Genomic DNA, 142,800 nt, shown 5'->3' on the forward strand with positions numbered 1-142,800 from the left:
AGATTTATGATAGTTAATAACTGAAACATTATTACTACTATTTAGCAAGTAAGGAGAAGCAGCTTTTACTGCTTACGGATTTAGAGTTGGGGGGTTACAAATCTGTCACAAATCTAAATTCAAATAATCATCTTTAACCTGTCATGTTTCTGTTGTACTTTTCAGAGAAAGGTTTCACGTATGTGATAAAAGATGCTGTTTTTCACTCCCAATCATGTTTTGCTCTCTTCTACCTTCCAGCCATTCACTTCCTGTTGCATTGGCTCAGCTGGCCACAGGACCACCACTCCTCCACCGTCCCAGATCCCAGACCCTCCCTTCTCCTCAGCTACCACACCTACCACTCGTTCCTCACTGGGTGGCATCCTGTCTCCACAGACTTGGGGGGGACTGTTGGGGGGAAAGCCTGAGTCTGTGACTAAGCTCATCTCAGCAGGAACACAGGACAGTGAGTGGGGAAGCCCCACCTCCCTGCAGGGGCAACTGGGAAGCGTCATGGTATTCTATGAACCTCTGCAGCCCAACCACTTGAAAGCCATCTGTGGTGCTGGTAAGCAGGATGAGATGATGTGAGAGGAGGAAGAAATAAAGGGAAGTTAGGAAAGGAGAGGTTTAGACAATTAGGACAAGTGTTGGGGATGAAGGACATAAGAAGGACACACAGTGTTTAATAGATAAAATGGAACATTTTGACCAATAAATAAAAACTAGCAATAAAGATGAAAAATTTGTAAAACTCACTAACAGTACTGAAACAAAATACAGATCATAGATCAAGCAAGACAAGCTTATAAATATAATTCTTTATATGACTGTCATAAATGCTGTCTTCTTTTTATCTGCAAAGGGCCAAATTGCATCTCACCATTCAAATCCCAGGAATCAGAACTTGGTGATCTTTCGACCAAATTGTTGCTGCACTACTCACCCAAGGTGACTGGACCACTGTTGTTTCAACCATCCCTTCTTTGAACTTTAAAATAAGCTACATACATTTTTCAGTTCAGTAAATTTGATTCAAGAGGTGCAATCAGGTCATTTGAAGGCAGTGATGCAGGTTTTCCTGGTTGTGGAGTTGGAGTGTGGAGAAGTTAAGATTAAGATAGAATGCCATATTAAGCACAGCTTTATTTATTTGAAATAAACCACACAAGAATCTTGTGTCATCAGGCATGTAGGAACCCCATCTGTCTAGATCTGTCTCCAAACATGCTGCATGGACGACTGACTGGCAACAAAGTTGTCAACTGGGATATCAAGGTAGGACAAGCATCGAATTATACTATAACATATTTGTCCTGTGCTCAATATTAATTTAACTTATGCTGCATAGATATGTTTTAATTATCTATTGGTATATTATCTGTGCCAGGATATGATAAACTGTGTGGGTGGTCTACCAGTGCTCTTCCCAATACTGGAGCAGTTGGCCCTGGTGACGCCTGATCAGCAAGCTAATGATCCTGCTGCTGGGTCAGATTTTATCACCCCGGATGTGACCACACCAGCTGATGGAGACTGGGTTATTCTCCCATCCAACAGGGCTTCAGGTTTGTCAACCTGGTTTCTCCTTATGCTCAGTTGCATTATGAAACTGGGGCCCATGTGGAAACAGATGTATTTGTAATTTCTATCTCAGAGGCTCGCTTGGAGAAGAACCTAGTGGCCACTTACCTCCTGGTGGTAAAGCATTTCCTGCAGAGACACCTGATCAACCAGGAGAATCTGCTCCACTCGCACTGTGTTGGTACACTGGGAGCCCTGCTGCAGAAGGTCTCTATTTAAACCTAATTTGGCACATGGCTTTTATTGCCAGGGAGTCTGGGTGGAACAGGAGTAGACTAAGTGGACCCTTTTAATTTATGTTTTTATGCTGTTTTACTGGGAGACAAATCCATTGCATTTGCTAAAACATGTGTCCTTAATTGTGGCATTACACAAAAAAGTTATAACTATACGTCCTCTATTTTCCTTTGTTAAATATGTCTGGTGATCTTTGTTGCATAATAGTTGTTAAAAATTGATGTAATGATTCAAGTGATTTCTTGACATATGTTCGAAACAAAAATAGGGATATTTACTATTTACACATGGAACACTGTAGTTTACAACAGAAACATAAATATCATACCTCTCTGCAAATTGTGACCTTAAAACAATACATCTTTTGTTGAGGGCAGGGTACCCAATAACACTTCTTATGTATGACTCACTTTAGTTTCAGTTTTTAGGGATGTGTTTTCACTTTTCTTTCTGTTATATGTAAAAATGGCCCAGCTGTTTAAAAAACCCTTTCTGACCGTTCTCTAGCAATAGAATGCACATCACTAATTGCAATTATTGCAAATGATGTTCATTTAGGTCTGTCTCTGTGTTTATCTTCTTCTTTGGTCTTTTCTGAGGCTCCCATTTGCTCCCATTTATTCTTTATTCCTTAGCCATCTTTCTTACCTTTTCTATCTTTTGTCTGATCCAATTGCCTCTGTATTTATTTGTTTACTGAGGTTTTGGAAATATACTTGATTCAGCATTTGAACCATGAGAAAGTAGGCCTCCAAAGGGGCCCAGGCAAAAGAAAATTAGATATGGTGATAGCAGCTGTAGGCATAGTAACCACACCCTATAACTGGTTTAGGAAAGCACTTCCTTATTCACGCATATTATTGTCTCTTTATGATGTTATTGGTGACAAATTGCTTTATATTTGTCTGCTAACCAGCCTCATAATTTTTTTGGAACCAGACATAATAAGTACTGTTTTACAGTAAATGTCCCTCACATCATTTTGCATGTATGCTAGTAAATGTGTGTATACTTGAACAAAAAGTAATATACAATCTATTTTTTGTTTGTTTGTGTGTGTTTAGCTCCCAGCAGGCCATGTGGATGTTAGCGTGCTGGTTGCGGTGCAGCTGCTGATAGAGCAGGTCACATATGAGAAGAACCAGCCACTGCTGCAGCACATTCTCACTCATCTGCTGTTCAATTTCAATATCTGGAACAAAGGAGACTTCCCTTTACGCATAGGTGAGATTGGTCTTTATGCTTTCACGGTGGAGAACATGTGTAATCATAAATTCATCATCAGAAATTTACAAGATCTATTAAGATTGAAGTGGGGGTTATAGCAGTGAACAACTAGAGGAGTACGTATAGGTGGAAGTAATGACTAAAGTTAGACTTCAGTTCGCATCAGGGTTTTGGGTCATAGATGTTATCATTTCTTTCAGATTCGGGGGGGCTTAAGAACTTTAAAAAAAAAAAACTTTTTCCCATCCCCATAAACCAATACAGCAGGGGTGACCTTGGTTATTATCCAGGATTTTTTTACACCACTAGCATTATACATCCTAACCTTTTATGTTTTCTGCAATTGTTCATTTTGTATTTTTACATCTCCTATGTTGTCTCCTATGCAGTATTTTATGAAACACAGTTCGTCTGTGTGATTTTGGTTGTCCAACGACTGTTACTAGTGCTGAAATGTGCCCTTTTTCCCATGAAGGTCATATCCAGTATATGTCCACAGTCATCAAAGACAACAGGAAGCACTTCAGGAAAAAATATGGAGTTCAATTCCTCCTAGACACCGTACGCCTCTATTATGGGTAAGACTCAATTTCCCAAAGTTCATTAAAATACATTGTATATACTGTGTTACACAAAACAACATGATCATCTGCTCTGTAGGAAGAACACTAATAAAGACAGTGAAGTGAGTGAAGATGACATCCGTACCATCCGAGCATCTCTCTTTGGCCTCATCAAGTACTACATCAGCAAGGGCATGTCACAGGAGGAGATGCACAGCATTCTGGGATTTATTGCTGCCATTGGAGATGAGGACCAAGTAAGGGATTGGATGGTTTTTATCAATGCATCGAAAAGTTAAATATTTTAGTAACATTTTGAAGGAATTTCTTAAGACTTAGCGAAAAATGTTTGCTAGGACTCATAGATAAACAGATTCAGACATTCGTATAAACTGCAACTTGTTCTGAAGGCTTACAACCAATGCTGTAATTCCAGTTTTAAGTCATGCAGTAGCGTTAGAATATTGTCCAAAATTTACCGCAAGCAAAATGTTGATTCATTTTCCACCATTCACGGAGTTACTCAGCAGCTTAAAATTAAGGTTGTGTGAAGTTTGTTCTAAATTTGGACTAGGTGAAGTTATTCTTAGTGTATACTTATGTTAAATGACCAATTTATTGTAAAACTCCTCAGTGCATGGTACTCTATCAAATTGAGGATTTTATTGTGAAATAATATGACCTTTCCCAGCAGGATTTTCTGTTTTCCTATGAGACTTACAGCAGTGATGCCTAATGTCTTACAGGAATCTGTCAGTTTTTTCCCTATCTGGCAGCTTTTTGACATCACTTTTTAAGCCCTTCCTCTCCATAAGCAATATTAATTACCTGTTGCCTGAAACAAACTGCTTTATTAGATTCAAGATTCAAACAACTTTATTGATCCCATGGGGAAGTTATGTTCCCTTGTTACAGCTGCTGTCCACAAGAAAAGTAGAAAAGAAAGGAAAAAAAAAACTTCCACCAAACCAAGACAATAAACAAGTACAAGTACAAACTACTGATTAATAAGTTAGAAAAACACCCAGCTAGAGGACTAAACATAAATGAAATAAAAACAATACTATTTGTCCATTTTGACCATTTAGTCCCCCTCTCTGGCTGAAAGTGTGGTTTATTGTCCAGGTGGTAGTTTCGGTATTTTTCTCCAAAACTACTTCCACCCCCTATCCGCGTATGGAGAGAGGTTTGATAAGAGTCCCGGACTACCTGAAGTCTACCATCAGTTCCTTTTGTTTTACTGATGCTGAGCTGCGGATGATTGTCCTCACATTAGTTAACAAAACTGTAAATTAGAGCATCCTCTACCCTCAGCTGAAGCTGATAAGCAAACTACAGGGGGTCCAGAGATGGTTTCAACAGAGGCCGGAAGAAGTCCAGGACCAGTCTCTCCAACACTTTTATGATGTGGGAGGTTAGAGCCTCAGGTCTATAGTGACTGGGCATGCTGGACCGGCACCCCCTTCAGCTGCAGGCTCAGGTTGGAGATGTGCTGAAGGATGTCACATAGCTGTGGGGCACAGCCTTTATAGGTGTTAAAATCATTAGCTCTATCCACAAACCCCTTTTTCGTCTGGCTGTTGGTCTTATATCTAGTGATGCTTTTCATGCCACTCCAGACTGCTCTGGTATCCTTCTGTTGGAGCCTCTGCTGGAGTTCAAACTTCCTTCTGTAAGCCTCCATCCACTCTTTGATCTTTACTGGCAGCTGTTTTTGGACCTCCCTCACTGCTTCCCTGTGACCTGAACACTGCCTTTTTCTCATTTATGATTATTTTATGTCTTTGGTGGTGCGCCGTCTGTGGAGGCGGAGGGAGGAATGTAGACAGCGATCAATATGGCATGTGAGAACTCTCTAGGTATATAGTATGGACTGAGGCCTACCGCCAAAAGTTCGATGTCTAGGCAACAGACTCTCTTTCACAGTAAAATGATCAGTATGACGCCACCTGTTGTTAATGTACACGACCAAGTCCCCTCCTCTTTTCTCCAATCCGCTGTACTAAAGCCGCCAATACTGATGCATGTGTCGGGCATACTGACCTGCAGCCATGTCTCTGTGAAACACATTAGACTACACTCTTGAAAGATTATTTCGTCCGGGATTTTTAAAGTCCAAACAAAATTTAAATTCACAGTGGCAGACTCCTGCAGCCCGATCAGCTGTTCCCAACTGTAGACAAATGAGCTGGCTCCAGATCTATACAGCTGTTGCAAGCTGGTCACAGCTTGAAGCAGAAAAACTTCAGCGATGATAAAAACAAAGATTAAAAACTCCCTCCAAACGTATGATCAATGAAAGCAAGCTTTACACAACAACCTGCATACTTTACTATACTAAAACACTACACTAAAAATATGAAAAGGTAAGAATAAATTAAAAGAAATGAGAGCAACTGCAACGATGCTGCGGCACGGCCTGCATTACTTTCCTGTTTTCCTCTAATAACACTAACTTCACATGACTTGTGAAATCCATTCTCTGCTTTTGTCACACTTCTTCTCCACCTGTTGTTGCTTTTTTTAGTCTCATCAGTCTGTTTTTCTCATCTTGTCTGTTGCTTTGCATATCCTCTTAAACTGCAGTACTGTATGTGGAGATTACAATACACCTTCTATGAATATACAGTCAATATAATGACATCTTTCACTTTCGCATTCTCTGATGACTATGACTATTTATCCCTCCATGTAGTCAGTGAGTTTTCAAATGGTACGCTTATGAATCAAGACTTAGAAATCAGTTATGAATCCTTTTATTCCATATTGGGAATAAATGGTAATAATGAACTCTATGCTTGTAAATTGCTATTACATAATACATGACATGAATGATAATTTAGGTGCTGTCTTCTCTGCATAATTTCCTTCTCAAACAATGTAAAAATCATTTAAAATAGGTACCTATATATATATTTAATTTTCCCTTTTGGTTATGTGTGTTGCAGCTGTGTGCATTGCTGGAGTTATTGCTCAGCCTTCTTCAGAGCAGTCCAGCCAGGGACCAGCTCTTCCTGCTCCTCTTTGAGCCAGGGGCGGCCGATTCCTGCTACGCTCTCCTCCTCAATAACAAACACTCTGACCGACTCCGAGAGCTTGTCTTCAAGGTGGGTTATAGATTTACGTGTATATCTATAAATTTTTTCGACTGTAACATAAGCATCGACTTTTGGGCATGGACATTACAGGGGTGGAAATAATGTATAGATATACATATACCAAGATATAAAAAATTTAATTTTGATAACCCCTGCTTTCAATTTATTTTCTTGTAAAAGTGACTTTTTGTCATAATGCTGCTTATTTCATATCCATCCACAGACACCTTTTAACATGTTTATTATATGAATTCTAGAATCCTGTGATCAATATGGTTCTCTTCACCTCTTTGCAGTTGTTTGAACGCATGTTGCGCTGTGACCGTGTTTATGAGAAGAATAAACAGCGGTTGCGGCTAAGGGAGGCAGGTTATGCTGGGCTATCACTGCTCTTTTCTGAACTTCATATCACTCCAACCTTGATCCGCTGTCTCCTCAACCAGGTTCTCCACACAGGTCAGTGTTTCCTTTTAAATTCCTACATTGTTCTGCTTACTGGGCGGGGAAAGTTGGAGTGGGGGAAAACAGCTGTATAATGGGGCTTTACAGATAAAGCTAAAGTATGCAGCTTAAGCTAGCGCTATCATGATGCTCAAAATCAATCCGGCCTGCTCCACCCAGCCCACCCTCTCCCTGCTATGTTATGCTCTTCAACTCTCTGCTATACTTTGGCACTCTCTGCACAGCCCTTAGATTATTAATCATTATTAAATTACATGAAATAGGAATGTTGCAAAACTTTTTGATAAAGCAGAAATTAGTAAAATTGTAAAAAGTGAAGGGACCACTGTCAATTGAGAATCCACAACATATTCTTCGAAAACAGAACATGTCATATGAAATACCACAATATAAACAGTTAGTTATAAGCCAGCCTTTACGTAGCATTGGTTTAAATGTACAATGTGCCCGACTTTAGTGACAATAACGCCACAGCTCCTAACCTGTATCCCTGCTGTTCCTTTGAATAATGTTCCTTTGATGCAGTAATATTATTATTATTATTATTATTATTATTATTATTATTATTTTTTTTTTTTTTTTTTTTAAGAATTTTAAAGCTATCTATATTTTTTTAAACAGTAAATAAACTCCTTAGTACTTTTACTTGTTTACTTACTTTTTATTTAGGCCAATAGTTAAACTTTTACTTGAACTTAGATTGTAAACTTGTGATACACTGCATGTACCACTACATGCAGTGTATCACATTTTTGTGTTTGGGGCTGTATAGTTACAGACTGCTCAGATTGGCCACGATGACCCATGTCCTCCTTAGCATTGTTAAGACCATCAATGTTAATTCTGTTTATGTGTTGTGCTTGTGTGTGTTTAAAATCAGCAGATCAAGTGGTAAACTACAAGGACTTAATGGCTCTGGTGCAGCTTACTCACCGGGCTGGGCCCAGTGTACGCCTCATTGTCTGCAAGAGGGTGAGGAAACACCTCCACTTAAATCTGCAGATGCTCACTATTAATTTTATATTCACCAATAGCCTACACAGGAAATAACTGTTCCAACAATCGATCAGTGTTGTCAAAGACTTTCTGCATTACTTTCTACATGTTACCTTCATTCAGTTATCTTTACATCTGTTATACTGAAATACGCGAAATTATTCCTGTTATTTGTTGCTACTTTCTACTCTTTACAGAGTAGATCCAACAGTACTTTCTGTTTGTAATTACCTTATAAGCACACGTTTCATATCTTAAATATTTCAACCAATACTAGGTTTTAGGGCTGGAGCAAATGATTATTTCCTTTGTCGATTAATAAATAATTTTACCATTTGGCTCTTTTATATTTTTCAACTAACATATAATATAATAATGTGTTCTGACTGAGCAAAGTTTCTGGAGCTACTTGTGTTACATGCATCGCACGATCCACATAGACCAAGATTTATTTGGGCAAGACACGAATAACGGAACAGGAACAGCAACTGGTGGCCATCAGCTGCAGCAGCACTCAGTCATGGAGTCAACATAAACTCCAACCACTGGCTAAACCCCAGCTACACAAAAGATGCAACATGCAACTGAAACACAACAGCTGTGTAATTCAACAGAATAACCCACAGAACTGAACTCCCACAATCCCTAGCGAGTCACGGTCTTGTCGACCACTCCCCTGCTGGGGTCACTACAATAATATAGTTTATCTTAGGAAGTAACTGCCTTTGAAGATGTGAATAAGATGTAGTCAATTTACATCAACAGAAAACCATTATCAGAAATTGTTTCGTCACTTTTATCAAATCAGTTTAACTTTGAAGATCTTTTTTTGTGAATCTGTTCATACTTTACTTTATAATACACATCTCAGTTCTTTTATAAACAACATTGAACTTCAGTCTTTTCCACTTCTGTCTTTAGGTCTACCAGCTCCTACAATCCCAGCAGGATGCTGCTGTCCAGATCTCAAAGCAGCAATGCTGGCAGGATACTCTCATGCGATTGTACCTGCGTGGTGACGGGTCCTTGCCAGTGCGTGGTGCAGACACGGCCAGCACCTGCAGCTTGGACCTGAACCGGCCCAGTGGCAGCAGCACTAACCGCCTGGAGCTGCCACTGGACAGAAGGGCACGGACAGGCAGTGCGGGTCGGCTGGATCGTTTAGAAGATGACCGGTTCAGCATAGGTGACACTCGTTCTGTGGACAGCCTGGAGAACGGGGATGTCATCTCACTGCTGGACACACCATCTTCCTCTGCTTCCACTGAGCCCCAACCCCACATCAAGCCCTGGGTGGTAGGAAAATCGGGGGGCTTGACACTGGATCTGTCCCACCTGCATGCATATGAGGGTGTGGAGAGTGGCAGCCAGACACCCGGTAGCATGCCCAGTACACCATCACCTCTGGAAACCTCAAAACCTTTCCCAGGAAACTCTGGGGATCGAGATGCATCTTCCTCTCTGGCTGAAGATAGCTTCCTCTTCAATGACAACATCTCACTGGGGGAGTCGTTCAATAATGCTGAGGTGAGATAGGGGATCACAAGGGTGTGGCAGACAGCCCTAGACACAAACTTAGATGTTTTTCCAATCTGTTCCATCTCACTTCCCTCATCTTCTCTCTCTCAAGAGGAATGACAAGTTAGGGAGAGACTTTGGTGTTGCATCAATGTTGCACATAGCTGTTACCTTGGTTTAATTGGCAATTTCCAAAGAGCAGAAATTCAGCTATCTCTAATTCCAGTGGCAGTCTGTATTCTGATGTTTCCGTAAGGCTACTACAGAGCGTCTGAGTCAGTATGTGAAGTACTGTCACATCAGTACTGTCACATCAGGAAGCCCAGCCTTGACTTCTATGTAGTGCTTTTTTTTATTCTAGTGCTTGCCTTAATAGTAGGAAGCTTTTAGTTACAGCATCTAATGTGTCGTTTTAAAAATGCAGTAGTTGAGCAATGTGTTTGATCTGCTTAGCAATGTAAAATTACCCAATATCTAAATGTGGAAGCTGACAGACTGACTGACTTTTAAATTATATTCATGTATACTGAAACTATTTAATTATAGAATGCATAAGTACTGAAAGACATTTTTCCACTAACAGTAGATTTTTCTAGTTGCGGGTGACAGTATATTGACCTCTGTCTTATGATTATTTTATAATTTTCTATTAACCTCTATAACCCACTGTTGCAAGTTTACTTTAATTGTAACCCTCTTTTTCGTTCTTTTTTGGTGTGGTGTGACCTTCCAGCGGGCAGAGGAGGAGCTGTGCAGCATGCTGCTGGAGATAGTGCTGTGTGTTACATGGCGAGGTGTAGAAGGTTCCGATGATTCTGCATGGCTGGAGCGTGGCCAGGTTTTCTCAGCTCTCACTAAACTGGGTACTGCTAACGAGCTGCTGCTTCCTGTTGACCAAATCAAACTCAGGTAAGCTCTGTTTGGAACCACATAAAGTGCTGGTTGTATTAGGATTTAGTGCTTCCAAAGACAGAATTGCTAACAGTATTTAACAGTCTCTGTGATCTTTTTATTTGTTCTCTAGTCTAATGGAGCGTATGTTAGAGTGGGCAGTTAGTGATAACCGTGAAGCATCAGCTGCCACATTGCCTCAACACACAGAGAACGCAGTGCGGTTGCTTCACATGGTACAAGATTTCCTCCAGGCAGAGGGTCTGGTTAATCCAGCACTGTGGACAGAGAAGGTCCTGGAAGAGACTGTGACGCTGATGGACAGTCTTATGGTGTGGTACTCTGCTGGCACCCAGTGGTTCCAGCTCTCTCAGGTTGGACTGCGACTGCTGCTGGGCTTCATGGCTCAGGAGGACCCTGAAGTAAGTTTTTTTTCTTTAATCACTTTTATCTTCACACTGCTGCTTGTGCAGTTTTTCATCTTACATGCAAAATAATATATGGCTTCTTACAAAGGTTTGTGCCATGGCCACTGCCAAGCTCAATGGCATCCTGCAAACCAAGGAGGTATCCAGCCAAGATGAGGCCTGTTACCTGCTAGGAAAGGTGGAGGGCATCCTGCAGCGCACCATTCAGGAGCAAAGAGAGGAAACCTACTCCTTTCTAGTTCCTCTGCTGCGAACACTGATCTCCAAAGTCCATCGACTCCTCTACATGGAGCTGCATCTCCCCCAGCTCCCTGACACCAATGGCAGCCCCTCCTTCTTTGAAGACTTCCAGCTGTACTGCAACACACCTGAGTGGCGTGTCTATCTTGACAAATATGTATGAAATAGACATTTACATTTACTGCTGTTGTTGTTGTTGTTGTTGTTGTTGTTGTTGTTTGAAATGCTAAATTTAGATAATTTTGCCATTAATGTAAAATGCTATCTGTCTCTAGATTATTCCATATATGAAGCAGTATGAAATTGAAACATTCAGCCAGGGCCATGAGACCATGGCTCTGTACTGGAAGGAGTGCTATGAGGTATTCATGGTCAGCCTGCATAAGAGAGAGCGGGAAAGGGGCGAGAGCAAGATTCGCTTCCAGGTTAGTTGGATCAGTATTAAACCAATAACAATAAAATGTCTAATTTGCTATAAAGGTTCTGTGTCATCAATTCTTCTCTTATTGTTTAGGAGCAATTTGTTGAGCCCTTTTCACGCCGATGCCGTCAGGAGAACCTACGCTACAACAGCATGTTGAAGCAGCAACACAGCCAGAACAACTCTATCCCCAGGCAATGGAAGGCAGCCCGACGGGGTCTGGTGTGTGAGAGAGGTCCCTGGTCTGATAGGTAGCTTGAAATCTTCTTGGTAGTCAAAGTGTATAAATATTCTAATTATAAATTTGGATATGACTGCTGGATTGTGTTCTTTGCTACCATTTTCAACAGGCAGCAGGATGATATGCACTGGAGACTGTCCAGTGCTGAGAACTTCTCCCGCATGAGGCTGAAATTGGTCCGTAATTACAACTTTGATCCTCACAAAGAGGCAAGCGCTCTGAGAGACAACCTAGGTAAGGTTTTTTTTTTTGTATTTTTTGAGCTAGAAATTATATCTAATGGGGGATGATTGTGTGTGTATAGCATGTCATGTGCAAACTCCTCCAATGAAAAACAGATTAAAGAGGACTTGAAGATCCTCTTTAAGCCATACAAGTCTTACTGATCCATGACTCAATAAGAAGGATGATCCACTGTGCTTGATATTTTTCCTTGCTAAGTTATTCTTAAAAATAAACATGTTGCATTTTCAGAACTTTCTGAGACTTCTATTTTTACCTTTATGGTAATACTACATAATATTGGCATTGAGTCATTCTTTAAACACTTTTAATATAACAGTGCTGAGATACTCTTTATCTCTTATTGTCAAAACAAATACAAACTAATATGTGATGATACCTTTCACCTTGATCCTACATTAGACTTAATGTGCAGTGATACTGCAGGGCTTCCTTGGCAAACTGCGACTACCTGAGCATAACTTAGACGAATGAGCAAGGGGATAAAATCACAGTATAGAATGTAGCCTCCCTAATTCAACACTTAAATATTTAGTAATGAATATGCCTACAGCAAAAGAAGATTTTAAGTCTTGTGCATGACTGGAAAATATCCTTTAGGATAGCACAGCATTTTAAGACTGTTCTCCAGGTTATAACCATGTACATGCTTACTTGTCATTGATTAATGATAAATGAAGACATCCTCATCATAACCTCGTAAAGGGTTTGCAACAAGGTGCAACTGTTTACAAAAACATAGGGAAACTTTTTAAATTGTCAATAAGAAAGTGCAATGATTTGTAAAAAGAATTGAAATTTACATTTGATTCTAAACAATATAAAGACAACATATAAGAGGTTGAAAATGGGTTGAAAAGCTGTTTGAATTTTTTTTAAATTTGATGCCAACAACACATTCCACAAACATGTTTGCCATTGGTTATTCCTTTAACACTAAGAAGAAGAACTGAGGGGACCAGTTATTATAGTTTAAAAAGTGACTATTCTTGGTTGAATAATCAAATATAAGCAATTGAAAATTCCTGTTTCAACATTCGATATTTTTGTCTTTGTATAGTTTTCATATAGTACTTTATATACATTTAAAAGGTTTTTATTTAGAGTTTAAATGGTGTCCCAACATTTTGGAAAATAAGGGGGTGGGCCTTGAAAACAGAGAGGCCAGGCTGTGGTTTGCAAAAAATAAATAAACAAAATTTAAATAAGGTGGTAGTTCTGTAAGGGTTTGGTTATGCATGGCTGTGTCTTTTTAGTAAAGTTCTTGTTTTTTATTAATAAATTTAAACAACCTATAGTTATTACAAAGGAGGTTATCCTTCACCTTATCATACCAACTCTAAAGAGACTCATAGTCTGATGGTAACCTGACAATTAATGCATAGATAAATATGCCTATAATATTGCTATGAATATGACAACCCATATTAAGTGACTGTACCCCCTGTGGGGGTGCACTTCTATTCACACTATATGTGAAGTTTATATATAAACTTTTTTTCTAGTTACTAGTTTCTAGTAACTTTTTTCTAGTTACTAGACTACTATATTGTATCAGAAGAATTGTATCCTGTTTCTTCATAGACTGATATGTTCAAAAGGCTAATAGCAATTAAAAGTCAGCTTGTTGTGCCTACACAGTAAAGTACAAATTTCATAATAAAAGTGACAACAGCATGAAACTTTAAAACAAACCTTTTGGTTTTGTTGGAACAGTAAAGAAAAGTTGCTATATTCTTTCTTCAGGTATGTTTTTATAGTTTTGTTAGCTTTTGACAAGCAAGCTAAAATGCTATTTTACAGCACTGTCATGTGATATTACCCCTGGACCATTTCTGGATGCCTCATGTCAGCTTTTAATCCCCACTTGTCTCTTCTTTTTTGCTTAGGTGTCCATCAGCAGCGTGTAAACCCAGAGTCTCTGCTGCTGGAGGCTGTGAAGCAGGTCAAAGTCAGCGACCTGGAAGATGACATCCTGGAGCTGCCTGAGGATGATCCTGCTGCTGCCAACAACCCGTCAGTCAACAACCACAGAGAAACAACACTCGTATAAAAGATACAAAGTCAACAATTAGTTGGATATTTTGTAACTGCCCGCCATTCCTTCTCTGTGACCTACAGGGTTGAAGCCGACGAGGCAGGCCAGAAGGAGAAATTGGTGCTGTGGGAGGACTGTGAGCTGGTAACAGTGGTAGATGTGGTGCCAGGCCGTCTGGAACTCACTACCCAACACATCTACTTCTATGACAGCAGCCAGGAGAAGGAGGAAGGTGAGGAAACAATGAGACAGTTGAATGAGAGAATTTGGCTACATAAGTAAAATTTTAATTAAACTTTGTCTACTTTTATCCTAAAGGAGTGGGCCATGACTTTAAGTGGCCTCTGTCTCAGATCCGAGAGGTACACCTGCGGAGATACAACCTGCGTCGCTCAGCTTTGGAGATCTTTCTAATTGATCAGACCAATTACTTCCTTAATTTCAAGAAAGAGGTAATGAGCCACAAAAACGTCCTGTGTGCAGAAAACATAATAAGAGTATTCCATGATTAAAGAGGACAAATGGTCTCTGTTTTTATATTTTATAAAGCTAATCTCTAATGTTTAAAACATTGCATTTACTTTTTAACAGGCCAGGAACAAGGTCTATAGCCGTATGTTGTTGCTGCGATCGCTCAATCTTTATGGTACCCGCTCACCACAGGAGCTACTTAAAGGCTCTGGACTCACACAGGTCAGAACCCCAGAATATGAAACAAAGAAAACTGCTATTTGGATATGTCATTACCAATTACAGATATCAAAGAACAACACACACTTGGAATATAAATGACTAGCCAACCGCACACTACATATCAAATATTACAGTGCACTTTGGGGTTGCGAAATTAGTGGGACAGCAGATTAAAGAATGACTGAAGATGATGGTAGTTTGATGATTGTATGGTTGGATTCAACAGCTTTGATAAAGGGAGCATTTAATCAAAGCCTCACAAATTAAACAATACTTTAAAAACATTCATGTTGTCTGTATTACCTTTTTTCTAATTTGAAATATTTAAAAGCTATTATGATACTTTTAAGGAAACAAAACCCTCTGAAAACTGTTTTTGCTTCTGTCCTTGTAACTAGAAATGGGTGAACCGGGAGATTTCCAACTTCGATTACTTGATGCAACTGAACACAATTGCAGGCAGAACTTACAACAACCTGGCTCAGTACCCAGTAGTATGTTTCTAACTGAATATATTACTGTACAGCTGTGGTGTCTGGGTGAACATTGATATCTAATCTACGTAATTTGTTGTGTGATTTAACAGTTTCCCTGGATATTAGCTGACTACACTTCAGAGGAGCTGGACCTGTCTGATCCTCAGGTATTCAGGGACCTATCAAAGCCAGTAGCAGTGCTAAATGATCGCAATGCCAAGGCTGTTAGAGAGAAGTATGTCTAAAAGTTATATGAATACTTAAGAGATTTGTCCACAACTAGAGGAAGTTTCATTGCTTACTAACCCCAGTTCCTGTGGAATGTGTTCATCAGGTATGAAAGTTTTGAGGATCCAACAGGCACCATTGACAGGTTCCATTATGGCACCCACTACTCAAATGCTGCTGGGGTGATGCACTACCTGATCAGAGTTGAGCCCTTCACTTCCCTGCATATTCAACTGCAGAGTGGACGGTAAGGAGGCAGTTCACTCAGACGTTCTGCATTACAGCAACTCCACCATTTAACCTCAGTGTTGATAGTACTAATGTTTGTCATTTAGACATACAGTAGTTGTATATTGCTACTAGAGTTAATTATAAACGCTCTTTCTTCCTACATTGTGTCAGGTTTGACTGTGCTGACCGCCAGTTCCACTCAATCCCAGCAACATGGCAGACCCTCATGGACAATCCCAATGATGTCAAGGAGCTCATCCCTGAGTTCTTCTATTTCCCAGAATTCCTTGAAAACCAAAATGGTGAGTTTTAAATTGCAAAAAATGACTTGGTTTGCTTTCTCTTTAATCAGCAGATTAAACATTTAAAGTGATGAATGAGATGCAGATGGTCATAAATATTTTATGAATTTATTCTCTTTTTCAACATTAACTCTGTTTTTTGGCTCTATGTTGGTTCTTTCTTTTTGTTTCCTTGTTTTTGTCTCTGTTTCTTTCCATCACCCAGGCTTTGATCTTGGTCGCCTGCAGATCTCAAAAGAAAGGGTAAATGATGTTGTTCTGCCTAAATGGGCCAAGTCCCCTGAGGATTTCATCTACAAGCACCGCAAAGCTCTGGTGAGATGGAGTATTAATTCTGACACTGTAGTCACTGTTCATTCTCAGATACCCAGTGCAGTATACAATAACCTGTTAAGAAAGCAGTCTCACAAACAATGTCAGAACTGACATTGGAGTTTTCTTTTAATGGAACATAGGGGGTTGGTTCCAGCCCCCTGCATCCTCTTAAAGGATAAGTATTTAAGGGTGGATGCTGTATGTGCCCTTTCCGGTCTGCGTACACATGCAGCCGTTGACCTGTGTTTGTAGTGGCTACATTTTTGTAGATTGTGGGCATTTCTGGAAATGGCTGGTTTATGTGTTTGTAACAGGAATCTGAGTACGTATCAGCCCACCTTCATGAATGGATCGATCTGATCTTTGGTTACAAGCAGAGGGGCCCTGCAGCAGTTGAGGCACTTAATGTCTTCTATTACTGCACATATGAGGGTAAAACATCCACAGCCTCTTCCATGCTGTCATTTTACAATATGGTTTTAGTCTTACTTTTGATAATAATAAATATGTCTTTTTCGGTGGGGGCTTTTGTTTTCTTTTTTTTGTAGGGGCAGTGGACCTGGATGCTATTACTGATGAAAAGGAGCGGAAGGCCCTGGAAGGCATGATTAGCAACTTTGGCCAGACACCCTGCCAGTTACTTAAGGTGTGAACACATCAGACACACTATTTCATTTAAAGACTACTAAAAGTCAAAAACATATAGTTGCTTGAGGTTCTGTGGCTGTGTCTGTAATTTTGATTTATGTATACATATGTGTCTTTAGGAGCCTCATCCAGTGCGTCTGTCTCAGGAAGAAGTAGAGAAGAGGCAGGCTCAGTTGGACTCATATCCTCTTAGCATGTTCGAACATCTCAGTGACCTCAAATCCTTCTTTGTTGAGGTTTGACCTCTTTAAGTGTGATTTTACTTTATTCATGAAAATCAAAAACTGGTAAACTAAAACTAAACACCAGATAGAAGGTGTTTAATTACCATGTTTGTTTTGTTTTTTTAATTAAAATATTTTTTATATTAAAATATACCTTTATAAGAACTTTGATTTTAAATGTCTCTTGACATATTGCAGGGCATCAGTGACAATGTACCAATGGTTAAAGTTGTAGTGCCAAAGAATCAGTCCCATTCCTTCATCACCCAGGGTAGCCCTGACACTATGGTGAGTTTAATACTAAAAAGAACAATCCCATGAATCATTTTAGAATTGTCTTAATTATCTCAATATTTTTAAAACATTAAAGGAATGAGTAAATGAAGGAAGAGTAGGTTCCAGTGATGGTGTTTGCTTTATCTCCAGGTGACTGTGAGTCAGAACTGCCTAGTTGGGACCCATGGGTGGCTGCCTTACAATAAGAACATCTCTAACTACTTCACCTTTATTAAGGACCCCACAGTGTCCAACACTAAGTAAAAAGACATTCAGCACATGCAAAAACAGCTCAATTATAAAACACTGTACTGTATACTAGACCTGTTGTTGCAGTTAAAAAAAGAATGCATTGTTACCTTCACTGACCCAAAACATATTCTCAATATATTTGATTCAGGACACAACGTTTTCTGTCTGGACCCTTTGCCCCTGGTGTAGCGGTTACAGCAGGGCTGTTTGTGGTCTCCCATGATGGCAAGTTGCTCTTCAGCGGTGGCCACTGGGATAACAGTGTCCGGGTCACCTCTCTGGTCAAGGGCAAGACTGTGGCACAGCATATCAGACACATGGGTAAAAAAAAAAAAAAAAAAAAAAAGCCTCTTGACTTGCCTATTCAAGAACAGGCCAGGTAGAATGACTTCCTAATATACTGTAATTTCCATTCAGAATAATTAGCCCTTTCTCCCTGGTGTTGGTCTGTTTAATATGTAGTTGATTTGGAAAGTAATATAAGCACTGTAATATTACGCTGATAATACTGGTGTGACATCAAGACATTGTTTTTGACCTTTCGGCTTATCCCATGAGTTCAGGGTCGCCACAGATCATTGTCTGCATGTTGATTTGGCACAGTTTTTATGCCGGACGCCCCTATTGTTTTTGCTCTACATTGAAGATAATTTGGTTTGGGGGCCTGGTGGATCAATGGGTAGAGCATTGGGCTGGGTTGCAGAAGGCCGCACTATCGAATCCCACCACTCCAGGTGTGGCCCTGTACAACCATCAAGGGCTCCCCTGGTGCCAGTCACAAGCCCAGATAAAATGGAAGGGTTGCAGCAGGAAGGGCGTCCTGCGTAAAGCCTCATGTCAAGTCAGTGTTGCGGAACAGCTGCAACACCTGAAGGCACTAGCCATTGATCTAGAGAAGATAATTTGGTTTCAGATCAAAAGATTTATATACAATACAATCTCAGAATTCCAGTTCTTTTTTTTTTTTCTTTTTTTTTTGATACAACCCAAAAAGATAGGTTTATGATACAGAGTAGATGTACCTTCCCTCTAATAACTGATCGGTGGTTCTGTTCATCTCTCTGTCAGACATTGTGACCTGCTTATCAACAGACTACTGTGGTATCCACCTGATCTCTGGCTCCAGAGACACGACCTGCATGGTGTGGCAGGTTCTGCAGCAGGTTAGTCAGACACAACTCACGTATACACCCATAAAGATACTTACTTTCTTTTTTATGGTGCAATTTTTCTATAATAATACAGTTACAAAATAAATTTAAAATTTGTATATACTATATATAATACTTTCTGATGAAGATCTGTAAACAAATTTTAAGATACTATAGAATTATGAGAATGTTATTAATCCTTTCTTTGGGTTTCAGTTGTGGCTTTGATGTTTAGATTGTTGGGAGGGGGTGGATGGGCATTCTACCAGCATGCAATAGGTTTGCCACTCTCAGATATGTAAAGCAATAAATGCAATAATTGTGCTTTCTCCATCTACCTTATCTGTATTTGACTCGCTTCTGACACATATACAGTATATTGCATTCAAATATCATAAAAATATAAATCTATGTTCATTGCTGAGTATTTAAAAGGGTTTAAAGTTTTTTGTGTTTTTGGTTTAGAAAGTTCACATTTGTTGATTTTAATATCTTTATTTACATATGTCATCCACACCTAATTAATTATAAAGCTATTTGACATGATACAAAGGTCCAACCAGTTTCATTCATTTGGCTTTGCACATTCATGTTTCTGTCAGTGGACAATTCAATTCAATTCTACTTTATTTATATAGTGCCAATTCACAACAAAGTCATCTCAAGGCACTTTACAGAATAAAGTCAAGACTATAAAGATGTATATAGAGAACTCAACAAATCTCACTTGAGCAAGCCCTAGGCAACAGTGGAGAGGAAAAACTCCCTTTAATGGAAGAAACCTCCAGCAGAATCAGGCTCCGGGTGGGCGGCCATCTGCCTTGACCGGTTGGGGTGTGTGGAAAGTGAAGAGATAAAAGAAAAAGGGCAACAAAAAAAACAACAAAACATCGGGCAGGTTGGTAGGACGGGTAGCTGCACACTGGAAGACACACAGCTTCAAAGCCCTGGGACACCTGCAGAAAGGGACAGGGAGAGGGGGACAGAGAAGGAGAAAGACAACTACAGAAGAAAACACAGAGTTAATGTCATACAGTAGTGACAATTTTGAAGTGAGAGGAGAGAGTGACAGGAGGAGGGGGGTCCCACAGGAGTCTAAGCCTATAGCCTAACCCTAACCCTAACCCTAACTATAACTAACTATAAGCTTTATTAAAGGGGAAGGTTTTAAGCCTAGACTTAAAAGAAGAGAGGGTGTCTGCTTCCCGAATCTGAACTGGGAGCTGGTTCCACAGGAGAGGAGCTTGATAGCTAAAGGCTCTGCCTCCCATTCTACCTTTGGAAATTCTGGGAACCACAAGTAGGCCTGCATTCTGAGATTTAAGTGGTCTACTGGGATGATATGGTGCTATGAGGTCTTCTATATATGATGGAGCCTGACTGTTCAGAGCTTTATATGTAAGAAGCAGGGTTTTAAATTCTATTCTAAATTTAATAGGAAGCCAATGGAGAGAAGCTAATGAAAGTGAAATATGATCTCTCTTGCTAATTCCAGTCAGAACTCTTGCTGCAGAATTTTATGATTAATTGCAGGCTCTTTAGGGAGTTAAGGGGCATCTTTAAAGTAGGGAATTATAGTAGCTTGAAGCTTTATTAACTGATAATTTTTCTTTCCCTCTGGTTCCATAGATAGATATTGCTGGGTATCATCAGCATAGCTATGGAAATTTATAGTGTTTTCTAATAATGTTGCCTAAAGGAGATATATAAAGTAAAAAGTATTGCTCCTAACACAGTCTTGTGGAACTCCATAGCTAACCTTTGTGTGCATGGAGGATTCATCATGAACAAATTGAAATCTATCAGATAGATAAGATTTAAACCAACCTAGTGCCGTTCCTTTAATCCCAATTTCATTTCCAGTCTCTGTAATAAAATGTTGTGATCAATGGTATCAAATGCAGAACTAAGATCTAACAGAACAAGCATAGAGACTAGTCCATTATCTGATGCCATGAGAAGATCGTTGGTGACTTTTACTAGTGCTGTTTCTGTACTATGATGAACTCTAAATCCTGACTGAAAGTCTTAATATAAATTATTCCTGTAAAGGTGGTCGCATATTTGTTTTGCGACTACTTTTTTAAGGATTTTAAAAATAAAGGGGAGATTAGATATTGGTCTGTAATTGGCTAAAACACCTGGGTCAAGAAAGGGTTTTTTAAATAGTGGTTTAACAGCTACGTTATAGGCCCGTGGTACATAGCCTGTTTCTAAAGCTAGATTAATGATATTTAATACGAATGAATCTATTAAGGGTAGAGCTTCCTTAATCAGTTTAGTTGGAATAGGGTCTAGCAGACAGGTTGTTGGTTTAGATGAGGTAATAATCGAAGTAAGCTCAGAGATCTATGGACAAGATATTTTCTGCTAAATTTTGTTTGTTTTCTGTACTTGCAGGGTGGGGCTCCTGTGGGCCTTAATCCCAAACCAGTTCAGGTGTTGTATGGACACATAGATGAGGTGGTGAGCGTTGCTATCAGCACAGAGTTGGACATGGCTGTGTCTGGATCACGTGTAAGAGCACGCACTTTTTGCCCTTTCATCTTATCCTGTGATGTACAGTATCAAGAGTGAAAGAAAGATGGTGCACTACTGTAGATTGCATAATGTTTGTTTTACAAAATCTCCTGTCACATGCTGAGTTAATCAGTTGGAAAATGTGGTTTGGTCTAAGAGTCAGTGACCTGGCTATGTGTAATCCTGGCTGACATCCTGAAAATGTAATTTTTCTGGGAAATATTTAACTTGTTTTCTATATTCTTTAAAGTATGTACTTTAAATTTTAGTTTGACATAATGTGATTCTAAACAGTAGAGGCTTAAATTACTCAACTTACAGACTTTATTAAGTTTGTATTGTTTTATTATTCTGAAACTTTGAATGGTTTCATTAAAAAAATAACATAAGTAGAAAACTTAGAGGTTTTCTGTGTGGAGCACTTTCACAAGGAAACTCTACAAGACATAGGTATAACTACGAAAAGTAAATAAATGTGATAGTTAATGTGCACTTCAACTCTTTGTACCCCAGGATGGGACAGTGATCATTCACACAGTGCGTCGAGGTCAGTATATGCGGTGCTTGCGACCACCCTGCGACAGCTCCCTGCCGCTGTCTATCCTCCATTTGGCTGTGTCCTGGGAGGGTCACCTGCTCGTCCACACCTGCCTCGAGGACAAAGCAACACTTAAGGTGCAGGATTTATTTCACAAACAAACATTGCCTTAAAACAGGTAATAGTTGTGTAAAATGCAAGCAGAAGATTTTTTTTTTTTTTTTTTTTTACGGTATCCAGTAATTTAAAAGTAATTTTTCAAAAAATAAGGTTAAGTTGATATATCAAACTGCAATAATTTTGTTCTTTTTCCAGGATAAAAATGCCCTGCATCTTTACTCTGTAAATGGAAAGCACCTCTGCAGCGAATCTCTGAAGGAGCATGTGACAGATATGTGTGTTTCCGGGGAGTATGTAGTCATCGGCAGTGAGCAGGGATACCTGTCTATCCGTGACCTCTACAGGTAAACAAACATCTACAGTGTATGTGCAGGAGCAAAATAATTTTTCACCCATAGCATTACTTTTAATTAGGAAAGAATTTCAGATTTCAGTCAAACCCTAGTCTGTCCGAACATAGGCATTAGGCCTTACATATTTTGTTTCTCCTGTGCAGTCTGTCTTTGTGTACGGAACCCATGGCCATGCGGGTGCCAGTGCGCTGTGTCTCAGTAACCAAGGAGCAGAGCCACGTCCTCGTGGGCCTGGACGATGGCAAGCTGATCATCGTGGGCGTCGGCAAGCCGGCGGAGGTAAAGAACTCGCTGAGGAACTACATCGCTCAGAGCCTGGAGGGATCGCCACTCATGGCCTCCCCTCTGTTGGCCCCACTTCGAGCACGCTCACCAACCCGCTTGCTGCACCAGCGTGACCAGCTGGTGTTCAGCCCCACTTCAACTTGCCAGAAGCCCTAGTCCCATTTATTGCTGTAGCTCTGACTCCCTTCCATACACACAAACACACACACACGCGCGCGCAAACACACACACACGCGTGCAAACACATCATCATCACTCCCTTTCCAAACCATCTCAAAATCACACGCTTAATTACATCTGAGCCACGCAGAATTAACACATACAGCACACAACTGCACAGACACACTGGCCACTAGGAACACAACTGTGATGTGAAAACAACTTGTGCTTACTTCATTCTGTTCTTTGTTTGTTTTTTCCAGAACACTAGGCATCTTATGCAATATTTGACTTGATTTGGCCAATGACCTGGGATAACCTTCATCTCATGGTTTTTACCTGAAGTTTCATGTTATGTGTTTAAGGGTGTTTTATCTATATCAAATACGCTGTGAAACAAATGTATCACTAATTAACGCCACTGCAAACCCAAGCCATATTACCAGTATAGTTACTGTCTAATAATGTAAACTAATAGCCTCTGATGATGTAAATAGTTTGATAGTGTAGCCGTAGGAGGTGTACACAGGCATTCCCCCGGAAAGGTTTTATTCAGTCATCACACCTTTTTTTTCTATTCTGATTAGATTGACAAACACCAAAGTAAATCAGGCTTTGATTTTTTTTTTTTCTTTATTGCCTCACAAGTCAATCACGCTCCAATTAACTAATCAATCACTCATGAATCATATCCCTCCTCCTTTTTCCCCCCTCTTCTTTGTTTCTTTTGACTTTGCACTTTTCCTTTCCCCCCTCCCTTTGTCACACTTCCTCTTCCTCCTCCTCTCCCTCCTCATTGTTTTCCTTCATTCTTCTCAGATGCGTTTGGGCCAGATAACACGAAAGCTATGGGGCTCAAGCAAGAGACGGACCCAGATCTCCTCGGAGGAGATGGTGTACAACACACAGCCGGACCACAACTGACCCATCCCAGTCCCCAAGCCCTAAAAATCACTCCTTTCATGCGCACCCAACATTCATGTCACCCACCTTTTCTCCATACCTGTCAGCCAGGTTTCCTCCCTCGTACTTTTGTGCAGATTAGCAAGTGGTGGCAAATCTGCAGATCAGTGTATCTTTGTTTTCTGTGCATGTGTTGCTGCTTTGGATTGACCATACGGTGCCGGCGCTGTGTGTCAAATCCAGAAGTAGTGCCATCCCCACCACTACACCATTACCCATGACCCCCCTGACTTCCCTCTGGAAAAGCTAGTAATCAGCTTTTTTACACCATACTTCATTGTGATGTTTTTCCAGCAGGAGCTTGTTCACAGAGGCACTGTGTATTTGCTGATATGCTCAGCTTATTTTAACAGGATCTCCTATTTGTATGATTGTGTGCGTATGTGCAGTGTATTGCCATGCTGTGTCTGGAAGAATATAGTTTTTTAAGTGGCCTTTTTGTCAACTCTTAGTTTGCCTTTGTTGCAGACAGACAGGCCTGTGTTCTGTAGGCCGAGACTTTTTATGCCTCAAAGCTGCAACACGGCAGCCTTATGCAGTAAGACAGCTCCATCGCTCACAAGACCAAAATATCTGCCTTTCCTAAGGTTTTATTTTTTTATATACATATGTATTTGGTTAGTTGGTGTTTTTTTTAAACTTTTTTTTTGTGGGGGGGGGATGGGGACAGATTGATGCATGAGCCCAACAACTTAGCATCTATTCATATGCGTGGCATTTTGGTCATGTATTTTTCTTTTTTACATTTCAGCTGACTTGTTTTGTTTCAGAAACATGACACCAGAAGACAGCAGACATAGTTTTGTTTTTTTAGGAAATGTTAGAAAATTCACAACACTACAGACAAAACACAATGTTCTGAAATACAAGCTTTCATGTGAAGATGAATCACAGCAGTGCAGAGAAAACAACTTTAAGTCAAATAACTTATCTCTCCATGCTTTATTGAATGTTTTAAAGTTACTTGAATTTGAATTTATTTAATTTTATCAGTAAAAGTAGCCGTTTGTCTCTTGAATATAGACATCAGTATGACATATTTTAAATTTATGACTGTTCAGACTCGTCAAAGAAGGAGAAGGAAGAAATCCTCAAGGGCTTTATGTGATGTCAGTGTTAACAGCAATACAGTTCTTTTGTTAGATATCTCTTGATTCATGCCTTTTTTTCTGTCCCACATAGTTACTAAGCCAGTTCTACAATATTTCCAGTCTTCCTCTTGCTCATCCAGGACAGTAAATGTACCAAACCATCTCTCTTACCCTGCTAACTTCTCTCATCACTGCTTCAAACTCTCATACGCTTTTTTTTTCTTTTTTTTTGGATTTCATTCTACTTAGTGTGTGATCTAAGAGCAATTTCTCTTCATGGCGCGTCAAGGTTTCATATCCTGTTTGGGTTGCTGGGAAGAGGTGAAGTGTGTGTGTCTATGTGTCTGTCTGTCTATGTATGTGAGCGTGTTTGAGTGAGTGACAGTTAAAGAGTTTGATTTCTTTACTCTAAAATCCAAATCACAAAAAAGCATGACATCTCTTGTGAATCAAACTGTATGATTCATATTTTTTGCACCATGTGTGTTTGTGTGAGATGACATGCCAGTGATACCTGTTTGGGTGGTGGTGTTTTTTTTTGTTTGTTTGTTTTTGTTTTTTTGCCAAATTCTTAATTTTATCATACATGCTGAGGTGTCTCTGATTCTGTAAACCATGGCAGCATTGCCTCAATGGTTCAGTGTTGTTTTCAGCATAATTTTGTATTTAGTTTTTATTTAAGTGTCTCAGTAAGATGGAGTGCAAAGACCAATTTGTGTCCTTCCTTAAGAGATTTTTGTGAAAGGTGCATAATCTTTTAAATGTAAATTTTTCACTTATCCACATTCAGACATAAGACCACTGTTTAGGTTGTTACACAACTGCAACAGAGTGCCTTTATCCCAGCGTGGTAATATAGAGCTTTTTATTTTTATTTTTTTCATTAATGAAGCCTATCTTCCCTGTAATCAAATACCCACAGCATTCCAGAAAGTAAACCTCCATGGTTTCAAGAGGAACCAAGATTAGTAAATTCAGAAAGTACTATTTTGTGTCTTAGCAACATTCTCTGTGACTGTCTTCAAATGGATGTGTATATCTGTGATTATTTATGAATACAGTATATAATGTACAGCATGATTTTTATTTCAGCGTATTTGAAATGTACTTTTGCACTTTCCAGGTACTAAATTGTAACAAATTGTTTTAACTTGGCTCCCTAATCTGTACAAACTGCTTTGTATACACAAGTGGAAAATGATCATTAAAGTCGTGTCAAAATGTATCTATGAATTGGTGGTTTATCTTGATGAGAAAACAGAAACACACTGCATACGTGCAAGGTTTTATTCAAGGAAGCAAAAGAAGAACAGGTACCCTGAATAATTAGAAACAGTGTCTGTGGGTAAGATTAGGAGGAAACAAATCAAGATGGACCCTCTCTTATCCTGTTTCTTTGTGTTCTTCATACATTGATTGGGTACGAGCAGATGGATGCTCTTTTCAATTTACAGTCAGCAACCGTCCACCAGCTCTCATCTGCAAAAGGGTAGGGACAGAATTGTAAAAGAAAACATTTACTGAACTACTGTGACTTAAGCCACAGATTCCTATTCCAATATTTGTATGACAATTTAGTAAAACACGTGCTTAAGGGAGAGAACCGGAAAGAAATTGGGCTAAGGAAATTCTTAAGTTGTCCATGACACAAGGCAAAGATCCTTTTTTCATGATAAAATTAAATTATCTCAGCCTCTCTAATCAATAAACGTCTTTATTATTTGGAGAGATAACTGTGATTTCATAACATAGGACTTGTAAAAACAGTTATATGGATCCATTAAAAAGTGTAGATAAGACTGTTCAAGTGACAGCTAGTGCATATACTGTAAATTAGGCATGTTGTGAAAACTGCATCATAATACTGGGTTCTGTTTTTGAAATATTGTTTTGATCTGCAATCACTATGTTTTCTGTAGTGTGAGAGTTAGTTCTTACTTTTCTTGAACATCTCCATACAGACAGGCTCATCTGTATGAATGTTGGGTATACTCGGCATCCAGTCACTGTAACTCCACTCTGACCCATCTACCCATGAGACCTGCCGATTCTGAGGGGGCCAACACAAACAAATATGCTAATTCTTATCAAAACTAACTAGTGACATGTTGTTCGGATGTTTTACTTCGGTCAAAGATACATTCTGCAAATTATCAATAGAGTACATGTGAAGTAAAAGAAGCCAATGCAGATGGTTTAACAGTTGAGAAAAAGTGAAGTAAGGTAAAGGATTCAATACTTATCTTAAATGTAATGGAGAATATGAATGGAGTTGCATGAAATGCAAAACTCAATAAAGGTGCGTACCACAATTTTTTTACTTCTGTACACTACACTTTTGAACTTTTATTTTAAAATGTTCCATCTGTATTTGTACAAAGGTCATTGCTTCACCAAGGTAAGAATAACACTATGTCCTGCTGATAACGTATCTAATGACACTCTCCTTGGACTCCATTCAGTGTCACAGTACAGCATCGAGACTTTTGGCATCACTAGCACTTAATAAAAATGATCATCTCTTTAAGGGAGAGCCAGCCCCAGAAGAGAGTTGAAGGCCATGTGCCTAAGGTTTTATTTTTTTTTAACTGCTGCATTGGATAAACTCAAATTTCCCAAAAATCATCCAGTCTTCTTGGTTGACTGTTGAAGAATGAAACTTGCCTTGACTATGCCTCCAAGCCAGGTCAGCACAGGGCTGCTCTCACCACCTTTGGTCACCAGGGAAACAAGACGGGAATGCAGATCTTCACCATTTACAGATGCTAACTCAGCATTTTCAGCCACAGCTCTGCATAATTCCTGGAGGCAAAGACAAATGTTAAAAAAATGGTAGGATCATACATTAGTGGTATCATCAAACCTCATCTGTTTCTGAAATGGTAAATTCTTTAACCTGTGCATCTTGAAAGGCTAGTGGTGTGGGGTTGAATTCATAGCAGCGTCCACTGATGACCTCCCCTCTACATGCCACTGTCTGTGTTTGGGTTCTTGAGATGGAGGGTTCGGTTCCCTGTCTAAAGCCCACCGGTATTCTAAAAATTGGTTCAGTTCCTTGTCTAAACCCATCTGGAATTGACCTGAAGGGTTCAGTTCCCTGCCTAAACCCATCAGGGATGCGAAAAGATGGTTCAGTTCCTTGTCTAAACCCATCTGGAATTGACCTGAAGGGTTCAGTTCCCTGCTTAAAGCCATCTGGGATGCGAAAAGATGGTTCAGTTCCTTGTCTAAACCCATCTGGAATTGACCTGAAGGGTTCAGTTCCCTGCTTAAAGCCATCAGGGATGCGAAAAGATGGTTCGATTCCTTTTCTAAAACCATCTTGGGTTGACACGAAGGGTTCAGTTTCTTGTCTAAAACCAACTGGGATTGACCTGAAGGGTTCCGTTCCCTGCCTAAAGCCATCAGGGATGCGAAAAGATGGTTCAGTTCCTTGTCTAAACCCATCTGGACTTGACCTGAAGGGTTCAGTTCCCTGCCTAAAGCCATCAGGGATGCGAAAAGATGGTTCAGTTCCTTGTCTGAACCCATCTGGAATTGACCTGAAGGGTTCAGTTCCCTGCCTAAAGCCATCAGGGATGCGAAAAGATGGTTCAGTTCCTTGCCTAAACCCATCTGGGATTGACATGGAGGGTTCGGTTCCCTGCCTAAAACCATCTGGAAGATGAGGAGCCGAGGGTTCCTCCACTCGCACCCAACCACCACCCTTCTTTTGGGCTGGAATATCAGCAGGGACTGGAAGACAGAAGGCATTTAGATTAGGTTGGCTTCTTTTAATGTAGTGATAGTTTACTAAAGCACGTAAAACACTAAATTATATGAATCTACAGAGGTCTTTCTTGTAAATATGTTGCTTTTTTTACTTACATGGTGGGAGTTTATGGCCATGGACAATAAATGTCTGCCAGGTTACAAAATATAATTGATTTATTCACTAAGTTTTAATGATTAAATTACCTCTGTGTTCCTATATATGAAATGTTTTACTTTGTGACTTTCTCACTCTCATTGGTCAACCAATGTCGTCTCTCCATCTCTCCAAAACCAGGAATAGGGACAGCGTCTTCAATTCTCTGTCGAAAGCCATCAGGGAGGTCATAGGTGGAAGATGTCTTCTGCAAACCCTTAGAGGCTATGATGGGGAGAGCCTGGAGGCCTATGAGGATATTGATTATATTCCAGTTGGCTTTTGTTGGACTTTTCTCAGACAGACAAGGTACTTAAACTGAGGATCTATCTTCATGCGAACATTTAACTACTTCAGTTGTCATTAGCTGCATTGTCTGCTTATTCAGTGTTGTAGATGGTCCTATACAGGCAGAAAGTAAACCCAGAGATTGTGGTTAAATACACAACCTTAGACAACCTTTAACAAATATCCTTGCCAGTTGACAGATATCTGTTGGGACTGTTATATCAATTATTAACTATTGTGCCAGAATAATATATGGGCTTTAACATGGTAATAAATCAATGATGGCCAAAGTCTAATTCCTGTACAGCCAAAGGGGAGATGAGTTACTCTGATTATATTATTGTTTGACACAGGCAAAAGTTTTGCTCCCAAGGCAACAAACACACATACACAAACACATATCTAAAATGAATCTTGACATGGAAATGTAAAACTATTTGCTCTGACTGTCCTACACAGTGAACATATGGTGAACTCAAGGTTTGACTCCACAGCGATCAGTATTTAGTTGAAAGACTACAATTAGAAATTGAAATTTGTATACTATTACAATAATAACTAAAAAAAGAATATATGAGGAAAACAGAAAACGTTCCAGTCTTTAAGTTAAAATCAGTTAACTTAATTTGATTGTTATGAAAACGAAAGTACATTTTATTTTATTATCGTTGTTTGTTTGTTTTTTCAAATTAAATGCATGGCTCATTGTTAAACTTCATATGATGTCGGCTCTTAATGTGGAAAAACAGCAACCCTTGAAAAACAACACTTGTACAGCTGTCAGTAAAACTATTGAGAAAGAAATACATGTCAATAAATAAACCTTTTATTTCAACAATAAATACTATAAGATTCACATTTGCGATTAAGATTCAATAACTAATAAATTGCTTAAGTGTTTGCACAGAAATGAATCATTAAGAATTACTGTTCTTACACTTAATGAATCTAAAATGAAGTGAGTTGGAGCTTACCTGGCAGTGACAGGAACAGCAGCACTATGATGAACATCCTGTAAATGTAAGAAAATCTGACTTTTCATATAGATTTGTAGATAGATTTCTGTTTTGTTTTTTGTTTTTTGACTTTCTCTTATTTTCTCAGTACATTTTTTCCTACACAACCAGAAAACGTTATTAAGCCTTTTAAGTTAAGTTTCTCGACATTGTCCTATATTGTGTAGATGAGTAGAAATTATCCATTAGAATGTGTGGTGCTCACCTGAGACTGTACTGCTATGATGAAAATGGGAAACTTTTCGAAACAAAAGGCTGCTCATTAATATGTCACACTCTTGGTCATAAACCCTACTAATAACCCTTTAAATGAGATTATTGATTAAACTGCTTGGAAGATTACTCATATTTGGTGGACTTTGCCCTCAGGTCTTACCTGATAAATGTGCTGATATAACAAAGGCCAACAAAGTGCAAGCTTTCAACAGTTGACCTGTTGACAGCTATTAGACAAAATGCCCAGTTTTCTTTAGCATCCTATAAACATCCTTTTTGCCCCATTTTTAAATATATGATGAAGGTGAATGGCACTTGATTTGATAAAGGGTAGTCCATTCAGTATTTGTGAACTTGGACAGCAAAGGAGATTAAAACAGATGTAAAAGTGACAGCAAAGGTCACCAAATATTGTTTTGAAAGGTGGATTGGAAAAGTGGATTGTTTTTTTACAGTTCAATTCAATTCAACTTTATTTATATAGTGCCAATTCACAACAAAATCATCTCAGGGCACTTTACAGAATAAAGTCAAGATTATAAAGATGTATAGAGAGAACCCAACAATTCCCCCTGGAGCAAGCCATAGGCAACAATGGAGAGGAAAAACTCCCTTTAACAGAAGAAACCTCCAGCAGAACCAGGCTCAGGGTGGGTGGCCATCTGCCTTGACCGGTTGGGGTGAGTGGAAAGTGAAGAGAGAAGAGAACAGAGCAATAAAAAACATCGGGCAGGTTGGTAGGACCAGTAGGTGCACGTTGGAAGACACACAGCTTCAAAGCCGGGAACACCTGCAGAAAGGGACAGAGAGAGGGGGACAGAGAAGGACAAAGACAACTATGGGAGAAAACATACAGAGTTAATGACATACACTGGTGACAATTGTGGGGTGAATGGAGAAGAGAGAGGGTCAAGAGGAAGAAAGGAGCTCAGTGTATTGGGGGGTGGGTCCCCCAGCAGTCTAAGCCTATAGCAGCATAACTATACCTAACTATAAGCTTTATTAAAGAGGAAGGTTTTAAGCCTAGACTTAAAAGTAGAGAGGGTGTCTGCTTCCCGAATCTGAACTGGGAGCAGGTTCCACTGGAGAGGAGCTTGATAGCTAAAGGTTCCACCTCCCATTCTACCTTTGGAAATTCTGGGAACCACAAGTAGGCCTGCATTCTGAGATTGAAGTGGTTTACTGGGATGATATGGTGCTATGAGGTCTTCTATATAAGATGGAGCCTGACCATTCAGAGTTCAGTTCAGAGCTTGGGCATTCCTTATCCGTGCACCTACTCACAGGGACACAGATAGGAATTCAGGGTCTTTGATTCCCATTTCTAAAAAAAGAAGTCACATTATATTCAGCAACTTACATTGTTAGTTGAAGTTAAATTCTTTACAAAAGAGGTAAAAAATTATGGTAAATCTCTAGCTTCACCTGTGGATGCTATAATATACACTGTAATCTTTTGCTATAACCAAAATATATTTAAATGTAAAAGAATAGGCTTTATTTGTATAAACTAACCACATATTCAAAATACCCTAATGTTTACCTTTAAACAAAGGCCTAACGCCTAATGACAAAAAAGAACAGTAGCACTATTCTTTACTGGTTAGCACAGTGTATTCTGGAATACTTGACTAACTCACACAGGTCAGCTTTCAAAGTATTGTTGGTGTGAAGTAAGTCTGGGTACAAGTAGTATAAGTGTGGATTTGTAACAGGAATGTAAATTCAGTGTGCCTCTTACTTTGAGCACAGTGTTTCCTTTTCCTGCATAAGTATAACGCCTTACCCACCTCGTTCTTGTGCTGTTACCATTGGCTACTGCAATCAAACCGGCACTGGAACATGTATTGTCTGCTTATCCTAAATCTACAGGTGAAAGGCAGCTAAGGACAGAGCTGGAACATGAGAGGATTTCATTATTTGGACATTAGAAAAAAAATATTCTCACAATATTTAAGATTATAGTAAATTTCCTATTTTTATTGACGCCTTACAAAAGATGCTTCGTATGTAAGCTAAGTGATGAGGGGCAAAATACACAGTTCCCCATCTTTAAGTTTAAATGTTTATAAGGCATCAAAACAAATTTCACACGTTAATTTTGAAGTTGCAGTGTTTTTGGCCCCCATCGATTCCAGTGAAAGCGCTTAAAAAGAAATTTGATAATGACCTGTACGTTCATACGCTTTAGAAATGTAAACCCGTTTTTTAACAGCTGGTGGCTCCACCCAGCAACAAATTGCCAAAACCAAAGAAGAAGAACTACGCAGTATGACGTCAGAGCAAGTTGCACACATAAGTGCGCGTGCGCAGCCAATGCCGGTGAACGAGTCTGCGCAGTGCGTAGTTCCTCCAACAGACCTGCAGCTAAAACGAAGTAGCAAGCTAGCTCGGTGGGCTAGTCAATCAATTTGGGGGTTGAAGTGAAGAGGCCGGCAAAAGTGGGCTGTTACACATCTAAACGAGGTGACTGTGTGACAAGCAGCTCTTGTAGTTTCTACGTTTCCCAACTTATTATCGGTACTTGAAATGTCTCTGCTAATAGCGTTAAGAAGACTGGCTCACGTCAGGTTAGGAGAACTTTCGCGGAGGACCACGGCTGTAACGTTAAGTTCGGGAGCCAGACTGTCGGGTTTGAGGAGTTTTACCGTCGGCACACAGGCTCTGAGGTGGGTAACTTCAATGCGAGGAGTTCTTCAGCACAGGGCAAAGTTCCACTGAGCTGTTTGGTAACTTCCGCAAGCCCTAATGAGCAGAGTAGTAAGCCAAACTTCATTCATAAAACAAAGATTTAAATTTGACCTTTGTTGGCAGTAACGTTGCCGTGCAAGGGCTGCAGATACAAGTGAAGAGAGCTTCGTTTTTGTCTGTTATTCTTCCATAACGAGAGTCAGGCATCGTAAGTCATATGCAAAACACGTGTGTAAAACTCCCAAGTTTTTAGTTGCTCAAGTGTTAACTAATATAGTGGGGTTTAATTAAAAAAGCTGTGGCTTGATCTTGACATGTTTGTTTAGGCAGCTGTAACAGTGATTTGGATCTCTGTGTGTAGCACCGCTGGAGTGTTGCATTTATGGATTAGTTTTGGGTTGAAATGTCTTAATACATAGTGCTGAAAAGTGTCACAGCCCTGCTAACAATACAAAAGAGGTTGATTTGACTGAACGGTCCATTGGTGCTATCACGTTTTCAAAAGTCAGATTTTATGCGAGTTATTGTTTTGAGAACTAGCGTTTGTGTGGCATACTGATCTACAGTGTTAGTTTATAGTGTTTAAATCTTAGAATAAGCTGATTGAACTTTGAAAGAGGTTAAGACTGCTCATGTCCCCAGAACTAGTTAATCCATCATTCTCTTCAGATACAAGGCTTTAACCAAGGCTGGGCTTCCCAGGGCCAAACATCTAGTTGAATTGCATAATGACTACTGATTTGCTGCTCATGTTGAAGGTTTGGCTTACTGGGTTGGCCTTAAACTGGTTGACCCTGTCCCTGTGTGCTCACGTCAGGTGGGCATGTCCGGCCCTGACCCTTGGGACATGGCGTAAACAGATTGACATCAATTATTCAGACTTTTATAGTTATCCTCTGTACCTGGAGTGTGATCATTAGTCCTTAATAGAAAAAGTAAGGGATTGTCTCTAAAGTGCATGCAGTTTAGAGGTTACTCCCTAAACATCAATTTTAAATTCTCTTGGGCATTAGGTTTGTGCATGCATGCTTTTGTCTTAAAAGGTCATGTAGAGCAAGAGGGTAATTTCATAGAGTTGTCTTAAGATCCACTTAACAGGAATGCCTCTTTAGATCAGTGGGGGTGTAGTAATGGCAGCTCATCTGCCACGTGCAGATAAAGCAGATGAAAACCTGGCTGCACAAAACTCATCACTTAACAAGCCCCTGAAGTAATAGTTTACCTGATTTCTTTATCGGATCAATAAACTTCTTTAAATCTTGAAGCTTTCATTCTATGTGATTAACTAAACACTGATACTCACCATTTGTTTTTCCATCTCCATGCTAGTCATAGCTTAGGAAAAATAAGTTTTCTTAGTTTACTGCTTCAGTAGTGAACTTCCTTTTTTAATACAAATTTGTATAGTCTTTGGCTGTGATATGAATCTGAAAAAGTTAGCCTCTAGATTCCTAAACTGTTGAAAAGTAATTTAAACAACAAGTAGGCAGATTGTTAACCCTCAACCTATACATCCTTAATACACTACTCTGTAGAAGAACGTTTGGCAGCAGTTACAGAGCTTTGGGTCTTCTTAGAAAAGCTTCACACACCTGGATTTGGGCAGTTTATCTCATTATTCTTCGCAGATGCTCTCAAGCGCTGGCAGATTAAATGGAAAGCATCTGTGAACTGCCCTCTCAGATCTCTCCACAGATGTTCCTTAGGGTTTAAATTTAAAGCTGCTGCACAACCTGAGGGTTTGGTATTTGCTGTATGCTTCAGGCTGTGTGGTCCAAGGAATAAGCCGAAAGACAAAAAAAAAAGAAAGAAAACTGATTCTTAATAGCTGCTTCACTTTAATTCATTGTTCAAGTGAACTAAATGTAGTACTGAGTTGTGACCACTAGAGGGCAGTAAAGCGTGGAGAAACAATTTTCTATCCTTTAAAAAATGTTCAGTATGTTAATTTAATAAAAATGTAAACCCTTAGCCAACATTTGTTTTTGTTTTTTAGCAAAATTGTTTCTGTCTTACATGTTAGACCAGTTTAGTTTTCCCTAAAATTTGATTATGTGTCTGTGTTTCTGTGTGTGCATGTGTAGGTCTGACAAGGTGACATTCCACTTCATCAATAGAGATGGGGAGAAGATCACAGTGAAGGGGTCACCTGGAGACACATTGCTAGATATTGTCATTAATGAAGACCTCGACTTTGACGGCTTTGGTACAGAAACACACACATACTGAGATGGACGACATCCCTCTGGCTTGTCTTAGACCTTCCTGCTACTGACTCGTTGTTTTTATCACCCATTTCCTTATTTTGCCTGTTCCTTTTTTCTTTGCCACAATGTAATGTCAAAGTGCTTCACTAGCATAAGAAATGCCTGAAAATAACACTATGTAACTGAGCTGAATCTAATGCTTTACATGAAATTGTGTGTGGTGCAGGAGCATGTGAGGGAACGCTGGCATGCTCCACTTGTCATTTAATCTTCGATGAGGAAGTCTACAAGAAGCTGGGGCGAGTAACAGATGAGGAGATGGACATGCTAGACTTAGCCTATGGCTTAACTGAGACGTAAGTGTATACAAACACACACACATGCACACAGGAACAAGTGTATTTGTGTTTGTATGTCCCTTTTCTTGTGAGGCCCAAGTCAGTTTTTTGGTAAAATTTATGCATTATTTCTATTGTAACCAAAGGGCTTTTTATGGGTTTTTTTTCTGGAGGCAGCATGTTGTTAAATTTAATTTGGTTAGATGTGTCAGGCTTTCCATTCATGTTTACATTCAATTGGATACAAAACCAAAACAAAGAGATGTGGTACATTTTTCTCTTTCAGTTTTAAAACTTTCTGTTCTGTTTTATGAGTTTTATATTTTGACGAAACACATCTTGTGAATATTATGTTAATATTGTATCATTAGAATATATAATGTTTAGAAGTCACATGTAGTGCAAACTTCTAAATTGTATTTAAACTGCTTTAACTATACAACATATTTAGTTATGGCACATTTAAAGAACATGACCCAATTAAATTAAAAGAGTTGAATTAAAATGAATATACTTGTTTAGAAAACACTTTGGTGGTCTTACTGTGAAATGTACAGCTTTAGCTTTACTTTTGCTTAAAATGTTTTCACTATCAATTATGTAACTGACTGGCAACCAGTGGAAACCCCTTGTTGTAACGTGTCCTCGCCTCTCTTGCAGATCTCGTCTGGGCTGTCAGATCTGTCTGACAAAGTCTCTGGAGGGCATGGTGGCTAGGGTTCCAGATAGTGTAACGGACATCAGACAAAGCAAAGATGAGTCTGCTTAACTGGGAACCAGTGGCTAAGGAACTTGGAGGTGTCGTTGTGCCCAGCCAGAACTGAACATGTGTGCACAGGGACAATGGCAGGTGTAAATCTTGCAGTGCTGCTGTATCTGGTCAGCTGCCACAGTATAGTTTCACTTTTGATAAAAAGTACTTTCAACACAGGACAGCTTTTGTAACAATTAGAGAACCTTATTGTTCAATCATAACATATTTATAAGCTTTAAACTGTAAGCAAAGACCTATGCTTTTGTGTCATCGTAAGCTCTGCCTTTAACTTTGCCCTACTCTTGTATCTGTCCATTGTACTTTTTGGATATGTATTTGTTAATATGGATGGCAAGGAGTGGACCACCTCTGGCTATTGGCTGTCTCTTCCATCTTCTAAGAAAATAAATTTTTATTTCACTGTCACATAAAGACAATATATGTTTTTGTACTTCTGGAATAGATCTGGTCCTGATGCAGCATTAAAGTTAAACAGAGGGGGCTCTGAATGTTAGTCATGTCCACTGAAAAACAGATGGCTGAATGAAGTGTTTCTAAAATAATGCAACTAACAGTTAGACGCCTTACAGATTGTGCTGATGTTAACAATAACTCCACCCCTTCCAAGATATTTTATTCTACAATGTGTGTATTCCCTACTACTTTTGGTATAGTCACTTCTTTTATGTATCCTTATAATTTCCCCCTTTGATTGTGTGTGTATATACCTGAACACTCATCTGTGTATAGTTAGAAAACTGTAATAAAAATAATCATCTTTCTAATGGCATGTTGAACTGTCAGTTTGTACTTGTTATGTCAAATCCTTTGTTGGCAGTGAATGACAATTGTAAATGTTTTCCTCCACTATTGGCACATTAATTAGGTTTTTATTCATAGGTCTTTTTATTTGCAAAAGCAGAGTTTCACAGCTTTAGTAATTCAACGTATCAAAACGTGTACATAGCAAGGAGGCACAGACAACATAAGAAAGCAAAGAAGTTTTGCGTTTTGCTGCTTAAAATGTAAAGTGAAAAAACATTAAAAAAAAAAACTCCCCCCAAGGGAGCAGTCCTGTTTACATACACCAATTGGCCACAATATTAAACCACATAGAAAAAAAAATAAAATGCTGGTCAACAGGTGTCATGACAAACAGTGCATCACAACTTTGTTGTACAACTTTGCTGCTGTATCTGTCTGATCTGTACCCATGCTAACTCCTATCCACCACACCACTAAACCACTAGTTGGTATTAATGTTGTGGTTGATTGGTGGATAATAGAAACAGTAGGATGGGTTGTATGTTATTAATTGCAGAATTCAGGCTTTTGTGACAACCATTATTGGCACAAATAGAAAACAAAGAACATAGCTGTGAATTGTTACTGTGTGTAAACAAGATGAGCTGTAACTTGCTAATGTTGAGAAGCATTTGTTAATCACAAGGTTAAAGAACAATTAATGTAAAAACAATTTGTATTGCAAAGTCTCACCCCAACAGCTACATTTATTACATTTAAACTTATTAGTGGCATCTAGAAAAGCATGGCGTTAATGATAGACTTCCACAGATGCTAGAATTGGCAAAAGCACTAAAAAAAGCATGTTTAAAATATACAAAAAAAATGAAATATTTACTTTAAGCTGCTGACAGCAATGTAAATCCAAACTGCTTTAATGGTAGTTTGAACTATCTTAGGACTACTCCAGTATAGAGCAGAATGCAGTTAACACAGATAATATGTACCAGGCTGCATGGACACTACAGGCTAAGTAATAATTATGTCCCATAATAATTATATCCAATAATATGACCTACTATTTATGCTCATGTCAGTATTGTGTGTTAAGATTTTAAACCAGTGCTGATGGAGGAAAGCGGTCCTAGATTAATGTAATACTTGTACTGTAATACTACTAATTGAAATTTCATTTGGGATTAATAAATCTATTTAATATATAATAATCTAATAGCTAGTTAATAATAGAAGTAATTGGTGTTGACTTGAGCACAGTCCTTAACCAAATCAGTTATGTTTGACAATTTCTAATAATAAAACATAAAATAAATATCACCAAAAACAATTGCATATGAACATACTTTGTGGGAGAAACTATGTTGCCCATAATCCGTTTAGTTTTTTCATATTATATACATTCACAGTATGTAAACAGGCTAAACCACAGGGAAGTGCAGTTTTCAGAGATCAAGTTGTTCATTGTGTGATTAGAGAGATTCTATGTGTTGATGATTAAAAAGGCAATCTCAGGTAGTTTTGACTTTGGCCCAATGTACTTAAAAATCAGTTGTCTTCAATGACAAACATTAATTTCACAAGTCTTTCTGCATGTGTAAATCCAATCTTGAGGACATTCTAGCAAGAATCAATTGCATTCACTTGGCAAAAAGTGACTGTCAAAAAGCTCCAGGCAAACCTTAGAGAGTACTACTACTTATTTACTGTATTAAAAAAAACAAAAACAAATATACAAAGTCTTACATTAACTAGTTTTCTGTGTTTGTTCTACCACAGCAAGCAAATCTGATTTCAGTTATAGACTCAGTTAAAACATATCAAAATGTACTTCATGGTTTCATCAAACTAATGTTTTTTCACCCTAAAGATGCTATTGTCTTTTTATGGTCTAATAAAACACACATTTTGTGAAAACCTATGAACTCTGAAATGTACTATGACTAGTAAACATCAGTTAGGGACACTGTGAAAGTTGCAATATTTTAAATCCTTAAAAACAGAAAACTCATGTATTTCCGATAATCTGTTCATTGTTACATTGTGATGGAATGATATGTTGTACTTAAATGTAATTTGCCCTTTCATATTTAGACGTAAGATTCTTCAGCAAACAGGAGCTGGTCTAAGTCTGGCTCTGCTTTTGTATTGCTGCATCTCTTCAGCCATTCCCTGTGACTCTCCACCAGGGCAAGGGCCACTTGCTGGCTGCTGTGGGGGTTACTATGAGGGTGAGCGGAGAAGTAGTCCTTCACAACTTTAGTGGCAGAGGGGGAAAGGCAGAAATGGGCCTCCGATGTCCCAACCTGGGAATCTACCTCAGACACCTTCAGTCCTGGGTCGCTGGGCAGCCTCGTCCGAGTTAGTGTTGGGGCCACTACCTGCCGTCCAGGCTCTGACCCCCGGCGCTGGAAGAGCCTTGAATTTCGCTGCTCCTCATTGGAGTGTGATTTGTGTCGCTTGAACAGAGACAGAGACAGACCACTCTGCTTGTAAAACACAGGGGGTGAGGACTGCTTCAGCTCTTTCACTTCGCTTTGTGCTGCATGTGGATGGTGGATTTCACTGAGCTGCCTAACAGTTAGCGGGGAGTCTGAGGAACAGAACCAGGACGATTTGGGAAACTGGAGGCTCCCTGTAGAGCGGTGGTGGGTAGGGGGGCTAGAGGAGTTCTGTTTAAGGTGTTGGGACTTGTGGGATTCTTGGCCAGTACTCCCACTCACGTGACCTCCTCCTTCTGCATCTTTTGAAAGTCTGCAGGATGTTTTGGGTTTGAGTTGGTTGCTGGAGATCAGTTTTCCTCCTCCCCTCTCACCTGCTTTTCCTTTCTCTGGGACAAGTGACTTATCAGTAGGTCCCCCCTGTTTGTAGAAATATACAGTGTGTTTAACTGTGAGAACAATACATGGTGAAGAGTCTAAGTTTAAAGGTCCTTTTTCTTTTTTAGATAGTTTCAAAGCCTTCCAATTGCATCTCACTATCAGCTTCGGAGTTCAGTCCCACTGGGATGCTACTGGTGCAGCTTTTATTCTGTCTATCTGTCATGGTTTTAAGACAGAGCAAGGTTTTTTCACCTGCTGGTTTACACTACCCTCAGGCACAGTTCATCGCCTCATAGACTAGGTGTTTTGCTCTGTGCATGATGACCTCTGGTCTTGTTTTGTACGGGCTGGTTACAGTTAAATCAGAGGCCTTGTTCTGTATAGATTGCGTTTTTGACGGAGGGTTTGGGTTTGTTTAGAAATGATGACTTTCCTGTAGTTTGGGTTAATACTATTGCATCAGTGAAGCTGTTGGTGCGGGGAATAAAAAAGGTCACGTGCAGGTCCTGACTGTTTGTTCCAAAATTTCTTTGTAAAAGTTACAGAGTGTTGTATTTCTGGTCTATATTTAAATGTAAAAGTCGTCACTGTTAACATCTAATGGAACAGAAAACAGTACTAACCCACACATCAAGTTTAGACAGTGGTCACTGCAAACCACCACTGACACAACAGTTATCCCAGTGGGCCAGTGTTTACCATTCATGGAGCTATAATCTGCTGGATGTAATTAAGACTAAGGTTGAAATAATTATTTGATATTTATCAACAGTAAAAATGTATATTTACCATACTCCAAGATGTCATTGCTGTTAGTAGTTTTACAAATTTACTGTCAACTTTCAATTCTTAATAAGGTAGTTTTCATTCTACTCACCCCAGTCTTGTCCTCTTGCTCTCTCTCCAAGTTGTCTTGTTGGGTTAATGACAGTCTCCGGTCTTTCTTCAGCCATGAGTTAGGGTGGAGGCCCATGCAGCCTTTTAAGGTCCCCCGGTTGAGTGTTTCTTTGCGTGGTGAATCTTTTGGACTACTCCCTAAGTCTGGGTGTCCACCAGAGTTCAGAACAGAGCTGATGGTGACGGGTGTAGATAAGACAGAAGTGGAATCTGATCCAGAGGAGTTGGAGGGCAGATGGGTCTTGGTTGGTCCTTGTCTGGTTATCCAGGCTTGGTCACTGGTGAGGGACTCAAGAGAGTCCATAGAGGAGTGGGTAGGTGCAGGGGAATTGGGGGTAGTGGAGAGACTGGAGGAGCTAGCTTCCAGAGCTGCTGATCTCCCACCATGCAGGTTTATCGCAGGCTCAGCTCCATTGCTCCTGGTGTGACCTTTGGAGGGGGTGTGAGCGAGTGTGCTGCTGCCGGACTTCTTGGAAAGTTCCTCTTCTCCATCAGCACTTCCTCTAACACAAGGCTGAAACTTGGCTACATAAGCTATAGCCGGCTCTGAACACCGCCGTGATTTGTGCTGACCATCCACGGACAGGGAGTCCAGGTTGGAGGGAGTGTCCACAGTCGGTGAATCCTGGCCAGAGCAGGAAGGGTCTGGGTCCTGTGTCCTGCTTCTGGTTCTCCTGAGTGGGTGTAACTGCAGACCATGCAGGCCGTAAGTTTGATTGTGGTTTACATCTGGGTCAATGTCTTGGTCGTAGTCGCTGAATGTGAGGATGGAGTCCAGGCTGCCCTGAAGTGGCTTAGAGTTAAAAGGGCTTCTGCTGTAGACACCAGGTGACCCCCCACTGCTGTTATCCAACTCATTTTCCAGACTGTCATAGGATGAGTCAGTCAGAGGGTACATCCACAAGTCTAATGGTGCAGGATACGATGTTTATGCAGAGGAGGAAAAGCAAAAGGAAAGAAGAGGTCAAAAAAGATGTAGGACAACATGTAGGACACACTTAAACTGTTTACTGTATGAAGAATTGCCAGGAATCTTTAAACTTCAGTGTGTGACTTTATGTTTAGCATAATGAAGTATTGGACAGCTTTTGTCTCTACCCGATCCCGTTTCCTCAGTGGTGAGTCTTTGCGGTGGCCCTCCAAACAGAGAGGAGGGGTCCTCTCCAAGAATCTGCTTACAGTGATCAATCATAAACTTCACCAGCTCACAAACCTGAGAAACAGACAAAGAAAATTCATGCTCAGGCCCTTTAACAACAGGGTAACAATTGTTTTAGAATTTGTGTCCACAGATTTTTATAAAGCACTTTATTTGTAATGTCTTGCTGTAATGTCCTGCTTTTAGATACGACAGTGCATCATTTCTGAGCAGCTATGTGACAATATTTCACATTGTCTGAAACAAACAGCCTTACAGTACATTATGTACATAGCTTGTTATGACCCCATCTGCATTTCAAAAAGTCAGTGTTCTAAAATTAGACATTTAACTTTCTCTGTAGAGTTGATTTGAGACATTCCTATGGATTAGTGCACTGATTAACAAGGAATAAACACAAAAATCTCAGACAGTTTAGGCAGCTTAGTGTTCATTACACTGTACTGTACATTACTGTACGTTAGGATCTGGAGAGCACAGAGTCTGTTCTCAGATCAGCAGACGCTGTAAATCAGGTAAAGTGGGCATTTGATCCACTTGTTTCTTGGGATAGCAATGTTGGAATTGGCTTTGTGGCACGCAGACTGAATTGACAAACTTCTCTTTGTTGCTGAGCTCTGAGATTAGACAAATTTAACTGCCAGTTCTATTTTGGGTCAAATTCCACAAGAGATTATTGATAATTCACCCAAAAATCTTTGTTTTTATGTAAACTGGTGACATCACTGCAGTTTCCTTATAACAAAGGTGATTTTAAATTTACTGATGTTTTTGTTTTTGTATGTATTTTCTCCCAAAGTGGTCTTTGTCTTTCTCTGTCCCTTTCTGCAGGTGTCCCTGGGTTTGAAGCTGTGTGTTTTCCAGAGTGCAGCTACTGGTCCTACCAACCTGCCCGATGTTCTGCTGGAGGTTTCTTCCGTTAAAGGGAGTTTTTCCTCTCCACTGTTGCCTATGGCTTGCTCCAGGGGGAATTGTTGGGGTCTCTCTTTACATCTTTATAGTCTTTACTTTATTCTGTAAAGTGCCTGGAGAGGACTTTGTGGTGAATTGGTGCTATATAAATAAAGTTAAATTGAATTGAAATTTGTTTGCTTTGTATATAAAAGATCACAACACTAATTTGGCCAAGCAAGGCCATTTGGCAAACATGGAATTATATTATAAGAAATAATGAGCTGGTGCACTGAAGATGGGTGGTTGAAAATATTTCTCTATTGTTTTATAAAAACTGGACTTGTCTTACAACTAGAAAACAGCCGTCCAGAACAGCTTTCTCTCTCTCTTTCTCTAACCTTCTTAGTTCCTTCTCCCTCCACTTCAGGGCTACAAGGAGCTCCAGGGGGCGAGAGGATGCTGGGAGCGATACACACTGATAAATTGAAACTTGTCATCTGGTTTTCGTGGACGTTGCCCTGGATACCATGCAGCATGGCTAACACATAGCGTAACAGCAAGGCATTTTCTTTAGGCAGCCGACATATCATCCTGCAGGAAGACAGAAGCAGGGGGAAAAAACAAGAGCATGTTTGCCATCGTTACACATAAGGGACAGCCAATGTTTACCTCAAGGCTCTAAAAAATTCTTTTTGTGTATCTTACCTCAGTATGTCCTGCACCTGTTCCCCCTCTTCCTCCTCTTCCTCCAGCACATCCATCCATTCTTCATGCAGTTCACAACACAGCAAACTGCCTGGAATGCTGCGCAAGAAATCCTGACAACATACACTTCAGTAAATGACACCTTAGACAATGTGTTATTGAGAATAAAAATATAAAGGCGTTGTTGTTGCTGCATTCCCTGGTTTTCTCCATTGCTGCTAGATGTTTTTATCATTACAGCCACAAAAGAAGGCTTTCCCATATAAGCATGTGACAAACTTTAAGCACTAAGAAGCTCCCAGTTATCCCTGCAGATAATAAAAGATTATAATCCAGATTACACTAACAAGCCAATCTCGACTCGTCTGTTGTGAACAATTTGTCCTGCTAACGTAGCTGCACGGCGTGTCACACTGAGGCTGAGTAGGATGAAAGCAGATTCGATATGTGCTTACAGATGTGGGTCAATTACATATGTACACACACTAAGACCATACACACGCACAAACACAACCGCTGATGCTCTTAATCATTTCTCAAACTCAGATCCACATGGAAAACAAAGCCCTAAGGGTGGATTGTTTTCATGTACTGGAAAATATTTTTAGCTTTTTGAGATATACAGTATATGATGATGTGGGGGACAATTGAGGCATTGCTAAAATAAACATGTAGATTATGGAAGACCACAAGAGTCATGGACTAAATAATTCATGATTAGAATAACTTACTGACAAAGAATAGTTAAAGACATGACATAGCTAGTGAATAGATGGAATAAAAAAAATATTGATTCTTCATTGTTGACCACTACAAATGAAAATCACGTGGACTGCTTTCATAATGGTATAGTACCTAAAATAGCTGCATGTGCATTAAAAGATGACAGACATCTCAGAAAGAAACCTTTTTTTGTCAATTCTAAATGATAATATTATGTTATTCTGTAAAGTGCCCTGAGATGACTTTGTTGTGAATTGGCGCTATATAAATAAAGTTGAATTGAATTTAATGGCATTCAGTTTCATTCAGTCTGTGACTCTTCAGTCCTTTACAGTACATACACACTGTTTTGTACCTTAAAGACTCCTGCTATGATAAAGATGTGGTCTCGTGTCAGAGGTAGTTGGAACTGTCCAGTGTCCAGAGAGTCCCTCAGCTCCCTGACAGCTCGAGCACCCGCCGGTCGACGGAAGATCCCCCGTGTCCACGATCCCTCGTGGTAGAGAAAAGCCAGCATGTCCTGGTAAAGGAGATATAGTAGAAATACTAATCTTATCTACAGATGCACTGTATGTTAGTCCTGATAACGTTAACTGACATGTTGTGAATTTTTGTGCCACTGCTACAACTGAAGACTTCTGAGACCATTTGAATGAGAGCTTCAGGCACACATGAAGCCAGTACATAGACATTGTGATATCAGTGTACCCTCTCACCATGACTGGTTTTGGCAGTGTGTCGTCTGAACAGAGAGCGGAGAGTGGTTGGCCGAACAGGCAGCCGCGAGGAGCACCAGCGAGAGACAGCTCATTCAGGTGGGAGGAGGAGCCTCGCCAAAAGGCCCAGGCGATGAGGGAACGCCTTCTTTTAAACGGTTTCTGAGAGAAATCTGAAGAGACAACCCAATATCCCTGATTATATGACAATAATGCACACAAACACCAACTGAGAGTAAACCTTGATTTGAGACTTTGACCTTGTACTAAATGATTCAGCAGAAGAACTCACCTGCAGGTATGTGCTGTAGAAGGGTTTCATTAGGTCGAGGCTTCAGGATGAACTGGCACTGCTTGTACACCTGCAGCTGCTCCACCTGCATGGCCTTCTGTCTTTCCTCAGCAGCAGTGTCCCTGCCACCTCCCTGAGATGCTGAGTGTCGCACATGGCTCATGTGAATGCTGAAGGGAAACTCATGACCTGAGACAGGGTAGTAGACACAGTGTGAATCCCGGGATGGTTGATTTAGCTGCTTTAAAAGATCAATTGGATCGTGACGACAGATTAATAATCAGCACACCTCTTTCCCTTCCCTGATTCAGAAGCTACATGACTCTCTTCTTGGAATGATGGCACTAGTGTCTACAATAACATGTAGTCCCTGTATACAGGCCTGGATGTTTATCCCAGAGAGAAACTAAACGTAAGGTGTCATTTTGTTGAGGTGAGTAAATAGAATTACAGCTTTATCAGAAATGACATTTTAGCAGCAATATGGGAATTTTGATAGATTGATTGATTTCTTGATATTTTGTCTAAAGTCTGTGTTGCTCGCTCACTGACCAATCAGAGGATATGGAGTGTTGTCTCTCTTGGAGATGACCCACAGCTGGAAGTCTTTCACATTGCCCTGCAGAAACGGAAAAAAAATAAAACTTATGAGGCCTCGGAGAACAAAATGGCTTAGCAGCAACACCAAACAGAGCACAGAGAAATCTTATTTTTTGGCAATTTAGTGTAAGAAGTCACTTATTTGCCATTCTATTAACTTATGTGTATAGGTCGGAGGGAGCCAGCAAATGTTTCCTGAACTCTGAGCTGAATTATTATCGTTCCCGTAGTGATTGCTTAAGGACAAAGCTTGATTATCATCATACATGCCCTAAAAAAGCAAGAATTAAAGAAACAGTTTTTTTAACTGCCTTTCATTTTTCTCTTTTACTCACTATGATGCCAAACTGCTGCAGGGCCAGTCGGATAACCTCATTGGTTGAATCTGAGTTGCTGACTGGGAGTGTCTTGATCTAACCCAAGGGAGGAGAGAAGGCAGCAGCGGCAAAAGGGAGATGTTAACATGCAGATTGAATCCAACATCAAACACGCTAACACTGCTGACAGAGTGACAAAAAAAGGTGTTTGTCCTCATATTGTTCACATTCCAGATAAATACATGTATACAGTGCACGGATGAAAGCAGATGAAGGATACTGAAGGCGTCACACTTACAACAGCAAAAGTATTGAGTCCCTTCCCGTACACCCTCAGAGGAATGGTTTTAGGTTCTTCCTTCTCTTTCTCTTCTTTGATTTGACTGAGGTGAAAAGCAAAAGGCTGTAGTGAGATTGAAACAGTATACAAATATTAAAACTTTACATGAAGGCAGCGTTCACCTTTTGAGGAGAGACAGCCATTTCTCCTTCTGTTCTGCCGATCTGAGGGGAAGATGGGTGGAAACATCAGAAACACATCAGTATCATTAAGGCAGAGTACAGACAATTTTGTCAGCACAGCAACTGGCAATACAATACATTTTTCATGCTTCATTTGTTTTTAGTGGCTGAATATATCTTTATACTCATCATTGAGAAATCTTTGCCTAAACCAATTACAGTGGAAGTAAGGGAGAACACAAAATCACCAGTACTTTGTCAGTGCAAAAATACATTCCAGACTTTGGCCAAAGTAAATTTGAGGCTTCAGCTGGATAAGTAAGCAAAATCAACATGGTTTCCTCTAAACTTGCATTCTTTCTAGTACAGAATTCCTTCTTTGTGGCTCCACAAACACAATGTTTGTTTTCTCTGAGCTATTGTGGAGCGATATGCAACTAAAAAGTGAGATTTTGGCCAAACTCAGGAATGCATTTTGATTACTGATAGACTTTAGTCAAAACAGGAAGTGACTTGTTCACAGATATTTTTGAAGAGGAACAAAATGAACATTTAGTATCTCTCAGTTTTAGTTTTACCCTTTTACATTTTACATTAACATATCAATTAAGACAGGCTCTGCATTAATAATAAGTCATTTTTATTATGCTTCTCTTTGACTTCCAGCTTGAACAGCGCCAGACTCCTATGGAGCTCACTTACTGCAAATAATAGCGGTAATAGGAGTCATTTTACAAGTTTGGAAAGTAATAAAATGCCTTCACTACTAAACAACCACTGAGGATTTTTGACCAGATAGCACTGATAAATAAACATACATATACATCACAAACATATTCACTACTGAAATGTAAACCCAATTTACAGCCTCTGACATGACATAGTTTAACATGTTACTTGCATTGGACTGTTTTAGTTGGAATCTTACTAAAATATCTATTCAGTCCAGGTTAAGACCTTTCAAATACACCAAAAACACAATTTCCTATATAAAGTAACAGTTTTCTGTTTTGTTGTATAACGTGAATCAGGACAACACAATTCTCAAGTATTGGTCCGCGTGCATTTTACCCAAATGTAGCGACACAGTTGCAGGTGGGCCAGCCCATGACGAAGCTCCTCTCTGGATTTGTGCTTCCCTCACACACCTCCTCCATGCAGCTTGCTGTCCACATCTCACACACACACACCCGGGCCTTCTGCTTGAAGTGGTTGGCTGACCTTGAAGGGCACAGAGACATGTGGTGTCTCAGTTTAACCACATACACACACACACAATAATTTTGATCCCAGACTCAGGTATTAACCTAATTAACCAGTGAAGGGCTTTAGGGGCAGTCAAAACGATCCTAAACGGCTCCACGTGAGGATAAATATACAACACAGTCTTGTGCTTACTTGATTTTGGCAACCACCAGTATGTTATTGAACAAGAACAAGTGTCTGTCCTGAGTCTGCATCCCCGTCTTCAACTGAGCATGTCCGTGGAGAAGAAAGCAGCGGTCCGAGCCGGTCAGGAAGGACTGCACTAGTGAACATGTCTCTGGACACACAGGTACCAAGAAGGTCTCCCTGGAATCAAATCACATAGATATTTAATTTTGTCACCAGTGTTGTGTATTTTTTTGTATCGTATATTACATTTTCTATTCTATTCTGAATATACTATTCTCAAAGGTCTGATACGTCCTCTCTCACTCCTACTTCTACCAGTTATCTTCCAACTTCCTGTATCATTATGCAAAGTCAGTCTAAATTAAAAACACTATGTCAAGACCTGTGCTTCAACTTCTTTGACTCAAAGTACTTCTGGCCACACAGTACCTTATTTTTTGAAAAGCGTGAGTGACTGGTGATGCTAAGCAGCAGCTAACTCGTTGGTCCAAACCTTTCAATCTTAAGAGATTTTATGATGTAACAAAAACTGTGGTTTTATCTGATGGTTACTGGATTATTCACTATAAATACCAGTGCGTGTGTCTCTCTCCTTTTTCTGTCCCTTCATCACCAAACAGGAAATACCTTCTAAATACTGCTATGCATGAACACTGAGTTTGGATGACCCATGATGAGTTTTTTTGATTGGATGAGACATCCAAGCTCTCTGGCACTTCCCATTATGTAACTTCTGTAATGTAATTTTAGCTTAGTGGTTGTTATTATGTCAGTGAAGCAGGTGCTTTCACTGAAACAAAGTTCTATTGTTCCAAAATGTTGGATTACTTTGATAGAATTGTAATGAATTATCTTACAACTCGCTCGCCACCTAAATAAACCGTTTTGTAAAATTCTGTGATTCTCTTTCTTTCCCTAGAGTTAACAATAATCTAACTGCATGTCTCTGGATTGTGGTAGGGAACCCACACAGGCACAGTGACAGTAGATTACATCCATTAATGTGCTTTAGAGGTGCAGTGGGCTGCTTTTGTTAATCATTAGCACATAGCTATAAGAGTTAACAAATGTTCTCCCCTTAACTCTGGGGAAGAAAGCCAGTAATGCTCAACTATTCCTTTCAATGGGTGAATATGGGGGGATTTTGGTTCGACATCATAAGAAAAAAAAGAGAAAGAAAGTAATGGTTGGAAACACAATATTGGGAGACATTATCTCATATGTCCCTAGCATATTGTTGACACACTGTCAGCGGTTTCGGGCTTTGACAGCAGGGGTTGTAGTTGAAGAGAACTTTTTCAGTGGAGCACCCCACCTCTGAAGGAGCTTTTTAATTAGTTTATTTCTTCTTCACTTTCCCAGTCCATATGTTTGATGACAAAGACTATTAATAGCAGCCAGATCCTCTGATACGTCTGGTTACACAAGCATTATCTCTTCAAGTGGATTAAACACCTCACTAGGTTGTGCCTGGGGTTTGTAAGTGTGTGTGTTCATGAGTTTGTGTGAGTGTGTGCATCTGCACGTGGGCACATATCTAAGAGCGTGACTTTGGGGTGTTGTCCGAGTGTCCCGAGCTCAGTGACCTCTGTGTATCAGGTCTCTGAGCTCGGACCATGTGAGGGCCAGGTTTACTAAGGCTTTTATGCATGGGGATTTTCCAACACACACACACAAACACACACACACACACACAAAGGGGTGCAATATCAGTTATGTAAAATTAAAAAAAAACTTGCAAAAACATACTACAACTAAATCTGTTTTGTATAATAAATATTTACTAAAAGGTAATCTTTTTAACTAAAATTAAAAATTACTGTATTTTATGAATTGCATTAGTAATATCACTAAATCCAAAAACGGTCATACTACAAATTAATACGTAAAACATTATTTCACATATCAAGATTCAGGGCAGTATTTGTTGTGGGGTCAAGATCATTTCAATATGAGTTATTAAAAATGACTCATTTTCACAAGATGACTAAAAACTTGAGAATGTAAATGACTATATTATGTGCTTCTGCACTAGTAAATGTAGAGCTAAATTTAAAACACATACCTATTTTCTCAGTAAATAGGGTTTTGACTCTAAATGTATTTTTCAGTACCTAGAGATCGTCTTGGACCTGGTGAGAGCCTTAGTGATGACCATAGACGGTGCAGACTGACGTCGATAACTCTGCGACTTTATCCGCTGAAACAGACAAAGAAGAAAAACCAGGAGGATAATAATAAATTCAAAATTAAAATTTCCATACCACTGTATTACCAAGACACTTCGTAATTGAGAACATATTGAGAACGTTTAACCTTTTAACTCACTTTCTCTACACTGTAGCCTCTTCTCCCCACTCAAAAACAAAACACAGCTTTAAAATAATCTTCAAGCAACACTTTACTTCTACCTTCTCTTACATATATTAGTTTTTCCATATTATACATGTAACCACTCTGACCTCCAAAGCCAGAAAGGCTCAATTCCCATAGATCAACTTTTATACTTTCCTCACTTGTCACATAAGAATCCTAACATCCAATGTATCATCACAGCTTTGAGACAAACTGTGGCACAGAGAAAATGGCAGGAGCAGCAGACTGAAAGAAGAGAATTTAAACACTGAAGAATCCAGGAGCATTAAGATTAGTGAGGTGACAACAGGCTGTGCTGCGTTCAGTTCTTAACAGTCTCTGTCTGTCTCTGTGCCATGACTCTCAGCTTTCTCTCACTGGATTTACTCAGTACGAGAGAGCTGTAAAACTTTTGTCTTTATTCTACACTCATTGGCCACTTTATTAACTATATCTGTACAATCTAATATAATCCAATACAGCAGCTCTGCCATGAATGTAACTTTTACAAGGTCATAATTTCTCAGTTTTTAAGCTAAAACTGTCAGAAAAGTAATAATTCTACTCTGTGTTTATTATGGACCTCATCTTCACACAGTCATAACTACATCCAATTTTTTTTAATTGTACAAGTACAAGTATCTACAGATGCAGATAAGAGGCTGTATAACGGGACAAAATATGTCACTTCCATGCTGCATCAATCCACTGTTTCCTCGACGGGATGGTATTATCCTAGTTTCCCTGAAGAGGATCACTGGAGTTTCATTTAAATCTAATAGAAGATAGTGAGTGAGAAGCAAAATGTTGAAATGTTGAAACAGAGCAAGTTACTGTGTAATTGCAGTAACTGTGGGATAAGTCAGTGCTCACTTCTGTATTAGTGGTGAAAACCATTTCTTCGGCTTAAAAGAAAAGAACTGTGTTTCAAGCAACATGAACAGAAATGTTAGTGGCCTTGTCAGGCTGGACTGTGTGTCTGAATAAAATAATGCTCATAGTGGCAGTGCTATCATTCCTTTTGATTAGCAGGAGTAATGCTAAATGGTGAAAAGGAAACATTTAAAATGAGTAAAACAAGAAAGATTTACTCCCTCAAAAACATGACGTACAGTATCGTCTGTAAATATTCATGCAAAGGTTACTTCTAAATAATCAGACGGATACCTTCAAAAATACATTTGTATCGTTAAAGCATTTACCTCTACTATTGGTGTCGGTCTCTTGCCTAAAACATGCAGAAACTTTGCTCATAAAATCTAAATGGGTTTCAGAGAAAGAGAACACACCTAACTGCAATTCCAACTGTTAGATAATAATCACAATTCTCAACAGTCTTACTCCTATGTCCAATGTACCAGTTGTTCTAATAGAAACCTGCAAAACACCTAAATCAAACTATTAGCCAGACTGTGAGATAATACTTTAAATGTTTGTGCAGCTAATAGCAATCACAAGAGTCTAGAGATTCACTGAGACTCCCATAAAGAGTAGTCTTTTGTTGAATAGCTAAAGCCCAGGGGATCCCCAATTTCACACGTGAACAAAATTTCATGCCAATCTATTACATGGTTGTTGAGAAATGACACCCTGGACTAGCTGGACTCCAGACTGTGCCTCAGCCCCACAGTAAGAAAAGATCAGTCTCCTTCAACCATCCTGCACGTCCACACATTTTTGACATTTCACATTGTAATATCATGAATTTTAGCAGATCACACACTGGTGGAACATTCCTTCCACTCTACACCACATTACAATGTTACCTTTCAGTCCTAAAAATACATAAGCTAACATGGAGATATGGGTCTTCTGCTGGCAAACAAGTCAAACGACCAATAGAAAATCAGCTCTAATAGGACCTACTGTAATATCAGAGAAAGTGGTTAACGAGGACAGTAAAGTGGTTTTCAGACTAAAGTAACACTTGCAGTTATTTAGTTCTCGCACTGGATACAGGTTGCTTTTGCAGCAATAAACCTGAAAGGATTTAACATAACCACAGAGTCTTTGTAAGTTGCAGTAAGATGCAGTGATACAAGATGAGACTGAAATCAACACAAACACAATCTGACTCTAAATGATGTTAAATACAAACAACTGCTTTATGCTGTTACATTAACTGTCACCAGCCTCAGGATCACTACAGATGTGCTGAATAAACGAGTGGTTTAGTTTAATAAAGATCAGAAAATATTATTTTGGCTCAGGTATTTAACAGAATAAAGCACCTGTAACTTTTTTAAGTGAAGTTAATGATTCTAAATAAAATTAACTTAATTACCTGTTTAATGAAGGCACATCAGGAGTGCAGTTATGTTTCCAAACTTTCATTATTTTGTTATCACGTGATTAAAATAAGCTGTACAGTACAGTATTTGCTTACAGCTTGTTTATAAACCATGTATTGATCGGTAAAAGTAATGAAATAAATTAAATGAATTGAGTTCCACACGTGCGTTATTGTTGCCATGAACTTTATTCTTACACACTTCTTTTAAGTGTTTGCCATCAGCCCAACTTTTTTCCATTGTCGGGATGTCACTTGTGTAAAGCCTTGAACTCTGAACCAACCTCTGACCCGGCCTGCTTTTAAAATGCTACACAATAAAAAAGTTCTTTAGTTCATTCGGTAAATGAATTTAAAGCTTTAAAAAAGTAACAAAATAAACTGTTCAATTTTAACAACAAGCTAAAATGATTAATTTATACGACAAAGTGTCTAAGTCCCATCTATCACACACATACCCGTTTGTTTTCCTGCTGTCCACCGCCTCGGCTGAAGCTGTCCTGTTGCTGTTGTGGAGACATGTTGTCCATCCAGCCTCCAGACGCCTTCTGGCTCAACGTCCAACTGTCGTCAGGTGAAGCAGGGGAGAGAGAAATCCCATTAAAAACCTCCGTCTCGGGAAGAAAGAGACCATCTCAACACAAACTTGTTAGAAGTCAATGAAAACTTTACATGGAAAAAAAAGATCTGTGAAGAGGGAAGTTGAGATGAGTTTAAGAAAAGAAGTTAGTAACAGAAACTCCGCTGATTGCACAGCTCTCTCTCATCACCCTCACTTAGCGGCTGCACTGTAACCAGAAGCACCTCCTGTGTGGATTAGCAGCTGCTGTGCCACTTCTTAACGCGTCTTTACGCACAGATCGGAGGCGGCGCCAGTACGCGGCAGAAAATAGGTCCGCTTATTTTAAACCAAATGGTTCCCATTCATTCAGCAAACAATCAGAGCAGATCTAAAACAAACAAGGGGAAATGTGAGATTATTGGGTAAGAACAGTGTTTAGGCATTTTCTGTAGACTGAAGAATGTTTGAGGATTCGGAGGAGGGGAAATGTCCAGTATTTCACAAGAAACAAACCAAAAAAGGTTACCCCCCAACCCCTTTAATCCTCTAGTAACGCCCTCATATTGTTGAGGGGTCCTGACCTGTTAAAAATGCCAAGTTGAGCCCACTTTGTGGCACAAACACGTTTCCTAATATTGGTATTTTACAAGATAAAAAAGATTAATTTGCCCTTATCATAATTTTTGTAATTCAAATATAAAGCAGTGGCGTCTTTGCCCAGAACACACAAATCTGTTAAGTATGTCAGGTCAAAGGAACATATGAGTTCTGAACTCAAATCGGTGAAATTATTGGTTGACAGTGTGAGTTTGATACTGTCTGTCCCAGGCTCCCCATCAGTCTCCATCGGAGACCAAATTATTAGATTAGGAAACAGTCAGTTATGAATAGTACTGACTACAATCTAGAATATCCAGTTGTAATGTAGGACACCTCCTTGAAATTATTTAACTGAAACATTTCTACTTCAATTAACTGTACAAAAACATTTTCTATATTTAGAAATGTAGATATCTATGTTCCAACGCTGTCGTCGTAATAAATTAAAAAGATTAACTGCATCTACATACAAAGGGAAAACATGCGAGAAAACACCTTTTGGAGAAAGGCAGATTTCCTTTCAAAGGAAAAGATTTTAAAAAGGGAGCTTGTGCACATCTTACAAAGGAAAAATTATTACAATTCAAATCGATTTTCCTTCTAGAAAGAGAAGTGGGCCACAAAGTGGGCTAAAGAAAATGAGGCCAGAAAGTGAAGAATAGAGACATGAGTATTCGTTCCCTAAATTGGCCGCAATCAGCTCTGTTAAAAGTGGACCACTTCAATGATTACTTTCCCTCGTGTTGATAATGAACAGCCTTAGGCACGGCAATAAAAAGCAACGCCCCCTCCTCAGTTGTTCTCAGTCGATGCTACAAACACACTTTTTCCATCTTTAAACTTGTTTTGATCGTATTGAAGAGGTGGTGCAAACAAGAGGTCATGTGTAATCCTCCAATGCCTCTTTGCAGCCTGTCTGTTCCATTTCACGCCAATAACCCAGTGAGATTGGCACAAACATTTTGTACCAGACACAAATTAGCCACAAAATTAATATCTGCTGTTAATTTTGCCTGGAGAAATTTGCTGTAACTGATTAGTGTATGACTTTGGCTTGGAACTGAATTTAAAACAAAGGGAATTAAATTAAATAGTTGAGGGTAATTGGATTGTAACAGCATTTATATACATTTTGTTTTCAGTTTTAATATATGTCACACTTCTGAATATCTAAATCGGAATAAAAATAATCAAATTGGCGTAAAATTCATTACACTATTTCTCTATCAAAGTTATGTTTGCATTTAAATATTTCAATGTTACTCATGTTTTTAACTGGTGAATTCCTGGATTATTATAAACTTATCAGTAAAAGAAAAAAAGTATAAAAGAATGTTTTCCACAGGGAAATTTTCTGTGCAGTACTTAATGTCAACAATAAAAAAAAGTTATTTCACAATAATGGAAAGAAATTATGAAACTTGAGCCGGCAGAAACATGAATCATCAGAAAAATTAGAAAAGGTGGCAAAACAACATGGGTCTTATAAAACAACTTTATTTAATGTAGGTACAACATTTTTAAAAATGTGGAATCAATTGTTTATTGTATGGAAGCAAAAGTAAGTTTCTTTTGACCCTTTTGAACATCAGAGGTGAAAAACTGAAAAACAAATATTGTCACTCGACAGTAAACTATTTTGACATGACACAAAATAATATAAAAACGCTAAATTTTGTGGATTTCTTGTGTAATAAACATAATAAAACAGTACAGAGAATTAAAACATTATTTTCAAAATGTTTTAAATGCAATATTAGGGACGTTTTCACAGAAGGTCCACAACGAGAAGATGACTTACAAGTATCAACTACAAAAAGATGAGGGTGACAAATCCTGGATAAAATATCAATGATGGCTACAGATTAATTACCAATTTCAATTCATTTCAGTACAAATGACCAGTGATTCCTAAATCCTTTTGTAGTCAGCAGTATCTGCTTTTAATGGATGGCTATCTTAGTCGTTCTGCTCTTGTTTGGCATCTTACTTCATAATGTTTGCACTTATATACTAAGGAGCTCAGTTTCAGTTATTCAAAAATGAAACATGTTTAACACAAAAGCTCGGTGTGTGTGTGTGTTGGGAATTACCTACTACTTGTCCACATCATGGAAATCAGTATACAGTCAGGACCTACAAGAGAGAAAATAATTCATAGTTGCTCTATGTAGCACCTCAGTTAAACGAGGTAAATTTAATCAGACAAACTTATCAAACATTTTTACACTGTAACAATGAACAGAAAACTAAATGCAGTACTTCAGTTTTTGTGTCTCCAGTGGGATATTTGTGCAAAAAATAATTATTAAAATATAGCTCAGTATGAAATTATACTGTTTATTCTCACAAAGCCCAAAGGTTAAAAGTGCAAAGCACAAATCATAAACCAATGTCTATAAAAAAAAAGCGGGTGAGGGGATGTACTGACGCATATTTCTTCTCAAGGTACAAAAAATGTATTCGTAGCTATATGCTTAAAAACAAAACAATGAACATTACATTAACCATTACTGTGTGTTCTCCCCTCTTCTTTCTGCGGATTGGGAGCAACAGTTTTGGGTCACGTCTAATCCATAAAGACATTTGTTGTTTGTATTGTTCTTAGCAAATCTAAATCTTGTTGAATGAATCTCTCTTCAATTTACCCAAATACACAGAATGTGGCAAATCTGCTGCACATCTGTAAAATCCCTCAAACCTATTGAGCCTTTGAAACTTGAATTTTAGCACCAAACACTAACAACATTTTCTGGCAGGTATTAGTGCGACATCTGGTGAAAGATAAAAACCATGAAATGAGTCATCATTGCTGTAGAACGTTTGCCTGATATAAGTAAAAAATAGTTGGGCACAAACCAGTTTGAATCACCTTATTTTAAAATGTCTCAAAAGGTTAAAAAAAAGTTATTTAATTTAACATATTTCATTGCACATCAAGTTAGTACAAATATTGCTTTATCAGAAAGGAATTTTTAATTTATTTATTGAGGAGGATACACATTTTTTGAATTGATATTATTTTAATATACCTTTTTTAATACACTTGACTATTTTTGTTACTTCTGATGATTTAAACATTTCTAGTAGGTGAATGTTCATTCATATTATGTAGGGGTTACATTTGTGCCTCATTTCAATGAAACCCTTGCACCCAACTTTACATTACACAAACTACAAACAGGACCAAGTTGTATTATCCTGCAGCAAAAAGGTGCATGCCATTATATTTTATCTACAGGTGCTGGCCATATAATTAGAATATCTTCACAAAGTTGATTTATTTCACTAATTCCATTCAAGAAACTTGTATAATGTATACATTCATTCCACACAGGCCGATATATTTGTGTGTTTATTTCTTTTAATTTGATGATTATAACTGACAACTAATGAAAACCCCAAATCTTGTCCCACTGAAAAGTATGAACAAGAAAAGTATGAGCATGTACAGCCCTCAATACTTAGTTGGGCTCCTTTTGCCTGAAGTACTACAGCAATGCAACGTGGCGTGGAGACGATCAGTCTGTGGCACTGCTCAGGTGTTATGAGAGCCCAGGTTGCTCTGATAGTGGCCTTCAGCTCTTCTGCATTGTTGGGTCTGGCATATTGAATCTTCCTCTTCACAATGCCCCATAGATTTTCTATGGGGTTAAGATCAGGTGAGTTTGCTGGCCAATCAAGGACCATGGGTTTAAGGACCATGGTATCCATGGTCCTTAAACCAGGTACTGGATTTGGCACTGTATGCAGGTGCCAAGTCCTGTTGGGAAAAGAATCTGCATCTCCATAAAGTTGGTCAGCAGCAGGAAGCATGAACTGCTCTAAAACATCCTGGTATACAGCTGCGTTGACCTTGGAGCCCAGAAAACACAGTGGAGCCCAAAGTTGTGACATTGCACCCAAACCATCACTGACTGTGGAAACTTTACACTGGACCTCAAGCAACGTGGATTCTGTGCTTCTCCTCTCTTCTTCCAGACTCTGGGACCCTGATTTCCAAAGGAAATGGAAAATTGACTTTCATCAGAGAACATAACTTTGGAGCACTCAGCAGCAGTCCAGTCCTTTTTGTCTTTAGCCCAGGCGAGACGCTTCTGACGCTGTCTGTTGTTCAACCGCGGCTTGACACAAGGAATGCGACAGCTGAAACAGATGTCTTGCATACGTCCAGCTGCAGTCCACTCTTTGTGAATCTCCCCCGTTTCACAATTCTCTCAGGGTGTGATTATCACTATTGCTTGTACACGTTTCCTTCCCTTCGCCTTCTATTAATGTGCTTGGACACAGAGCTCTGTGAACAGCCAGCCTCTTTTGCAATGACCTTTTGTGTCTTGCCCTCCTTGTGCAAGGTGTCAGTGGTCGTCTTTTGGACAACTGTCAAATCAGCAGTCTTCCCCATGATTGTGTGGCCTACAGAACTAGACTGAGAGACCATTTAAAGGCCTTTGCCAGTGTTTTGAGTTATTAGCTGATTAGAGTGTGGAAAAATCCTTTCTTCGTATTGGTCTCAAGTAAAATTCAAATTTTCTGAGATACTGAATTTGGGGTTTTCATTAGTTGTCAGTTATAATCATCAAATTGACAGAAATAAACACTTGAAACATATATGGGTCTGTGTGGAATGAATGTATACATTATACAAGTTTCACTTCTTGAATGGAATTGGTGAAATAAATCAACTTTGTGAAGATATTCTAATTATATGACCAGCACCTGTATGTGGCACTTAACTAGTTTTCCATTGGTTCTGTTATGGCTTCCATCTCAGAAATTGTATGTTTTCCTCAAGTGACAATTAATCCTCCATGTGTTCACCACAAAAGAGATGAATGCATTTTCATTCCTAATCAAACATCAAGTACATTTCTATTCTAGTCAACCTCACAATTGTTTCAACTTCCCTGGGATTGTCCTTCTTAAGCATGTACACTATTTCTATGATCATCTCAATTATGTATCTAAACAATTTCCAGTTTCTAATCAAGCAGAAATACTTATTACTTAATTCCATACCTCTTAACCTGTCTCCTAATAGTACTTTCTTACAACGTAACGTACAAAACCAAACCAAATACAAGCTAATAGATGAAATCTAATTACTCTTGCAGCCTAAATAATAAAGAGCCTTTTCCATAAGATTGGAATTAGTAGTACATAGAGTACAGGGTCACCACAGCAAATCATTTGTCTGCATGTTGATTTGGCACATTTTTGACACAACCCACCCCAATTTCTTCCGGGCTTGGGACCAGGACCGGACGGCTGGGGATAGGGACGGGCTGTTGGGGGTTCAGTGTCTCGCCCAGGGACACTTTGACATGTGGTCAGGAAGAGCAGGGCACGAGCCTCGGACCCTATGGTCGGTAGGCAGCAGCTCTACCAACTGAGCTAACTGCTGCCCCTGTGAAATACACACACACACACACACAAACACATTGTGTCTGTGTTTAACAACACAAAGATATAAAGAGATGAAGATTAAATTTATTTATCTGTCATAAAACTATTCTTTACCATTTACCATTTAGGACTACCTGGTCAGGGTACATCACATCCAGTGAAATGAAGAGCTTGTGTGAACAACACAAACAACCAGTGTCATGACTTGTTTCTTTGAGGAGTCACAGATTGATTAGTCACACAATTATAGCGACACATGCATTTTACATCAAACACAACTCAGCCACAGTATGAAAAATCTTACTGAGTACAATTTTTATGAACTCAATTATTATCAAACACACCTGCATGCACATACACACACCTTCTCAAGCTAATCTCTCTTTCTCTAACACACACACACACCTCATGAACCTTACATGAGTACAAAAATGTTTGGAGTGGATTTGGTCTGCAGAAGGGATTTAGCTACCAGTGTTTTAGTCTGTTTTCCAGTGATGAGGGTGGAACCTGCTGGGGATGAAATGAAAACATTGCACTTCCACTTTGTGCAATGACTCTTAATAAAAACCTGTTGCCATTATAACAAAATACTTTATGTTCAGGGAGATGTACGGATACTTGTGCTGTTAATATTGTTAGAAATTATACTGTCATCAAAATGTCCAATCACAACAATGAATAAATGCATTAACATAGCAGCAATTCCAGGTCCGTTAACATTGGTTTTGAGTTGATACAGTGCCTCATTTGATTTAGATTTCTCTTATTTACTACCCTCCAAGGTTTGCAGGTTTGGGTTCCCTACACCTTGTAAAGACACTGGATGAGCTATTTTAATTAAATGACATAACATGCACCATTACTAGATTGGCCACATTACTGTTCTTTAGGATCACCTAGGACATCAGACCTCTGGAAACACTGACAATTCGAATACATTTGCCCAATAGTAAACATGACTAATCTGTATAATAAGCTGCAAGTGTGCCCAACTTGCAAACATAACAGTTATTTATAGGGAAGTTATGTGTATGGTGGTTGAACCCACTTTTTTTTTGCAGGATTTTATTTTATTTTTTTTACTGTCAGGATTATGAGTAAATTATACATACCAAAAATTAGAACCAGCTTCCTACAAAAGTTTATTACTATTGACCATGAAGTACAGGATGCACTGAAGCAGCACAAACATTCAGTCACCGCATGACTAAACATCTAAATTAGCAAAGGTTAATAGTGTGTTTAAAGTAAAGATCCCTATTAAATAAGGAAAGAAACAGGAAGGAAATCTATAAACTAAAGCAAACCTCAGGAAACAATTGGGTCCTTAAAAAATAAAAAGAAAAAAAATTTTTTAAAAGGAGAAGGTAAATGATTTTGTATACATCTGTTGTCAATATATATATAAAATTATTATTAATTGTGTGTGTGTTTGAGTAAATCTACAACCTGGCTTAGCTTGTTACACACCTACACTGTTGTCTAAAAACGACTGAAACCGTCAGGGGCAACATTGCTGTACTCAGAGGTATGAGTCTCTTTTAAAACCTATAAACATCTAAAGATTAACAATAACCATCACTTTTCATAGTTTTAGTCTCTGTTCTTAACTTTGGTTGTTTGTCAACTGACAAATTTAAGTTAAGAAAATCATGAGCCATATCCTTTAGATATTTAAAGGTCTGAGAAGTTAGCAACCTTATTCTGGCTCTAAGAAGTATTAAGTCTAATTAATCAGATTTTTAAATAGCTTAATTAAAACATATCTAAAACAGCAGCCATAGCAACTACAATGGTGCATAACCACAAAGAATTTCCTTCAAACATGCTATGAAATTTGCTCGCCAACTCAGTATTCAGCCGCTTCATTCAAAAAGGAGAAACATGATGTAAAAGAAAAAAATACATAAATTATGTAACAAATTTTGCAGATTTGTAAATAAAATACACTGTTCTGTATTTTTATCAATCAATTTATCAATCAATCAACAAATAATTGCCTCTCAATAAAAAATGTATTATACAAGGAGAAAAAAAACAATACTGACCAAAAGTTTAAAAAGTCAACTTTTTTTTTTAACCGTACACATCAAGGTCACAGTTAGGGTAGCAGGTCAATGAGTAGGTCAAGGTATAAACAAAGAACAAAAAAATAACCAAACGAACAAACAAAAAATAAACGAAACAAAAAACACTTTATCGGGCTGAGGCAGTAACAAAAATCCATCCGAAATGTAAAGTTTTGGTTAGTATCTGCGACGTTTGTTATTTTGCCCATCGAAGACTCCCCCTACTGGACTGCCCCTGCCAAATCCTGGGTTTGGTCCAACTTGGGGGCCCAGTGACTGTTGCTGCTGCTGCTGCTGCTGCTGCTGCTGTTGTTTTGGGGACTCAACTTCCGGTCGGCCCCCCGATGATCCACCCTGTGGGTATCTATCATTTCGCTGTAGTACCAAGTATAAATTCAGCATTACAAGTGGGAGAAGGGTGTGGGGGGACATTGTAATGATGATATTATACGATGTTACAGGTATGCAGGAATTTTGAGGTCAGACATCAATGTAGTGTATCCCAAAAAGTTCAGTCAGGGTTTAGGTTGATCCAAGTGTCACCATCCAAGAGTAAAAGGGAGACAATTGACAAAGTAGACAAAGGGAGAGAGAGGAATAAGACTGTTAGTTAATCCTACTGTTTTAACATAAATATAAGTATTTAAGACAAATATTTGAAAAAGCTTCACTATAAATCTTTTAAGAGTAGCCACATCTTTAAACTCAACAAATAATAAGCAAAATTTCATTAAGTGTTCCTTATAAGACAAGGATTCCACTTTCATACTATCAATTTCCATAATTTGCTTGCTGAAAAATGCAGTTTTAAGTAAGTACTGTCAATAGATTGTGGAAAAAAACAGCTTTTACCCAAAAGACGTGCCAATGGAGCCACGTTGTTTTTATTTTGGGTGGGGGTGGGGGGTAGGAAGATACATTACCATGGCTCCATTCTCTGACGTCACAGGAGTACCCATATTTGATGTTCCCTCGCGGCCAATGGCTCCTCCCCTTCCACTCATGATCATCATTTGACCCTGGTTACCACTCGGCCCTGCAGAGGCCTGGCTATAGCCATCTACAAGCAAAACAGTGGAGCGTCGGTTGGTCATTCGGTAGTTCATTGGATTAAACTCAATGCCCAGAAGAATGTAGGTGATTGAGTGGTAGGGTTTTTATCACTGAATTGAAGAAAAAGTTAACGTTGGCTTTTAGTGAACAGCTAAATTTATTAGGGATGCACCAACTCAAAGACCAAAACAGTTCTTCTCTGTTCATTTACTGCTGATGAATACAGCAGACAACTTTATCAAAAAGTCTCAACAGCTCAGAAAACCTGTGGGACAGTTTAACTGTCAATCACATGCATCAAACAAGTTTAACTCGGCAAGCAAACATGTATGTTTGTATGTATAATTCAAGATTGTTGCATGTATTCGTTCGTAAACCAAACACTGGATAAATGGAAAATAATAATACATAATAATAAGATACACATGTGGATGTCTGTACTAAACATCATAGCAATCCAGATTGCTGGAATAGTTTAGTTTGGACCAAAATAGTGGACAACTCACAAACTGAAAAGTTTGGGGTTGGCATAAACCACCATTAAACTGGCTACAAGACTAATATTAAAATATATACAAACTTGTTTGTTGCCATTTAAAGTTAACAAGTTGTAGTAAGTCAAGAGTCACACAAGACTCTATACATTCAACAAGCACTGATGTTGGACCGGTGGTTGTTGGTTATCAGGGAGAATAGGTCAGCTTGGTGCATCCCCGTTTGATTCTGGTATTTAAAATGTTGCTGTTCATTTAACATGCACATAAACTGTATACTTAATAAGTTGGAAGTTGATGAATATACGATTTGTTTGTTAACTAGAAAACATATGCTGTTCAAAACCAAAAACCAACGTTAATTTCAAAATAGTTGCTAGATGCAGAAATCTATAAGAAATATGATCAGAAACATTTTACTGGAAGAATAGACAGAGATGGCAAATTCAGTAATCAGCAGAATGACAGGTTCCTACTTTGAAAACTAAAATTTACAGCCATCAGGCAATGTCCCCATTTTTACACTAAAACACTTGGATTGCACATCACCTTAATTACAAATTACCTTAATTAGTATGGAGATGCAGCTGTTAAATAACAATGTTAGACCATATGGAAATCAATAAATAAACACACATTTTACATTGTCAATCCAACCAAACATGTATGCAACAGAATACATCTACTGCTGCCCACATATGTAATGTACTACAATCCAAGCAGGTGGCTCACAGTGCAATCTGAAAATATCCACTAGCCTCTATGAAGTTTAACTGCAACATTTAGGCATCATATAACATAACCAATGTAGACCACACTAAGCAAGTAAAGCAAAAAGAAATCCATTGTCCATATACCTAATAAGAGGAGACTGGATTGGACTTGAATGGAAAACAATTTGACGGCATTGCAGATTATAGATTTCAAATGTCGGGAGAGGTAAAAAAAAACAAACAAAAAAACACCAACTTTGAAAATATGAAATTTACTGTAAGGCTAGGTTACATTTAGCCAACAAGGCATTTAGGAATGTACATAGGTAATCAGGAGTGTCCATTCACCGATTTAAAAAAAAATGAAGCACCGATACGGTAATTACGCCGTAACATGACTGTTATGTACTAATAGCCCTGGGGACCAATGCAGCTTTGTTAATGATACATATAAAATTTCAAAGCACACATTCATAAGTCATTTCATGCGGAATGTTAATGCGGAATGCATTTTACAAGTTTAGCAGTGATATGCTCCAGTATTTTAAATTAAGAACTATGCTTCACCTCTGCTAAGCCAACATATATTTTTAATCATTTTCACATAGCCGTTTATAGCCATTTGGTCTTCTATGACAAGAGTGGAGAATGTCTGGACTCTGGCTCATATGCAGCCGACAAGAAAGTTTGGTGCAATATGCACAGATACCAGAATAAAGTTTCTAAATTATACAACATTATAAAAAATTGCCTCATTGCGTGCACCCACATTAGGTCCACACTATTTTTAGCTAAACCAATTCAATAAGCAAAGAAAAGAAAAAGGTTGATTCCGAGTGTTGTATTTGTTAACATTCTTCCAAGATAACTGGAAGAACGATTTCCTTTTTGTTGAAATTTAGGGGAAGCCAGCACACTTAGTTTTAGTGACACGTTGGCTGTAATGAAAAAGGGCTAATTTTGAGCATCATTACGGCTCAAAACACAGCAAACTTGAGGATTTTCAAGGTCAAACACATCTGAATGAAAATTTTCTTTGGAGGAGATTAAGAAAGAACTTTGTTCTAGCAAGCTATGTGCTGAGGAAACTGCAAGGAAGCTGAGGCTTGTTTCAGAAGAAGAATTTGTCATTGTTAAAACTGTAAAGATGCTGGTAACAGAAAAAAAAATTAATTGCCTGTTTGTCTTTAAGAAGACAAACAGGCATCGAAAGCACCGGGTACGTGGCACAAAGTTTTGAATAAATACTGAAAGACGCTGAAAAAAAAAAGTCCTTTCCCCCCCTTTCGTCTAAAATGAAAAGCCTAACCTAAGCTGTCTAACTGTTCATCTTCATTTGAGGGATTACTGCAGAGTTTACCAAAAGAGATGACTTGCTATCATTGGAAGCTATGTAAGAAACTACCAGAGTTATGAACTTGTTTGAGAAACTTAACTGCAGAAAGGAAGAGGTAGATCTATTGTTTGAAATGTTAAGTGGCCTTACCACTAATGGTGCTATAGTTTTGGTGCGATTTCTAAAGGGGTGAATTGCTCTGATGAAAAATGAAATGAATCCGTTCAATCTAGATTAAAATGATTTGATCTTACGCCACTGAATAATACTTCAAGAAAGACTTGTTGTGCACAATCTGGGAAGCTTAATAACATTACATCTACAATATACTTTATCAAGAACAGAGGAAACATTCATGGAAATGAAGGAAAACCGGTCACAGAACTTAACAACAGCAAGTGGCTGTGTAATTTGGCCTTTAGGGTGAACATCATTAAGTGCATGTCAGAGCTAAACAATGAACAGGGTCCCAACCAGCTTCTCAGTTGGCTACTGTCAAGCCTGAAATCATTCGATGTCAAATGTTTGAGAGGGGCAACACAGTGAATTTCCCCTTAATTGAAGCATTTGGAGAGCAGTTTCTCAACATCCAAAACAAGCAGCAGGAATTTTTTGTTTACCATTTAGTATTGTACCAGGTAAAGTGCCTAAGATTAAACATCAAAACAATGAACTCAAATTTAGGTACAACAATGCCTTCTGCTTTAATTTAATAAACTGTATGTCAGCCCTGAACAATTTAGTAGTTCGAGGAACCATACATTGAAGGTGGCATCTGGACAACTTTCTGCTCTGACGGCACTGAAGGCTCTGCCCATTTCAGTTTACTGCCAATTTTGTGAAAGGTGAGTTTAATTTACTTTTTTAAACGCCTACAGTTATTCCACCAATCTATACCCCCCAAAAAATGACAATAAAAACATGTTTTTAGAAATTATTGAAAATTAAGTCTTCTGAATACCTCATGTTACTGTATCGATCCCATTCCATTTACTTGATCACAGATGTACAGATTCATATATTTACACGCCCACACATGCAGACAATAATGAAATAGTATAAAGGCATAGCTAGTTAGAGCAGCTACACTAAACGTTTTCTGATTAAATTACCTACATGCTGTTTTCTACCCTGTAATACACAGACAAAATCCTGCAGTTTGTGCTAAAAAGGTGATGTGCAATCCTGGATTATATTTGTCTTGTGTAGAGTCACCATGTACCTCAGTCCCCAGCCTCTCATTCTGCACTCTGCAGATCAACATTTTTTGTGTAATACACCATTTCCAGTCTGACATACAAAGCACATTTGTTTTTACTTATTATAATAAAGTGCTACAGTCAATTTTATATTCTTCTGTATTGTATATGTGCTCTAAAACTTAGACGTTAAGGCAAGTACAGCTTTTAAATATCCTAAATAATAAACCAAATTTAACTCTCTTAGGGTTTGCTACTATTATTTGAAATCTGCTTATAAACCAGGATGGGAGCTCAGGGACCAAATATTTCTCAAAATATAAAACCCCAGATGAAGAAACAAACCCTGTGAAGCAAAATCTATGTGGTACAAGCATTTTGTTGCTGTTGTGTATTATAGTGCGTTTCCTTTCCCACTACACTGCTTCCCAATTAAGTCCATTTTATGCCATAAATTGCATTAAAATACATATATACACACACACACACACACACTTGTTTAAAAAGACTTACTTAAGATGCATGACAATGACAAAAATGACATTAAGGCACCCATGATGCACTCATCCTCACATTTTTTTAAATAAATCAGCCAGTCCTTACACAATCATGCCCATACCTCCCATATTAATGGCTCCACGAGGGCCCAGTTCACCCACTCTCATTTCCTGTTCTCTCTGGAAGAAGTGAAGAAGAACCTTGAGAACAAAACTATGCTTGAGTAAAAATCTTTACCAGATAGCCTACAGTACAACACTCACACTGTAAGAGTTTAAATTTTCTAAACAAAACCAATGACTGCCCAATTGTATTGTTTCATCAGTGACAGTTTTCATCAGTTTTAGGGCTCCACTTCAATGCTTTCTTGGCTTTATTTAAGCACTGGGGAAGCAGCAACTTTTCTCATCAGCCTGCTGCTCTGTTGATTTACTGGCCATGAACAAGTTATTGCAAAACTAATTTTATTATTAAGACTACATCAATTCAAATAAGCAGGAATTTGGCAACCAAATCTTAAGCCACCCAAAATGGGCCCCATGTCATTTACATATTTAATACATTTAAATATTAATTTGTTTTTTTTTACTTTAAAACGTTTAGTTAGTCAGCTTTACAAAAAACATTTTAAAAATACCAATCACTAAATGTACCCATTCACACAAGGTGGTGACACACTAAGTTGAATAAGAAATTAAAGCCAAGAAAGATTTGTTTATACAAATACAGGACACAGATTTATGGCTGACACTAATACTCTTCCAAACACTTCAAACCCTACAACGGTCAGTGCCAGATGGCTACATTACAAGTAGGCTTTCTTTTGCTTGTTGTTTATGACAAAATAAGCTGAAAAAAGCCAAACATTATGTGCTACTGCTTAACGTAAGGAAATGATATATATAGTTCAGAAACAAGCATTAAGTTTGCCTTTCTTGTGCAAGTCAACTCATCATTGTCGCCAACTTCAGTTATTTTGTGGATCGTCGACAACATTCATGTCACACATACATGGAGAAAGCAACCTTGATTCAAACAAATTACACTTGAGCACTTCGTGAAAGACTCAGTTTCAATGAAAAATAACATCTTTCTGGTAATACGTTTTATTCTTTTTTTTTTTTTTTTTAACTCTTGAACACAAAGCGTAGCAACTTGATTTTTTTTAACTGACACATTCAGCTTAATATATTGATGAAAAAAATAGGTTGCACTAATTAATTGACTATTTCTAAAGCAGATTCAACCCTCTCAATAAACCAAACATCTACTAATAATTACCAACTGTAGTAAACGGTACCAGACACCTTTGAATTTTTTAAATGAGTCTGTTAACTGTCAGCTTGGTGTGTCAGGACCTACGCACACAATAACAGAGATGGTCCATCATATGTTCAAGCATTTACACATTTTCTCGCATTCTCTCACAAAAATACAACTATAGATACATTCCTTTCATACATGCCAATAATGAATAGTACCTAAAGTATGCTAACACAAAGCCAGCTCTATTATTCTTACTCACTTACTTACAGTTGGGTGCAAACATCTGCTTCCCTTTATTTTGAAATGGCACAAAGTTTTCATCCACTTAAATGCCATTTCAATGTAAGGGAAGCAGATGTTTGCACATCTTTGCAAAAAATTGGGGTAATGGCTGTATAAAAAAAAGCAGTGCAAAAGTTTGCATCCTTCTTGATAAATTTTAAAAAAAAATTACTTTAATTTCTGATCAAGGAAAAAAATAAAAACTTTGTTTTACTGTGTGCCATTTCAAAATAAGGAGATGCACACTTTTGCACTAAACTGTACACAATTTTTTAAACACAGATGATATATAAAATTCTTAATACATTTCATTAACCTAAATATAGTCTGCTTAAAGGTTTTTGTAAGGATCTGTAAGGACTAAAACTAGCTGGACATCAATGATCTAATAGTATTTTTATGAAGACAAGTAAACCGATATCAAGGATTAAACATGAAATTTGAACACCAATTTCAATATGTTCGCAGGCTGAACGTGCAAATACTGTGACACACAACCGTTCCATTTTTCTGTACTTACCAGTTAAATGATGAAAATGTTGCAATTATCATAAAAAAAAATGTAGTAATGTTGATAGAACAAAGCAAAATGCTCAACATGAAATTTACTTCGATTGGTTATCATGAAATCACTAAATCACATTAGTGTAAGAACACTTCTATTTATTTTATTTATTATTCTATCTTCTATCTATTTGTGATCAGTACTAAGAGCAAAGACTGAACTGCATCAAATATGTGCACTAGATGGAGACACAGGCTCATCAGACTTAACAATAATCCTCCCAGCAGACACAGGTTACAAAAGCACTTAGATGTTAGATGATACAGAGCAACATGAATGAGACTAATTATAGTGGGCATATAGAAAAACAAATCAATGTTGAGCAGTAACATATTGGTCTATAAATTTGGGTATAAAACTTTACATTAATGCTGGGCTAGACACATTTTGTTTTTGAAAAATATAAAAAGAATCTAATGTGATGGAAATGCAGTTAAACCACTATTAAGGGAGTATATTATATATTCCTTTAACCCATTAGCACGCTGTTAGACACACACGACACACGTCGCCCATGACCTCCACACACGACCTCCAACAAGACCTCTAAACAGAGCAAAGGATTTAAAAGCAAGGTTATAACACAAACGTCAGACTGACACCAACAGCCCTTGGTCCCAGAATTCTAATTTTGTTAAATTTGTTTTATATGTGCATTTACAACACTGGGAAAAGTAATATTATTATTACTTATATTATTATAACTCAAATAAAGTTGGCAGTGCATCAGATCTTTACCGCCTGACTTTTATTTTTATCTTGGCTCAACTATACACAACAATAGATGTTTACTTTGTGAAATGAAAAGATCCTATCAAACTTCAGTCGAACAAGATACTCTATCAGGTGGACATTGCAAGCTTGCAAGTTAAAAGAAAATCCTTTAACGGGAAAGAAAAAAAAGGAACAGGACATGTAAGTGTAGAGGTATTATCTGTTAATAACCAACTCTAAATGCATACCAAATATCATTTGACAACTTATCACTAACTTTGATTATGACTTTGCATTTGTTGGAGCTTTATATATTTATGCAAAGATGATATGAAGGATCACACGGAAATAACAAAAATAAAAAAATGTTTATTTGACCAAAATAAAGGGGCGTCTGTAGCTTAGTTAGTAAGGCAGTCATCCACGGCACACAGTGCAAGGGGTTCAACTCTCGGTCCCTCCTAGCTGAACCCCAAGTTGCTACCAGTGGGTCAGGTGAGCGCCATGCTTGACAGCCAATGCCACTGATTTGTGAATGTGAATGTGTGAATGAGAAGCAACATTGTAAACTGTTTTGGATAAAATTGCTATATAAGCAGATCATTTATCATTTAGCAGACCAGTTTGATTTTAACAACAAAAAAAAACCCTCTTAAATTTCAAAAGGGTAGTGTTTAAAAGTAGTGCTATTAAGCTGATTGAAATTATACTGACTCAAACAGTATGGAAAAACTTCATGGACTGATTGAAACAAAATAATTCAAAGTTTTAAACCAGCTGGACAGAAACACATCATTAAAAAAAAAAATAGTAAAAAACAGAACCAAAAAAGTAAAAACAAAAACAAAAATGTGAATTGTTATAAACCTTACATAAAGAATGTCACACCGTGTTAACTGTTCAGGGATGTGTGTACCATCTTGTGATCTATGCGGTCTGTTTACTTAAAGCGAAGTAGCCATGATTGTAAAAGGTCCTACTATGAAACTGAAAGAGTTCTGATGAGGCACTGATCATTTCAGATTGAATTTATGGACACGCCCATAACAATCAGCTATATAATGGTTATTTTTAATCACTTAAGAATCTCTGCATAGTTTAGTTAACTGTGTGTGGGTTTCAGGCTGCTAGTCATAACATAAGTGGGCAACAAGAAATTAACTACAAGCGAGGCAGATAAAAAACTGCATTGTATATTATGGACTAGATATCTTGACAGCCTGCTCATGTTTCTACCCATACAACCTAAAGACTTGGTGCACTTGTGGCAACTAGCATTGTCAGTATCGAAGAATCTTTTTTTCGCTATTGGTTTCTCTGTTTGTGGTGCATGATGCTACAGCTTGTGAGAGAGAGGGCTGCCCCTGCCCTCCGCACACAGACCCAGACAAAGTTCCTCTGGAGAGGAAACGCATCATAGAAAAATGTCTAAATGATAAACTGAGTTCGTGAAATAAAATGTGCAAGATAACTAAAGCAGAAATAATAAACAAGAATGCTATTTTCTTAATTTCTCCAGATAGCAGAACAAATAAGGTAAATCCTGCATTCTTTAACAAATAAGCTCTAGGGCATTTTTAATACCACATTTTAGTACAGATGTAGAATGGTTACCATTACAAATTAAGATGAATAAAAAGGGACCCTATCTAAAGATATTCAACCAAAATAATAAGTAATGGTATTTGGTAAGCTAATAAAAGTAACTTTCCTGTGACTCTATGCAAGATCTGCTAATTCAAGTACAGACCTACTTGGATTAGTACTCGAAAAGTTAAGGTGGCCCTCCAACAACAGAAGGTCAGAACACAGGGTCCAACTCAGTAACTCAAGGGCAGGGGTTCATCACAAGATGGCTCTCAGAGCCCATACAGTTTGCATAGTGTGACATCGACTTCACATTCTCTTAAGTAACAAATTGTTATACAACAGTATATTTATTTAACCAAAAGCAATATCGGCATTCAGGGTGTATTTGTGCTATGTGGTGACATGACCACAGTATTAAATGGTTGTGATTACAGTGCCAGTCCAACCTGGAATCATTTCCACCTCATGTCACAAACCAACCTTCTCAGACTACATCTCAACAACCCCCTTTAAATGCCTTATTATAGCTCGCTAAAAATAAAAATCTTGGTGGATTAGCACTGTAGCACTGAGCATCTTTTTCAGTCATTTGTTTAAAAAGGCGCACACAATTTTGGATGCTACATGGCTTTTACCCTCTATATTCTGTGGTTTGAATGAAAGTTGGTTCACCGAAATTAATTTAGTAAATAATTAAAAAACACACACACACACACAGGTACGTGCAAATAAACAGTAGATGGATTCTCAATATTAAATATCTTTTTGTGAAGTGATTTGGATTAACAACTTTTTTTTGAGTCCCAGCAATTTATGTTCCATAACATCTTAAAGACAGATTGTTACGAAGAGTGACGCCACAACTGTACCAATCAGCCTTAACTCAATTTTGTTTAAATTTCCTTCATGCTTGAAGTCCCTATTTCAGCTTTCACTGGAGGCAAGATCATTGTATTTGTCACAGAGCTTCCACCTTCACTGCTTCAGAAAATACCTGTATAAATCTGAAACTTTTAGCTTTTGCTTGAGGTGCTGCTGGGACCCTTTTAAAACTGGGGGCACATAGCTGCAAAGCCATGCTTTATTCACCTTTAAGCACATATTTCACTATGGCATATGTGAATATGTATGTGTAATTGCACCATTTTTAAAATGTAACTAAGTATTTCTAAGTGACTAACTGCACGCATGTACTCACATTGTCCAGGTAGTTTGGTTTGAAGCCATCTGTTTGGCGTCTCAGGTCATCCTGGTCTCTGTGTCTCATCATCTCCTCCTCTCTCCTCCTCCTCTCCTCTTCATGCCTATAGACAGAAAAAAGTCAATTACAATTACAGAATTGATTTGAATTAAAATAATCCAGCTTTTTCCTTACACATCCAGTGTCCTTGTTTTGTTGGTATGATGACTACAGAAAAAAAGCACACACACACCTCATCTCTATCTGTTTTCGTCTCTGCAGCTCTTGGTTCCGGAGCTCCTCCAGTCTCCTTAGTTCTTCCTGACGTCTCATTAGGTCTTGATAAGGAGAATAATACAATGTAAAAAAGACAGAGGCAGACAAAGTGATGACCAAAAGTACAAACAGGCTATTGATGAGGAGAAAACACAACAGCAATGAGCATGACCCATTGTGGGCGATTGTGGTGCAGGAAGGTAGAGTGGTTGTCCACCAATCTCACAGTTGCTGGTTGATGTGTTGACGTGTCCTTGAGCAAGAGACTGAACCCCAACTTAGTTGCTCCCGGTGAGTGTTGGCCAGGTGCATAGCAGCTCCCCCACCGGTGTATGAGTGTGATTGTTAGTGCGAATAGGTGAATAAGAAGCAGTGTAAAGCGCTTTGAGTGCCAATAGGTAGAAAAGCGCTATAAGTGCAGACCATTTACCATGACGTACAGCAGTTTGTAACATTGTGATTATTCTCATGATTTTAAGAAACACACCAAAGCCATTTTAGCACACATTTGTCATGATCCCGAGCTACATCAAGCTAAGAATGGACTGGCTATAATTCTGTAAAGATTGTTTTACTCCAATTCTCTATTACAAAAAATAATTTAGCATGAACTGTATTTTCTATCTATCTCCTTTACCTTGTCTCATTAGCATGAGCTGATGTTCGTGTTTGGCAGACTCTAGTTCAGCTTCAAGTTTCTCTTTGGCCTCTTTAATGTTTCTGTCCACCTGCTCTCTCTGTTGCTTCTCCATCTCCTCAAGAGCTTTCCATCGAGATGCGTATTCAAACTCAAACGTCCCCGGCTGGGCGAAACGTGGTTGTTGCTCTCGTTCCCTGAGGGGAAATAGAAATGATAAATTCCAGGGGTTTAATATGAGTGAAGAGGACACTTTAAAGTAAAATAGCATGAATGGGCATAGTAGAGTTAAGCAAACTAAAGTGTAATGTAATAAATATTTATACATGCCCTTTGATTAGAAGATTACTATAAATCACCTCTATACCCACTTATGGTATTTTGGAGTCTTCTGCAGCAGTTTTTCAGGTAGCCCATCCTCATCATCAAAGTGCTCTGAGGGTTCCACAATAGCTGGACATGGAGTACTGAAGAAAGGGAAAAAACCCTAAGTGAAATGTCCTTGTTACAATACAAGAGAACAGTAAAGATGCAAACTTTAAAGACATATCAGTAAAAAACCAAAAGCATGCGGTGTGCTTTGTGCGTCTTTCTGATAAACTCTTCTGTAGCTCTTTTCATAAATATGTAGTTTTACAGGTAACTACTTATTTCTTATAACTCTGAAAGACTGGTTGCTGGGTCATATTTGTGTACACACTTAATACATAATGCCTTCATTTAAGTTCTGTGTCGCCCCCCTCCCACACTCCTTACGTGGTCAGCAGCAGTGCTCCTTCAGTACAGCGCTCCAGGGCTTTGCGTGCAGCCACTTTGTTGGCAAACTCCACAATACCTCTCCCAGTGGGACGACCACGATCATCTGTCACTACGATAGCCCGTTCCACTGGTCCAAACTGAGAAAATGCCTGAAAATAAAAAGATAGTATTCAGCTCAGACATTTTTTTTTCTTTCGGGATATCCCGTGGATTCAGGGTTGCCATAGTGGATCATTGTCCGCATGTTGATTTGGCACCGTTTTTACACTGGATGCCATTCCTGATGCAACCCTCTTCAATTTCTACCAGGCTTGGACCGGCACTGCACAGCTAGGGATGGGGAAGGGCTGTTTGGGGTTCAGTGTCTTGCCCAGAAACACTTCAAAATATAGCCAGGACCGGGGATCAAACCACTGACCGTGGTGGTCCTTGGACAACTGCCTTACCAACTGAAATCAATACTAATTGGAAATCATAAATTGGACTGAGCAGCAGTTATGCAGTGTCAACTATCCCATCTTGTTCTTTTTGTGTACCTGTTCCAGCAGTTCATTTGTTACTGCTGGCAGCAGATTGCGGACTGAGAGTGCAGCGCCATGTGTAGCAAAGCGGATCCTGATTGGTCGATTATTCACCATAGTCCCATCTAGTTCAGCTTTAGCAATCTCTGCAAGCGTCCGGGTTTCCTGGAAGACACAGGGATAAAAGGAAAGGGACTGTTATACACCTGTAATGTACATTAGACAGTCATTGGGAACGAACAGTGCGTCACGTGAAAACAAACAATCACAGATTAACTGGCATTTGAACACGATGGAGTCTAAAATGAAATTGGTTTAGCACCTGCCAAAATGTGGGCCAGTTAACCAAACATCTTCAAATGGTAAATGCAGTGTGTGCTGAAATTGTTATTTTGTGAAAGCACTGGCAACATATTAGAAAATCAGTAGCTAACGTTAATCGGGTCAAGTCAACCTACATTTATGCTAATGCTAAAACAGCAGCTAGCTCGTCTACCGAAAATTCAGTCCCCTTTTGACAGGTAGCAGTAGTTACTCTTTTTAGACGTTTTTAAGCGTCTGTACAACAGCAACAGTTTAATATTGTTACATACCAAGCGAATGAAGCCGAACCCCCGGTCTCTGTTGATGAATACCTCGTTGCTTTTACCATATTTAGCAAACATATTTTTGAACTCCTCCTCCGTAATATCCACCGGCAGACTCCCAACAAAAAGACGACAGCGCTGAGTAAACGTCTTTTCTCCAGGTTTCCGAAAGCTTGTGATATCCAAAGTCATTTCTTCCGGGCCTTCTCCGCTTCCTTCTGCGGCACTGTCTGCTTGCTCTGGCGCGGGGGACGGCTGCGGTGGAGGCGGCGCGGGGCTGTCTTTGTTCGCCGGTGTGTGCTCCGTGAACGGAGAGTCAGTCCTGAGTTTTGCAGGCTGAGGAGAGTTGCTGCTTTGCATGTTTGCTTGTTGCATATTTCGGTTTGCCATGCTCGGATAACGCAGTTTATATATCGCTTTCTAAAATAAACAGTTGACTGTAGAAAACATCAATGAATGAATGTCGGTGCAGCAACAGCAGCACCTCCACTTCCCGCGGTTCAAAGATGGCGACAGTTGCGCGCGCAACTTACCACGTGACTCCATCCAGGGGCGCAGATAAAAACAAAAGCTGTCCCCTAACAAAAAAAAATAAAGAATAAATCAGCTGTTACTTAATGATATCTGCTCAATAAACAAAGTAACGACTGTGTGTCTCATGTCAATCAGTTGACTTCACCCACCACACTGCACATGTTCCTGTGCAGTATCAAGCTGATTTTTTCCACTTGGTGTTTTGGTCATTTCATGTTGACCTGTTTCCTCAGAAGCTTTGAAGCGCCCACTGATCCCTAATGAATGACGCTATTTTCCATATGCTTGGCTCAAGGACTAAACTGACATTATCCAGCATAAACTCATATTGGCACATACAACTTTTTAATTTAATTGTGATTTTATTTATTTATTTATTTTTGCTGTCATAATTCTACAATGTGATGTACCTGTGTACATGCGATGCTATAAGAAATAAGTGAATGTTAACTTTGCATTGTCAATAATATTATATACCTTACCTGTGATACAGACAGATGTAAAAATATGACGTGATACTGTCAGCTAGTAGCTGACAGTATGTATGAATGTATACATACAGTATGTATGAATGAAATGAAGAATGTATTTCTTTCTATGTGTTTAAGCCTGGCCTGTAGTCAGGGACTTTGTTTGCAGGCCAGATGATTGTACTTACCTTCCCTCCCACACTTACATGAATGGCTATAGTCATGTGTAGGAGTGTTTCCACTAATAATTGCAGAGGTTTATACTGTAGATATGATATCAATCTCTGGCTCCTCCTGTGCATGACTGGAATGAGATGAGCAACTGAACCCCAATAACAGATTTCTATACAGATACAGATTTCTAATTTGGTGGAATTAGAAATCTGTATTGATTTAGAATGATAAGTCACGTCCTATATCCTCTGCATCCTATATCCTCTGCTTTGTGCTTCAGCATTTTAGGGTGGACCCTAATTGGAGTTGATGAACAACCCAGCCAGTGTGTCCTGGTGGTGAAGAATTCAAGTCCTGAGGTTCAGGTCAGACCTGTGGTGGACTGAAAACCAGGTGTCTGGGAGCAGCAGCAACAGGATGATCCACATGTTGCCAGCCCTGCCTGAAGTTCCTTGGTGGCAATTGCTGAAGGAGAGGAGAGGGAGCTCTGAAGTCATCCAAGCCAATGGAGAGAAGCTAGTGAAGGTGAAATATGATCTCTCTTTCCTAATCCAGTGAGCACTCTTGCCGCAGCTTTTTGGATTAATTGAAGGCTTTTTAGAGAGTTATTAAGACACCCCAGAAGTAGGGAATTACAGTAGTCCAACGTGAAAGTAACAAATGCATGGACCAGTTTTTCAGCATCAATTTGAGACAGGATGCTTCTAATTTTAACAATGTTCCGTAGGTGGAAGAAGGCTGTTCTAGAGATTTGTCTTATATGTGACGTAAACGCCAAATCCTGGTCAAAAATAACTCCAAGGTTCCTCATTGCAGTACTGGAGGCCAAAGTTATTTCATCCAAAGTAATTATATTGTTAGACAGCATATTTCTCGTTTTTTAGGCCCAGAGACAATGATTTCAGTTTTGTCTCAATTTAGAAGTAGGAAATTGTAAGACATTCAGGTCTTTATGTCTTTTAGACATGCTTCAAGTTTGACTAATTGGTTAGTATCTTCTGGTTTCACAGATAAATAGAGCTGGGTATCAAGTATTGGTTATAAGTATTGGTCTTAGCACAGAGGCCTGTGGAACTCCAAACTTGTACTACTTCAATGAAACACATTTATGCCATCATTTGAAATAAACATGATAAAAAAAAAAAGGAGATTTGTTTTTAGGTCTAATCGAATTCACAGAAGCACACGGTGCGCATAAAAAACAGGTTTTTAGGATTTTATAAATTTTGGCCTAATCGCCATCTTTTTCAGGACATTTCCTGCAGGGTTGTGGAGGATCCTAAGAAGCAGGTGTTCCTGTTTGAGGAGTGGTCTTCTTAAAGCCATGTTCCAATTTTTGGCTTTTTCACTGTATTTCAGTGATCAGTCGAAGATGCTAATCTGTCGTCCGGTTGCTTTCCAAGTGTCACCGTCACACTTTGGGTTTCAAAACAGGTCAACTCATCTCAGTGTCCAAGTAGAAAGTAAGGAAGGACAATGGTCTGCAGACCTGGCGTAACTTTGGTTGGGTCAAACTTCTGTTTCCATGACATTTACTGACGATGTGTGTGTGAACCATGAAAATAATAATAATAATTGATTATTAATTAATTAATAATCCTTAATCCTGCAGCTAATATGCACATTTGTTTTTATATTCTAACGTCTAACAGTGTAAACCTTTTGGACCTTCATACTTACATACCTTCAAACATTTAGAAGTGACAATAAACGAAATATCAGAAGCAAAAAGCAACCAGCACTAAAATGAATATTCACCACAGAAAGATCAAACTGGCATTGGGTTGTACTGATTAAGGATAGTGTGAATGAGATGCAGCCCTTTGTCCAAACCCTCAAATGTGACAATCACCAATGTTTTTTATCCAAGAGGATTTTTGTTTTGATTGCTGCTTCTGACAGTCATGAGTCACAGTCACGGGAAAGAAATCACTGGAATGGAACATCCTTGCAAACTTGATCCTTTTTTAATTGCAAAAATATTCTGACTATAACTAAAATTTATAAAACTCATGTACAGTATGGCCATATTCCTTTTCCCTATTCCTGCGCATGGAAAGAGGATATGCACACAAAATATATTTCAAAGTGACATACTCATCTGCCCTTTGACAAATATTTGCTCGTTGTACTACAGTGGGTGTGTTTTCAGTGATACTGGGACAATTGATGATTGGTAGGTTTTTCCCTTTTTTCTCCCAGTTAGTTCCAGTTAGTTACCTGCTAATGCTAGTAAGTTATTTCAGCATTCTTACAATGGCACAGTATAAATTTATGATGAACTGGCATTTTGCCAACTTCACACCCTTCACAACAGGTCATATACAGATAAAAGCAGAAAATGCTCATCTTTACTCTGTGTTTTCAGCAGACTAACAACAGGTCAATTCATGGCATTGGAGGTGGAGGAATTGTCTGTTCTTTCTGTGATCTTTTGAAATTAGTGCATTTAGACATGTTATGACTGAAAATTGATTTCGACTGAAAAGACCAAATCACAGGCAGACTGAACAGCTGCCGGTACACTCCCCCAAAGGGGTACATTGCAAATTGATGTTGGCATATTTTGGAGTGTGGGTGGAAGAGACCTATTCAAGGCCCTGACAAACACATTTGATATGCTGTACAGTCATAAGATAATTATAAACGATTAAACTTGAAATACAAATTTGCATAACACTTTAGATAAATGAGGACAGTAAGACCTTTGAGTACATATAACACTCGTTGCATAGTCACTAGTTGTGTATACAAGTTTGTCATCGAAGACATCACATGTAGGATAAAAACAGCCTTTATGTGCTTAGAGTTAGGTACACTATTATCCAGAAAATTTGTATTTCCAGAACTGACATGTTGCTTTAGAGATTGAATGCTGCTTTGACAACTAAAAATATGCAGACATATAGTTGTAATTGACAGCCAAACAGGTAAAGAAAGCAATCTCTCAAATGAAAGACAACAACCACACGACCGTGAATTAAGAAATGCTACATTGTTGTTCAAGTGTAAACTGGAAAGTATTGAAAAATTATGGTTGTCTTAGAGCAACTATGACAGAGCAAACTGCTTGTGAGTTCTCTATCTTTAGTGCATGTGCAGGATGTAAAGGGGGCAAGGTGGGCATCTGACCCCCTGCTGTAGGGTTTGCCCCTAATATTAGATAAAATAATCCATAAAATACAGGCATTCACTCATAGACATAGGTGGGTGGCTCAATGGGTAGAGCATTGGGTCGGGATGCAAATGCCCATCAGGTATGGCCCTGCCCAGCCATCAAGGGCTACCTTGGTGCTGGTCCTGAGCCCTGGTAAAATGGTAGGGTTGTGGCAGGAAGGACATCTGGCGTAAAAAATCTCATGCAAAATCCTTTTTACATCGTCTGCAAATTTCTCCCACAGTTCAATGACATGCATGTTAGGTTATCGATGACTCTAAATTGTCTGTAGGAGTGAATGTAAGTGTGAACAGTGGGACTGCAATACAGGTGAGTATGGGAAGACACCAGGGCAGGAGAGTGAAACAAAGGAATAGCAGGGGAAAGGCAGCTTGAGTTTGTTTGTGTGTGTGTGTGTGTGTGTGTGTGTGTGTGTGTGATTAATGAGATGAGAGGAACCAGATAATTGTGTGTGCAAACTTTAGGGAGAAAGCCTCAGATTATGACAATGACTTTCCAGTGCAGTCCAGTTGTTAACATGTTGCAGAAAAGGAAAATAAATGACACAAGATTTGCAATATATAACTATCTTTATTAGTAAAATAAAACATAAAGAGTGGAAACAGGGTTTTATAAACTGGGGCAGTTTGAGAAATGCTCAGTTTGTCTCATCACGATTGGTTTTCTTGTAGGTGAAAATAAAAATACGCTATCTATCATCTTGTGATCTATTATCTCTATTTAGCATGTGTGCAGGAAGCACTGCTGCACAAAAAAACATTTGTTGAAACCATGTTCAACGTAAAACTTGGGAGCTTGTTTTAACCTAGAGACTATCAACAACGAATTTTCATGTTTTCTTCTCATTCCCCTAAATCATTTTGGGAATTAGACTTGGGCTTGGCCAGGTTGGCCCTAACCCTAGCCTGGTCCACAGCATCCAGCAAGTTTTTGGAGTCCAGTGCAAGTGTGTGAGCAGCTGCCAACATCTGCCGCTGGCATTCTTCCTTTAGTGATGTTATGGAGTTCTGCTGAGCCAGACGCATCTTACTGATCAGCTCCCCTAAATCCTTGTTCAGCAGTCTCTTAGTGCCCTCAATCTAAGACAGAGAGGAGAGGATATGGTTGTGATATGTATGCATTTTACTTGATTAACCATATATGTTTCTTTTACCGATCTTTGGCAGTGTACTGGATAAATTTAGGTGCAGCATAGTTTCTTTCTGCCCTTAAATAAGTGATACACTATTTGGTCTGTACGTGCATGTCTGTTATCATACCAATTAGGAAAGTAATTATGTAAAAAGAGAGGAAGCGAAGTCTACCTCTGTCGTCACAGAGCTGTGCAGGGAGGGCAGAATCTCATCAACACTTTGAATTAGATCACGCAGAGTCATGCCCACTACCTGAAGTTGGAGTGATGAGAGAGCATGACAGGGGGAGGGACAGAAAGGGAGTCATAGCAGAGTGAGGATGAACAGGGATAGAAGAAGGAAAAAAAGAGACAAAACAAAGTTTTTTAGAAAGTTAAATTTGGTTTTATTGTAAAGAAATGTTACTTGTGGCAATAGAAAATCCTTGTTTTAAAACAAAAGGTCTGTTAAGTCAGTCTCTTAAGCCCCTTGATCATCTCTGTAGGGTTTGTCACATAGATATAATGCACTTGTAATATACATACATCGAGTAATAAACCTACTTTGACAGCGTTGGGATACTCAGAGGCGGGCAGTGTGTTGACATCATTCTTCAGCTGGACCACCTTTTTTACCATCGCCATGACACCCGTGTAAACGCGATCACCTGATCGGTCCATTTCAGCGGTAGGAAGAGGCTGCAACATCCAACCAACAATGCTTTATTTTTCTTCTTCTTTTCCTTTTGGCTGTTCCCTTTCAGGGGTCACCACAGCGAATCATGTGCCTCCATCTAACCCTGTCCTCTGCATCCTCTTCTCTCACACCCACTAACTTCATGTCCTCTCTCACTACATTCAGAAATCTCCTCTTTGGTCTTCCTCTAGACCTCCTGCCTGGCAGCTCCAACCTCAGCATCCTTCTACCAATATATTCACAGTCTCTCCTCTGAAGATGTCCAAACCACCTCAATCTGGCCTCTCTGACTTTATCTCCTAAACATCTAACATGAGCTGTCCCTCTGATGTCCTCATTCCAGATCCTGTCCATCCTTGTCACTCCCAAAGAGAACCTCAACATCTTAAGCTCTGCTACCTCCAGCTCTGCCTCCTGTCTTTTCTTTAGTGCCACTGTCTCTAAGCCAAACATTGCTGGTCTCACCACTGTCTTGAACAACTTTCCTTTCATTCTTGCTGATACTCTTTTATCACACAACACACCTGACACTTTTCTCCACCCGTTCCAACAATGCTTTACTTTTTTGCTCACATCTACAGCTTCAATGGTAAAATGTATTTTAAATAGTACCTGTGCAACTCCAGCAGGCATTGGGGGCTTCTCTGGAGGACCTGACAGACAGAAAAAAAAATTAAACATTGATACAGTTTGTTTTAACCAAGTGTATTTGGTTAAAACATGTTAAAGAAGGCTGTCATGTAAAATTTGGCTTCTATCTGTGGACTCACCGTTTCCTGGAGGTTTTTCAAGAGGCTGCAAACAGAGTAATTTCTGAATGTCAGTTTTGGTAAAAGGTTTCTTATACAATCTCCAGGTTATTACTGTGAACTCCCTTTGCATTAGTGAGAGGCTAAAGAACTATTGTCATTACTGGTAGAGACTTTTGTACTGAGACTGAATGTACCTGTTGGCTTGATAATGCTTATTTTTAATGCATACAAATCTTTTATAAATAACAATTTAAAACATGTTCCTGCACCCTTTTGGTCAAAAGTACTTAATCTACAACTCAAATGAGCTTGAAAAAAAAATAAAAAATACCTTGGAGTATAAATCCAGTCGAGCCATAGGATCCTACACAAAACCAGAAACCAATTTTAGTAGATACATAGAGTTAATTTACAGTTATTGATATCAGTTTCAGACTGTAAAAGCTTAGGTTTCATAGCATGTATTTATACTTATTAAAGATCATCGTGTAAAACACATCACAATGTTCCTTCCACTGCTTTAGCACACGCTTAAACCCTCAAACTACTTTCTGTGTTGACCACTGAAAATTGTATTTTACTCGCTTATGTGAAAATTGTGTGTGTGTGTTTATAGCTCACCAGTTGTTTCTCCTCCTGTTCTAGCCACTGTTTGTCCATCAGCATCTCTATCTTTTGTCTTTGTAATGTGTTCTCCACTTGCACTCTCTCTTTCTCCCACACAGATCTGCTGTCCTTGTCTGCCACCTACATATGCACGCACACACATACACACACACACACCATTAAAACTGACCTATTTTTACAGTGATATTATATATAATTAATACTATCCTTTTTTAACATAAAAGGACAGTATAAATCAGTAGAGGTGTTGTATGCATATCCTTTCATGATATAAAATATTGAACAGCCCTGCTGAGCATGACTCAACAGCTAAATTCCCTCTCATGTTATGATGTAATTTTGGAGGTTTGCTCACTATATTTTATGTGACATAAATAGACTTTAATGTAAATTGTTTGTGAACATTTTTGATATACTGTATAATACTCATATAAATTGGATTTTTAAATGTGACTTTATACAGTGTGTTTTCATTCTCTAAGACAAACGCTAAGAACAGGGGAATTAAATAGCTTATTTTACATAATTATATTATGCATATGACTGCAATGCACATACACATGAGTGCACATTACTTTAAATGTATGTCTCTATCTATTTCATCGTATGTGTGTGTGTGTGTGTGTGTGTGTGTGTGTGAGTGACACCTGTAGGTGTGATACCCGAGGAAGGGTGTTGCCTTGAGTCCTAGACGGCTGAAGAAAAAGAGATAAAGAGAAGATGTCCTTTATTAAAGGGCTGAATGGATTTTAACAACTGCAGTATTGTACAAAGGTTGTGTAAAGGACAGACACATTAGTTAGGCCTGTATTATAAGTGAAATTAGTTACTGACACTAACTTGAAAAAGAAAAAAGAAAACTAAGAGGAAAAGGGATTTTCCCATTTACATCAATTCCAAGAAACCAGAAAGGCCACTTTCCAAGAAAGTTTTCTTTTCTCTTCTACAATAGTGGAACTTAGCACATGTAAAACTACTTTATGAAAATATTTGAAACATGTCTTGGAACGTTTAGCTCTGGTGACTGCTTCCTCTTTGAAAGTGCTTGAAATTAGTAATGCATTGAAGGCATTCTGTGGGTGAAAATAGAATGCTAGAATTAATGCCACAGGTCTGACTGTGTTAGCTCTAAGCATCGATCTTCTCTGAGTGTAGGTTCAGAGAAAAATATACATTATGTTTGTGGTACCTTGGGTGGAGGTTCTGTGAAGCTGCGGGGAACTGCTGACAGAAGTGAATTTGATCTGTCTCGTCTCACATTACCCTCCTGCTCCACCTCAATCCTGTGAATCTCACTATCAAAAACACAAACAGCAGTTTATAGAAATGTATATAGAAGAAAAATCTAAGTAAAAAACTCTTGATGAAACTCTTAAAGATGAACTCCTGTATAAACCATATGTACAATAAAAAATACAATAAAATATGACCTCTGAGTTATAAAAACACACTTATTTGGATTCTTGTCAGGCAACTGGGTACATTTCCTCTTCCTCTATCACCATCTGATAGATCGGTCTGAGGTAAATTATTCTTATATTTTCAGTTTCAGGTATTTCACCATAACATATTAACAGTAGTATTCTTTTTTCTTTTACTTTAACACCCTGTTTATCTCTATTGAAACCACACATTTACTATTTCCAAACCATTGTATTGATGTCTGAGTCAATCATCATATAGAAAAAACAATAAGGAAAAACAGCAGGTAAGTTGGGTATTTAAAACAGTAACAGTGAAGAAATACACGTGTGTAGATACATATTTGTGTACCTGAGGGAGCAGACGAGCTGGCTGAAGCTGGGCCGGGCATTTGGCTCGTAGGCCCAGCACTGGGTGAGCAGGGAGTAGAGTTTTGGTGGGCAGAACTGAGGTTTGGGGAGTCGAACGCCAGACTCCAGCTGGTTGATCACTTGTCCATTCTCCAGCCAGAAGAAGGGCTGCTGGGCCAGTGAGAAGATCTCCCACACACACACACCTGATTAAACACACACACACATGCACACACAAAAAAAACAAACCACATGTAAACAACTATACTGAATCTCTCTTGTGAATTCTGCCATACTTCTACTTACATAGGATTTTAGATGCAGGGCTGTAAGTGTAGAAATTTTGCAAACAAATTCACACTGAGCAAACGAAAACTGGGTTGTTACTTCCATTTGCCTAATTTCAGCTAAAAGGAAGCTGTTACAAGCAGATCAGTTGTAATTTGCTAACATTAAGTTTATTTCTCACCAAACATCCAAACATCACTGGCGGTGGTGAAGCGTCTGAAGTTAATGGATTCAGGTGCCATCCATTTGATTGGTAATCGACTGATGGAGGCTGTACACAGAAGAGAAATGTGTCAGAAGAAGCAAAAAATATAGATAATTGATATCTGATATCATTGAATACAAATGCAAACAAGCAACACCAAAGTTAGAAAGGAAGTGGCGTTCCAGAAATTTAGAAGATTCTCATTTAGCCTGGAAAAATAGTTTAAAAATGTACAAAAAAGCTCTCCGTGATGCCAGAACAGCATATTATTCATCATTAATAGAAGAAAAAAGAACAACCCCCGGTTTCTGTTCAGCACTGTAGCCAGGCTGACTAAGAGCCATAGATCTGCTGAGCCTAGATTTCCCTTTACTCTGAGCAGCAATGACTTCATGACTTTCTTTATGAATAAAACTGTAGCTATTAGAATAAGAATTCACCGGATCCTCTCCCCAAATATTACAGATAGATTTTCATGCACAACAGTGCTAGAATCATCGATAAGGCCCAAATCTCTCTTAGACTGCTTTTTACCCATAGATCTCTCTGAGCTAACTTCAATTATTACCTCATCCAAACCAGCAAACTGTCGGCTAGACCCTATTCCAACTAAACTGCTCACCCTTAATAGTTACGTTTGTATTAGATATCATCAATCTATCTTTAGAAACAGGCTACGTACCACAGGCCTATAAGGCAGCTGTAAAGCACTATTTAAAAAACCCTGTCTTGACCCAGGTGTTTTAGCCAATTACAGACCAATATTTAATCTCCCCTTTATTTTTAAAATCCTTAAAAAAGTAGTCACAAAACAAATATGCGACCACCTTTACAGGAGGAAAAAATTTGTATGAAGACTTTCGGTCAGGATTTAGAGTTCATCATAGTACAGAAACAGCACTAGTAAAAGTCACCAACGATCTTCCCACGGCATCAGATAATGGACTAGTCTCTATACTGTGTTAGATCTTAGTTCTGCATTTGATACCATTGATCACAACATTTTATTACAGAGACTGGAACATGAAATTAGGATTAAAGGAACGGCACTAGGTTGGTTTAAATCTTATCTATCCAATAGATTTCAATTTGTTCATGTTCATGATGAATCCTCCATGCACACAAAGGTTAGCTATGGAGTTCCACAAGGCTCTTAGGACCAATACTTTTTAATTTATATATGTCTCCTTTAGGCAACATTATTAGAAAACACTCCATAAATTTCCACTATCAGCTATGCTGATGATACCCAGCTATATTTATCTTTGGAACCAGATGAAAATAACCAGTTAATAAAGCTTCAAGCATGCCTACAATACATAATGGCCTGGATGTCCCACAATTTTTTAATTCTAAACTCAGACATATCTCAGAAATATGATGTCCAACCATATTGTTACTCATGATGGCAGAAGTCTGGCCTCCAGTACTACTGCAAGGAACCTTGGTGTCATTTTGAGCAGGATTTGTCCTTTAACTCACATATAAAACAAATCTCTAGAAAAACCTTCTTCCACCTACGGAACATTGGCTTCCCATTAAATCTAGAATAGAATTTAAAACCCTGCTTCTTACATATAAAGCTCTGAACAGTCAGGCTCAATCATATATAGAAGACTTCATAGCACCATATCATCCCAGTAAACCACTTCGATCTCAGAATGCAGGCCTACTTGTGTTTCCCAGAATTTCCAAAGGTAGAATGGGAGGTGGAGCCGTTAGCTATCAAGCTCCTCTCCTGTGGAACCAGCTCCCAGTTAAGATTCGGGAGGCAGACACCCTCTCTACTTTTAAGTCTAGGCTTAAAACCTTCCTCTTTAAAAAAGCATATAGTTAGTTATAGTTATGCTGCTATAGGCTTAGACTGCTGGGGGACCCATCCCCCGATGCACTGAGCTCCTTTCCTCCTCTTGACTCTCTCTCCTCTCCTCTCACCCCGCAATTGTCACCACTGTATGTCATTAACTCTGTGTTTTTTCACCCGTAGTTGTTTTTGTCCTTCTCTGTCCCCCTCTCTCTGTCCCTTTCTGCAGGTGTCCCCGGCTTTGAATCTGTGTGTCTTCCAGCGTCCAGCTACTGGTCCTACTGCCCGATGTTTTCTTGTTGCTTTTTGTTGCTCTTTTCTTTTCTCTCTTCACTTTCCACTCACCCCAACCGGTCAAGGCAGATCGCCGCCCACCCTGAGCCTGGTTCTGCTTGAGGTTTCTTCCGTTAAAGGGAGTTTTTCCTCTACACCGTTGCCTATGGATTGCTCCAGGGGTAATTGTTGGGGTCGCTCTATACATCTTTATAATGTTGACTTTATTCTGTAAAGTGCCCTGAGATGACTTTGTTGTGAATTGGCGCTATATAAATAAAGTTGAATTGTAACTTGAATTGAAAAATGTGTGTGTGTTTGTGTTTGCACCTTTATAATACTCCTGTTCATCAATGTAGCGAGACAGACCAAAGTCACCAAGCCTGACGCATTCAGGAGATGCCACCAAAACATTTCTTACTGCTATATCTCTACAGCAGACAGACAGGACCCAAAACAAAACACAGAGAGTGACGAAAGAGTACACAAAACCATTTCAACAATTACTACCTTTGAATGTACCAATGCATAAGGGACAATTAGAAGTGTTTTTATGTGTTTTCTATGGGAAATTACTCACAAAAACATGAGGCTGTGTTACCTGTGCACCATGTTTAGTCCCTCCAGGTAAGCCAAGGCTTTGCAGATTTGTAGACAGTACAGTAATAATGTTGTATTGGTCAGGATGTGTTGCTGCTCCACAAGATAATTTCCCAACTGTTAGGGGAACAAAAATAAACTACTTATATATAACTGTGTATATTATGTATTCATCTCCCTGTTTAGATGGACAATAAAAACACAAACCTCTCCATGTTCATAGAGCTCCATAACAATCCAGACAGGATCAACCTCAATGACTCCAATTAGGCGCACAATGTTTGGATGATCCAGATTTTTCATCAACTCTGCAACACACAGCAAAACACCTCCAACATAAATTTATCTTATAGTAAGACAGTGACAGAAAAAGGCAAAGGATAAAGAGCAAACAATTCACAACAAAAAATGACATTTGCTACTCTATTGATTGGCTTTTTGAAGTGTATTTTAGCCTTTATGGATAGGAGGGAAAGCATATGTACAACACATAGTATTTGTCTTAATCACTGAACTATTTCACATTTGCCACAGAGCCATTTAAACAAAAGCTTCATAATCAACATATTAAAGCTGCAGTAATCACGTTTTTAAAATATTATTCAGTGTGTGATGTGAAAGGTGTACCCCAATGAACCTATAGATTATGGATAGTTGTGAGCATATTCATTCAACCAAAAGCTATTAAAAAAAGAATCAATAGGTTTTTTGTCCCACTTTTTTATATAATTGGTTAAAATAAAAATTGTAGCCTCTAAGTTTCCATTTAAGGATTCTTATGTCTACTGTATGTGCTCACAAATTACCAAATTTAGCTGGAATTACTAAATTTATCTAAAATTATTCATAACCTTTCTTGTCAGTCAGCTCAGGAAAGGAACCAGGCTTACTGAAGCAACCGCCTCCAGTCTCACTTTTTCACAAAGCCACAACAACGCAACAGGAAGTTAACTACAGCTTCTGACTGATGAAACATGCAATATGTTATGTTCATTCAATATGAAATGTGCAAACACTCTTGTCCTCTTTCATTAGACTGGAGTTTTAAGAGATTTGTTTGTATTATGTTTAAAGTAATGACCAGTAACAAATTTGCATAAATTAAAATCCACATTATAGTCCATTTTTATTATTTTCTTAACATCTGGCAGATTGTGCAGTTTCATCACAAACCCTTGTAAGGAAATAATCACTGCAGCAGCAACATACTCACCAGCTTCACTGAGAAATTTCTCTTTTACGTCAGCTGAACAGTCTTTACAGGTTTTGATAGCCACACGGATCCGTTCTCCAGTCTGTAAACACACATCCATTCATTTTACAATCACAATTCATTTTGAGAATATTTTCTTTGTATATTATGTGTATATAATATTTTCTGTTTAGTCATAAACTTATTTTAGTGTTATATTGTCAGCACATTACAGCTAAAATAGATTTATTTTGATACTGAACAGGATTTTGGAAGTGAATTATGCTGATGCTTAGACAACATACAAACTCACTGGGCTTTTATAAAGTCCTTCATGAACCTCTCCGAAGAATCCCTCGCCCAGGATCTGACCCACAATGACATCATCTCTCATAATCTTGTGTTTGTCTGGACACACAAACATTGAAAAACAGATGGATTTTGACATTTTGACATTATTGTGCTGGATTACGGTTATACTAGTGTGGAAATAACACACAAAAGACATTGAAGGATTGACCAACATATGAATATAGACATACTTATTTTCCAAACATAAAGCTCAGATAGTAGGAAATAATAAATGTTATGACTTATATATATGTGAAAAGATATATATGACAATGCTTTTAGCTTCGGCGCAGTGAATTTTAGCTCTAAAACCATTTAATTTCTGAATGTTACTTTAACTTTCTGCTGCTCCATTCAATATGAGTCTATTTTTGCTTGCCGTCTGTTTCTACCACTTTCACACTTTATTTGCATGTTGTTAACACGAGTCACAGTTTGATATGGCAAAACTAACCGTAGATCTATGCTAAAAAATATAATATAATATAATATAATATAATATAATATAATATAATATAATATAATATAATATAATATAATATAATATAATATAATATAATATAATATATATTAAAATAATGTTTCTGAATTTTTCACTGACTAGTTGTTGGCTTAATGCAGGGTTGTCTGGCCTTTGAGGCAAAAGGTTCTTGTATCTTATAAGATTTTTCTGAGCACATATCTTTCTCAAGTAGGAATAATGAAATCTGAAGGTGATGTTTAATTCAAAGATAATATTTTGGGGGTGGTGTCCCAAATTAATGCTGGCTCCAACTGTATACAAAAAACAAATAAACCAATAAAATGAGTTTCTATTTAATTCTTCGTTCATAGACAGAGTGACCTGTCATTTTGAGTTGAAATAAAATAGCCAAAGAAAAACAGCTTTCTTTAGAAACTCATCATTCTATATTTGTCCTGAGAAAGGCAGCTTATTCTCTATGAGATATATGAGATGCTCCTGAATTAGCTGCATCCTTAAATAAAAAAGAGACAAACCAGTGTGCACAGAAATTGTGCTTAGGAAACTCAGGTCAACTGGCCACATGGGCATGTTGCAAAGAAAAAGTCAAAAATTTGGCAAATCAGAAAAAAAGGTTGCAATGGGCCAAGATTAACAAATAGTGGACTTTAGAAGGGTGCAACAAAGTCTCGTAGACTGATGCATCAAAGTTTGAGGTTTAAGTAACAAACATGTCAGACACAGAACTCATAAAATATGATAATTGCCTGCCTAACACCATCAGTGAAGCATGGAGGTGGACACATGATGATCTGGGGATGCTTCGGCAATGGGGAAGTGGGTGATCTGCATCTTTTACAAGTCCTCCTTAATCAGTATGGAGGCATGCCATTAACTCTGGGCAACAACTGATTTCTGATCATTTCATTTTTCAGCAAGACAATGACTCTACGCATGCTTCCTGGTTGTGTAGGAATTATCTAGTTTAGAAAGTAGCCAGATCTGAAATCCATTGAGCTGGTGTGGTAGAAACTGGACCTAAGAGTTCAGGAACACTGCCCAATTAGCAAAGCAGACCGTTGAGATGTTTTCCAGAATGCCTGGGAGGAAATCACATCTGAATATCTGCAATAACTGATCAGCAGAATTCCACAGATTTGTCAGGCAGTTAATACTGCAAAGGGCAGGTTTTTGAGTAAAGTTTAACATGCACATTTAATCCTTTGAGCAAATATTCCTAAAATGCATTGATGTAAAATGAATGAATATCATTCATCTTTTTGTTTTTTTTGATACATTTGCTACCATTTAATTTAATAAAACCAACAAAAGATGATAAAAATACAAGAATGTGTAGGTGTTCTCATCCTTTTCATGACCTTTGTGTATACAAATGAGACACTACTTACCAAAAGACTTTTCTGAAGCTTCTGGAATCTCAACATAAATATCAGAACCTGGAGTTACAGAAAAATATTTTTTGCTTTCAATTTGCATTTTTTTGTTTACAAGGCCAAATAAAATAGGACTGTTGATATGCTCATGTCACTGACTCATTTGCTGGATGAAAATCATTTAAAGAAAGCAGACCAGTTTGACAAAAAAATAAATAAACATTCATTGGGGTCTATATAATCTAGCTACATAGTATATTTATACTTACTCAAATGTCTATCACGACCACTGGGCCCAGCACTAAAAGAGAGATGAAAAGAGATAGACAGCAAGACATTAAAAAAAGAAAGATGTAAAGAGCTACATGTCCACACAAACACTTAACAACATTTGAGAAACTCTGATTTCTAATAAGATTCATTACACTAACCTTTTTGGAATGTCAGGCAGTTTCATTCGTGTGTCTCTTCCTGTAAGAACCAAGAATTTGTTTTAGTTGTCAGTCTAGACAATGAAGGGTCTTTGTACCTATTCATATGTTTGTGAATTGTGCTTATCAGTTATAACGCCACACAGCTTTAAAAGAACCCAACAGGGTGAGCTTTTACAAAAAGACCCTAGTTTGTATTTAAAACAACAATGAAATAAAATAGAATGTGGATGCAGTTGAAATCTGTTGAATTTAGTGAATTATTACATTATAATTTGTTTTTTTTTTTCATTTTGACTAATTGAAAGAAACATTTGTATTTCATGTTGATACATTGCCTTTACTATACCTTTATTGGGCCTGATAATGAGTGAGCTCTGAGACACACCACTCAGTCGGCAATACCCATCTATCAGGTCGGCCATGTTCTCTGCCACAGCCAGGGAGGAGGTGTTCACTGACAGTGGCTGCAGAGTTGTACATACAAGATATTAAGTGTGCTTTAAGTGCTTTACACTCAAATCTCACCTGATTCTTGTAAAACTGTAACTCAGAGGTCAGAGCACTTTTACTAAGTCTGAAACAGAGGAACGCCACTAAGCCTCTGTCTAAAAGTTAACCCTCCACAAGTCTCCAGGAAGCTAATGTACTCATCTTCAGAAACTGCTGCAACATTTAATGCCTATAAGGTAAACACAACTTATTCCTACCATTATATTCCTTTAGGAAGTTCAGTTTTGTACCTGTTTGGAGTCAATGTGCACAGTGAGCAGAGCCTGACCATCCTGTTCTACAGAGCAGGAGATACTCCGCACTTGAGAAAATGTGGCCAGACAGATGGGCTAAAAATAAGACAAAGATGTAAAACTTAGAAATAAAGCAAGAATAGAGATACAACAGCTACTGTATACATGCATATGCATTACACACTGTATAAAATGTTTTTTAAAGAAGCATTTAACAAAATTATGAGAAAATTACTTGAATCTCACATTTGAGTTTTCAATTTGTTGACTGATGCCTTCAGGGCCAATGACCAAATCTATTGCAAGACTCCAGCCATGCTGCAAACACAAGAAATAAACAATTACCCACACACACACACACACACACACACAAACACACATACACGCACACACAGACACACAAGGTAAAGTTGCATCAAACTGTGGTCAGAATTGGCTTTATATAACACAAGTCATATATATATATATATATATATATATATATATATATATATATATATATATATATATATATATATATATATAAAAGTCATAACAAGGTGTTAAAAATAAAAACTACAGAGGAGTAAGCAGGGTAATATGTCTACGGTTATAAAAAACAAACCTGCAGAAAGACCAGACTCAGTCTATATTATATAGAACAAACTTAGAAAAACTTTGTGCTTCAAAAGAAAACTGCATTTAAATGAAAGGTGGGAAAAGCTAAAACACTTACCACCAGCTGGCAGGCGAAGCTCTCTTGTGTGTAGCTGTAACACTGAGCCAGAGTGGCGAAGAACTTGCCCATGCACTGGTCCTGTCCCAGAGTGGAGTAACTCAGAAACGTCTGCTGGATCAGCCGACGCAGCTGCTTGGACTAATACACACACACATCAAATGCAAAGACAAAAAAACGGTAAATAATGTAAAGCTGATTACTTCACATTATGTTACTTCATTGTGAAGTTTAACACACGCATAGGCAGAAAAAAATGCACATTCTATGTTCAACTGTGAAGCAGTTATTTCAGCTTCATACCTTCATGCTATTAATCAGTTCTCTGGGGAAGAACAGGTCCAGCCCGACCTCTTTCCTAAAGGAGCAGAGTCAGACACATTTTTAATAAACTCCGCAAAGTAACATTTCTAATCATAGTCCCTGCCCCATGGTTTAAATACTTTATCATGAATGCAAACCAATCTACTCTATCTCCTTTAACTGGTCATTTCACATTTCATCTTGGTTTATCAGTCAGACCATCTGATGTTCACACTGTTTAGAAAGCTGCGCTACATGGCCTGAGGTTATAAGATTTATGAAACGAAAAAAATCTCGTCATAAGATAAAATGCAACAGCCCAAAGATTATTTCAATCCACTGCATGTACCTCATGAGCGCAAAAGGATGTGACACTGTAACACTGGACTTACTCTAACAGTTCAAAGTTGGACTTTTTCTCCAGCCCATGTGGATTCATGTCTTTGTAGAATCTCCTGCCAACACAAAAAGGTTTTTAATAAAGAATATAAAAAAGAATATAAAAGCCCTTCTCCTGTGTCCTTAGACCTGGAGTGAGCAAACAAACATTCTGTTTTTAGAAATAAACATGTGGTGGTAGTTGGACATTACCTAATTTCCAGACAACCAAGTTGTAAAGCCATTCCATCGCTGACCTTTGAGGCATACTGCTGCATATAGTCACTTCGTACCTGTGGATAACCACACAAACACACATGCCCCTTTTTTCACACTGATCCTTACCTAACCTTTATCTATAGCTAAAAATAATCCAGACTCTACAATAAGTTCTAAACATATAATAAACCCTATTGAAGAGAGATACAATAAACTTTAAACATCCCACAACACAAAATAATACCATTACTGACCTGCTGGTAAAAGTAAAGCATAGTTGTTCTGTCATTCTCAAATTCTTTCATGAAGTTGGGTGGGATGTATCTGATCCTCAGGTCATATCTGAACAAACAAACACTGTAGTTAACTTTTCCAGATAGGACATTATATGAAGGTATAACAGATTGTGAGGGACCTAAGCTTTATTAACTTTATTTAACTATTCTCAGATTAGACAGACAACAGCAAAATTTAAATATAGTTTTATTTTATATAGTTTATAAAATACAAACAACAGTGAGGCAGAGTACTGACCTCCACTCAGCCTCTAGGTGTTGCTGTTCATAGCGCTGGGTGAGTTCTGCCACTGTTAGGTCTTGGTGCAGCCAGTGTATCTCTGAAGACTTGAGGTGTTTGAGAAGGAGGCCATAGCAGAGGGGGTGTTTTATGTCTGGACCCACACAGCCACTGGACAGCACAACAGTGATGACATCCTGGGATAGGAGTAATTTTTATACTAAAGAGTAAAGACCTCCAAGCTTACACATCACAAAATATCTCGAATTAACTGTCAGTATCTAATGAAAAATGCCTAACAAAGTGTGTTCTTTTTTAAGAAAGTTAAAACAGCGTCAAAAGCAACTCTAGCAGCTCCTAATACACTTCTAACACAACAACATCGAGCTTATATGCTCACACACCACAACTCTGTAACATGCAAGCTGAAGAACCACAGAGACCTCAGAGAAATGAGGAAAGTACAAAGAGTGAGTGGCTGACAGCTATCTGAGAAGGTAGAAATCCACACACAAACACTCACCCACACACACACACACACACACAGAAACAGCTTCTTCCTGAGTGCTTAAGTTTGCAACAAAATATGAGTAAAAACATGGATATAATTACAGTAGCATGAAGCAGCTTGAGGTGTCTGAGCCTGTAGGATAAGTGCCGAAATATTCTGCTGCACTTTAGAGTAGAACATAAATGTATAGTACTGTATAGTAGAGCATTGCTGAATAAACTGTAGTGTAAACTGTAGCGTATGAAAGCAAGTAAACAATGGACCAAAACAGAGTACAGCTGAAGTGTGTCCAGACAAGTACCGAATAAGGAAACACAATATAAAGAAGATACGTAAAGTACAGTAAAGCATGGATGAAGACAGTAGAGTACCAAAGAAAAATGATATTATCATACTTTACAGTGAAGTATAGTGCAGTACAGTAAAGTCCACAAATCTGCACAACGCATTAGGTAAGTGCAATACAAACAGTACTACAATATAGAACAGAAAAAAATAGAGCAGCATAGAAGAGTATAGCAAAAGTGCCGTAGAATCCACTGAGGTACAGTAGAACACATTACAGTAAAGTACAGTTAAGACTGTTGGAAAACATTATAGATGGGTAATGACAGTATGATGGAGACAAACTGAGGTCAGCGTAGTTGAGTACATTGTGTATATAAATAGTGTATGTAAATGTGTCTAAATTGTGCTGTGACTTGTCAGTTTACTAGTAATGGTAGATACACTAATAGAAGAGAAAAGCATGGTAGCATACAGTAATATAAATTAATTAATAAAGTAGAGACTTTACAGTAGAGTAGTAAAGCATATAACAGGACAAATAGGAAAGGACAGTCCAGTGGTGTAAAGTAGTGTACAATAAAATACTGTACGTGCTACAGTACAGTTGATCAGAAAGATTAAGTAGTGTATAGAGAGTACCAACACTAGTGTAGGGGTGTACAGTAAATAGTACAGTATTATATACCTTGACAGTCCAGCCCTCCTCGCAGCGGACCAATTTGAAGTTCTTGCCCAGGTTCGAACTGTTGCTAAGGAAACACACTTTGACGATCTTCACCAAGAAGCTCTCCCTCCCGACAGTTACTGTTGGAGAGGGGCTGGTGGGAGACACGCTCCTCCAAGACAGGGTGGTGTTGTCTCCTGACATCACACACACTCAAAATACACACACACTCTCAGACACACACAGCGTGTATGCTACGACGCAGAGAGACACATTTCTGTCATGCCCACACAGACATTTGTTCTCTCTCTTCCTTCTCTTTCACGCATGCATTTACATAAAACACATAAGACAGTGGAGACAGACAAGAGTTGGACAACAATCAAACAAAATCAGGTTGTCAGGTTGTTCGTTTTGACGAACATTCATGTGTCAATAAATTATTGTACTTTTGCTGCAATTTCTCTCTGTACTCACCAGTCTTTCACAAGCTCCAAACAGTCAGTCAGTCAAACTGAAGACAAGTCAATGCCAGAACCCGATCACATTCATGTTAGTTTTTGAGATACAGATTTGTGTCTGCTGTCTTCTTTGGCAGATTAAATAGAGAAAACAGAAAGAGACTGTTCAAAGCTTCGTACTGACGAAGAACGCGTCAATGTGCAAAAAGAGGAAATGGTACAAGAAATAAGGAAGTTCAAGAGAAGCGAACAGATGAAACTGCTCTGTCACCATGTGCCCAACAAGCAGGGGTAAAGATCAGCACTAAACCACACTCCATGCCTGGATATCAATGTTTTCAAAAGGGATACGGCCCACAGTACTCTCAATATTAATTCATACAAACAATATGTCAACAACTATTTTACCCAGAGGATAAAAATGTCTCTCCAAATGGGTTGCTGTGACAATGTGCCCACTGCTGCAGGGTGAAGCATTATTCCTTAGGTGCTTTTTAACTTTATGGTCAGTTCTATAAGCCTGTTAACAGGCTAAACCAAAATGGTCAACATAGTGAACTTTATTATCAGCCAAATATCTGCATGTTAGTATTGACATTGTGAGCATATACATATACATGTATAAAGATTAAGCTCAGAGCACACCTGCACCTGACAACAGCCTCATAGAGATGTCATGAATGTAGAGTCGTGTTACTGAAATGAGAACTGTTTCTTATTTGGCTTTTTTGAAAATCTTTAATTAATCTTTTAACACTAAGCAAAATGCATAGTTAAAGGTTTTAAATTAAGAGTCACACATGTGCAGAGTTGAAGTAGTATACTTGTGTTCTATTACTGTATACCTCTACCCTACTCTGACTACTTTCCATAGGGAAAAACTGTAATTGTATCATTAAACATTAAAGTTTTAAAGGCTGGATTGGTCGTCCACCAATCTCGCAGTTGTTAGTTAAATCTCCGGCTCCTCCACTGAACCCCAACTTAGTTGCTCCCGGCGAGTGATGCATAGCAGCTCCCCCATCGGTGTGTGAGTGTATGTGATTGTGATTGTGAGTGCGAATGGATGAATAAGAAGAAGTGTAAAGTGCTTCTAAAAAAGCACTATATAAATGCAGACCATTTACCATTTTAACATTGTAAAAAAAATAGTGTTCTCTACTTCCGCTAATTTAATTTTACTGTTTTATCTCTAGTTCTCTTTAATGAAAGCATTTATCAAACATACACAGATATTTCATATTGACTTTTTCAGACCAGCATTGTAGTGTGTACACTGTGGTGACCATGAGGCTCTTGGTGTAAAATTATTTGCTCCCCTTGTCACATTCAGTGGTCTAGTTCTACTTCACACTTAGTGTGAATAACGGTTATATAGTTCGCTATTAGTTTGTGTGTCTGTGTGTGACTGTGTGTTGATTTATTGTGTTTGTTGTTTTATGGCCATAGTAACCACTGACAGGAAAAGTGCAGAATTGGTTTTTCTCCTCTGCAATGCACTTTACACAGTAGGTCACTATGTATTTTTATCTATATAAGGCAAAAAGCTCTTAACCTACCGATTTGTAGGATTATGCAGATAAACAAATGAGCAACTTAAACTCCAGCGGAAAGATGACCAACATCTCCCATTGCTGTGATGATGGGGGTGAAAACATCCAGATGGTTTGAGTTGTGTTCACTGTGAAGAACAAATGATTCCCATCATTAACACTTCTGGGACCTGGGAGTGTCACAATTACAGCAGGTGAGTATGTTTACCTGTGTGTTTCTCCTATGTGGGCTCATGTGTCAGGTTACGATAAAAAGACCAGGAGAGAAGCAACAATGCAAACACTGACAGCGGGAGTTTCCTTTTGAACCTGCGGTAAAAAAGAACAAAATCATAAGTACAATATTATGATGCAACAAGGAGTGTAATATCATGGACAAGCCCTTAATACTTATGTTATTAACAGACTATATACATTAAAACTATGTGCATTGTGTATAGTAAATACACAAGTTATCAGTGAAAAATAATAGAAACGTGATGCTGAGACTCTGTCCTTAATTAGCCACTAAGATGATCGAACCACTGACACCTCTGTGTTTATGTGCGACCACTCTACTAACTGTCACAGCAAATGCATCTGGTTTCATTGTAGGTGGAAATTTACAGACTACCTCTCTGCAAAAATAGAACATGAAGGTATTTAAATTGTAATATATGGTCTTGCACAGACCTAAAATTGTCTGTAGTAAAAATTGGGTCAGTTTATTCTAAAATTAAACATTTAAAATCAAAGTGAGAAAAGCCAAAGTTGGTGGTACTTTTACATCACAACAGAATTTTTATTTCATAATTCCAAAGGAATGTTCACCTAAAATGACGATACAGTATGATAAAATTCAGTTGCTTGTTTAACCCTATAACCAACCTTATAACCAAATACATTATGTACCATTTTTCCGTGTAGTAAATTCTAATCAGTAAAATATGGGCACTATTATCCAACAGGGGGCGTAAGAGCTCTGTTTTCTAAATGCTCCCTGCAACCATTTAACACAGCAATACTGGGAAGTCCGATGCTCATTTTACCTGGAGCATTATTTGATTAAAAATATTTATAGGCCTAATAGGTTAATAATCTAAATGTGGGTATTTGTACAAAGGCAATGGTTTCCATGAAATTGTGATATTCGGAAAAGGTAATAATATTTTGAGCTTTACATCACCGTGTCGATGAGCCACACATTTAGACTATGTAATGGAGTTCCAGACGAACCTAAACGCACTCCTAGGAATCATGACTAATTTAGTAGGTTAGTATAAGATAAGATAAATAAATATTCTTTTCATTCTGGCTTTATCAGATGAGACCCGTCCTCTGGCTGGTTTCTGTCCGGTTTAATTGGCCTGTTATTAATTTATAGCTCGGTCAAGTGAAGTGTTACTCTCAACGGCGTCATCTAGTCAAATGTTGGGAGATTTAAAAAGGAACTACTGGGTTACTTTCAAAATAAAGAGCAGGCTCCCTGCGATCAGATTAAATGTGCATTGAAGCAGGTAAGCTATCAGCTTTTAGCATTATGTCATTTCTAATGTTTTTGCACTGTGTGACAAACTATCATCTGTAAAAATGGATATCTGGTATCAAATATGTACAGATTATGTACAGATTGCTCATCACTTTTGTTTTGTCAAAGTCTACACTGACAGAGAGAATTGAATAAATCATTTTTGTTATTTGCTATTGCTTTACTGCTTGTAAAACTGAATAAGTTTGTGAAAACAAAAGACTGACTGACACATTGATTGATTTGTTTCATAGTAAATTATAATATATTTAGACACATTGTTATTTATTTATTTGTTTATTGTTCTCTATATAGCAAAAAAAAAAACAAAAACACTAAATTAATTTCTTACTTTGCTGTGGCTTGTAAAAGCAGTTGTGTTACCAAAATAATTACCAACTGGTTATAAGAGACTTTTACTGTGAAATATGTTAAAGGAAGTTTGGTGTTACAGTACCTTTGCTGACACCGCTGCTGCTGCTGCTGCTGTGCTCAGGCAAAGGTGATGCCAACATCCGCTGAGAGAGAGAGAGAGAAAGAGACAGAGAGAGAGAGAGCAGTGTTGGACAATACAAAGCTGTTAAAGGAAGGAACCACGTTTATTCCTCATTTCCACCTTGGTTTTTTTCCTGTTGTGGAATAACACTAGTGCGCTTTGATTGCAATGTTGAAACAAGGCGGGGCTGACCTTCCTGCTTCATTTTAGTCGGACCACAAGTGGGGTAGTGCAGACAGAAAGGAGTGCTGCTGTTCTTGTTCTATTACATTAAAGACTCAGGCATGAATTCGGCCGAACAGACAATAACATGGCTCATAACAGTGGGCGTCTTGGAGTCTCCCAAGAAAAGCATATCTGATCCAGAGGCTTTTCTCCAGACGTCTTTGCAGGATGGAGCGAAGCTGTGCAGGCTGCTGGAGCGACTCAGACCCGGGACGGTGGAGAAAGTAAGTAGATGGAATGTGCGGGGATATGTCAGGCAAACATAAGCTTAAGATTAAAACTGTGAGCTACACATGTACAACAGAATGTACAAGACATGTCCCTGAAGCTTTGGATAACATTTGTAGAAATAAGAATTTAAAAAGCCTCGATTACAACAAATAGATAAATTCATACATTGAAACATTGTAATCATACTTGAAGTCACAAGTTACTTGCTTTACTATTACAAAATTATAAAGTATTATAATAAAAATATTCACACACACACACACACGCACACACACACACCTTAGACAGAAAGTGTAAATATGATCCCTTTTCCGCATCAATAAAACAATGTCATAATGGTATCAATGCCAATAGACTGTACTATTCCTTATACTGACTGCATGAAATTTGTACATATTTATCTAATTTGGCTTATTGAACTATAATAATTCATTAACAATGTGTTTTGTCCCGACTGATCACCACAACCAGTAGGCTGCTGGTAATACAGACACTGCTTAGCCCTATAACTCTATAGGCTTTTTACCAAAATTCTCTCTATCTCTCTCACACGCACGCACACACCTTGGAAAAAAAGTGCAAATATGATCCGTTTTCCACATCAATAAAACAATACTATAATGTTATCAATGCCAATAGACTGTACTATTCATTATACTGACTGCATGCAATGTATACATATTTATCTAATTTGGTTTATTGAACTATAATACTTCATTAACAATGTGTTTTGACCCACTTATCACCAAAACCAGTCGGCTACTGCTTAGCCCTATAACTATATAGTTTTTTTACATGGCAAAAAATCTCTCTCTCTCTCTCTCTCTCTCTCTCTCTCTCTCTCGCTTACACACACACGCACACACACACACAAATAAACCTGGCAACGTCATATCCTGCTATGGCTTATCCGACTTCCCAGGGAGATTGGGAATCTGTGTCAAAGGAACATCTGTTAGCTACAACTAAACGCGCAGTTAGAGGTGGCTTTCAAAATAAAGACGTAATCAGCTCCTGTACCATTTATTTTACCTACTCTGAGGAGATCTTTGCTGCTGTCAGTCTACTTTTGAGGAGGCATCAGCCTTCTTTTCACATTATATTGCATGTGTAACGAAGTATTTCCTAATGCGTTTTTGCCAGATGTAAACTGAAGATGGGAAAGCAAGAAATTATTAAAAATTGTACTACACTCGTAAGAGTAACGTAGACCCACGCGATTACAAAAATGAGGTGTGTTAACTGCAAAAGAAGAATGAAACATGTTTTCATCCAAACACCAGTTTTAATTATTCACGATGCTGGCATCACTAATTGAGGCTTTAATGTGAAAGTTGATAGCGGAAGTTGGATTTATAATCCAAGCTAGCTTGTTCCTAATGATAACCAGCAAGTGGCAAGTGCAGCAGCAACGCTTGGAATAAGACTGTAGGCTATTGATAGGAGAGAATTCTTAAAAACATCCATGAAGAGTTTATTAAGACGACATATTAAGCTAATTTAGCTCCCTCTTTTGTGTAGTCTTTCCAGGAACCGAGGAGCGACAGCGAGTGTCAAAGGAACATTACTGAGTTTATTAAAGGCTGCGGGTCTTTCGGTGTGGAGGTGAGTTAACTCATCAATAATACATTTATTGATGAACTTTCACAGCGTGAATCCCAGGAAAGAACATAACACACACATGCATTAAACCTATTAATCGTTGGAACCTTCTCAAAAAACCCTAACGTTCTAGAGTTACCTGCTTGTTTGTGACGCCTTTACCATGTTGATACTACTGCAGCCCGCGAGACAGCAACAGTTAGCGGGTGTGTGCACGAGCTGACATTTCTGAGTAAATAAGGCTGTGGCGGGAAACATGTTTTAGGATTTTCCTGTGCTTTTTTTTTTTTTTTTAATGGTTTGGCTTCACTTCGTCCTCCATTTAGTAACGCCATAATTAAAACAAAATCGGAGTTTTTTTGGTAGCACTTTTTAAATAAGGTGTAGCTAATGGCATATGTGAAACGTTAATACAATTGTAAATGATAATTCATTAGTTAATCTGTGAGTAAATATGAGTTTTTAACCCTTTAAAAGACATTTTTTAATAAAAATGGTTTTGCAGATTGTTCTAATCTGCATTTGTAAACACTAGTGAGTCGTAAATAAAGATTCTAGTCCATGTAAAAACCAACAACCAACAACCAAAGAGTTATCAGCATTGCATTTTTATAAGCTATTAATGAAGCCATTATCTTTGTATGTAATAAAAAAGGTATACTTACATAATAATTGGTACCCCCACAGTATGTAAACATTATTTTCAATGTGATCTTCTATTATTAGAATAGTATGCCAAAGTGACTTTTTTTTCTCCACTCTTTACTTGCTGTTACCAACGCAGTTAAATGTATCAGTGCTGCATCAGGATGAGTTATGGTTCATTTGTAGTTATGGAAACAAGAGGCAGAGATTAGCATGTACAACCTGTTTTCATTTCACACTTAATGTTTCTGACTTAACGTTTCACATAAGCTTTAAAGTAAATGAATAAGGCTAAAGGATGAAATAGATCAAGATATTCCCGTCTTTTTTATGTCATAGCTGCAAATCATTCAGTTGTTGTGGTCACCCTTTGTGAATTGAGAGATATGATGCAGATAAGACTTATTGTGTGGCTTGATCAATACTGCAGTGCTCATCTATGGGAATCATTTTACTGTAAGTGATTCTGATGAGACATTTTGATTGGCTTTGAAACAGTTTTGGATATCATCATCTTATAGAAATATGAAGATCATGATAATGATGATTGTGCTAATTATAAGCTTTTGCTCTGTGAGGTTTTACATGCACTGTCAGAGGCTTTCAAATCTCTGTGGGAAGCAGTCAACAGTTTTGCAGATTTGTTTGGCAGAGAAACTGCCAAATGTGAAATTGGAAATATTGAATTTGTTGCACAAAAATGGCTGTTGTTGGCATATTCTTTTAAGTCCACATATTAGGGTGTGTGTGCGTGTGTGTTTGTTTGCACAATAGTGGGTCAAACCAGGTTGTATCCTACCTCACACTGGGTGTGAAAAGAGGGCTAGTGAGTAGAGTACAAAATCACATTGTACACAAACACAGAGGTGGACATACACACACACGCACACAAGGACTATTGATCTTAGCCATGGAAAAAGCCATGGAAAGATCATAATGGAAAAGATCAGATTAGGCAACACAGATGTTCTGGAATACAGAGTTACAACAGGATTTTGTTCCAGACTTGGAAAATGACTTTGACATGGAGGATAGCCTTTAAAAGAAACTTGTCCAGGGTAATGGCAGAATAGAAAAAGTATGAAAACATGAAATAGAGAGGAGGAAAAGCCTGTTCTGATGTAAACCAAAAATCCATACAGCTAGTGGATTTCCCAATCAGGTTGAATAGAGGCATGTCATCCATGTTGCTAGAAGCCTAGGCCTCCATTACCAGCAGCCTGACTGACATCAGTGTAGTAATTCGCCCAGACATTCATCTGACAAGCTGAGGACAAGCTAGACTGTCTGACCAAGAGTAGAAGATTATAGTAGACGACAGGTATCAGTGCATTTGTAGATGACCTCTGACCCTTAAATTACCCAGGATTGAACAATTAATCATGTAGCAATTTCTGCTATTAGTTAAAACAAAACAAATTCATAATAGTTTATCTATTAAATATTTATTATATGGATGTGTATGTCCACTGTTGTACTGGGTTTGCTGATAATGTATTTGTTCATCATGTTACAAAAAATCTATAAAAGTCTTTCATGGATCAATAAGCAAGCCAATATTTCAATATCAAATTAACTTTATCTTCATTAGGGGAATATGAGAGCTTTCTATGAGTGCCTTTCTTTTTTGCTGGTTTTCTACATTTAGTTCATAGTGTCAGATTTATGCATTGATCAAGTTGGTTGATTTATTACTGTATCCTAGAACCTGGAAGCCTTAAATGTGTGCAAATAAAACCTTTGTGCAACCAATGCAATTTCCCTTGGCCCAATGTCATTGGTATAACTACTACAGTAATCAGCCTGTACATATAAATGTACAGGCTGGTACAGGTTTTGTTTTTAAATAAAAGAAAACAAAATGTGTGAAGAAAAGTAACATTTGCACATTTCTTGCTGTCCTCAAATATAATTTTACTGTTAACAAAGGTTTATGTACCTCACCTGAATATTTAAGTTTCGAACCTCACACCTTGGTATTGTAGAAGTCACTTTATATGTGTTGGTATACACAAGATTAGGGGCTTCAAAGGTATTTTGATCATGGCTGAGAGTGTGCATGTGTGTGTCTGTGGGATGGAGAGATTACAAGACTAATCCTGCTTCAGACTGTGGTTATAAAAGGGATGAAAATCCCCACTAAAGTCAGTGTTCTTTCATTGTAAGGCTCATATTTATCTTTATAACAAAAATTCATAAGGTTCTAATATACACTGAGGCATAAAAATGTTTTATCCATGGAAATGTCAGCAAGATAGATTTGTGTCCTTGTTGATGATATGCTCTATAAATTAATTATGAATGTATGAACATGATTTTTCTTCTGTCTTCTGCCTTAATCCCCCCCTAAAGCTTTACTGCGTTTGTAAAATGTAGATTTATATTCTTTTCTTTATGTTTCTGTAGACTTTTGAGGTCAATGACCTCCTGCAGGGACTGAACTTCTCCAAGGTCTTAAATTCACTGGTTGCCCTTAACAAAGCTACTGAAGGTCAGATCACTTTGTTTCTGTGCATGTGCATACTGTAGTAGTGTGTATGTGTGGTCGTGTGTGTTACAGTATGTGTAATACATTTTTCTTTTTTAAGGAAAACTTCATGTTTACAATCTTTCTAACTGTTTACAAGACTTTTATTGAACCATCGTTTATGAACAGTTTTAGGTGTTTCATGCGACAGCGCGTGTGTGTCGCACTCCTCTACATTAAGGATCAAGTCCTTTGACTCTTTGAACACTCAGAATCGTTCCTCAAAACTGCTCCAGCCCCAGTACCGCAGCCTGGTGAGTAACCATGACAACAGTGTAACATGACCTGCAGGTAATTTAGGTAAACAAACACTGACTGGAAAAAACATACAAAATCAATAGCAGTCTATTATTCATCTCTGGAAGAAGCACATTATGCATAGATTAATACTTTCTTGCTCTCCTTGTTCCCAGGACATGTCAGAAGGCAGTGGGTGTGGCCAGTTGCTGGTCAAGGCACGCTTTCCCTTCCAGCAGACCAATGAGGATGAACTCTCCTTCCTTAAGGGTGACATCATCAGTGTGATCAGGCAGGAGGAGGGGGGCTGGTGGGAAGGCTCACTCAATGGCAAGACTGGGTGGTTCCCAAGTAACTATGTACGGGAGCTGAAAGGAAGTGGTGGGTGTAGCTTATATTGCTTAGTATAGTGTGCATCATAATGTCGTATAATTTATTCAATTAATTTATCCAATACAATAGCAAGAAGCTGGACTGGTTAGCTATTATTGTTTTGGTAACAGTTAAGGGTTTGGTTACCTTTTCTGCATACAATTTGTGTGTGTCATGTGTAACCTGTCTTTGTCCTCATTTTTTTTACTTCCTGCAGGATAAGATATTGCAGTTTTTACTTAAATTGTGCTAAAAATACTGCAGTTGTAAATGTTCTCGAATGTGGTAACTTTTAAAGCATACTAGCAGTACTACTGTAGTAGACCCAAAGATAGTAGATCTAAACCTTCCAATATCTGCTGATCTGATAATCAGATTAGCACAAAAACCCCACATTTTCTGCAGGTCTGGTCTTACTCTTGATAACTTACTAAGCTCTTTTATTGGTTTGACATTCCTCAATTAAAACTGAACACCATATTAGGCAATTAATTGTTTTCCCCCTGGGTTTGTAAGAACCAGAAAGTGTAGCTAGGTTGGTGCTGTTGCTTATTTTTGTTTTATTCTGATGATGGAAGGCAGAGAATAAGGAAGGAAACTCCAGAAACACACAAAGACAGGAAGTTCCAGAGCTGCTGTATAGAAAGGAACTTCCCATCTTAAAGCTTACAACAGAAAACAAGGACTAATAGGACTGAGAAATTGCAGTTAATTGTTTTAGCCAGTAGCATTTAAGCAATAGTTTGTTTAAAGTGGAAGGATCCAAATTTATGGGGACTGTGGTTGTTTGTCAAGTAAACAGCAGAAAATCTGAGAGTGCATATGTATAAATCATTGTTAGTGAGACTAAGCTTTGAGCAGTGACGGATTAAGAGCTGTTGTTTACAGTATACAGCAACATTTGGACCTTACTTTGCTTTTGCTTCATAACTAGGTTTTAGGTCAAACCCAAAAAAAAAAAAAGAAAACAAGAAAACACCTTGCTCAGAGCAGAGTCAGCCTTAGGTATACCTCTCTAGTTTCTCCGATGAGTCAGTTAGATCTGAAAAGTACAGTAAGATAGTCATTATGAAGAAAATACATATTGGAATTCTGGCTTTACATTGGTTGACAGCAAAGGCCAACAGTGAATTGAAGGATATGACAGCATGCCGGTTATTAGCTGTACAGTGCTCAAGTAACAATAATTGGGACAAAGAAATGATTTGACATTGTGGAGTCAGAGAATTAAAGCTTTTAGTCATTGATTGTCCTACATAGTGTAGTAGTGTAACATTGCCCTGCACTTGGGAAATGTTGAAACTTCTTTAAATAATACTTATGCCGAAATAATCAACGATTTTTTTGCAGAAATGCTGTCCCTTTTAAATCTAAGGTTCTGAAAATCTTATTTGATAAAAACCATCAAAAGTGACCATCTAAAATATCATTTTATCATTTGGATTACGTAGCCAAGGCATCCATAAAACACATTGTAGAGCAAACTACTTTGTACTATTTTTCTTTAACTGAAGATTAATCTGTTCTCTCTCTCTTTCTTTCTCTCTGTGAAGATAAGACCTCAGAAAAACCAAAATCTGGGATATTGAAAAGCCCACCCAAAGGTTTTGACACCACTATCATCAGTAAGACCTACTACAATGTGGTGAGTATCACAACTGCAGTATGTGTGTAATGCATTTTGTCATTTCTGTTTGCTTCTGTCTCCCCTTGAGCAGCTTTAATTTAGACTGCTGCAGTGAACCTAGATACTGGATGTCTGACACAGTTGTGTCTGCATTTGTAGGCTGTTAAAATCAATTATTTTTAATCCACATGTCAAACTAATGATTGTGTAGCTGTGTCCCTGTGTATTTAAGCATGTGATAATTTTTAGAGCCTGCATGGCATGGCACCCCATCCAGCCCCCTGCTTCCTGCCTGCTGTGTGTGTGTGCAGCAGATGTAATGTAGGTTATTTCTTCCATTCCAGTGGTTTCTGGGACAGCCTTGCCTTTGGGTTCGCTCCAATTTATGTATGAGTGTTTGTGTGTGTTTTAATAATGCAACAAGTAGTCACAGTTCTTCGATTGGGTACCTGAGTATCTTTCAAACGTGCTCACAAACACTTACCCTGACTGGAATGAAAACATTCCCAAATAGAATGCAAAGAAATAAAGACATTATAAATAACTAATTGTTTTCTTCTAATATATCCTTCTGAAAGGAATTTGTGCTAGAACAAAATTTAGGCTTTGCAGTTTTTACAGTTTGTGCATGTGTGTAATGCTTTTGCTTTAGTTTTCACATTTTCCCAGTATTTTTTGCCTTTGCTTGCTTTGACTTCCTGTCCCCATGATCTTACAAGTCCATTTTTAATATAAAATGAATATACAATTAAAGTTAGTTCAGTTGCAGTCAAATTTATACTATGTCTTAACCTGAGGACAGACTCAGCAACAAGTGTCTTACTTGTTACTTGTCTAAAATGCAACAGTTCATTAAGAGAAACATCATTCGTTTGAGGCTTCTCAAACTGTAGAAAGATTAGCCAATTATCCTGTGGAGTGAAACCTCCTGAAAGCTGCTCGAGTGTTAAAGCTCCCGCAGGGTTTGATATCTCTCTCCATTAGCTTTCTACAAATTACATCTCCTACTGAAAAACTGACCGCTTATTTTATTAGTTGCCAGTATGTTGTCTTTTCCCTTTGTTTATAATGACATCAACAGAATACAGTAGATATCTCTGACATGAATGCTGGATATCCTAACTGCTATCATTCATGTAACAATCTGTTTTATGTAATCTAATCTGACAAGTATATCATATTTAATGTTTACTCATCCTGAACTCTGGTACAAGGCTATATTTACCAATTTTATTTTCAAATATCTACATATTCCTTCATAATAGTAATTTAAAAGGATAGTAGTGAGTAACATGCTACATTTCAATTGAATGTATTTCAAAGGTACTGGGTTCTTTTACAAGCTGCAGTGTTTCATTAGGTCATGTCTTGTACAATAAATCTCAAAAATCAATTAACCTATCAGTTGTTCTCCTGACTAAGCATTTGGTGTGGTGTGGTTGGTTAAAAATGATCCAATGATACATCTTCATAATCTTTTAATTTGTCTTTCCAGCGATCAAAAGTCCAAAGATGTTCAGTTTTTTAAAAACGAAGTCCTCATGTAGGAGAAGCTGATAGTTTCGGGTTAAAACTTATCAAGTACTTATTTCAACACTTTTTAGCAGCTCTTCTTTTCCCAATTCTTGGCACCACAGTGCTGTGAATTCACAGTTAAATATAATTTTCTTTGTATAAAATTAGAGGAACACACAAGCCCTATTTACTGGTATTGATTATAGAAATATGATTTTTTTTAGGTAGTCTTGCTATTTAAATCTTCTGTCTGATGTTTTCATTTCGTTTGTGGATCATCTCTCTATCAGGTCCTACAGAACATCCTGGAAGCAGAAAGTGAATATTCTAGGGAGCTACAGAGTCTTCTTGGCTCATATCTGCGCTCTCTTCACCCTACAGAAAGGTCCAGTTATTTACATATATCATTGTTTTATTTAACAAAATTAAATTTCAGGTGCACACAATTAATGTAATGTAATACTAAAATAACCTAACCTTTTTAACGCCATGTGAGAGCACATAAGTACATCATATGCATACTAGATATACTGGATGACCCATGCAGCAGCAAATATTCTATATCCTAAATTTACAGTGCATTCAGAAAGTATTCACTTAACTTTTTCTGCATTTGCTTAATACTTTGTTAAGGCACCTTAAGCACCAATCACAGCCTCAAGTCTTTTTGAGTATGATGCTTTGCACACCTATTTTTGGGCAATTTCTCCCGTTCTGCTTTGCAGCTCTTTTAGAGTGACCAACGGGATCTTTGTCACCTCCCTGACTAAGGCCCTTCTCTCTTGAAAGCTCAGTTTGCTCACTCTGCGAAGAGGTTCTGGTCCTGGTAGTTCCAAACCATTTACAGATAATGGATGCCACTGTGCTCATTGGGACCTTCAATGCTGCAGAAATTTTTTATATACCCTTCCTTTCTGTACCCTTCAAGGCACAGATCTGTTCCTTGATATAATCCTGTCTCGGAGGTCTACAGACAATTTCTTGGACTTCATAGCTTGATTTGTGCTCTGACATGCACTGTTAACTGTGGGACCTTACATAGACATATGTATGCTTTTCCAAATGTCTAATTAACTGAATTTCCCACAGGTGAACTTTGTAAAAGTTGTTAATCAAGTCAACTAATCAAGTTATACAAGTATCTCAAGGATGATCAGTGGAAACAAGATGTACCAGAGCTCAATTTTGAGTGTCGTGGCAAAGGCCATGAATACTTATGTACATGTGATATTTTTGTTTTTTTATTTTTAATACATTTTGAAAGCTTTAAAACAAACTTCTTTCACGTTGTCATTGTGGGGTATTGTTTGTAGAATTTTGAGGAAAATAATGAGTTTGATCCATTTTGGAATAAGTCTGTAACATAACAAAATGTGGACAAAGTTAAGCACTGGGAAACTTTCTAAATGCACACAACCTTTAGAAATCAACCTCAAAAACAATGAAGCAAGTATAAAACCAATGAAGACTTTTAATTCACAAATGACTTTTTTTTTCCTGTCTTTATTTTGCAGACTCAGCATTGTGGACATAAGTCACATTCAGGGAAATTTAGAGGAGATCTCAACCTTCCAGCAGATGTTGGTTCAGTCCTTGGAGGAGCATACAAAGTCAGTACATAACTTATTTATATGTCAATGATGAGGTTATTAATACATCACTAAATAAATATTTTATATTTGTATACCTGTCACACTTTGCCCATTGACATATCTGTAAGAGTTGTTAATGTTTTGTGTAAAATATACTAAAATATATAAAACGTTCTGTCACAGTTTTTATAATGTGTATTTTTTTACCATGAGAGCATGTAGTGGAACTGAAAGAGAGTCTGAAGAGTCTTTATCTAGTTTCCCGACAAACCCTCACACAAAGTACAGCCTTTAGTGCCATATAAAACTTCTTTCAAAGCAGTAGACCAGCAGCTTGAGTGAAACTTCATGTAGGCAATTATTAGAGCAATAGAGACATCTAGTGTTAGAGTGAAGTAACATAGCCTATTGGTGAATGCGGGGAACAAAAATGTTAAAGTTTAGTGTGATTAAATACCAACAATCTAATACTGATTTGTGTGTAGACTACCAGAGAGCCAACAGAGGATTGGGGGGTTCTTCCTGAGTCTGATACCCCAAATGAAGATCATCTATGTGGCCTACTGCTCCAACCATCCAACTGCTGTCAACATACTAACGCAGCACAGGTACAGTGAGAGAAATACTTCGTGTCCATTTAAACCACCTTATGTCTGTTTCTTCCAAAGGGTATTAATATCTTTCTTCTGCATATGTCTCATAGTGAGGAGCTGGGAGAATACATGGAGTCAAAAGGGGCATCCAATCCTGGGATCCTGACTCTGACCACAAGCCTTAGTAAACCTTTCACGAGACTGGAGAGATACCCAACACTGCTGAAAGAACTAGACAGACACATGGAGGTCAGCTTCAAACTTTGTGTGTTGTGCTGAGTGATAGTAGGTGAGCTGGTAGCAAATCTTGGTAACGGTTTCTTTTATCGCATCATACTAAATATGATGATAAATATGAACAAAGGGGGGCTTAACAATCAAAGTTTACTTCTAAAAAGTATTATTATGGAGTATAAAACTTTGTTTTCTTTATGTTAATATTACCTCATTTTTTTAGGACCAACACCCTGACAGAGCTGACCTTCATGCTTCAATGAATGCTTTCAAAAACCTTTCGGTAAGATACACACACATGCACGTTTGTGTTAGGTGGCTCTTTATTGTAACTTTATTGTAATTGTATTTTAACATTTAAGGCTTAACTAAATTTTTAATTTTGTTTTTTCTACTATTGCACCACTCATTTAGCACTTGTAAAGCATTAGATCTGCTACTTAAACAACAGGAGAACAACTACCAACATAATTTTTTAAATATGGAATACAAAGTGAATGAAATAGAGCAAAATAGTGTGAATTACAAGCTGCAGCATATTTCTATATTGATGTGTAATTTATCATACAAAATAACAACCTATAATGAAAGTGTGCTGATTAGAAAAATATCTTTTTTGTGCATTTATGTCCTGTTACTTGCTTCTGTGCATGTTATTTCAGGCTCATTGCCAGGATGTGAGAAAGAAGAAGGACTTGGAGTTGCAAATTTTAACAGAGCCAATAAGAAACTGGGAGGGTGAAGACATAAAAAGCCTTGGTCCTGTCCTCCACATGTCCCAGGCCAGAGTCCACACACAGAACTGTCAGGTACCCATTACAACATCTAAACAATTTTAACTACACTCTGAGACTTCCTCTGCCAGAAATTAATGTCACATGTCTCTCACAAGTCAGATCTCACTCGTTTATAAGAAGACTGACAAACTCTTTTAATGGAAGATCGCTCAGATCTGGCAGTTTTGATCTACTAGCATGGCTGACTTCTTGATTCATTTGATTTTGCATTTTTATCTCAGATTTTAACAAGCAGTTGCATTAAAAACCAAAATTAATGCACAAGACTTCAAATGGCAATCAAAAAGTGCTTATAAGTTACTCTGTCTTTTAGGAGTCAAATGAACGCTACCTCGTCCTCTTCCCTCACACTCTGCTTGTACTTTCTGCCAGCTTAAGAATGAGTGGATTCATCTATCAGGTACATTTTAAAATGTTGTTTCTCATCTTCAAATGCAGACAAGGCCCGGATTTCTCTCTGGTCCTCTGATCTACCCTGTGTATTCTCCTCTATAGGGTAGGATGCCACTATCAGGAATGCTCATCTCAAGAATCGAAGATGGAGAAAACCTGAGAAATGCTTTTGAAATATCAGGTCAGTCCTGACCCAACATAGACTTTTTTACAGTTTTCAAATAATTTACTTTACAAAGTATGTGTTCTAAAGTACATTTTTAATACTTTTATTGGTGAGAAATATGGAAAAGTTTTTAGGGAAAAATATCAGGTAAAATGTTTTACCATAGAGATTCAGAACAAAAACACCAGCTGCTAAGGGTGGAGCTGATTTTAGCCACTTCATATACCGACAGCTTCTTATTCCACGTCATCACATCATGATTTAACGATTGATTGTTTTTTAGAAGTCTTCATCTCCAGAAAAGAACTAGCAACTACATCTGTTAAATTAACAAAATGGAATAAAATTAAAAGTAGTATAAAATGGAAATACTACAATAAAGTTCAAGTACCTCAAAATTGTCCTTAAGTACCGAACCTAAATGTACTTATCAGCTATGGCTGTGTGACCTGAGTCTGTTTGTCTGTACATGTATATGTGTGTTGAGCAGGTGGCCAATGTGAGCGGATGCAGGTGGCGTGTAACAGTCTGCAGGATCTGCAGGACTGGCTGGACCTTCTCACTAAACACACACACACTCCATCCGCACACTCACACAAACCTCAGTCTGTCTGTCACACAGTAAGTGTGCATGTTTTATAAAGAATAACATCATTAAACAGGAAGTTAGCTGTACCTCATCCTCGACTTTACTTCTCCTCTCCTCTCAGTTGCCCTCTCACCCAGTCACACCTTCCAGACACTCTGAGTCACGTGGAGGGGGCAGTGTACATACCTACCACACCCTTCCCCATCTCTCCTCATATGGGACAGCACATAGTAACACCCCAATGTGGGGGCCCCTGGAGCCACCAAGTACCCCTAAACCCTGGAGCCTAAGCTGCCTTCGCCCTGCGCCTCCACTCCGACCCTCTGCTGCTCTCTGCTACAAGGAGGTGCTGCTCAATGAAACATGAAATAAGTGATGATGTTACTTCATGGTATATTGTAGGTGCTCACATATAATCTGAGGATCTTCACGGGTCCTTAAAGGATGTTTTAAGCAAGACAAAGAACAATAAAATCTGGCTTAATTGACTCATCTCAAACTTCCCGATTAAATAATAAATAAGAATGATACCATAACTATTGTCTTATATGTGACCTTCATATCTCATTGTAGGATATGAGTAGGAGTCCTAAGAATATGAAAAAGCTGCTCCCTAAGAGAAAGCCAGAGAGAAAACCATCAGAAGAGGACTTTACAGTTAGAAAGAGTAAGTACTTCTTACACCAGAAAATGTGTTTTAATGTTGAACACTTTTTACACAATGTCATCTGTTCTCCTGTTCTAATTTCTCAGGCACAGCAGCGTTAGAGGAGGACGCTCAGATACTGAAAGTCATTGAGGCCTACTGTACCAGCGCTAAGACACGGCAGACTCTCAACTCCAGTGAGCACACATACATCAGTATATTAATATACAGTAAAATCACAATAAAAACTCATTGTAATGTTCAATGCTGTCCTGTTTCTTAACACTGTTTGTTTTCTGCTCTCAGCTCTAACAATATTTTCTCTTTCCTCTTTTTGTCTTCCCTTAATTCCTCTACTTTCCTCATCCTTCAATCGTTGCTTTTTACTACTTCATCTTTATGTTGTTGTGTGGTTTGAACCATTTTTTCTGAATTTTGCCCTCTTTTTTTGTCCTGAATTTTATTTCTTTATCCATCACAAACTATATTTGTTCTTTTTCTGGTTCCATTTGCTTTAAATCAAATTTTTATGTTTTACAAAAATACTACCCAAACCTACAATATGGTTTGTCCCGCACCCTCCTCCCAATGTTCAATCTCTTTTGTTCCAAACTCAATCTACTGCTGGTTACTTAATGGCACAGCCTGGCAAGGGACAGACCTCATGCACAACCATGTGCTTGCTGACACCAGCCTCACCATTGCTGGTTTGCCTGGCAACCTGCCTTGTTCTGACCAATCAGAGGACTCAGATTATGACAGTATCTGGACTGCCCATAGTTACAGGACGGCCTCATTTTCTCGTAAGATATTGGCTTCACAACAGACATACTGGTGAAACAGCTAGTTTAAAACTATGCAACATATACAGTGGTGCTCTTTAAACCCTATTTCTGTATTTCTGCATAAATTACTTAGAATATAATACTTTCACCAAAACTCAAATATTTAACATTGGTTTAATTTTCTAATAAAGAATTATTTACTGTACATAAATGTATGTATAATTTGTATAATTGCGTTCCTATCATCTAGTTTAAGGTCATATTAATGCAGAAATAGAGAAACTTCTAAGGGGTTTACAAACTTCAGTTTCGCTGCATGTATCAACCCAGACTTTTCGCCTGCTGTGTGTACTGTCCTGTCTGTGTTTGCATACTGATTGTATTTGTTTATATGCTTGTGTGCATTCTTGTAATATAGTTTCTTATATCAGAAATCCCTGTGTTTAATTATAACCTAGTTACCTACCGTTTTTCACAATGGTTGTTCTTCTTACCCACTTGTTTAGGCCCAAAGTTAATAACTATATTCATTTTTGACTAATCTACATATCATTTTATGCATTGATGAATGTCAGCAACTAGTGAAAACCATCACAAACCTCACCGTGACTTTTCTATAGGTCTTGCTTTGTTTAGCCAATTCCTAAAATGTGTTCTGTTTAGTATTGTAATAAAGTATGAAAACTAGATAAAGTTTCATTTAAGAAGCTGGAATCAGTCATTTTTTAATTGTCAGTTTTACTTAAAATTAATCATTTAATTAAAACTGATCACCAACCTCTTAATTCGGGAGCAGGTTTACAAAAACAAAATGCATTCCTATATTCAGCATGAACTTGCTATTGTGAAAATGGCATGTTCATTTTACAACACTTAGGCTATTTTATCTTGTAGTGCAAACACACTCTTTGCTCGTAGTTGTTAAAACACTCCCTCAGTATTCAAGTTCCTCTGTAATATCATTCTTCTGTAATTGCGGTTAGCACTTCAAACTATGTAGTTTGTGTACATGTGTATATGTTTGTGTATTTGTCATTTTGGGTGTGACTTACATTATTGCCATTGTTTAAATAGGCTCAAGCAGAAAGGATGTCCACATGTTGTTCCCAGAGGAGGAGAAGATTATAGTGGAGGAAACCAGGAGCAACGGACAAACTGTAGTGGAGGAGAGGTAAGCGAGGAGAGATGATGTACGTACTTTTGTTGTTGCATATTTAATACAGATACATTAGAATATAAAAGCTAGTGAAAAAAGCTAACTTATTTGTAAGAATACAAATATTGTGAATGGTCATACTGCACAAACAACAAAATTAATCCCATGATAAGCACAAAGTAGAAAAACATCATAAAACAGTGGTTAAACATAATATAAAAATATGGTAAATATGACAAAATGAGGATATGAGAAGTAATGAGGGTTTGAATCAGTGGTATATCAGAGGTCAGATGTTTTTCTGTTTTCACAGGAGTCTGGTAGACACCGTGTACAGTCTAAAAGATGAGGTCCAGGAACTCAAACAAGTGAGTTTGCAGTTTAATTTATTACTTGCTTGCTACTTACAGAGCCTTGCAAAAGTATTCATACCCCTTGAAATCTTCCACATTTTGTCACAAATGGAAATGTATTTTATTGGGATTTTATGTCATAGACCAACACAAAAGGGTACATAATTGTGAAGCTGAAGGAAAATAATGGTTTTCAAAAATTTTTACAAATAAATATCTGAAAAATGTGGCGTGCATTTGTATTCAGCCCCCCTGAGTCAATACTTTGTAGAACCACCTTTTGCTGCATTCCCAGCTGCAAGTCTTTTGGGGTATGTCTCTATCAGCTTTTCCCATCTAGAGAGTGAACTCTTTCCCCTTTTTTTCTAAGCAAAATAGCTCAATCTTAGTCAGATTGGATGGAGAGCATCTGTGAACAGCAATTTTCAAGTCTTGCCATAGATTCTTGATGGGATTCAGGTCCTGACGTTGACTGGGTCATTCTAACACATGAATATACTTTTATCTAAATCATTCCATTGTAGCTCTGGCTGTATGTTTAGGGCCATTGCCCTGCTGGAAGGTTATGTTTCATGGTGGGGATGGTGTGTTCAGGGTGATGTGCAGTGTTAGGTTTCAGCCACACACAGCATTTTGCATTTAGGCTAAAAAGTAAAGTTTTGGTCTCATCTGACCAGAAAACCTTCTTCCACATGTTTGCTGTGTCCTTCAAATGGCTTGTCAGGACTTCTTATGGCTTTACATTTACATTTACATTAAGTCATTTAGCAGACGCTTTTATCCAAAGCGACTTACAAGTGAGGTATAAGGCAAACAAAAATATAAGTCAAGGAGAAAACATCAAATCAAAGTCGTACCAGAAAAGTGTTCACAGTTCAAGAGATGTAAGTGTGAGAAAGAGCAGAAAGGATTTTTTTTAATAGATTTAAGTGCATAGGAAGATGTGGAAGAGTTCTGTTTTCAGCAGTTTTTTGAATATTGGGAGAGAGTCTGAGAGGCTTTATTTCAACAATGGCTTTGTTCTTGCCACTCTTCCTTAAAGGCCAGATTTGTGGAGTGGAGGACTAATAGTTTTACTGTGGACAGATTCTCCCGCCTGAGCTATGGATCTTTGCAGCTCCTTCAGAGTTACCATGGGCCTCTTGGGTGCTTCCCTGATTAATGCTGTCCTTGCCCGGCCTTTCAGTTTAGGTGGACGGCCATGTCTTGGTTGGTTTGCAGTTGTGCCACACTGTTTCCATTTTCGGATGATAGATTGTACAGTGCTCCGGGGCAGTTATAGCTCAGTTGGTAATCCCTGGCCCTGGCTATGTGTCGAAGTTCCCTGGGCAAGACACTGAACCCCTAACAGCCCATTCCCCCTCCCCAGCGATGCAGTGCCGGTCCAAAATTGGGGAGGGTTTTATTTAGGTGACTTCTGAAGGCAATTGGTTCCACTGGATTAGGGGTGTCAGAGTCAAGGGGGGTTGAATACAAATGCACGCCACACTTTTCAGATATTTATTTATTAAACATTTTGAAAACAATTTATCGTTTTCCTTTTACTTCACAATTATGACTGCTTAGTGTTGGTCTGTCACATAAAATCACAATAAAATACATTTATAATAATGCAAGACACTGAACCCCTGACAGCCCATTCCCCTCCCCAGCAGTGCAGTGCCGGTCCAAGCCCGGTAGAAATTGGCGAGGGTTGCTTCAGGAAGGGCATCCCTCGTAAAAACTGAGCCAAATCAACATGCGGACAATGATCCGCTGTGGCGACCCTGAACTCACGGGATAAGCCAAAAGGACAAAAAAAATATAATAATAATGATAGCTTTATTTATAAAACACTTATCAAACAACGTACAAAGGGCTGTACATTGAAAGGGAAAATAAAGATAATTAAATAAATAAAATCAGATTAAATATAAAATCAAAGAAAAGAACACGGTAAAATACATCAAGTGACATAGATAGAATTTACTATTTATAGTAAAACAAGAATCTGTCATCTCAGGAAGGGCAATTTGATAAAAATGCGTTTTCAGACGAGACTTAGATGATGACACTTAGTCAGAGAGCCTGATTTCCTCCGTCAGGACATTCCACAGTTTTTGAGTCATGATGGAAAATGCTCTATCCCCCTTGGTTTTTAACCGGGAAGTTGGAAAAGACAATCCAATGTCTAATGATCTTAAGTTTGGTAATGACACATATGAAATTAAAAGATCAGAAATATAGGATGGCGCTAAACGATGCAGTGATTTATAGGTAATCACTAAAATCCTAAAATTTATCCCAAGATGAACAGGAAACCAATGTAGAGATGCAAGACAAGGAGTAATGAGGCTATACTACCCAGTTCTAGTCAGCAGCCTAGCTGCATTTGACATGTGTTGCACCTCTGCATCTCTTATGATCAGTTGGAGCACTAATATTAAAGTTTTGAGTGTCTGTTTAACCCTACTGACTGTCACTGCTTAATCCAAGCAAAGAAAAAAATCTCTTATCATCTCACTGATAATGAATTTATTCACTTACTTTTCTCTTATTGCTCCACTTCTTCTTTGATCAGTTTCCCCTTACATCTTTGTATCACTGTCTATTTTCCTTCAGGACAACAAGAGGATGAGGAGGACTTTGGAGGAGGAGCAACGAGCAAGGAAAGAGCTAGAGAAGATCATCAGGAGAGTTCTGAAGAGCATGAATGACCCAACCTGGGATGAGACAAATCTCTGAGAATAATATTGTTGATAAGACCACTTTCTGAATTTTAAAAGACCAAGTAACTTATGACTTTTGTTGATTTTATGTGGACAGAAGCTGCCAACAATCCATTATGCTATTATACACTTCTTCACCATTTCCACTTGCTTTGACCTTCACAGTGGACTTTGCACCAAACTCTAGACCAAGAGATAATTCCTACCTGGCCTCAGCAAATCCATCCCAACTGGCCGTAAAGCTGTGAAGCCAAATGAACTGGTTGGCATAATAATATCACAGACGCGACAAAAAAACCCCAAAAAACTCTTTGTATCATGTCATCCTGGATGTTCATGTGCATTAAGTAAAAAAGTTCACCTTTGCCGAGAAAGTATTTATTTACCTGCCTTGTTGCATGAATAACAACAATATTTAGATTTATACATTTTACTGAGATATCAAAGCAGTATGCAGATGAAATTCCTCACTAAAACCTGCAATAGGCTTTCTTTTCCGTGTGGTCATGTCTTTAGGAGCAATTTTGTCTCCACTCCAAATCTTACAGTAAACAATCATAATATTATAGAAGACATTTTTAAAATTTGTAATTTATGATATAGCATATTGTATGTGGATGAAATTCCTCACTAAAACCTGCAGTAGGCTTTCTTTTCCCCGTGGTCCTCATGTCTTTAGCAGCAATTTTGTCTCCACTCCAAATGTTACAGCAAACGATCATAACATTATAGAAGACATCTTTAAAAATTGTAATTTATGATATAGCATACTGTATGTTAACAGATTCTAACAAACTTATGTACAAAGTTTGGTTTGTTATTTAAAATACGTTTGAAACTAAACATAAACTTACCAGCATTTAGCAGTGACCTCATGAGTTCCACTAGATGAGATAAAACTTGTCAGCATAGTGTAAAAGTTTTTGCATTTACATACCGCAGCATGGCTTCAAATGTTTCAATTTGACTTATTATTTTTGTATTTTACTAAGTTTCTAGAAACAAATGAATATAAACTACAAGTGAGGTGTACCACTGCACTGGACAAAAACTAGGCAGCTGTGTTAAAGTAATGGTTGGCTGCACTGTGACCGTCCTGCTTCTTAGTCTTACAAATGGTTGTTTGGAAGCTAGAAAGACAGAGATAAACTTAATTTTGATTTGTTTCACTGAAGTGATGATAGACAGATCTTAGAAATGTGTTTTGGGAAAATCATCTTGGTAAAAGGAAGCTAGGGGAGGATTTTCTCAGGAATAATCATCAGGAAGTTTCAGCTTCAGATCAATATACATTTCAATTCTTATATTCAAAGCAATATTCAAAGGTACAAGAAACTTGACTTGTAATTGTGTTTTTCTGAATCCATGTGTACTGTGCCTTTAATGGACAATCCAAGATGCAAAATAAATATAGAAGATTCTGAAAATATTGCAAATGATCCTAAAGCCTCATTCAACAACAAACCCACATGGTTTATGTTTCTTTGGCAATAGGCATAACATGTCCCGTGCTGCAAAGTTAACAGAGGAATACCACAGCCATAAATCATAGGTTTGAGCCAAAAGAGTGTCAGCCTGAGCTCAAAACACTATGTTAACACCTTTGCTAAGCTGAACCCAACAAGAAAAACACAAATAAATGTTTTATTGACTATGAACAATTACACTGCACTGAACTTATACTGAGGTATTGAATTTTACATGAAGAGAATGCTGTTTCACAGCAATGACGTATAAATACCATTACACATAACTGTTCATTTGTCTTACATTTTTGTAGGAGTTGTGAGCCAGCTTATTGTTTTCTTTTTTAGGTCAAAGCAATACGATGGTGAAAAATGTTTTTTAATGATTATTACTATGTCAATATACAACTTACTGTAAAAGTATTTCTTATTTTTATATCTATAATTGTTTTTTTTTTTTATTCTTATCAGCTGATTTTGATTTGTAACACTTGTGTATGTGACCAGGCTGATCACATTATTGATGATGTGTACAGAAAACAGCATATTTCTCGTGAGCATTAGTCGTGCCATGGGAAGCATCACATTTTTTGTTAAAGCTTTTAGCTTAATTATTTCACTTATAAACAAACTGTGTTGAAATTAGAGTCACAATAATTTAAGCTATGTAATACAGTATGCCAATCAACTCTAACTTATGTATTTAACTTTAAGTGACTGATGTAAATGTATTGTGTTCATATATTACCAGTGATAAAGATGCTTACACTAACCAGGAAAAGCCCCCTCTATTTATTTCACCCATCTGTGTGAATAAAAGGTTTAATAAAACAACTTTATCTTCAGTCTTCAGTAGATGTTACTCAGTGACATGTGTAAAGGTAATACTTGGATATCTCTTTACATTCTACTCTATACTTAAGCACATCTGAAAATGTTATGTAAAAGGAACTTTCACTTCCTTTTAGTTCAGAGAGAAAGAGAAAATGTCATCAAACCCTCCAACAATAAAATCATCACAGATGGTTGTGTCAGAGAAGGATTGTAAAATGTTGACAGTGCACTTTAAAATCACGATGACGATGGAAGGGGGGTGTAGAGTATTGCAGTACATATATTATTATTACACCGTATGTTCGCAAATTGGTGAAACAGCGCCCCTCTGGGCTTTAACGACTGGCTAATGTCAACCACCCTGTGTGGTTAAAGGTGGTACTGCGCCCTCATCACCGAAGTCCCTTCCTTTAATTAAACTATAGTTAGGTCAAACGTTTGAACTCAGTCGTTGTCGTGGTTTCATAAAACTTAAAACGGCCACGTCGCTGGAAAGGAAGCTCCGAAGTGACGTGTGAAGCTTGTCACTCGTTGAACACACACACACACACACACACACACAAAAACAAACGTATAAAAAAATGTAATTCACAAGCGGGAGGGGTAACGTTAGTATTACAGTGTTAGCTCGTTTCACAGTGTTTTTAGAGACTGATCAGTTATTAACAGTGAAGAGATAAAAGACAAAGTAACGGATATGACGGATACTTCATTTTTGTGAGGTAAAGGAAAGTGGAAGGTAAGTCAACTACAACCTCTGTCTGCCTGTGTGCTGGTTAAATGTTTGTTTTCTGTACCTCTTGCTATTCTCTGTATCTTGTTTGCCGTGATGTGTTGTTTGCTAGGGTCTTTTCCTGAGACTTCAGAGGCTGTGAGTAATGTTAATAGTTTCTCAAAAATCTAATTTATCTGTTACTATATTGCTCTTAAAAATAAAACTCAAATTGTGTTGAATTAAGAGGAATAAGCTGTATATGTAATTACTGCTGCAGGCTTTAAGTGTTTATGTGGCAATTATTATATAGATGGGAAAAGTGGATACTTTTCTGTAGCCATAGAGGTTTAGATGTGTAAATGTTTTTATGGTGCATTCTGTTCAGTAGTTATCACTGATCAATGTGTAACTGATTAGAGGGTTATAATAGCTATGTGTATATTTTTGTATATGTTAAGACCACAATCACAAGGTTTCTGCATGTTTACAAAACATTTTCTATATATAAGAGATTTTATGTTTGCAGTATGGGTTATTTCTGTCTTAAGTATTGCGTAATCATCTATAGGAAGTGTGACATCATAGGTTGGACTACAAAAAGCGTTTCTCTTTAAATGGATGGTGCCCTGATGTAAAGTACAGAAAGATCAGGAAGAGACCTCCTTATTTGAGAATTGGAGTTTGAATTTACAATTTGATGCAGTTTTTTCAATTGAGACAAGATTGTTTTTGTTTTCATTAATGCCTATTATTCATGGAACTTCCGGAACGCAGACTCCAGTAAAATCAGTGGTGTAGCTTCAGTGTTTGTCGTGGTTGCACAGTGAACCGAATATCCATGTGCATTCAGAAGATCTGTAGCTGTTGTGGTGGCAGCAACAATTTTTTTACATAACTACTATTTTACATAAGAAATTTTCAGAAAAGGTTTGGCTGAAGGACACTTGTTGAGATCACTGTAATGCATATGAAGTTACCTTAAAATTAATAGTTGTATTAGACCATGTCTCAAATCACTGAATACAGTTACTGAAGGCTCTTAGTACTTTATGGCAGTATTTGATATAGATAAGTTATTCCCAAACATGGTACTCAGGGACCCTGGATCAGGTGTGTTCAGTCAGGAAAATGTTGTCCGATAACAATTTGCTTTGTATTTACCAACCCCATCGTGATCTAAGATGATATGTTGGAGATAAGATACCGTTTTAGATACCACTAGAATAGTTTGAGAAGTAACCAATGATCTTCATATTATATGTAATTTTGTAAAGCACATTTCTTTAGAAGAACCCATAGTGTATTTCTTTTAACATGAGTGTTACAGATGTAACACTAAAAAAGCAGTTTACGTAAGTTGTTGTCATCTCTACCATCTGCAGTATTTACAGTAAATGCTGTTTACACATTAGTCAGGTTTCCATTCCAAGTGGTGTAGCACAGCTTTTTTCCAGAAAATCAGAAAAAGCAAAATATGAATTAATGTGTATCCATTCAGTACTGTTTGTACTGGGTAATGGGTGCATCAAGACTAGGTAGCTGGTGATGCTTATAATTCAGTCTGGTGCTGAGTGTTCCCTCCACCCTCTGTCGTTCCAACAATAGCTTTCTTGCTCATCATATTGTCCTGTAACCCCCTGACACTCCCTACATTTTTTTTTTTTTTGCAAGTCTGTCAGTTTGATGATGTCATGATGATGTCCTTAAAATTTTGGCAGTGAAACATCCCATTTTGGAATGATGTGAACAAATTGCTACTTTCACAAGGAATGTTACATTCACCTAATTGTTCTATAATAATCTAAGGTTGATGCATGGGAATAAATAGATGCTTATATGTAAATCTTTATTTAGTTAGCAAGTCTGTTTCCCTTGCAGTCTATCACACTGCCAGATTAACATGGGTGTGTGGAAGAAGCTCTGCTTGATAAGTTGTAGCAGAATCTTCAAAGTGGTAATTTAGCTATGCAGTTTGAACCTACAAAGCTTTGACCCATAGTTTCAATGTTCATTCCACATTGCACTTACACTGAGGCTGGTAGGGACAATGTTAATTTGGTTAGGAAGAGTTGCACTATATCATTTTCACTGTCAACCTGTTGACTTCCTTTTGGGGCTTCAGACAATGAACAGCTGCAGGGAAACAGAAAACAGTGAGATGGAGCAGTAACTGAATTAAAACCATTACATTGTCACAACAAACCAGTCCTTTACCTGTTTTACCACTCCACAGAGTAGATTTTATTTGCAGCAGTTACCAGTGGCTTCTGGCAGCTTCATTTTGTTTGAAAGGAGAGACATTGATGTACAGATGTAGTAACTGTAAATCTATATAAAGACGTTTTTTGAGTAACTTCACATATATTTGTCATGTTACAGCAGAGCTTAATGGTGTCCATGGTAGACGTTTGTTATCAATGCGATCAATACGATCACATGGCCAAACTGGGTTTTGACAAGACATGAGTGAAAAGCATTATTCCTATAACAACAGAGGAGAAAGGAGTCTTTGTGGAGTTGTCCTTAATAAATTGACAAGGCCTTTTACAGCCTTTGATACAAGGCAGGCTGCCTCACACAATGGAAGGCATATAAATTTGCAGATGCCGTCTGGAAAGCTCAAATGTCAACGCTTTTCACAACAGCACCAGGGCCCTGCAAGAGGAATAATTGATTGGTTCACCTTTTGTCTCAATCCAGATATTCATCCAGCAGGACAAAAAGAGGCAAAGCAAAAGATGAAAGAGTATCTTCTGCGGTAAGCGTGTGCTAATGCCATTCATCTTTTTACTTTTAAGAAAAAAGTGTGTCATTGGGGTCAGTGTCTGCAAAAAGTTGGCCTTAAAAGTAGTCACTGTTGCCATGAGTGCTAATTGCAGGGTAATGCTATCTAGATAATTATTTGGCCAATAAAAGGGATCCAGGAGTGTGTGCATTTATACATGTTGTTAATAGGTGTCACCTTGTTTTAGTCAAAATTGTAGTGTAGTGGCTCCTTTTGTTGAGGAGGGCTTCAGTAGCATCATTCAGATTGGACGGGGCAGAGTAATGTCACTCCTAGTTGTGAATGTTTCTTCTCCTGGCAGTAAATGAGAAGTAAATGTCTTTTGTTTAATTGACTCAATGAATGTAAATTTATGTGTATTTCATGTAAGATATATCTATTTAATTCGCTCCAGTTTTTTTGAATTTTACATGTTCTAAACTTTCATACCAGGTTTACATATATTTCATATTGTGGCGGCTTGAGTTGAAAAAGACGAAGTTATGAGTTTGTGTTACTTCTTGTTCTTACTGCTGTGATTCAACGTTCAACTTTGACACTAAAAGGTGAATAAGTTGCATAGCTATTACTTTGATGGCTAACAGCTACTGTGAGCTGTAGCCACACAACTATTAAGTATAGAAATGAGTGGTTTTTTTGCTTATTTGAAAGAGGAAGACTACCTTGTTTGATCTTTAAAAGATATCAGGAATATATGGGTGTAAAATGTTATGGTGCTTGTAAACGGGAACAAAGAATAACTAACTTTGTATGGTTTGTTTGTAGATGCATACACACATGCACACACACACACACACACACACATTATTGCACAACGTCAAAGCCCTCTTGAGCCGTACAGTAGCTTGCTGTCTCCTGACTGTGTGCGGTGATCATTTAGATTTGACTCATATTGTTGCATTGTGTCTCCCTCTTCTTTCTTTCTCTCTTTCCCGTCAAAGCCTTGCCATTCATTTCCAGCCTCTGCAATTTTCCTCTCCAATAACCAAAAGGAGCAAAAGAAAAGGACAACACAGGGACTTCTCTCTTCCTCAGTCCTGTTATTGTACAAAATAGCCAAGCAATAATTTTTTGTCATTGGTTTACTCCTAAAAGCCCATTTGACGTCGGTCCTGAAAAGAAAGCAATAAAGAAACCTTTTCAGTGGCACTGAATGAGCGCGAAAAGCAGGAATGAATCCCTTTGGGACGTTGCGACCGGAGAGGCCTTTTTATTTTCTTTGCTCTGGTAATCAAATGGAGCTGAAATGAAAATGGGGTTTTCTATGAAAATAGGGGCCTTTGTTGGCTTTGGAAGGCTGGTAATTCATAAACAATAAGCCAGCTTCTTTTGTTTGGGTTATAATATATTCCTGCTGTTCTGAAAGAGGTCTCTCCACGCACACACATACACACGCGCACACACACATTGAAGCCAGGGTAAAAGCCAAAGCGAGGCAGCAGGGGAAGGGGAAATATAAAAGGAGCCAGAGAGGCAGGCTTTTCATTCATCCTCCTGGCTGGGAGACGGCAGGATGCTCGACTCCTCAACCTGTTCATCCTTTACCTCTCTTTCTCTTTTCTCTCCATCAACCTCTTCTCTCTGGTAGTGCTAACTCTGTAATTCCTCTCACACCCCCCAGCCTTTTTTCCCTTTTCCTAACCAAAAGTCAAACTTTTATGGGGTTGTATTGGACTGCGAACAGGTGTGAATGGATTACCTTTCTCTCAAAATGTAGCACACTTGCCATTCCAAGGAGAGACTTTGTCGTTCATTAAGATTATGGATTTTGTGACCTGAAGGTGGATCATAGTGGCCTTTTTTTCCCCTATTTTATTTTACTAATTTTACTAAATTTTGTAGGATTACAAGCAAAAGAAGACGCAGAAGACCAATGGTGTAGGTTGTGAGGTGACAACAAACTGTTGCATTAGCAGCAGGATGGGATGACCCCACTAAGCAAAAACAGGATTTTTCCTGTTTAGTATGTGGACAGTTTGTCACCATGGATGTTTTTGCTCACCATGGACTGAGAATGAAAACTGCTGGATTAAATATTACATTACTGGATTATTTTGATGTCTTGTCAGTGGAGAATTTCCAGTTCTTTACAACATGAAAAGGGTTTATTGCTTCCTTTTACAAATGAATTTGGTCACAAATGTAGGACCTTCTAAGATCATCTTTTCCTGCTGTCTGAAAATCCACTATGAATGTTTAGACGCAGCCTTTTTAAGGATCAAACCAGTGGAAGAAGCTCAAGTCAGAAGACAGGCACACTTATTCTCACACTCTTCAGCCTCAGTAGGAACTTGGTGGATGGACGCTGAGCTGTTTTAAAGAATGTAAATATGAAGAGATGTGAGTATTTGCATAATGTGGGTTTGGATTTAGGCAACATTTAAGTGTGAAACTATTAGTATGTCAGACAGGCAAAAAAGAGATTAATAATTTTACTGTACAGCCAATGTTTAAGTCAGCATTAATGATGGATTAAAAATGGCTCCTTATTACATATCAGATGGCTAGTTATGATATTGAACCTCAATGGGTTGCCAATGATCAGTTAAGAAACATGGAGGCTGGAGCCATTACATCTTCGCACTGTGTGTTTTTATTTTTAATTTTGATAGGCCCACAGTTTGAAAGGGCTGCTTTATAGAATTAGCTTTAGGGTAGGAATTGGGGTTAGGCACTGCTCCGTGCATAAGTTGTTGGTGTATGCTGGGTGAACAAAGTGTTGGACTTTTACAAGGGTGTCCCACGGTCCCATGTGTGATACTGCAGATTTAGGCTACATAGAGATTTTGATAAATGTGACAATTGTAATTTTGGGCTCATGGATCAAAGTTTATCAGTCAGAATTTGACAACACGTGAAATACATAGTGTCACCAGTGCAGAAGTGTCTTCAGGTTTGCAGTTAAATGGCAGAAAATGTTCCTCTGCTGCTCCCATCTTCTCACAGAGAATACAATGTTGTATTGTAACAGTAATAGTTTGCCTATATTTGCATCTGTGTTTCAATATACAATACAAAACAGTAAAATACAAGTAGGTGTATATTGTAATTTTTAGCTAATACAGGAGAAATAGTCCACACAGACCAAAAAGAAACCAGAAGATTTTACTTGATGAAAGATTTGGTCATTAGTGAATAAATATGTAACTGTGGTCACAGTCTAGTGAATAGAAATGGCAATGGAGAAATAACAATTTAATATAAACTGAATATGGATTTGATACAGCTACTGTATTTAGGTATGAAAAACTAAAACTAAGTAGTGGTTGTAGTAAGTCTTAGGCCAACCAATGCTGTAATGAGCGCATGAATTAGAGCATGTAGGGCTGTTTTTACTGCCTAATCAGACAAAGGTTAAAGTTAGTCCACTGTCAATTTAAAACAGCAGCAGCAACAAAGAAGTTAATGTCAGCATAGCTGTGTTTGGCCACTTAGATCAGCTCAAACACTACTGTTCTACACAAAACTGAACAAATCATCTAGTTTTTGTAAGTCAAAAACCTATTTTATCACACAGTTTAGATCAGTATCTTATTAATCTCAATCTAAGAAGCGAATAACTACTGCAATTTAAAATGAAATCGTTGTGAATCTTGTAAGTTTTTACTGCAAGATTTGATAAATGATCAATGTAAAGATTTCCTCATTTCATAATTTGCTCCATTGATAGAATTTGTTTTATATGGCAACATGTTACATTTAGTTGCGGACAATGAGATTTCTATTGGTTTTGTATTTGTGACACAGTCTGACAGGTTCAACTGTGATTCCACCAATTAAAGGGTCAGATGGTGATTAAAATGTTGGAGAAGTTATCAAGTTCAACAAAGGGTCACTTATTTTAATAGCGGCATGTCTTTACACCTATTTCTTATTGTAGAACAATTAAAGAACATGATAACTTTCCGAAATGGCTAAAGAGCAGTGAATCTTTTAAATAAATGTTCATTACTTGGATGTTCATTACTTGGAGAAATAAAGGTTTTTGTGTGTAAGAGTGAGGGAGAGATACTAGAAAGAAAATGTTCCTGTTTCTTACAACTCCTGGAAATCCAGCTCACGGCCTTTAAGTGTACATTGTCTGTCTGTAGTGATTTAAAGCAGCCAGTTTTATGTTAGTTTAGTTTAAAGGAATATGTGTATGGGTATTTTGAGTCTCCCTGCTTTATGGGTAGTAGGGAGACCTCTTTAGGTGAGTTTACACACTGGCTCAAGTCACACACACTGTCATCAGTGTTTATTTATAATCTGTCTACCAAACAGTATCCTGTTGATTGTTGCTGCTGAACTTTTTTTGTACTTGTGTACCATGTTAGCTATCACTGATCAGGGTAATAGCTATCACAATAAAAGTAAAATAACATGTAAATGCACATTTGTAGCCAAGTGATTGAAGTTCTTATCATATAAGATAAGATCAAACTTCAGTGATCCCACAGCGGGGAAATTCACTTGTTAAGCAGCTCACAGGGACAGTGTACAGTATAACTAAATAACTAAAACAAAGAAACAAAAACCCAAACCAAGAAGAGAATTTACAGTAATTAAAGTTGACCAGCGATATTTTCCATAATACATGTTAGCTTGGCTAACATCCTCCTCTCACCCACGTCCTCCACAGAGTCCAGCGGGCAGCTCAGGACAGAGCTGGCCTCCTTACCAGCTTGCTCAGTCTCTTCCTGTCTTATTACCTGTAAAAATAACAAGCTTTCGTCACTGATGAAGGATTCTTGTAACTTGAGTTGCAGCTTGCTGATGGCTTTGTTATTACCAGATCATTCAAAACTGTGTTTCATATATACTGTTTAGTTTTCCACAGATGAGATTGCATTTTCAATTAAATCAAATCTATTTGCATTTTCAAACAAATCAAATCCAATGCAGTGTCCTCACAATTGCAAGAAATCCACTTTCCCTGATTGCTTCCCCTGGAAGCTATAAAAGTTGGAATAAATGTTGCAACTCCTCATGAAACCACTAGATGGTAGCACAGTCAAACAAACAGAAAAGCCATAATAAAAGCCATATAAGCCACATTTGTCTGGTTTTGCTTGAATTGTCTTGCATGTAAATTTGCAATCAAACATGTTATTTCACAGAAACTATTAATAATGTTCTTTTTGTGATGCCTTTAATCAGATATTAAGACATTTTTTTAGTTCACGTGTCTCTGTTTTGGTGACACAACATTTGGGATAGTGTGTTTATAAACCACTGAGCTTTAGAAGTACTGAAATGAAGTGTTACCGTCACAAAAATGTCCCTATGCAATTGTAATTGGTTTATGATTAATTTTATAATAATAGAATTTAAATGCGTAAAAATGTGTAAAACTACCTAAACTTATCTTCAGATTGTTACAACTCACCAGATTCTACAGGACAATACAGAGGGCATGATCTGTGGAACCAGCTTTGTCCTGTTGTTTGTAACGCAGATGGTCAAATGCCAAAAGTACCATCAATATTAATACTTTGCTTTAATAATGAGAAATGTTACATCATAGCCAGATAAAATCCTGTAGTTTTTCCTACAGCTCTACTCTTTCTCTTATAACTTGCCTTGAGCATGTGACCTACAGCAGACAAAATGCAGGACTTTGTCCAGTAAAACACTGCGGCGTCTTTTACTTAGCAGACGAGAGGAAAGTAAAACTCTCCACTAGAGGGAGCTGACATCTATCTTTAGAAGTGTTCTTTTTTAATTTCACAGAGGCCTCTTAAACCTTGACTGCTGTAGTACCCTGTGTGTATAAACTCTTGTATTGCATGTGTAACACTGGCAAACGCCTGTTTTCAGGTCAGTCGCTAACATACTGACCCGAATTGTCCATGCTCAAAAACATATTCATTTTGTCTATAAATCTGATAAATATTTGTATTACGAAGGAAATTCATGTTTTGATACAGACATGTTTTACAATAAATGATGGCTTATGCTTGATTGATTATATGTCCTGATAAAATGTGTCCAGAAAGTGAATAAACAAACAAAAACAAATTCAGAAGCTCCACAGCTCCACAAATCTCTTTTTGATCATGTAATAATCATGATAATCTAAATCCCTGATCATGTTACCTTTTAAGCACATCATAGGAAAAGATCCCCAAGTTTGACCATGCCTTAAGGGTCTTATAGCTCAAACTACTGTTTTCGGATATTAATCACATCTTGAATCTGGCAGCACTCTGTAAATGCTGAAATAGTCAAGACTGTATGGGTGTTTTTCCAGAGATGGTAAATTTAAAATATGAATAGGCAGGTAGGAAATATCACTTCCTCTCACTATGTGCACATTATGCCATTTCTTCAGCAGTTACTTAGACTAACTGCGCCATAATGGCCAAATGAGCTTGAGTGGAATAAAGACTGCCATTATGTGAGCTCAGAGCCTCGACCTGTTGATGCGCCATTAGCTTCAGATCTCAAATGTGACTAGATTGTTAGTGTTTTTCTCTCCTTGCAGAGTATAGGGTTAACTGGATGAAAGGACAGGAAGAGAAAAATAAGATGGTATGTTGTGGCATTGGACAAGATGCTGCAGGAAATGTCTGAGCTGTGACTTATTGTGTTTGTATGTAAATTTTACAACACAACACAGTTATAAGTCAGAGCCTGTTACGATATCTTTAAAGAAGAATCGGCCAGTTTTATCTGCATTTGTAGATAGATTTACACATGTGTGTACCACGCAGAAGTGATGCCACGTTATGTTATGCCATAAGTTTATATTTCATTTAAAGAATCAATGTCGTTTGCTTTCAATTATCTTTAAAATTTTGCTAGTATTTTTAAAAAAAGAGTAATGTAGAAATGAGTTTCACTATAGGATTTATTAACAATTTACTTACAGCTTATAAACCTCATGAAGACTTATCAAAATTGAAGATTTACATTAAACTGACAAATATTCTAATCCTAAGAATCCTATTACATTATTGTCCTGAGAATTGAGCCAAGCCTAATGGCCTTTATCACCATACCAGCAGTAGATTGTCAAAGGATGATAATATTACACATGATTTTAAACAACTGAACATTTTGTGGTTTCTGAGTACAATCACATAGTGATTATGATAAAATAAGAGTGAGGTTCAATGATATCTGCAACATGTTTTTTTTTTGATAGTGTTTTTAATTCATTTTTTTTAGCACATATTTGAAACCTAATTCAGGTCGATCACCTCCTTTAAATTTGTGTACTATCCCTGTGCAGACTTAAAGGTTTTTTATTATAGACCTTTACTGTATGGGCATCCTGGCTGTTGTCCACCAAAGTGTACACAATAATTGTCTTGAAATTAGCTGTAAAATAATATAATAAATATATAATATTACAGAAGCTAAGTAGAAATCAAAATGTCCACACAAAGTAAAGCTTGTAGGCTAGAATCATCTCAACGTCCAACTGTCTGCTGTGAGTGTGTTTTATTTAGGAAAGAGGAAGGCAGAAGTTAGTATCCCCAGTGATTACATTGATATCATTTAGAGACATTCATTATTTTGGCATTTTCTGTCAGTTTTGGGATTTGCAGAAGAAAGAATCTAATGTTGCGCCCTTTTAATGAGCTCTAATCAAATCATAATTTTTTTTTATGACAGGTTAAAAACCATTCTCTAGACCCAAGCTGATATTTCTGTAAAAGAGGTAAGAGCAATAGCAACAAACAAAGTGTAGATTTCAATAAAACAGCCAAATCTATCACGAACACAACTGCACCAAAATTGTTTTCAAAAATAAAGCTGCAAACATAAGTGGCGTGAAGCTGAACCATTTGCAGAAAAAGCAAGGACCAGTGGGATACAAGGGCCTTCCTGTGGACTGAATTGCCTCAAAGTGCCAGGCTGCTATCAAACCGCATTAATGTGATGGATATCCGGCATTCTGCATTCATTCACCATGCAGTAAACATGGGAGCTGACAAACAGATCCTGGTGAGAGGGCCCCCAGCACAGACAGCCGCTCAGACGCTCTCTGCCTCTAATGCATTGACGAATATAGCCTAGGTTCAAGTACATTTTATGTAAAATGCACTCAAATGGACACACTTTTCCTTAACCCAATTTTTGCAATTTTCCAAGAGTAAGCCACTCATTGCTCTTTTATCTAAGGTATTCTGTGTGAGGATGATAGTGAATGTGCTTGTTTTCCTTGCTTTCAAGCAGAATGGAAAAGGTGAAAAAACTTAGCTAATTTGTTGGCCAAACGGTATTTATTGGATATCCTGATATCTCGGTATGTGAAAGGAAAGAAATCCAAGCTTAAGGTCACATCAGATGTGTAGGAGATCATATTCGGTGAGATTGGTTTGTTGCTTTTATAATTATACCTTTGTCTTGATGAAAGAAAAGGTATGTATTAATAAATAACTTTTTTTTCCCCTTAAAAGTGTCAAATAAAATCAAGGCTGGATGAATTAACTCATTAAAATATATCTTGTCTGATTAATGCAGAAATAACTGTGTAGGCTTTACAAAACAAATATGGTGGGCGGAAGTCATGATGCCAAACATCTTAACTGTGGTAAATTTGTAAGTCCCAGTGTCTCACTATGCACCAACTTATAGGTTGTTATTATTGTCGTTCTTTTTTTTACTTTTTTTACTTTAGGTGTCCTTTTAGAAACAGAAAGGGGAGATAATAATATGAATGTTTAAAAGGCAAAAAACAGAAATATTTGGTTTCATCTTGAAGCCCCAAAACTGCATGTGAAACTAAACTTACACTTAATTGTTAAAGATTGAATGTATGATATACAAAAACTTTTTAAAACATTTTAAACTGGTAATCTTTTGTATTCTTTGATCACAAAGTGTTGCCATAGGGTCCCTGTTCCCTGGATGTTAACTTTGTAAAAGTGGTTGTTGCCACTAAACTCTAATAATATTTAATTAATCTCATCTTTAAATGCTGCATATTTTGGTTTGATTTGCAGGCACAACAATGACGACATGTCAGAAATCCTAACTGGCAACACATGAGCATAGGACACATGGTCTTTCTTACTTTTTATTGGGCAAGAACATTCTTGTCCCAAATAAGAAGAAGCCTTGAAGCTTCTTAATGAAAAGTTACCAAGCTCTGCACTTGGGACAAAGTTGAAACATCTCACTATTTTTTGGACATCTGAGCACCAATATTGATACATAACACCTACAGAGATTGCAAAAAGGCAAAATTGGATGGCTTTATTTGAGGCTTGTGCACATATAGACCTCTGTGATATGTCGTTTATCTTTCTTGAATTTGCCCTAATCACTTTTTTTCCTTCTACAAACTTAAGTGTTCATTTAATACAATACAAATCATCATTTGACACTGAAGTTGCTTGAATTCTGTCCTCTGATTTAAATAATTGTAAATCTCACACAGCAGGAGGATCTATGTAAATATACAAAGTGAGAGATGACCTGTGCACTTTTCACACATGAAACGGCTGAAACCTAATTATTTATATCTTTGAAGTTTTTTCACAAAGGGAAAAGTTACTTCCATTGATTTTTTACTCCTTTAGTTTCTGAAAGGGACTTTAAAACACGTAAAAGTACCAACAACAGCACATCATTAAACCAAACATTACAGATGAGAACAGGGCTGTAGGATTTTACAAATACTAAGGTCATGGTTCACATTATTACAATCCATCTCAAACTGTCTGTCGCTGAAATTACAGTAGAAACATTTCAAATTAAATTTCTGTTCGATTTTCTGAATGCTCTTTCAGGAACTTCTTTGCAGTACCCGAACATTTTTTGGGAGGATGGGCATAGACATGGTCTGTTTGGGTGATTAAAGGTATATAATTTTCTATTTTGCAATGAGTTATGGGCTTCAATATCTACATCTTTCAAACTCCATGCTTCCAGATTCTACCCAGGCTAGCTGTTGAAAATTGGTAAGGTAGTTGCAGTATAATCCTGAACGAGTGGGATCGCAAAAACTGCTCATGTGTCGTTTCTGAAGCTATTGTTACATCCCTCCTCACCATCCCCATGAGACTCTGACCTGAGGTGGCATGGACTCAACTCTTGGAAGTCCTGTAAATTTCTTGTACCGTTTTTTTTTCCAGCACATACATCATAATCTCGAAACACATTAAGATCCCCTTTATCTGGAGGTCAAGGAAACGCCTTTAATTTGGGTTCCTCAAACTATTGTATTCCTAAAAACATTTTCCACTGTGGCAGGATGTTATGCTAGTGAAGGAGGCCAGTGCCATCAGGGAATAATGTTGCCAAGATTGTTGTACTTTGTCTGTAACATCCACATGATTGACAGTTAGCAAGGTTTCCCAGCAGAACACTGCACATAGCATTACACCTCTGCTGACCTCCCTTTCTTTTCCTTTTACATTGTGCAGCCTGGTGCAGGTAAATGACATACATTAACCCAGCTGAGCACAAGTTCTAAAGGAAAGCACACATTCATCACACAAGGCCACCTACTTCCTCTATATTATGGTAAGAGTTTGATACTTGTAGGTGCTTTTGTTGTGGACAGGTGCCAGCATTGCTCCCTGACTGGTTTGTTGCCACATAGCCCTGTAAGTAGCAACTGCAATGGCTGTGTTTTCTGGCTCCCTTTGATCATGGCCAGCTTCACAGTTTGCAGCCATTTGTACTATAGTTCAGAACACGTCTCTGATTTTGACGCACATAACCGAGCTTTCGGTACCCATGACCGTGCCTACGATGTTCAGTTGTCCAACAATTGTACTTCTGATTCAATTACTTGTCACTCAGTTGCCTCTTATTTCCTGCTTGCAACACATTGACTTCAACTGACTATTCACTTGACTTCCCCTTGACAGATGTCACTATATTAATATCATTAATGGTATTCATTTCACAGTGGTTTCAGTCAGTGGTTTTAATGTTGTGGTTATCTGTGTTCTTTTTAAATAGCTTTCCCAGCCACCTGCAAGTTACTGCTCCACCCATTACTCAGACCCCCACAATATGAAGGAACTACGCTGCCATCATCACACCACTACAAGCATTACACAAGATATTCAGTCAGACTAAATGGTCCAACCAATTACATTGATTTTAGAGGAGCTATGTTGTTTGCATTAGCGGAGGAAAATGGACTGCCATTTTCCATGTTGTTGGGTGGAAATTGAGAATTGAGCTCTCTTCAGGGTCTATAATGGATGGAATACTAATCAGTCAGTTTATGTAATTCTACACGCTCTCTTTTTGACCATGTATCAAATCATGCACTTACACCATTAGAAAGTCCTTTCAATACATTTCTAATTACATGATCAAATGTATTTTTAACCGTACTCATGAGTGTATGGGACTGTATGCAGTGTTGATCGTCGGTTGTCCTATTTGGTTCCAACCTGGTAAAGGTTTATTGTATAAAAGCTGTACAGTAAAACACTTTAAACACTAATATTTTAAATCAATGTTCACATCATAGTGGGCTACATACTGCTACTGATACTTTATGCTGCATACATGTACAGTATATTTGAAAGTTAAACCAACTTAAAGTAATATTTGCAAAACAGTTTCTCACAGTTGGAGAAAAAAAAATCTATTTGAAAAAAGTTAAATCAGGGAAAAGCAGGGAAGAGACCTGTCTTTTAGGATGTGTAATGGGTGCAATAGATGGATATTATGCAAATTTAATTGAAAATGAATTTGGGAATTTGCAGCACTAGAGCATAGTAGCATTTAAAATAATGAAGGGTGGTTCTGCTCACATTTTCCTCTTGAGTCTGAAGACAAAGCTAAGTTTTCAGTCAGTGGCTTATATGCCTGTGCATTTCTAAATGAATGCATTTATGTTGAGGAAGCATTCTAATCCTCAAACACTGTATAAATCATACCAAGTGGGAATAATAATTTATATTAATAAATTTATACAGCCTACACAAATAATTTATACAGCCTATCATTAAATAATGAAATATAATTTCACTTATATTTTCTGAGCCCTGTTATTTCAGATACAGTACAGTTTACAACAACATACAACACATGAAACCCGCACAAACTTTTTGTAAAATAGAATAACACAAAAGCTGCATTACCTTGTTAAAGAGCTGGCATCATAATTACAGTGCATCACCGCATTTAACCAAAATAATTTTTGTTGAAATTAGATTGGGTGTTCTGTTAAAATGTGGTGTAAGGGCAATAATTCAGTAAGATCGGTAAACTGACTTAAGTTACATTATTTTGATTAACCACAGCTATTTCTTGTTCTGAGGGTAGTGTAAGCAGTGTGCCTTACTTCCTGTTACAGGTTGTACCGGGACATCTGACTGTTCTTTATACCGACCTAAATACGAGAAAACCTTTAAAAGGTTTTAAGTACTAAGTGTTGAGCAGCTTTCAGGCCACAAGAGTGCAGGCCATGCTAACATGATGTTCTGGTATTGAGTGGAAATGAATTGTTATGCATTATTACCCTCCCCAAATTTTAAGCTGTCATACGTAAATCTGTTAACGTTTGAAATCAATACAGTAAAGCTATTTAAACCTCCTGTTAGCAGCTTATATTATCATCTGAATTTGGTGCTTTTCTTAATGTTTACAATCTGTGTGTGTGTGTGTGTGTGTGTGTGTGTGTGTGTGTATGTTTATGTGTGTGTGGACAAATTTGAATTAGAATATGTCACTTTTGTCCTCTAGGAAATTGTAAGGAGACTTTTTCCTTTTCTGGCACGAAGGAATTGTCCAAAAATACAATTGTCACATTAACACCAAAAGTATCTTAGTTGCAGACCTAGTTCAGACAAGACTCTTAAAAAAAGTGCTTATGTGTCTGATGCCCATAACTCTAATTACAATTCTGATTCTAAAATTACTAACAAATGTCATTGTTCATATAGCCACCACTTAGATGGTTAGATCTCTCTCAGTTGCGACCCCCCCCCATCTAATACACATAGACAAACACACTCACAAGCATTTCTGAAGCGGAGTGCTGCTAAGTAAGAAATCAAATGTCTTTGTCAGCGCCAAGTCGATTTCAATCTCTATTTTCAGCCTTTTTTAAAATCTATAAATGGAGCTCTTAACACAGGACTGAGAGCTGGGTGAGCAGAGGGTTAAAGGGGGTCTGTGGCTCTGTCAGGCTTGGGTTAACTGCAGTGTCAAAGTGGCTTTTGTCCCCTGAACAGCAGTGTGATTACGAGGGTTGGGGGTGACCTGGGGGGGGGGGGGGGGGGGGGGTAATTGCACAGTTAAGGTTGCTGGTTTGAATCTACACAGAAAATGGGATACGTTTTGTAGCTCTTGAGCCTCGGAAATAGCCAGAGGCTGTTTTTTTATTTTTGTCAACCATTTTTGAGAAGCAAAATTATCTTTCATTGGTTTAAATGAAGCAGAGGGATGCTTTAAAGGCCTTGTCACTCTGGTTGTACATGTTGCTGTTATAGGATCAAAATGCATTCTGCCTTTATACCTGGAAATAACCATAACAGAAATGTCTCTCCAGCCATGTATCATAGCTGTCTCACAACAAGCCTCGCCTCAAAATAATTTCTTAATCCATTAATTGGCGTGGAGCAGCACCAGGGCAGGGCTTTTTGTTCAGTATGTTTTTCAGAGATGCATACTAATCATATAAAGTGATCCTTTGTACTCAGGTTGACAGCAACAACGAGGGCTTTTAGATGCACACGCACGGCGAGGCATGTGTCTGGGAGCGCCGACGGCAGAACGAGTGTATTATTTTCCCTGAAGAGTGTTATTTTCCTGTCAAGGCTTGATGGCAACGTGCCAACAGATGTGACAGGGAGCGATCATCCTCCTTCATACAGTACAGAGAGAGGTAGAGAGAAAAAGAGGGGATGCTGGGGAAGATGGATGAGGATGGGAAGAGGAAGACAGTCACACTAGCTGGGTTTCCATCCAGGCATTTTTATGCAAATATGAAAAGCAGCATGGAAATGTCTAATTCTAATTGAATTTTCTTGCGAAAAGTTTTTTTTTTTCCCTCAAGGCTGCAAGTTTGGTGTCAGAAACTGTAAATGAAATAAACTTATCAAAAACATTCTGAAAATGTCTGTCCAACATTGTCTCACAACAATAACGGGCTACTGTTATGCCCAGGTGAACTTCTGCTGTAGTTTGATGCTGACAAAGTGTCGCTTGGCAAACCAACACCAGCAACCAAACATACATAAGTAAGTAATTATACTGTACATTATCAACCTAATGTTTTGCTCAGCTTTATAAGCTCTCTGCAAGATATTTACTGTACAAATGATCAAATAATGATGTTAATGCAGATGATCATGAATAATCAAACAATAACAAAATATCTTGTAAATATTTGATAAAATATCTCACTCAAACTGTAGTTAATCATTGAGAAAGTAAATGCATTACCTTACTAATTACACAGCTAATTACACAACATTACTTGTTATACTTTTGTTACTCAGCTGGCAACACTGTCACAGGTGCCCTCAGCAATTCCAAATCCTCCACACCCACCTGACTGTCCAGCAGCACTAGTACTCCAAAGAAGTCCAAATCTCATAGGTTTAGCTATGTGTCCGACAACTCTTAAAGAGGGGTGACACCTGAATGTATGAGTACATGTGGCTAACACTTTCCAAATAAGCCAAGAACACACAATTCTGGCCCATTCCTAGTTTGTTTTTGTTGTGTCTAATGCCTACCTGGCATCTGAATCTTAGTAATGTCCAGGGTCACTGGACAGAGAGACCAAACTGATATCAACCCTGCCACCAAACTGGCAAGCAAGACCCCAAACAAGCTGATCTGAAAATGTCAAAGGAAAAGAGCATTTCTGGGATTAGTAACTGTAATGAAATCAAATGACTACATTTTATAGGCAATACCTTCATATTTCATAAAGGTAACTGCAGTATTGTGATTATAACATATTACTAAGGGTTTTGTTAGTGCTCTTAACACAGAACTGTAGTCAAGGAAATTGTACTTTGAGCTCTATAGACCAAAAAATTGAGAATAATGAGATAGGGGAACTATTAAAGCTCTGCAAAAACAAATTTGCAAGAGAATTTGGGTTTAGCCTACGTACACATGTCTTTAAGTGTTTTAAGAGGACTATAATCAGTTACTATCAATATGCTGGAATTTTTCCTTCAGTCATTGTTACTGGTTACTACTGCACACGTAATTTGGATTTCCACTCCAGATCCTGCTTCAGTAATCTGATCTCCTGAGCCAGCTCATCCTGAGAGGCAAAAAGTGCTTTGCCCACAAGCACTGCTATCCAGAGCTACCTGATAAATAACAGCCCCTGCATATCAGATTATAGAGTGCATGTGTGTTAATGGTACTGTTCTCTTTTGTCATCTGGGAAAGTCTGTAAGTAAACTGATTCTGTTATCTCACCCTTTCTGTTTCTCAGTATCTCTCTCTTCTCTGTGCTCCTTTACCCTCTTCATTTACTTCTTCTCTGACTAAAAAACAAAAGAAAAGGCAAAACAAAGCGAAAGGAAACAAAAGCAAAGAACATGTCATTACTGGTTTTGTTTCTACAGCAGCACAATACCCTGACCACTCTCATCAAATGATAGAGATTATGTGTATACAGGCGAATGTGAGAGAGGGAGAGCTAGAGAGAACCTCTGTGTGACGAAAAGGCAGTTTAATTTAGATAATTATCTCACAAATTAACCACAAACTCCTTCCCTGTTAATTACCTGTCTTAGGGAGCAGTGCAGGAAAACAAAAAGCAGAGCCAGGGAGGCCTTTGTTCAGATCTACTTGGGTGGGCCATAAATTGGTTATGCCCCTGCTGAAAGGCCTGATAACCCTTTGAGGGAACAACCACTAAAACATTTGATAGGCTAATGGGGAATACTGTTAGCATTCACATTTGTAATTGGACGCCGTAAATCTGGAACAGGTGATGGGGAAACAAAAGATGGGTTTTGTTTGGGTGTCAAGGCCACAGCGAGACTTGTAAATCCTGCCCCCTGCTGAATGGCGCTATCTGACAGCCCCTATATGGCTACACCACAGCATGCACAAGACTGCATCTCTCACATCGATCCTCTGAGTGTGTAGACCATGTATGTGTGCTCAGATGCACAATTTTATGTATGTATATACATGTGTGTATCTGTCCCAGCAGTGCTAATAAAGACCTTTTCTTATCTTGGTGTCTGCTGAAGGTGATTCTGTCAGCAGCTATTAACCTTGCCTTCGTAGTGACAGCTCGCCTGATTAGTTTCAACACTTAAAGCCTTGACATTTTCAATTTTACTGTATTTTTCTTCTTTTGGTCTTTGTCACAGTGGGGAAATACATTCTGTACACCTTTTGTCTTCTCTAATAATGAGCTATTTGTGTTATAAGCCTTCCTCATGGAAGAACTTTAAAGCTTTGCTGCTGTCCATGACCAAATATAAAAACGGTAAAAACAAAGTTCATTTGCCAACATAAACTTTAATTAGTAATACTTATTTTCAGCATGGCTAGAGGAAAATCAAAAGGTAAAATAAATGTTTTATTGAATTTGAAAGAGGAAGCCCCAAATAAAAGCACAGTAGGTGGCCAAAGCACTTAACAAATCTGTGGAACAGATTACATTTAACTTGTGTGAAGAATTTGACACGGTTAGTAGTTTGACAAAAACTTATCAGCTTAATTTCCCTTTATGTCTTCTCTTAAGTGCCTATTAAAATAACTGACTTTATCTTTGGCCAGTGTCAAGGATGTATTTTGTTGTCTCCTGATTCTGACTGGAAGGTTTGGACTTTGAAAGGCATTCTAACCAACAGAAAAACATGCACTGGTCAAGTTATTTTATTTTTTTCTTCTTCTTTTCTTTTAGACAAGCAGCCTTATCAGACAGACAAGTTGTCTGTACCTTGAAGAGAGCTTCGCCATTTTGACCATTAACTCATCAACTATGAACTGTGGCAGCAAAAGAGTACTTTAACCACTGTGGACAGCACACAGTGTGCTATTAATGACATAAACTCATGTATTAAACACCATAAAATATCTGCTCAGATTAGCCTTTGGCCATGAAATCAACGATGATAGCTGGAATTCAAATAGCTATATTCCATTATAGCTGATCTTTTAGGAGGAAATGCTGTGTTCCTTTTCGCACTTCCAATGGCCATTCTGTAGTTCCCACAACTATTAGAGGTATTTGTAAGTTAAAGAACAGATGATTAAATATGTTCTATTTTTAGAGTTACTGGAAACACCTGAAGTTGTCAGTTTTCTTTTTTAGCCATGGTTCTGATCAGTCATCGGTCCAACAACCTCCTTTTCTTCTTTAGTTCCTGACTTTCTGTGGAGGATTTTAATTTCTCAGGAAAGAAGAACCAAAGCTTTATTCATGTGCATGTGATGTAAGTATAGATGTATGTCAGAATAGGAGACCCAGACTTCAGATTATTGTCCTAAAGCTTAATTTATACTTGTGCATCAAGTCTAACTGCCATAGGTCTCGTGTTGGTACTGGGGATCCCTACACCATAGACTTGTGCACGTTTGCAGAAAGAACACATCAGACTGTAACTGTGACCCACTCAGTCCTTCTGCCCCAGTCCTTTCAGTTTTCCTTTAGACAATGTCCTCCGACATCTGCAGACTTTTCTGTTTTGCAGTAATTCTTGCAGTAATTTTTGTAAAAGTTACTGCTGTTCGAAACCTGTAAACTCCAATTTAGGATCTGCTTGGTTTTAGTTACTGTTTGTTAAACAATAATAATAATAAAAAAAAAACTCATCACAGTGGCAAAGAAACTAAACATAGTAGCACAGAAACTCACATCCGCTACTTATTGCCAACTACCTGTTTGGCTGATTAACCAATATTGCCATGTGGTGATTTTAATATAAACGAAATTTTGTTTTTTACAAAATTAGAATCTAATAAATGCTAAATATTATTAGTTTATGACATTATATTCTGATAGGTGGTCAATCTTTGACTAAATTGTACTTGTTTTGCCACAATTACTATACCCAGCATTTTTAAAACTACATTTTATTTCTTAGTAAAGTGCTTTTACTTTTATACTTACTAAATAAAACGTGGATAATCTGTTTAGTACTTCTACCAGAGTAAAAGATTTGTGAGTGTGTGTGTGTGATTGTGAGTGTAAACGGGTGAACGAGAAGCAGTGTAAAGTGCTTTGGGTGCCAATGAGCTAGAAAAGCATTATACAATTTGCCAAGTATTTTATTTTACTTGTAGAGGGGGATTTTTTTTTAGCCCAGTACCTGAACCTTTATTTTATTTTCTGA

At 38.0% G+C, this 142,800-nt stretch overlaps 7 protein-coding genes across 25 annotated transcripts in view; 3 read left to right on the forward strand and 4 right to left on the reverse strand.

Annotated features, from left to right (window-relative positions):
• Window positions 1–26,219, forward strand: part of nbeal1 (neurobeachin-like 1) — a 48,282-nt gene extending 22,063 nt beyond the window's left edge. For 3 of the 9 annotated variants that reach the window (XM_067493790.1, XM_067493795.1, XM_067493797.1), the window contains 38 exons: window positions 241–550; window positions 848–933; window positions 1,171–1,260; window positions 1,373–1,550; window positions 1,640–1,773; window positions 2,868–3,027; window positions 3,506–3,608; window positions 3,691–3,850; window positions 6,542–6,700; window positions 6,988–7,147; window positions 8,034–8,125; window positions 9,071–9,676; window positions 10,401–10,576; window positions 10,692–10,980; window positions 11,075–11,383; window positions 11,502–11,651; window positions 11,741–11,898; window positions 11,998–12,122; window positions 14,021–14,147; window positions 14,253–14,401; window positions 14,488–14,621; window positions 14,761–14,862; window positions 15,261–15,356; window positions 15,449–15,573; window positions 15,673–15,813; window positions 15,969–16,099; window positions 16,305–16,414; window positions 16,729–16,846; window positions 16,963–17,060; window positions 17,182–17,298; window positions 17,485–17,574; window positions 17,713–17,822; window positions 17,963–18,135; window positions 18,883–18,977; window positions 21,366–21,482; window positions 21,999–22,160; window positions 22,339–22,487; window positions 22,640–26,219. In XM_067493790.1, the coding sequence (XP_067349891.1) occupies window positions 241–550; window positions 848–933; window positions 1,171–1,260; window positions 1,373–1,550; window positions 1,640–1,773; window positions 2,868–3,027; window positions 3,506–3,608; window positions 3,691–3,850; window positions 6,542–6,700; window positions 6,988–7,147; window positions 8,034–8,125; window positions 9,071–9,676; window positions 10,401–10,576; window positions 10,692–10,980; window positions 11,075–11,383; window positions 11,502–11,651; window positions 11,741–11,898; window positions 11,998–12,122; window positions 14,021–14,147; window positions 14,253–14,401; window positions 14,488–14,621; window positions 14,761–14,862; window positions 15,261–15,356; window positions 15,449–15,573; window positions 15,673–15,813; window positions 15,969–16,099; window positions 16,305–16,414; window positions 16,729–16,846; window positions 16,963–17,060; window positions 17,182–17,298; window positions 17,485–17,574; window positions 17,713–17,822; window positions 17,963–18,135; window positions 18,883–18,977; window positions 21,366–21,482; window positions 21,999–22,160; window positions 22,339–22,487; window positions 22,640–22,937 (6,087 nt within the window). In that variant the 3' untranslated portion in view covers window positions 22,938–26,219. Of the gene's footprint in view, window positions 1–240; window positions 551–847; window positions 934–1,170; window positions 1,261–1,372; window positions 1,551–1,639; window positions 1,774–2,867; window positions 3,028–3,505; window positions 3,609–3,690; window positions 3,851–6,541; window positions 6,701–6,987; window positions 7,148–8,033; window positions 8,126–9,070; window positions 9,677–10,400; window positions 10,577–10,691; window positions 10,981–11,074; window positions 11,384–11,501; window positions 11,652–11,740; window positions 11,899–11,997; window positions 12,123–14,020; window positions 14,148–14,252; window positions 14,402–14,487; window positions 14,622–14,760; window positions 14,863–15,260; window positions 15,357–15,448; window positions 15,574–15,672; window positions 15,814–15,968; window positions 16,100–16,304; window positions 16,415–16,728; window positions 16,847–16,962; window positions 17,061–17,181; window positions 17,299–17,484; window positions 17,575–17,712; window positions 17,823–17,962; window positions 18,136–18,882; window positions 18,978–21,365; window positions 21,483–21,998; window positions 22,161–22,338; window positions 22,488–22,639 lie in introns of those variants that run through there. The other 6 variants (XM_067493794.1, XM_067493798.1, XM_067493792.1 and 3 more) reach the window with 4 other exon arrangements.
• Window positions 26,220–26,267: 48 nt separating this feature from the next.
• On the reverse strand, window positions 26,268–30,528 carry LOC137108776 (uncharacterized). The gene is made up of 7 exons (XM_067493805.1): window positions 30,411–30,528; window positions 30,164–30,201; window positions 28,998–29,150; window positions 27,891–28,729; window positions 27,659–27,796; window positions 26,933–27,044; window positions 26,268–26,473 (listed from the first exon to the last, which is right to left on the reverse strand). The coding sequence occupies exons 2-7, from the start codon at window positions 30,198–30,200 to the stop codon at window positions 26,400–26,402; spliced, it is 1,353 nt and encodes a 450-aa protein (XP_067349906.1). The 5' UTR covers window position 30,201; window positions 30,411–30,528; the 3' UTR covers window positions 26,268–26,399.
• A 2,211-nt stretch (window positions 30,529–32,739) lies between these two features.
• Window positions 32,740–37,196, forward strand: fdx1 (ferredoxin 1). Its single transcript, XM_067493806.1, has 4 exons — window positions 32,740–33,090; window positions 35,197–35,318; window positions 35,546–35,675; window positions 36,318–37,196. Exons 1-4 carry the CDS (start codon window positions 32,951–32,953, stop codon window positions 36,424–36,426), a joined length of 501 nt encoding a protein of 166 aa, XP_067349907.1. The 5' UTR covers window positions 32,740–32,950; the 3' UTR covers window positions 36,427–37,196.
• Window positions 37,197–37,328: 132 nt separating this feature from the next.
• LOC137108774 (rho GTPase-activating protein 20-like) lies at window positions 37,329–53,621 on the reverse strand. Of its 2 annotated transcripts, XM_067493800.1 has the most exons (17): window positions 53,470–53,621; window positions 53,256–53,361; window positions 50,267–50,352; window positions 48,156–48,329; window positions 47,829–47,978; window positions 46,758–46,799; window positions 46,594–46,678; window positions 46,314–46,391; window positions 45,931–45,997; window positions 45,379–45,567; window positions 45,087–45,259; window positions 44,726–44,890; window positions 43,648–43,760; window positions 43,341–43,533; window positions 41,988–42,102; window positions 40,870–41,795; window positions 37,329–40,031 (listed from the first exon to the last, which is right to left on the reverse strand). In XM_067493800.1, exons 2-17 carry the CDS (start codon window positions 53,325–53,327, stop codon window positions 39,261–39,263), a joined length of 3,399 nt encoding a protein of 1,132 aa, XP_067349901.1. In that variant the 5' UTR covers window positions 53,328–53,361; window positions 53,470–53,621; the 3' UTR covers window positions 37,329–39,260. The 2 variants fall into 2 exon arrangements, with proteins under 2 accessions (XP_067349901.1, XP_067349900.1); XM_067493799.1 differs by having other exon boundaries at window positions 53,256–53,616.
• A 5,860-nt stretch (window positions 53,622–59,481) lies between these two features.
• Window positions 59,482–75,617, reverse strand: pspc1 (paraspeckle component 1). 4 transcript variants are annotated; one of them, XM_067493802.1, is made up of 10 exons: window positions 75,111–75,617; window positions 74,533–74,682; window positions 73,994–74,145; window positions 73,609–73,704; window positions 73,238–73,434; window positions 72,578–72,662; window positions 72,343–72,448; window positions 66,849–66,927; window positions 62,358–62,494; window positions 59,482–61,809 (listed from the first exon to the last, which is right to left on the reverse strand). In XM_067493802.1, exons 1-10 carry the CDS (start codon window positions 75,492–75,494, stop codon window positions 61,612–61,614), a joined length of 1,584 nt encoding a protein of 527 aa, XP_067349903.1. In that variant the 5' UTR covers window positions 75,495–75,617; the 3' UTR covers window positions 59,482–61,611. The 4 variants fall into 4 exon arrangements, 3 of the variants coding, with proteins under 3 accessions (XP_067349903.1, XP_067349904.1, XP_067349905.1); XM_067493803.1 differs by having other exon boundaries at window positions 59,483–61,809; window positions 66,849–66,906; XM_067493804.1 differs by having other exon boundaries at window positions 61,672–61,809; window positions 62,287–62,494.
• Window positions 75,618–80,010: 4,393 nt separating this feature from the next.
• Window positions 80,011–99,105, reverse strand: LOC137108540 (protein-tyrosine kinase 2-beta-like). 5 transcript variants are annotated; one of them, XM_067493253.1, is made up of 33 exons: window positions 98,940–99,105; window positions 97,983–98,083; window positions 97,781–97,902; window positions 96,238–96,346; window positions 95,782–96,073; window positions 94,316–94,494; window positions 94,036–94,123; window positions 93,776–93,855; window positions 93,577–93,639; window positions 93,185–93,239; window positions 92,882–93,022; window positions 92,413–92,484; window positions 92,164–92,262; window positions 91,770–91,887; window positions 91,421–91,460; window positions 91,259–91,290; window positions 91,005–91,052; window positions 89,095–89,189; window positions 88,803–88,884; window positions 87,797–87,897; window positions 87,591–87,706; window positions 87,320–87,420; window positions 84,889–84,978; window positions 84,421–84,625; window positions 83,837–83,942; window positions 83,295–83,342; window positions 82,642–82,767; window positions 82,352–82,384; window positions 82,039–82,063; window positions 81,881–81,921; window positions 81,132–81,270; window positions 80,765–80,841; window positions 80,011–80,539 (listed from the first exon to the last, which is right to left on the reverse strand). In XM_067493253.1, the coding sequence occupies exons 5-33, from the start codon at window positions 95,962–95,964 to the stop codon at window positions 80,303–80,305; spliced, it is 2,820 nt and encodes a 939-aa protein (XP_067349354.1). In that variant the 5' UTR covers window positions 95,965–96,073; window positions 96,238–96,346; window positions 97,781–97,902; window positions 97,983–98,083; window positions 98,940–99,105; the 3' UTR covers window positions 80,011–80,302. The 5 variants fall into 5 exon arrangements, with proteins under 5 accessions (XP_067349354.1, XP_067349352.1, XP_067349353.1 ...); XM_067493251.1 differs by having other exon boundaries at window positions 95,782–96,078; XM_067493252.1 differs by lacking the exons at window positions 97,781–97,902; window positions 97,983–98,083; window positions 98,940–99,105 and having other exon boundaries at window positions 96,238–96,435.
• Window positions 99,106–99,769: 664 nt separating this feature from the next.
• On the forward strand, window positions 99,770–120,712 carry arhgef7b (Rho guanine nucleotide exchange factor (GEF) 7b). 3 transcript variants are annotated; one of them, XM_067493255.1, is made up of 22 exons: window positions 99,770–100,226; window positions 101,755–101,838; window positions 104,887–104,971; window positions 105,137–105,261; window positions 105,421–105,625; window positions 107,170–107,261; window positions 109,049–109,143; window positions 110,273–110,368; window positions 110,836–110,958; window positions 111,054–111,192; window positions 111,401–111,460; window positions 111,840–111,986; window positions 112,288–112,374; window positions 112,470–112,548; window positions 113,024–113,154; window positions 113,244–113,468; window positions 113,696–113,789; window positions 113,876–113,965; window positions 114,413–114,571; window positions 115,628–115,724; window positions 116,023–116,077; window positions 118,664–120,712. In XM_067493255.1, exons 1-22 carry the CDS (start codon window positions 100,062–100,064, stop codon window positions 118,784–118,786), a joined length of 2,556 nt encoding a protein of 851 aa, XP_067349356.1. In that variant the 5' UTR covers window positions 99,770–100,061; the 3' UTR covers window positions 118,787–120,712. The 3 variants fall into 3 exon arrangements, with proteins under 3 accessions (XP_067349356.1, XP_067349357.1, XP_067349358.1); XM_067493256.1 differs by lacking the exon at window positions 114,413–114,571 and having other exon boundaries at window positions 99,772–100,226; XM_067493257.1 differs by lacking the exons at window positions 99,770–100,226; window positions 101,755–101,838; window positions 104,887–104,971; ... (1 more) ...; window positions 105,421–105,625; window positions 109,049–109,143 and having other exon boundaries at window positions 107,179–107,261.
• Window positions 120,713–142,800: the final 22,088 nt, after the last annotated feature.

Source organism: Channa argus, chromosome 23 (assembly GCF_033026475.1).
Source record: "Channa argus isolate prfri chromosome 23, Channa argus male v1.0, whole genome shotgun sequence".
NCBI classification, from domain to species: Eukaryota; Metazoa; Chordata; class Actinopteri; order Anabantiformes; family Channidae; genus Channa; species Channa argus.

What these genes read in the sequence shown, in the direction of transcription:
- LOC137108776 (XM_067493805.1), bottom strand. Translation starts at nt 30,200, where the DNA reads ATGTTCATCATAGTGCTGCTGTTCCTGTCACTGCCAG. An exon ending in TAGCCTTTCAAGATGCACAG is followed by an intron (nt 27,797 to 27,890) that starts GTTAAAGAATTT and finishes CTTTGCCTCCAG; the next exon opens with GAATTATGCAGAGCTGTGGC. An exon ending in GGCTTGGAGGCATAGTCAAG is followed by an intron (nt 27,045 to 27,658) that starts GCAAGTTTCATT and finishes TGGCCCCCTCAG; the next exon opens with AATCGGCAGGTCTCATGGGT.
- fdx1 (XM_067493806.1), top strand. Translation starts at nt 32,951, where the DNA reads ATGTCTCTGCTAATAGCGTTAAGAAGACTGGCTCACGTCAGGTTAGGA. An exon ending in GTCGGCACACAGGCTCTGAG is followed by an intron (nt 33,091 to 35,196) that starts GTGGGTAACTTC and finishes GTGCATGTGTAG; the next exon opens with GTCTGACAAGGTGACATTCC. An exon ending in CCTCGACTTTGACGGCTTTG is followed by an intron (nt 35,319 to 35,545) that starts GTACAGAAACAC and finishes TGTGTGGTGCAG; the next exon opens with GAGCATGTGAGGGAACGCTG.
- LOC137108774 (XM_067493800.1), bottom strand. Translation starts at nt 53,327, where the DNA reads ATGGACAACATGTCTCCACAACAGCAACAGGACAGCTTCAGCCGAGGC. An exon ending in TGCAGCAGTTTGGCATCATA is followed by an intron (nt 45,998 to 46,313) that starts GTGAGTAAAAGA and finishes CCGTTTCTGCAG; the next exon opens with GGCAATGTGAAAGACTTCCA. An exon ending in CACTCCATATCCTCTGATTG is followed by an intron (nt 45,568 to 45,930) that starts GTCAGTGAGCGA and finishes ACCCTGTCTCAG; the next exon opens with GTCATGAGTTTCCCTTCAGC.
- pspc1 (XM_067493802.1), bottom strand. Translation starts at nt 75,494, where the DNA reads ATGGCAAACCGAAATATGCAACAAGCAAACATGCAAAGCAGCAACTCT. An exon ending in CGAAAACAGATAGAGATGAG is followed by an intron (nt 72,449 to 72,577) that starts GTGTGTGTGTGC and finishes TTCTGTCTATAG; the next exon opens with GCATGAAGAGGAGAGGAGGA. An exon ending in TGGAGCCATTAATATGGGAG is followed by an intron (nt 62,495 to 66,848) that starts GTATGGGCATGA and finishes TTTTGCTTGTAG; the next exon opens with ATGGCTATAGCCAGGCCTCT.
- LOC137108540 (XM_067493253.1), bottom strand. Translation starts at nt 95,964, where the DNA reads ATGTCAGGAGACAACACCACCCTGTCTTGGAGGAGCGTGTCTCCCACC. An exon ending in AGGAGGGCTGGACTGTCAAG is followed by an intron (nt 94,495 to 95,781) that starts GTATATAATACT and finishes CTCCTATCCCAG; the next exon opens with GATGTCATCACTGTTGTGCT. An exon ending in AACTGATTAATAGCATGAAG is followed by an intron (nt 93,023 to 93,184) that starts GTATGAAGCTGA and finishes TGTGTGTATTAG; the next exon opens with TCCAAGCAGCTGCGTCGGCT.
- arhgef7b (XM_067493255.1), top strand. Translation starts at nt 100,062, where the DNA reads ATGAATTCGGCCGAACAGACAATAACATGGCTCATAACAGTGGGCGTC. An exon ending in AGCCCCAGTACCGCAGCCTG is followed by an intron (nt 105,262 to 105,420) that starts GTGAGTAACCAT and finishes CCTTGTTCCCAG; the next exon opens with GACATGTCAGAAGGCAGTGG. An exon ending in ACGGGAGCTGAAAGGAAGTG is followed by an intron (nt 105,626 to 107,169) that starts GTGGGTGTAGCT and finishes CTCTCTGTGAAG; the next exon opens with ATAAGACCTCAGAAAAACCA.